This window comes from Spermophilus citellus, assembly GCF_964194105.1.
Source record: "Spermophilus citellus genome assembly, chromosome: 3".
Classification (NCBI taxonomy): domain Eukaryota; kingdom Metazoa; phylum Chordata; class Mammalia; order Rodentia; family Sciuridae; genus Spermophilus; species Spermophilus citellus.
The window spans coordinates 190,789,439-190,933,617 of record NC_138184.1 but is presented as its reverse complement, the minus strand read 5'-3'; the positions used below and the strand labels follow the sequence as shown (position 1 = coordinate 190,933,617).

The window sequence follows — 144,179 nt, the reverse complement described above, 5'->3', positions numbered from 1 at the left end:
CCTTCTATGTACACAGGAAAAATATGCTTCCTAGCTCTGTCCTTCAAAGTTTTATGTGACCACTTGATAGGGTTCAGGCCAAAAGAATGTAAGTGGAAGTAGTATACAATATTTAAAGACCCAGTGGTTTGCTGTGGTGAAAAGAGCACAAAAATCTCCTAGCTGCCTGTTCTGCACCACTGAGGAGAAGAGGATAGAAAACCTAACTCTCACCTACATTCTTTACTCATCCTAGGAAAAAATCTGTGGCTTATAGAGAAATAGGAAGTAAATTCATACTCAGGATCCTGTGCTGGTAGAAAAGAGATGTCTGAGGCTACTGGGGAGAGTGGGAAACACTTAAGCTAACTCTCTTCCTGATAGTAGGAAGAGATAGGATGAGGTACTTATGAAGAAAGTAAAGTTGCTCATCCTCAAGAGCCTATGCAGTGTTGGAGGGAGAAGCTGTCTGCCATTGGAAGAGAAGCTGGAACGCTGAAAGATCTTATCCTCAAGCTCCAGTGTTCAGGCCTTGCATAATACTGAGGATGGAGTCACGTAAAACTCTTCTCTTCCCCTATGAGCTATGTTTATCGCTTGAGTAACAATCTATATCTTGAGGAGTGTCAAAAGCAAGGAAGTACACAGAGGCATGGTGTGCAGCTCTATTGAAGAGCTGAATATAGAGCAGGAACAATGGGAAAAGCTGGCATCTCAGCCCCTACACTAATCTCAAGGGAGTAGAAATCTACTATGATGGTAAATGGAAGCCCACGGAAAGGTAACTAGAGTAACAGAATCTAGGTAAACCACCAACTGCAATAAATCAGGCCATGTTAATAACTTGATAGGAGATATGATTCTATTTACAAACATAAATATAACTTACCTTGATCTCTACTGTTCTTTTATACATGTTGTCCAATAATAAAAATATTGTAAAGAGCAAAAAAAGCATAAAACATTTTCAAAAATGTAAGTCAACAGAACCAGAATTAGGTGTTGGAAATATCACAGAAATACATACAATAATATATCTATAAAACGTAGTGTGAAGGATAAATAATAAGCATGAACAGAGAGATTTTAGTAGAAGAAACAGCATAAAAGTTAAGTGGAAATACTATAAGTGAAATACAGTGTGTGTGTGTGTTTGTGTGTGTGTGTGTGTGTGTAGAAAGAAAGTGAGAGAGAAAGAACATAATTTCTTGAGGCTTTTTATCAGATTAAACACAGTAGAAGAAATAATCAGTAAATTTCAAAATATAGAACGATAAATTATTTAGACTAAAACACAAAAAGAGAAGAAAGAAGAGAGAGAAAACCTGAACCCGAGCACCCAAGAACTGTGGGAGAACATCAAATAATACAGTATGTAATTGGAGATGCAGAAGGAAAACAGATGAGGAAGAAAAAATATTTGGATAGATAATGGTAAAGCCTTCTCAAAATTAATGAAAGACAACCAGCCATGGATCCCAGAAATATAAAGAAAAACACAACTAAATGCATCATAATCAAACTGCTGAAAATGACAGTTAGAAAAACTAAAGGACTGCCAGAGAACAAAGACAGAAGTACATATAGAAGAGGAAGATAAGAACCACCAGATTCCTCTTTAAAAAAAGGAAAGTTGGAAGAAAATGGACAGACGTCTTCAAGCAAAGAAACTAGAAACAAAAATATTCTCAATTTAGAATTCAATACTCTGAATACATCCTTCAGAAAAGAAGATGAAATCAAATTTTTTCAAAATACATGAAAGATAAAATGTACTACACAGAAGGCTACAAGTTTTTCAGCCAAAGGAATATGCTGCTGGGTAGAAATTTAAATATGAACAAATGAATAAAAAATAATGGAGATTCTAAGTATAATAGGTAAAAATTAGAGATTTTTTTTTTTGTACACAATTGTCTAAACAAAACCAGTGAAATTGTTCTTTGGAGTTTATAAAATACACAAAAGTCAAAAGCATGGCAGCAGTAATAAATGGGAGGTTAAAAAGAAGTGAAAGTATGAGCTTGTAAATTCTCCCATGTATCATGCAATCTGTAAAAATGCATTTTGTAAACCATAGAGAAGGAACTGGGACAGGAGAGAATGAGAAAGGGAGAGAATTCTGAGCTCTAATAAGCTAATAGTGGAGATGAAATGGAAACACAAAATAATCCATCCAAAAGAATATGCTATGATGAAACTCACTATTCTGTGTAGTTAATACGAACCCACAACAAAGAAGACAGGATAGAAAGAAAGGAAAAAAAAAAAACAAAAACAAAGAACAAGTTGAGACAAAAAAATCAAAGAAAACTGTGATAACATTATCTGCAAACATATAAATTATAACATTAAATATAAATCATTTAAACACTGACTAAAAGAGCTTATCAGTTTGGATTTTAAAAGGAAGATCTTACTCTATGCTATTAACAAGAAACTCGCTTAAATAGACACAAAGGAGTTAGATTGATTGATAAGTAGCTCGGGAACACTTTGATTTTTGAAGGTAGAACTGTAGTTTAGTTATTTATGATTTTGTTGTTGTTGTTGATGTTACAATATTAGTTTTCTTCTGTGTTTGTCCTTAGGTGTTTCTGGCAATGCCAGATGCTTCCTATAAAGTCTTGGAGCCTCATTTAATGGGAGAATACAAACCCTGTAAAAAAGGTGATACGAAGTATCCTCCCAATATTTTAAAGCATGTAAAATAGAGTCAAAATAAATACCAAGAACAGCATTGAGCAATGAGCAAGGATTTCAAGTCACATACCAAGATAAGTAGAGACTGTGTAATACACTGGGAAAGAAAAGTCCTGTTTTATGGAAGTTTAGGATCCATCAATGTAACATCCTAGTCTCTTCAAACAAACAAGGAAAAAGGAAAAGAATTGGTAGGACTCTCCAAATGTTTTTTTTATGTATCTTCTTTGTTCCTGATTCATGTCCTAGTCACGGGTAAATGGTGAAAAGTTTAAAACAAAAGTTCCACACCTGCCCATTCAAACCCACTTTGTGAGGTTATTTCTCTATTACCAGATAAAATGGAAAGGAAATTCAGGTAATTTTTTTTTTAAATCCTCTATTTACACCAAGTTACAAAGAGAAAGTCTCACTTCAGTAATTAAAATGTCCTGTCTGTGTAACATCAAACTTCATCTACACTTAGAGCCTGTTGGCCCCAATTGGGCTGCTGTAGGTTGTAACCTGCAGGGAGAATGGAGCCTTGTGGGTTCCTTCTCTATTTCCTCTCTTTCTCTGCAATTCCTACATAGGTGGTCTAACTTTAGAAAGTGGAATAGTTGGCAAATATTGTCTTGGGGCTTTAGCCAAAACAGAGTCAGAAATAGTTCAGTTTTAACATCCTGTTGCATATCCTTGGTAGCAAAACTAAAACGCACAATTTTCATATAGCTTTCAACTCCAGATGTTGCAAGTTGAGATGGAGAATTCAAGGGCAGGCACTAGAATAACAAAGTGGGCACGTTTAGGCTCTTTACAGGAAATACCTAACCACACATGTCACAATCAACTTCAGTGTTTCCCTAAACTTTCCCACCAGCTTTCTCTGAATCACTGAGAAAGAAGACAGACCCCTGTAGGATATGAGGTCTTAGTCCAAAGAGGCATTTTTATTTATGATGTTTCTTAACAGGCTTGTGTTTTACTAATTAAAACACACAAAGTTTGTATTCTAAACCATAATGCTTCTGTTTATATTAGCATAAAAATTATGAGTTTTCCCTAACATTTTTCTTAAAATTGTTTCCTCAGGGATATGTGCCACATTTAACTCCAGTTAAATGGCAGCAAAATGCCCCTGTTTGATCATTATAAACCTATAGAAACCATGGTCTTGGTGTAATTCTAAAAGATGCTTTTGGACTTGGCTTTTCTTAAGTTTTCCTTTTTAGTACATAACCATTTAAGCTGTTTTTACCAGAGGAGTTTAAATTCCTACTCAGAGTGCAGCAAAAATTTGTTTTCAGAAAATATATTAACCAGAGATCTGGAGCCTTTTGTCAGAACATGGAATTGGTAGGTCCTTTTATCTTACCATACCTTTTAGAGTCTTGATTGATGTCCAGTTTCAGGAAACACACAGCTTCAAGTGGAAATCAGTAATACCATTGCAAAGGGAAAGAAAACTTTAGAAATACAACTTTTGTACTTATTCTAAAGGGAATTGGTTCTATAAGAGAACCAAGCTAAAAAGTAGCACTGAGTTGAGAGGACACTTAAATTCATTTCATGCTAGCTGCTGTGCTATACCAGTTGTGGATCCATTTACCCATTAGTGTTTATCTATAATTCTTCTACCTCTAGCTCCATCTATAATGGGAATAGGAGGACTTCTTGCACAACACTATAATCTCAGATCTGACACTCTGTTGAGACAGGTACTCAAAGTTAAGAGGAAACTTATTCAGCTCTATTTCAGTTCAAAAAGCTAACTTTGGCCATTCCAAGATAAACACCTCTGAAGAGTTATTGGTAAAGTTAATTTCATACTGAGAGGTGAATGGCTGTGTGAGCTAACAACAAAAGTAGGCAGAGTTGAGGAAGAATCAGAAATAAGCTAGTTAGCTTGTTCTAATTTTAACAGCCAAAATTCTTTAAAGTCTGGTTAAACCTGGAACTAAGAATAATCAGTGATTTAGAAAAGGGAAATGTGAACTCAAAGTTTGATGATAGTTTCAGAGTTCAGATCCTAAAACTTCATAGGAGAGAGTGTGGCTTGCCAAGCTTATTGAAAATGAAGAGTCAGACCTAACACTGACCTTACTGAATAAATATTTAGGAGTGAAAAATTGCCACCCAGGATATATTTATTGATATCAAAGTGTGAGAACCACTAGGTCTAATTGGTTAATAATATAAGAAGGGGGTAATTATAAATGTCAGAGTAAAATAATCTATTAACAATAGTGCAAAAGATGAATGGGTTTTCTAGCCCAGATTCACAACTGTGAAATCCATAAAGTTTTGAAAACAAAACAAAACAAAAATTCACTTTTTATAATTTATTTAGAGGAAATTCCCAGTCTAGTCTACTTTTTTCTTGGAAAAAAAGTAACCCTTATTCTTTCTTGGAAAAAAAAGTAATCCTTATTTATGTGGGATAATATTAACCTTTATCCTTATTATGGTTTGGATGTGAGGTATCCCCCAAAAGTTCATGTGTGAGTCAATGCAAGAAGGTTCAGAGAAGAAGTGATTGGGTTGTGAGATCCTTAACCCAATCAGTGAACTAATCCCCTGATAAGGATTAACTGAGGGGTAACTGAAAGCTGGTAGGGTGTGGCTGGAGGAAGTAGGACACTGAAGGTATGGCTTTGGGGTATATATTTGGTATTTGGTGATTAGAATCTTTCTCTCTGATTTCTTTTAATCATGTGGGCTAACTTCCCTTTGCCACACTGTTTCTCCATGATGTCCTGCCTCACCTTGAGCCCCCATATGGAGCCAGCCACTTATGGGCTGAGACCTCTGCAACTGTGAGCTCCTAAATAAACCTTTTCTCCCCTACAATTGTTCTGGTTGGGTCTTTCAGTTGCAGCAGAGAAAAATCTGACTAGAATAATCCTTTATTTATGTTCACCTCTGTATTTCACAGAATAGCCTCTGTGTGATAGCTCAAATGGGGTTCATGTATGATATACAATAGAGGCACCATATTTTGAATTTGGAAGTACATTTGGCCCAAAGGATTTCAGATTAGGGCATGAGTAACTGCAATTGTTTTAAGATTTTTCCTTTACAAGAAAAAAAATGCACCTAAATGAGTCTGAACCTACAGCAAATACCAGAGGAACATCTGTGAAAGGTAAAGGAGACAAAGAAAGGAAAGAGGTAGGGGAGAATTTGGGCTGCAACACAGATAAAACATTTGCCAAAGAAGAGCAGGAGGGAAGCAGGATTGGGCAGGCTGGAGCTCCAGACTGCAGAGCATATCTGAGAGGTCTCAGACAAGCCAGTGTGGAATCCCTGAACAAAGAGTCCTACATCAGGCAGAAATGGCCTGGCTCTGGCTCCTCTGTTTATTTTTTGGCTGGAGCAGCCTGTAGGTAGCATTGTCCCAACAACAAAATCTTGACAGATCCAAAGGTGCAGAAGCTGGTTTCTAGTAGGTTTTCTTTAAGAAGACCTGAATGGTGGACCTCTGACTGGCCTCAGAAAACAAAGCAGCCAGCAACCAGAACCTTCACTTTTGAGTGTAATATTACAGGAAAATGTATTGCTTTATTCTGATAACTTCTGTTTTGTTGGATTTCTTTGTTATAGCAGCCTAATCTCATTCTAGCTGATATAGTTCTCATTTCTAATTCTCTCTCTCTCTCTCTCTCTCTCTCTCTCTCTCTCTCTGTGTGTGTGTGTGTGTGTGTGTGTGTGTGTGTGTGTGTGTGTAACCATAATCTTGATTTAGAATTTGGAAAATATGATTACTATTGAGTAAAATAAGGAAAAGTTTGGCTGACTGTGGTCATTGAGCCCTGAGAGAAAAGCCATCAAAGGAATTATTGGTATCTAGTTCAGAGAAACCTTGAAACATTTGGCTCTCTGCTCTAATGCACATTTTACCCAGCCTATTGCTGTTGATGGAAGATACTGGGGTCAAAATTTTCTTGATTGACAAGAACCAAAGACAAACGACCCTAGTCTTTTGCTTCTCATTCATCCTGCCTGAATGTTGTGGTTTCTGTCTCTGAATATTAAAGAATCTATTTGGCTGTTACAAGCCAAGATTAAAAACAAAAATAGAGCTTATGAATTTTCTTGTGAATTTTGCCAATTTGGACACCTTAATATCCCTAAACCCATTAGGCATTTTTTTTTAATCTTCAGAAAATGCACAGTGTTATGGAAAACTTTTATGAGGTACTAATAAAGGTCATAGCTTGACAATGTGAAAAGAGAGATAAATTGGGACTCTGTGATACTTCTGATGTTTTAATCAAGCTTTCAGAAACATTTAACGGGGTCACTTTTCCTTTGTTTTGATTTTGTAAACCACTTGTTAAGTGTGTTTAGATGTAGCACTTTTTTTGTTTCTTTGCTTTTTCAAAATAGTAGTCATCTTGAAAATCAAATTTTAAAAACTCACTTATGAAATTTAACATTTCATCTTGTTCAAATTTTTCTGGGAGCTTTATGGGTTTCAGTATAAGAAAACAAGGGGAAAATGTTCACTAGTCGGTGCCCTTGCCTCAGAGTTCAATTCCAGTTGTTCTCAAAGATTTTAGCATCATGCTCATTACTTATTTATATTTTCCTCTTTTTTTCCACTTTGCAGATAATTGCTACTTAATTGATACTGCTTCTATGCAAACCTAGTCACAAGACACACTGCTAAATAGAGGAATCATTAATCTGTGTGTATGTTGTAGATTTTCTTAAAAGGGTGGCCGAATAAGCAAAGTCATTAGCAGTTTATTTGCAACAGTGCACTTATGAAAAGCTCTATGGAGAACACATCAACAGTCAGTATATAACTGAGCAATTAACACAGGACTCCTGTACTTTGGGGTGTTAGCATGGGAGTAAACAGAAGCAGATGTGAAGTGTTTGTGCTGTTAGCATGCATGGGCTGTTATGACATATGCAAATACCACTCATACTTACAGAACCTGCAACCCCTATTGTACCATGACCTTACTGATGAAGCCTTATGACAGAAGTGCTTCATTTGCACTGGGTGCTATTAATTATTAACAAGCCAACACCACCTTTTTTTGTTATTAGCTTTGCAGAAAGTCAGGTGAGAAAGCATACACGAACAAGTCCATAATACTCTATTTCTCAGCTTGTTTTGACTACTGCTCTCCTGCAGATTCCTTGAAAACAGAGAACAATTAAGGCCAAAGCCAGCAAAAAGAACCTCAAAAGGGTGACAGACAAGATCACTTTACAATCCATTCATGAATTCAAATAGTTTTCTCCATGGGACTCAGGTAAACTCTGAAGACTGAGAGGAAGGAGACCGCTGGTCTTAGGATGGATTTATACATAAGAGCTCAATTTACAGTTTTGCTCTTCCTTGATAGTGAGCTGGAAAATTACTGCTCAGAGGATCAATTAAAATTCACATAAAACGCAAGACTTTCTGTCAGTGTACCCTTAAAGGACATGTCATAGGCCTCAACTTTCATAGCCCTTTGTTCAGGAAAATGAAGCAAATTTTGTAGTGTGAAAATATAGTTTATTCCATCTCTATCAATAAATGCTAAAATTCATCTCCATTAAAATTCTTTAAGTGATTCTACTTATAGGTTTATGACAGAAATGTTATCACTATGTTAAAAAAATCTGAAACAATTTTTCTAGAACCTTTATACTCTGTAATGGGCAACCTATTTGTGGATAGTTTAACAAAAGGAAATTGATTGATATTATCTTGTTAAGATTTTTTATATACTCTAAATTATAATAACCATATACTTTCAGGACAATGAGAGGAAACTTTCTCTCGGTTCTGTATTTTATGAAGAATATTTTTGACCAAGTATTGATAGATGTGTATATATTCCAGACTTCCCGTGTTTTATGTTCTGAGTTAGACCCAGTTTAAAGCACCCCAGTGGAATGAATCTGTCTGAACCATTAGAGTCAAGAAGATAGGGATAGCCTCACATTTACTTGATATTTTCCACCAGAACACTGGTTTTCCATTTTTCTTTTGTGTAAATATCTTATGTAGAACTTGAATGAAGCTATTAAGGCAAGGGGCTGAAACACACATCACAGAGGTACTGGATTGAAATCCTATCTCCTCTGTAAAAACTTAATTAACTAAACAGAATATGAGGCAGATTGCTCACTCTTCAATCTTGTTCTATAATGCAATTGTCAGATTAGAGGGAAATGGCAAATACTAAATCCTGTACAGAGTGTAAATCTTCATTTGCTCATAATCTTAACAACATTGTTTCCATCTTTATTTGACTATAGACCACATTTTTCTAGGTTTTTAAATTGCTGTTCAGATAAAATGAAAATTTTCTCCAGTCGAATTCTAAATATACCAAGTAGATTACTTAATAAAATAAATTAAAGCCTATTTCATGTATTAATGCAGCACTTCAAATTTAGGGAATATAATCTATTAAGTAAGCAATGTTTTCCATGAAAGGATAAGAGAAGGAGTAAAAACAGAAAGTAGGAAACCTAGGGAAGGCAGAAAGACTTCTAGTTATACAAATTATTTACTTTAAATGCCATGATTTTTGAACTGGCATGTTTCCCAATATAACAAGGATTTTGAAAGGAAATGATTGAAGCACTATGTTAACCATGGTGTGATGAAATAGACATAAACATCCTAAATCACTGAATCAAACACCTGGATCCTGAGCTGTGGTGGAATACATGGAGAGCAAAGTGAGACGAGAAAACCTCCAAGGTCTTCACATTCCTGAATGTCTTGTGTACAAAGTCTTCTGCTCCAGATTGTCTTTCTAAGGATGTTTTTATGGCAAACAGCCTTGGAAGACAGAGAAGTCATCTCCCTACAGAGGAAGAGGCAGATTTGCTTACTATCTGGTAAAACAAGGATAATGCCTCCCTCTAAGGCATAAGCAGACATTCTTACTGCCAATAATAAAAAAAAAAATGGGTTCCCACCCCCATGCTTCATTCCCTGGAGCAAATCCCACAGTATGTGAGGCATGTGAGGCTATTTGTTTTTCCCTGTGAAAATTAGGGCTCAGACACCCAGACCAACATATGCTGATTCTCATGCCATGAGAAATGAAGTCCTTTGTTTCTGACAAAGAAGTCTTATATCTATTGCAATCATCCAAGAATTTATGTCAGGTTAACTTGTTAGCCCCCAAGTACAGTATAATCTAAGGCATTTCAGAGTTTATTAAAATTGGGTGTTGAACATGGGTTACTGGCAAAGACAAAATTTTCAGAAGACGAAAGATTAAGCCTCATGGGGCAATTAACATCATTTGAGGGAAGTCCCTAGCAATCAGTAGGAATCTTATCAGCCAAATTGTATAGCTAATTGGAAGCAAATGGTCTTCCATTGAATTACCTCTTAATGAGGAAGCATTGGGGAGGTTGTTGTATGTCAAGGATGAGGATGTAGAATAACGACAGATGCATGAATGGTACCCAGTTTGTTGCTAACTCTTTCACAAAGCAGCTCTTTCCTGCCTGGATTCATTATTGAACCAAAAAGAACAGTACAGTCACCATCATAGGTTGAGCACAAAGTAAAGGAGTCTATTTCTGCTGTAGAGGTTGACACTGAGGCTGACTTATGACTCTTACACAAGGGGACTCTTTTGTTTTGATGGAAGGGAAGAGGTTCTATTGCATAGGAAACATCTCTATTCCTTTCTACCATTTTGGCTACATCTGACCTTTGACCCTCCCCCCAGGGTTATATTGGTGCCTCCCCACCACTGACCCTTTTTCCAGTTATGGGTATTTCAGTCCAAGTAGTCAACTCTGTCCACTAGTATGTTTCAGGTTTCTATTATATACCTATTCTTACATCAGTCATTGAATAAGGAGTTAATCATCAAAGTTTTTGATGATGTTCCATGTACTTTACTATTCACAGTCATCTAGTATTGGTGAGTATTGAAATAGTCTCATAAAATATGGGTTCCAAAAGTTATCTAACTCTACCTCCCTTACTTCCTTTTTGTGCAAACACTTTAATAAAAAAACTGGGTTACTGAATATGGCTTTTATAGAAATGGACCATCTTCCCTTGGACCTTTCTCAAATAACCATCAGGAAAAAAGGAGAGAAATCAGGTTATCTTGATCCATTTTGAAAATTTGGAATTCTGTCAAACCACTCCTGGAATGGTTGAATATTTTTCCCCTAAAAGCAACCCTAGGAAGGCTTGATGCTAATAGTACCTTCATTGTGGCAGCCTAATCAAAAAGGACCTAATGAATTCAAACTTACTTCTGATTAGTCACTTGGTTTAACTTGTTAGATTGACATGGCCCAAGAACATAAGGATAATGACCACTTGGTTGAATGCTCTGCTTGGATAATCTGTGTATGGTGGCCAATATGAATCAAAATAGGAAACATAATGGTTTTGTCAAGTTTTTTTTTTTTTTTAAATCTGTGCTCCTAGCATGGTATTGGCACCAAAACAGGCAAGAAAACCAATGAAACAGATAAGAACAAACCCACAAAAATACAGTTACTTCATACTAAACAAAGGCACCAAAAACATACATTAGTGAAAAGATAGCCTCTTCAACAAATGGTGCTGGGAAAACTGGAAATCTGTATATAGTAGAATGAAATTGAACCCTTATATATAACCTTGCAAAAAACTCAACTGAAAGTGGATCAAAGACCAATGAATTAGATCAGAAACCCTGAACATACTAGAAGAAAATGTAGGCCAAGCACTCTAACATAGCAGCTCAGGAACTAGCTTTCTTAACAAAATTCGTAAAGCACAAGAAGTAAAATCAAGAATCAATAAATGGATGACATCAAACTAAAAAAGTTCTTCACAGAAAAGGAAACAATCAAGAATATGAAAGACAGTCTACAGAATGTGAGAAAATCTTTCCTACACATCAGATAGGACATTAATTTCCAAGATATATAAAAACTCACAAAACTTAACACCAAAAAACCCACCCAATTAATAAATGGTCAAAGAAACAGAACAGACACTTCACAGAAAAAGAAATATAAATGGTCAACAAATATATGAAAAAATGTTCAACATCTCTAGTAATTAGAGAAATGCAAATTAAAACTACACTGAAGCTTGGTGTAATGTTACAGCCTGTATCCCAGCAACTCAGGAGACTGAGGCAAGAGGATCATGAGTTCAAAGCCAGTTTCAACAAGGGTGAGGTACTGACCACCTCAGTGAGACCCAGGCTCTAAATAAAATATAAAATAGGGTTGGGAATGTGGCTCAGTGGTTGAGTGCCTCTGAGTTCAATCCCTGGTACAAAAAAAAAAACTATAATGAGATTTCATCTCTCTGTATTCAGAATGACCATTATCAAATAACAATAAATGTTGGTAAGGATGTGGGGAAAAATGTACATTCTTTTATTGCTGGTGGGACTACAAATTGGTGCAACCACTCTGGAAAGCAATATGGAGATGCCTCAAAAAACTAGGAATGGAATCACCAGTTGACCCAGCTATTCTACTCCTTTGGTATATATCCAAAGGATTTATAAGCATACTTCAGTGATACAGCCCACATCAGTGTTTATAGCAGCTCAATTCACAATAGATAAACTATGGAACCAACTTAGGTCCCCACCAGCAGATGAATGGATAAAGAAAATGTGATACACACACACACACACACACACACACACACACACACACACACACAATAGAGTATTACTTAGTCATAAAGAAGAATGAATTTATGACATTTGCCAGTAAATGGATGGATATGGAGACTCTCATGCTTAGTGAAATAAGCTAGTCCCCCAAAACCAAGGGATATGTGGAAGCTAATCCACAATAAGGGGAGAGAGTGGAAGAGTATTCAGTAGTAGACAAAGAGTAATGAAGGGAATGGAGGAGAGTTGGGAAAAAGAAAGACAGTGGAATGAATCTGAAATAATTTTCCTATGTACATGTTTGAACTCATCGTAGTGAATCCCACCATCATGAACATCCACAAGAATGGAATCCTAATTAGAATAAGATATATTCCATGCTTACATAATTGTATCAAAATGAATTCTACTGTTATATATATATAACTACAAAGAACTTATTAAAAAAAGGCTGTGTTCCTCTTTTATTTGTACTTTTTTTGTATGAAAACTCTTGAGTAAGAATGGGGAGAACTAAAAAAAGAAAAGGTAAAATTTTAGTGGGGCACTGATTTTGTGGTGATGGGAGAAAGACAACATCCCTACCCTCTGGGAAAGAAATATTTCAGATACCAGAAGGTATAGGGGGAAGAGGAAATTAATAATGTCTGTATTTTTAAATCATCCTGTAGCTATCTTCATGAAGGAAAGTGCCCTGGTATGGCTGGTACCTTAAGTATAACCACCTGCCAGTTCTGCCACGGTCTGCTAGAAGGGCCTGACTACAATTTGATTGCTCTTATTTGTATTCTTACTAATAAATCTTGTAGACAGAGCAGAAGACGGTTCTTCTGTGTTTCACACAAAATGTCAAATTTGGGGTACGTTGCTCTTCCCCTTCTTATAGTTATCAGCCATCCTATGGGGCAGAGGAGTGTCATTTAGCTGGTGTTCTGGGTAAATGTAACAGGGGGGAGGGACTGCCTGGGAACTACTTCCTACAGAGGTAGGAATCCTAACAACTACTGGTCAGTGAGAAGCCATATTTCATATTTGATTACTATAAAACTGTGCTCCCAATCGGTGTAGGGACCACTGGGTGATGCACCAATTGTCAATAACATATTCTTTCCACAGGGACTCTGTACCCCTTAGACTATATCCTTATATTGAAGCTAAGCTTTACTTATGTCCTTCTCCAAAATAGAGTGACTTTCATCTAGAGAGGGTGTCCTAAGTGGGCCTCAAGAAATCCCACCAGAAGTTCATTTTGATATCAGATAACTGGACATCTCTCCAAAATGAGGTCACCCTGCTTTACCTGGGGGAAGCTTCTCCAGTGATAACTGCTTAATCATTTGTATATGCCCTCAGGCAGTTATTCCTTTGATGAAAATTAGCTAATTGCAAAAGATAGCATGAAAATTATCCCTGATATCAACTGTAATGATTAATGACTCCACTGACTAGGACTATTATGGATGAGACAATGTACCCTAGATTCCCTCCAATGTACTAAGATACTAGATTAATGCCTCTAAGTAGAAATGTCAAAACCAAGACTTAAGGAGAAAGCCACATGCTTTATGTGATTTGTTCAGTTGCTTAGGTGCAGGACTCTGAGGATAGTTGAAGTCAGTATTTCAGGGTGACCTCATTTGGCTATTTGGAGTCCTATTGGTTTCAGCTTTGATTCAATTTTATGAGATAAACTGAAAGGACTTTGTTTCTAACCTCAGTTGATCAGATCAATGAGAATGGCTGATGGAGTTGTGTTCTTACAGGAAAAGTAACCAGATACAATGGTAGTTTAGAAACATGGAAGAAAAGAGTGGACTTGCTGATGCATACATTCACTGTCCAATATAGCAAAGATAACGTCCTATAGGACAAAGAGAAAGCATGTTTCATACCCATTTTAAAATATTTAGGTTAAAAAACATCAGGGTTACTCTTCCCTAATGCAAACATTTGTATGCATGGGTATTATTTGTCCTCATCTTCATCTATCCCATGGATTTGAGCTTCAGAGTCTATCTTGAGATAATCACATAGTGTTTAGATGTGTAAAGTTTTATGCACAAGGATGGCCTTTGAAGCATTGTTTACAATGATAAAATTTAGACTTTGTATTAACAGTGAACTACTAAAACACATTTTGGTTCCTATATACCATGTAAACTAGGTAGTCATTAATATCATCTGTTTAAATACTCAAGTATTTTATGTGAAATGATGTCCAGTGCAGTTAAACAAACAATGAATAGCAAGAGAGAAAACTGTACAGCTAGACAAGGGTCAGATCTAAAATGAACTTATAAAGATATATCAGAAAATTTTATTAAAGGGAGCAGGGTAATAAGATTTTATTTTTAAAATTTAAAGATATGAAAGCATATACAGATGGAATTGTAATAACATAGACCATTTAGTATGGACTTACAATATCCTAGAAAAGAAGTGGTAAGACGTTGTACTAGAACCTAGTAATGTGAATGGTAAGAGTGGAATAACTTTGAGAGGCATATCAGAGGGAAATTAGCAGGATTTGATGAATTATTGAATGTCACTATGTGAGGCAGGGATGAAAGGAAATTGTGAAACAGAGGAAGGTGTTAAAAATGACACCTGGGTCAATTGTGAGATCTTAATTGAGAAATGAAATCTGGGAGAATGAGCTGGTCTGGATTAGATTACCAGAAGTGATGATCTTTAAGAATGTGTTGAACAAGCAGGTGGGTATGTTCTATAGTACTAAAGCTCAGGGTTGAGTTCTGAGCTGGAGATGTAGATTTTTGAGCTATTTCATAGAAGAAAAAAAATTTAGTTATTGAAGAATGGGATTCCATACAGAGAACATATAAAATATGGCAAAATTGTCAAAAATGTAAATGTACAAAAGACATTTTTTTGTGATCAGCAAAAGAAATTTAGATAATGAAAACAAGAATATTAAAACTAAGATGTGACTCTAAAAAATATACTTTATTCTGAAAAAGGAATATATTCCTTAAATAAATTCAACATTTTGTCTGGTGTGGTGGAGCACATATGCAGTCACATCAGCTTGGGAGGCGGGTGGGAGGTTCCCAGGTTCAAAGCCAGCCTTAACAATTTAGCGAGGCTGTGAACAACCTAACGAAACTCTGTCTCAAAATAAGAGCCTGGGCATGTGTAACAAAAAAAAAAAAAAAAAAGAAAGAAAGAAAATGCAACATTTAAAATTTTATGGCACATATTAGTTCATTATATTAAATGGTTATTTCCATGGATTTTTTCGAAAACTCAGTGAGACTCAGAAAGAGTATGTTAGTCAGCTTCCTGTTGCTATGACAAAATACCTGAGATAAACAATTTGAAAGAAAGAAGAGAATACCTTGATTTATGGTTTCAGAGGTTTCAGTTCCCAGTCAGAGGTTTCAATTCCCAGTTACTTGGCCGAGTTGCTTTTAGGTCTATGGCAAGACACTACTACATCATGGCAGAAGGGCATGGTAGAAAATAGCTGTTCACCACAGGGTGGCTAGAGAGAAGGAAAAGGAGGGGGCACTGGGGGAAAAAAATGTACCCTTCCAATGCACACCCTCAGTGATCTACTTCCTCTATCTAGGCTCACATTTTAAAGTTTGCACCACCTCCCAATAGCACCACTGACTGGAAACCTTGGGGGGATATTTTAGATCCAAACTATAACAAAGAGTTAGAGTGAAAAAAAATGCCAATCAAGAATGTAGATTTCTAGGTGGGGTATGGCTGAGGGGTAGAGTGCTTGCCTTGCATGTGTGAAGCACTAGGTTTGATTCTCTGTACTGCATATAAATAAATGAATAAAATTAAGGTCCATCAGCATCATATATATATATATATATATATATATATATATATATATATATATATGCCGCAGTCTCGGCTGGGCACAGAATCACGAGCCACCACACAGCTTTGTAGATTCAAACAGCAATTCTTTATTCCCGAACTCACACCGGCCTCCACACACGTTCTCTCGCAATCCCAGTTCTCCTGCCACCCAATTCACCTACTCCACGAGGCTTATTTCCCAAAATGCCCTCTGAATCTCACGAGAGTTCAACAGGAGCTCAGGCAGCAGGAACGCCCTAATTCCAGCAGCAATAATCCTCAACATCGAACTTCCCTAAAATCCAAGGTCTTAAACTGGGAACGCCTTAAACTTGTCTTAAACCGGGAACGCCCTAAACCCAAGGATTGGGATACTTCCTCAAACTGCAGGATACACCCTAATCCTGGATCCACCCTCGTCCTTGGGCAGGGTCACCTAACATGCAATGTCAACAGCGAAATTAACATGGGGTACGCTGGCAAGGAAATTTCCTACTTGGTAATGGCCCTCAGCATATATATATATATATATATATATATATATATATATATATATATATTATAAAAAGAATGTAGATTTCTTCTTAAATCCTGAAAAAAACAGTGCACATTTTTTAATATAATAAAAAAAAATATGGGGCCGGGGCTGGGGCTCAGTGGTAGTGCATTTGCCTGGCATGTGTGAGGCACTGGGTTCAACTCTCAGCACCTCATATAAATAAATAAAATAAAGGTCTATCAAGAACTAAAACAAATATTTAAAAAATATGGAAAAAGCTCTGCATTTCATTCCTGCTGGAAGAAATGAGAAGACAATGGTTTGCAAGAGAAGAGAGGAAAGTAGTCTGTGAATGTTTAAAAAAGTAGGCTTAGATTTCTAAATGTCTTGAAACCTGTCTGACAGAAAGAGACATCCATAGACCAGGCTCCTCAAATCATGGTGATTGCTTTTCCTCAGTCACTGAGGCTCTCCTGCCAGATGGGAAGAGGGCTGAGAATGCAGATGAGTATAACCCATTGCCCTCTCAGGGGTTTTGGAATCTATTGTAATTTCTCTTTACAAATAACAGGCTAGTCTGGTTTGGGGAGTGGGGAGTCAAAATGCCAGTGTTAAAGAATATTACTGTGAAAGTTCCATTTGCCAATTGTTTCTCAGATAATAAAAAAATACTGGAAGAGAGTATTATGTCACAGGATAATCTGATATAGGATTTCGAAGACTTTTTTGATTCAACTGTTTTAAAATGCTATGGAAAAGAATCTTGTTAATATGGCAAGACACATCTAAAAATTAATTGTAGTATATTCTCTTTCACATGCTTCACTTTTCCAATCCTCAACCCCCTTTAACCACCACCAGCAACTTCTAGATTTGAATAACAGCACAATGAGAAGGAGAACAAACAGATCATAGGACCTGACACATTTGTGAAGAATGACAGGTGTGATGGTTGTCTGTGTTATTTGGAGGAAATTTCATTATAGGACAGTAATTTAAAAATCTCCCTCACAGTCAGAAGTGGGGCCCACTATTTTTTTTTCTGAACCATTTCATTGTCTACTAAGACTTTTACACCCTCCTCTTCCCTCCTGACAATTTGTGCAATGTTGCCAGATTCTCTCCTCATCAATTTTCTTCTTGGTTTTTGAAAGATAGAAATCCAAGTCACTTCCAGACCTGGTTCTTTGTGCTTACTTTCTCAGATCACCTTAAAAGGTAGGTGCCATGAGAGGTTGGATTAAAGACAAGAGAGGCTCTCCATGGAGTCTATCCATCTCATGAAGGATTTATAAAAGAAAAACCTATTTATAGATTATGATCTAAACTTTCATGTTCACTTCCTTACCAGAGCCTCCCACTTGGATCTCTCTCCTTTTCCTTTTCCTTGCTAATTGAACCTTCCATTTTTTAAATTAATGTTTCTTTCCATTGACTTGTCTTTTGCTTTCTTTGAAGAGAAAGTTAGGTATTTATTCTCATTTTTATCCCTGTTCATCTTGTTTCCTCTTGGTTTGTTGTTTTATATCTCACCACTAAGTTTGAAAATTCTTCACATCATTTATTTAACGAAGTAATTACAATTCTTCCCACTTTAATTTGGTCAATTACAATTTGTGTTTGGTTACCTCGAGTTCCTAGACTGACACAAATTGTGTCACTTCTAGCAGCTACAAATGCCATTGAAAATAAAAATTTGGTGTCGTTCCAATCAGTCAGCTCTCCCTTCTCCTTTTTAATTATTTATTTTATTTTTTAAACCTCAAAACTTCTGTCATTATGAAGAGGGTTGTTCATTATTCCAAAAACTGCTAAGAACAGGATTGCTACCCAAGCAGAAGAGAATCTGTTTTAAGTGGAGAGACATTTGGGTTGATTGTGGAAGAAAAAGGTGCCTCACACCTTCCCTTCACTAGTAGAAATGCTTTATTTTAGAATTCTGAGACCTGGTCCTTATTCACTTTACTCCCAAAATAGAATATACTGACATTTATAAAAGGAGAAATGAGTTATACTTTGTTTTTTTTTTAATAAACCAGATGCTTTCAAATTTAAACACCTCATGAAAAAAGATTAAAAGAGTGTATCTATTAACACTAATATCCTTAATTGAGTGGATCCCAGGTCTGTAGGATGTTAAAACAATACGATTAAGTGTTGAAAGAGTCATTCTAAATATTTATTTAGCCCCATCTACCTGTATCACTGTAATTGGTGTTTCTCTGAGATACAAAGAAAGCAGAATTCAATTCAATTCAACAAATATTTATTAAATTACTATTAGAGTCAAGACGCTGGGATAAGTATTGCATGGAATACAAATACAGAAACTGTGGTCCAGTAAAGGCTCAAGTTTGATTCTATTTATTTCAGATAAGATCTATTGAGCAGCTAGGTACTATGCTAAGTTTCGAAAAAAAAGCTACACATTTCCTGCACACAGAGCAACCTACAGTCAGGTGGGTGACACATTCATGTGTGTGTATGTATGTGTGTTATTCCTCTTGAATAAATGGTTTATTGTTTTATATCTCATTGCTACGTTTGAAAATTCAGTAGGAATTTTTTTCTTAGAAAAAGAGAATTGTCTTCAGGATTCTCAAAAAGTTCAGTAACCTCAATAGGTTAAAATTCTTGTGTGCAAACAGGGCAGACTCTCGGAGCTAGAAGGTGATTTTAAATAATGGACTCTGTTTCAAGTCCTTTGATTTGCCACATGATGCTTAGGACTGAGCTCTGTGCTGAGATGAACATTAACATTGGGTTTATAAAACAAAGTAATGCAGGCCTCAGAGTCAGAAGGCAATTTTAAAACAGTGCTAAACAGTGGGATATTGCATGTTATGGGAGAGTCGAAAATGGCAGATAAATCCTGCAATAAGGAAACAGGTTTTGGGCTGCCTAAAGGAAGATAACTCAGAGGACATGCAAGACTTGCATATTTGAAATCAGAACACAGTACATAAGTGTAGCATGGGGAGACTTCTAAACAGAGCTACAGGAGAAAGAGTACAGGAAATGAACAGGAACAATAGTTACTTTGTATGCCTCTTGAGATAAGGGGTTTCTGAGCCCAAACTCTTTGCAGCCCAATTGTCCTTCAACCCAGCTTTCAAAGCTGGCACATTTGTTCGGCCATAAAGCAGAGACTTCATGCTTATACACTTACATAGATAAACACACATGTATACACACACATTCCCACACACAATCACCTCACTATATATGCATGTATATATGCATGCTAGCATTTCTCACATAGCTCTTTTGATCCCAGGTCATTGATTAATATATGTGCAAAAAGCCTACCATTTGCTAAGTATTGAGTAAAAGGTAAAGATGAGAAATAATTCCTATCATCGAAGAGCAAATGTCCATCAGCTAAAGAGGGAGAAGGGACTCATTGCAAAGAGAACAGCATAAGTTATAGCAGAATAATCTGTGGCCCATCCTGAAAATACTGAGTATCTCACGTAAGTGGTGTTGGAAGAAGAGTCCAGAGAGGAATGCATATGGTGAAGTGGGGCTAAGGGAAAACAATGTGCACTGTGTTCCAAAGATTCAGTTCTGGATAACAGAGAAGCTGTAAACAGCTTTGAGCAGAGGAGCAATGTCATTAGATTTAGAATTTGAATTATCTGCTGGCAGAAATAGGACAGGAGTATGGAGCAGGTCAGACTAAAAGTCAAGACAAGGTGCAGTGCTACAACAGAGTATGTGATTGAAGATGCCATACAGAAAAGGAAATGTCAAGAGCTAAATTTAGGATTGGTCATTTATCAGAAGAGGGAAATGAAGGAAGGCAGGAGTCTACGATAAGCCCCAGATCTAATGTTAGGTAGATGGTGGTTCTAGTGAGCTAGGTAAGGACAAAAGAGGAGAAGAAGGTGAAGGCCAAGTCATGATGAAATTATTTAGGGCGAGTTGAATATGAGAAATCTGAGGAAGTAGGGATGCTGAGTACATAGTCTGTTTTAGAAAATAAAACCTGGAAGAACCAGTAGATAAGGGCTCAGCCCATCATCTGTTTTTGTGTGATCTGTGAACTAAATATAATTTTATCATATTTAAATGATTGGAAAAATGCAAAAGAATAATAGTATATTTTATTAGTTTTCTAGGATTGCCATAACCGTTGACTAAGTAGATTAAGAAAATCATTTTCTCACTGTTCTGAAGGCAGGAAGGTTGAGCCATTGACAAAGTATCAGCAGGGCTGGTTTCTTCAGAGGCCTCTGTCTTCAGTTGGGGATAGTTATCTTCTCCCTATATCTTTGTATGGTATTCATTCCATACCAGCGTATGTCCTGGTTTCCTCACTTATTTAAAAAAAAAAAAAAAACAGTCTTATTGGAATAAGGTTTATCCTAATAAATTCATTTTAATTTAATTAGCTTTTAAAAGATTCTGTTTCTAAATACTGTTACATTCTCAGGTTCTAGGAATTAGGACTGGCACATGTGAATTTAGGGGAGAATAATTCAATTTATAACTTAAAAAAAATTCTTGGAAGGTAGCCACACACATTCACATACTTATTGTCTTTTGTTGCTTTTGCACAACCACAGCAATGAATGTTTGTAATGGTGATAATATGGGCTTCAAAGCCTGGCTTGTGAACCTTGTGGCCCTTTATAGAAAAATTTTTCAGTCTTCTCTTGATAGCAGATGAACTGGTAGTTGCCAGATTAGAGCTGGTAATAGGAGGGATGAGAACAGGAAGAAACAATGAAAGAGCTGTATGAAAGGAAAGAATATTTAAGACTCAAACAAGTCAAGAAAGAAGCTCCCAAGGTAACAGAGAAAGGATGAGCAAAGCCATCAGAGAAAAAGAGGAGTACAACTGTGTATGCTGTGCCTCACAGAAAAGAAGAGGGGATGGGTGGGAACAATGGCTAGGAAAACAAACAGATTCTGATGTCATGGAAGCCAGAATTTCACAAAGACTGTAGAGAAGTAATTATTGGCATTTAAAAATGACATCTAGATTTATTGTTAACTTGGTTGCTTTGGGGGGATAATGCATGTACATATACATACAGGTATATATGTGTCTGTATGTATATATGTATATATAGTTTTGGGGGGGAGTTGGGAGAACCCTTTCAATAAGACTTGCAAATTGTCCCTCAAGGAAAAAAAAAATCAGGTATCTCTATTGTAAGTGTTTACAGTCTGAAAACCATTCTTGTGAAATTGTCTCCGGAATAATATTTTGTCCAGTGAATAAAGCAAGATAAAAAGAACAATTTCAAATACATTCTAAAGCCAGTTATTGGGTACACAGTTTAAGATGTGAGATTTGCGAGTATTTCTGCCTCAAATGTCTGGGGAAAATACCAAATTTTCATTTTAGGTTTCACTGAGAAACCCATTGTGCTTCTCAATTTATTCCTTTCATGTTACTATCAAATCCTTAACTATTCTTCCTTAAAGCAAACCGCTTTCCTATGTATTATCATACTAAATTTCTACATTTTATTTTGCACTCTTTCATATTTTCTGTCTTGAACGAATTATTCAAAAGAAAGAGCATTGAGAAATGTATCACTAATAAAAAAAAGGCATTTGAATGGAAAAATGACCAATAATCATGTGCCAGTGGTACGAAAACTAAAAAAAAAAAAAAAAAAAGAAAAAGAAATCTGATGGGTTTTAGCCGGGTGTGGTACACACCTATAATCCCAGAAACTCAGGAGGTTGAGTCAGGAGGATCACAAATTTGAGGACAGACTCAGAAACTTAGCAAGGCCCTAAGCAACTTTGTGAGATCCTATCTCAAAACAAAAAATAAAAAGGGATGGGGATGTGGCTCAGTGGTTAAGCAACCCTGGGTTCAATCCCTGGTAACAACAACAACAAAAAATCTAATGGGTTTCAAGTGTTAAAGCATATATATTTATAGGTATAAGTATAGATTAGGTATATAGGAAAATGTATGGTTGGAAATATATATAATGCAGTAAGAATAAAGACGAATAAGCAAATTAAAAAAAAATTTAAAAAAAGATTAAAACAGATGCACCTCTCTATGCATTAGTTATTAGCACTGAAGACCTACCTATGCCTACTGTCATTGCTTGTTATCAACAAGAAATTAACTCAAACGTCTGAGGATAAGAGCACAGACATATTGGCAAAGAGGAAAAAGCCACTAAATTTTAATGTAGTAAAGACAAATCCAGAGTGAAAACAGGATAAGTGTTGTTTTTTTCAGTTAATGCTAACATTTTCTTCTTAGCCAATAAAAAATATATAAAGGAAAAAATAGAAACAATTTCTGAGAACATATCAATTTGAAGTAAGTGCTTACCTTGATGCACATTTTAATATTTGTATTGGGCTAGACATCTAATTACTTTATCATTTCAGGAGCAATAGAACAGAGTGGTCTGAACATGAAAAAAAAATATTTCCATTTGAAAGACTCAACACTCTGTTTAGAAATGGTGCCTGCAAAACAGAGTACTGGAAATTGATTTTTTAATTAGGTGACTTTAATAAATAAATGCAAATGATAATGTGGTTAGTGTTCATAGCTAATGTAAGAGCACAATTATGATAGCCAAGATGAACAGTTCTTCAGCCACATTCTTCTTGTATTTAGTGATTATCTTCTTCGTAGAAAAACACTTGATTTACAAGGAAAAATTCTGGATTTTTTGAATGCTTTCATATCAAGACAAATTTCCTATTTGATGTCTTGATACTAACTCTACCTTGAAGAATAGCTCTAGTATTAGTCCTTTAAAATGTGTTCTCAAAATAAAGACTATTTCCTAGAAAATGAAATCATTATTTCTTTTGTCCCACACAATTTTGTTAAATGGATTCTGTATTGATGTAAGTTTTAGTTGTATTTTACTTTCAGGAAGAACTATTCCTGGCTGGTAGAAAGACCAAAAAAAAAAAAAAAAAACCAGAAAGAAAATGAACAAGTGAGTAAAATATTCTTAATATTACCCCCCTCATTTAATCATTTGGATGTTTTATTAACAAAATCCTATACTCTATGCTTTATTGGCTTTTTAGAATATGGATATGAATTTTTTAAAAGAGGGACAGAAGAGAGAGAATTTTTTAATATTTATTTTTCAGTTTTTGGTGGACACAACATTTTTATTTTATTTTATGTGGTGCTGAGGTTCGAACCCAGTGCCCCGTGCATCCCAGGTGAGCGCATTACTGCTTGAACCACATCCCCAGTCCATGGATATGAATTTTTAATCCAACATATTCTAGATCCTCAAAAGGTGAGCAAACATTGTATGAGGACACAGTAATTCTTCAGATGACCAAAGTTGATGTGCTGGGTGCTCAGCTCACAAGGCTGAACTCAGACTTCACTGGAGGTCCTGAGAGTTGTTAGCCTCTTAAATTCCTAATTTCTTACATAGAAGAAGGAATTTAAGGCTAAATTTTGTCTAAAGAGTAAATGGGGGGCTGGGGATGTGGCTCAAGCAGTAGCGCGCTCGCCTGGCATGTGTGCGGCCCGGGTTCGATCCTCAGCACCACATACCAACAAGGATGTTGTGTCCGCCGAGAACTAAAAAAAAATAAATATTAAAAATTCTCTCTCTCTCTCTCTCTCTCTCTCTCTCTCTCTCTCTCTCTCTCTCTCTCTCTCTCTCCCCCTCCTCTCTCACTCTCTCTTTTAAAAAAAAAAAAAAAAGAGTAAATGGAGGGCTGGGGATATGGCTCAAGTGGTAGCGCACTCACCTAGCATGCATGAGGCGCTGGGTTGGATTCTCAGGACCATGTAAGTGTAAAATAAAGATATTGTGTCCACCTAAAAAAACTAAAAAAATAAATAAATATTTAAAATATTTTTTAAAAAAGAGTAAATGGAGGAACAACTGAATAGTCTTCACCATATTTTCCAATTAATCAAGGGTTAAGTTCAGGGATACTAGAGAGGAATAAGTAGTATTACCTTTTATCAGTATTGTTATCCTTTGCTAGTTTTACAGAAGTAAAACATGTCACTTCTTTACATGCATTGCTTCTTTCTTTTTTTTTTCCAAACTTTTTTTGGGGGTATCAACCATGAGCAATGCAGAATCTGACCTAAACTTGTGAGCTGCATATTTCTGACTTGTTTGTTTGTAGGCTTATTCTCCACTAGGACCCTATCCCTCAACACTCTCCACACACATACTCCACTTAGACTTCTAGGTAGCCATGTACCAAAAAAAAAAAAAAAAAAAAAAATCCAGTCTAAGAAGCTGGTTTCCTAAGTTAGGCAATATTTTCAGCTTTCCTAAAGATGTTTTCTTTCATCACTTTTTGATGAAAAAAACATATGTCCCCATGGCTCACATAATAGAAAATGTAATCATATACATCTGGGCAGTATGAAGAATGCCAAGGCTGACCCCAGAGCCAAATTATGTTACCTTAATCTTCCACACTTAGTTCAGGAAAAAAAAAATGTTAAAACTTAAAATAATAGGGTTGAGAAGCAGTAAAATGGCTCCATTTCATAGAATTTGGAATGGTAATTTTAAAACCTTTCACAATTTTTTTAAAAGCCACCAATTAAACCACTAAAGTCTGGAGGGTTTATTCTTCAATATAAGACCTCCTCCTCCTGTGACTCCATCTTCATCTGAGTAGTCAAGAATAATATACACAGGACCCAGTGACTTACGAGCATTACCAGTTTTATTTTTCTTTTTATCATTCATAACCTACACCATTTTCATCTTCTCCAACACTGTCCTTTGGCCTATTCCCTAATTTTTTTTTGCTCTTGATATTTTCTTTCATTTTAATGTAATTACACATTTTAGTAAGATCTAAAAACCCAAATGTATTGTCAAAAATAGTAAATACTAAAAATAAAAAGGGGTTGATAGACTATAAAAAATTATAAAAAGCAGTGTCTCTATTTCTCTCCCTAAGTAAACTCTGGTTACCACATTCATATATTAAAGTTTCTATCCATATGGGTTGTTGACTCACAGGAAAATGGTTGTCTGTACTGGAAAGCTTTGCTTGGATGGTACATACAAAACTTATTTTGCAGTATCATGGCTGATGTTTCAGACAAAGATCATTCAGAAGAGCAGGCAGCACTCCCCAGGTGGCAGATGAAAGCACACATCTTTGGGGATGCTGTGGAAAGAGAAAACTAAGGGAGTTTCAACATGAGCCCCGTTGGGCAAGGATTGATGACTTGCCTCTGGGCTGCTTCTCTTGTGGCCATTCCCATAGGCAAGTGGTAGAAGGACAACTGTGTTTAGTGACAGCTTTTGATTCTTCTAAGCAATTCTGAAATGTCTAACTGGTATGTTACAATGTGATATTATAATTTTAATTTCTTAAAAAATTATATTCTATTGGTTTCCAAAAGGATATAAATCAAAAGCTTTATATTGTTTCATAATTCAACCAAAATATTTCTGAGGAAGAACCAGTGCATATTTCAGGAGCAGAAGCTAAGATGTTAGGAGACTATAGTCACTGGATACACTTTGTTGATTGTTTTTGTTTTGTTTTGTTCTGTCATCTACCAAATGTCAAATATATACTCTGTATAGTGAATTGAAAAAGATTCTGATCTGGTCCTTGGCCTCAAGTAGTGAACAGGCTCATGTGAGAGGACTGTATTTGCCTCATGTGATGCCTGACATAATCAAGATTTAGACAGCATACTTCATCAACACGGAGCAAAGCTGACCAACCTCACCTGGGTGTAAAGAAAGGCTTCAGTAAAGAATATGCCCCATACATAAAATCCTGGGATTTTAATTTTAGAAATATGCCTAGGATGTAGTTCTGTGGTAGAGCTCTTGCCTAGAATGTGTGAAGCCCTGTGTTCATAAGCACACATATTCACACACAACAGAAATGTTTTATCAGCAATCATTTATGCCACATTTGAAAAACTTGTGATTAAATAAATTAAATTAAATTAAATATATGACTATATAAGCTTTTAAATTCATTTGTTTGACTAAAACATAAATAAAAAATATTTGCACAGGAACTAAAGGACTTAAGTCATCTTTACCATTTTATTTTTTTTATTTTTATTTTTTTTAAGAGAGAGTGAGAGAGGAGAGAGAGAGAGAGAGAGAGAGAGAGAGAGAGAGAGAGAGAGAGAGAGAGAATCTTTAATATTTATTTTTTAGTTCTCGGCGGACACAACATCTTTGTTGGTATGTGGTGCTGAGGATCGAACCTGTGCCACACGCATGCAAGGCGAGCGCGCTACCGCTTGAGCCACATCCCCAGCCCACCATTTTACCTTTCTTCTTACCCTTTCCCATCTTCTGTCCTTTTCAGTTTACTACAACAGTGTCCAGGGCCCTATACCCTCAATTCCTTTGTTATGAGTACTTGATATAATGGTATTTGGGAGTACAGAGGTTACCTGAAAAGGTGGATTTGGAGCAAAGTATGAGGGACCCTTTCTTTTGCCATATATGGGGCTATGAACCTTACCCTGTAGATGTTTCATTGAAGGGTTTTAAGTAACACATTGACAAGATCAGCTCTGTACTTCAAAAATATGAGTGCCACAGCATAGAAGGTAGGTGAAACAATAATTTCAATAATGCAGAAGAAAAGTAATGAGAGTTACAGGCTGTCACAAGAAGATCTCATTATCACCTTTTAGAATGAAAGAATACATTAGTTTCATAGGACTACTATAACAAAGCAGGGCAAACTTGGTGGTTTAAACAACAGAAGGTTATCGTCTAAAAGTTCTGGAGCTAGAGATCCTAGATTAAGTGTTTCAGGGTTTGCTTGTTCTGAGGAGTGTGAGAAAGGTCTGATCCAGACCTGTCTTCTTTTCTCGTACTTCACTGTATTTATTATGTTCACACATTGTTTTTTCTGTGCATACATCTGTCTCAAAATTTCCCCTTCTTACACAATAACAGCATTTATTGGATTGGTGCCCACCTTAATGACCTCATTTTAACTCAATTATTTCTATAAAGAACTTATTTCCAAATAAAGGCACTTTCTATGGTACTGGGGCTTGGGGCTTTAACATGAATTTGGGAGGTACACAAATCAGCCCATATCTGAGGCCAACAGCCGAGTTTTAAATAACTTGCTTGAAATCACTGTTATTCAGGATTATATCCTAGGTCTCTCAATTCCTAGCCCAGGACTCTGTACTAGACAGAGTGATGCTAGAAAGTGCCCTCTGACAGCCTGCATGTGGTTTCAAATGGGGAGCTTCTGGAGTGCTGATACTGCCCACAAGGAATCAGTCATTAGCAAAGGGCCAAAGGATGTCTTGAGTAATTTTTAAATTAGAGTGTCAGTTTTAGAAACTAAATTGATTTTTAATAGAATTTAGAAAGCAGAGTTACTCCCCATAAAGCAAACATCTTGAGGTAGTTTGAAGAGCTGTGCCCAAGCCCTCACTCACGCAGCTTCCCTCAACAGTATGTAGTAGATGCTTTCAGACAAATCCCAGGAGCATCATTTGTGAAAAGGTTAAATAGAACAGTTTGTCTTCATTGGTTAGAATTCCATTTTTCTTTATGTGTAGTCAGAAGACAGGCACATTTTTGTTTGTTTTCATAATAAATCACAATGGTGACATCATAGTATCCAACACAAACCCAGACATAGACTAAGTGGAAATAATACAGAGCCTAAATTCAAGAATAAATCTTAAATTTACCTTGCCTGGTGCCATATGTTGGCTCATATGTTAATTTAGGTAGGATTTATATGGTTAGTTCTGAGATGTTATAAACCATTCAATATATCATAACAACCATGTGTAATTCAAATTACCCATTATATTAAATCATTGTCTATCAAATGAAAATTTGTCTAGCTCTATTTAAAATACTTCAATACTTGAAGAGGTAGTTTATTAGTTGTCAGAGTTGTTATGCCAATTTCTCTTTTTATTTATAAAATAGATTTATCATTTACCTATTTTTTCACTGAACAAAATTTCACATTTTTCACATTTCTTGGTAAATATGAGGCTACAAAAAATATCCCTGAGTTCAATCCCTGATACCCACCACTGCCAAATTATAAAAACATTTAATGGGTCAGAGAAAAAATGTACAGTTACTAGAAAGAGACATACTGGCTCATAGGCAATACAGTTATTCTTACCTCTGTTCTAAATACATGAGCGAGTGCACACACACACACAACACACACACACATACATGTGCGCGCGCGCACACACACACACACACACACACACACACCTTCAAAAGGACTGTGTCCATCAGAAAGAAACGTTTGCACAGAAATAGTGAGCCATGGAGGCAGCTATTAGCTACACAAATTCAAATACCCTATAGGGTAGAAAAGACTCCACCTGTAACCATTAGGTGCTTCTGATCAATATGGCAAGGCTATTCTTCCAGTGGAGATGAAGGGAAGTAATGATGATTGATGGATTTTATTTATTTTCACTTCCATGGTCAAGCATGGGTGAGTGGGCAGGGTGAGTTAGGTTGAAGCCATTGCATATTTAAAATTTAACTCATTTAATGCTTTTTTCTTCAGGTAATACTCTCAAATATCATCTTCCTGATTATATTCTAGTTCACCACATAGCTTGACTATGGAGAAGGAATATGCTAATCAAGCCAATAAAGTATTTAAGTTCATATGACTGTCCGACGACTTCTAATTGCAAATTAATATATTGATATTCTGGCATCTGGCCCTTAGACTTTTATGCATACCAGTTACCATAAGGAATTTCATTTAGACTGTTTAAGGGGAACATGGCCTTCAAAGGGAATGAACAACTTAATCTGGTCTTTATCTGCCTCTGTCCCCTTCAGGAGGCCCTTGCCTGAGAAGACACAGATCACCTTCTTCTCTTTTCCTATTTACTTCTAGGTTGAGTAGTACAAAAAGTTCTCTACAGTTTGTTTCTATGGAATTTTTCCCTTTTTTATTCTTAAGGAATAAAAAGACATGTAAATGACGTAAAGTCAATTAAATGCATCTTATGAGGCAAAAATCATTCTCTTAAAGATACACATATGCAGTTATACACAAGCTATTACCTTTAAGAGCTTAAAGATTTTAGTCAGTTAACATGGATTTAGTTTCACTGTAGAATGAATATTGTAACCTACAAGAAACATAATTCACATTCCATTATTAGTCCATATTCTTAAAAAAATATTTCAAATAGAAGTGTCTTTAAGTGTTAAGTATTTTAGTCTCCTGAAGCCTGCTATTTATTCATCATTAATGCTTCATCAAGAAATGACTTTTTTTGTATAACCTAGTTTTAGAATTCCATCAGGAAGTACAAAGCTTCACAATAGGTCCTTGAACTTCTGTTCTTAATAATAAGTAACATTTATCTCTTTGTTTTATACACATTATATAGAATTAGAGCCCCCTGTTGAGACATTAGATTAGGAATTATAAAACCAATGTGGCATGCAGTCATCATCCTGATATTTTCAAACCATCAACAAAGAAGGGAAAAAAGGGGCAGCTGGGCCCTGACCTACCATGTGGGACTATATTATGCAGCAGGGTATCTCTACAAGAGTCACTAACTAGAATGCCTGTGTGAAGTTAGATAAGGGGTAAGCCCAATGTCAAGAAAATCTATAAATAATTATGCAGTTCACCAAGCAAGGTAACACTGCACCCTACAGAGTCTAAATCAGATGACTCAGTATGAGAAGAAAAATATTTGTATTTAACTGGAATTTAATTTAGTTTCATATCCTTACTATAGGTTAATCTTCCCTAGAAGTAGGTCACCAAATTGGTAGTGTTTTGAAGTGTTAATTTCTCTTGCCATGTCTGTCATGCCGGTGGACCAACTTTTGTAGTTTATAATGTAAATCTACATGGATCCAAACTAATTTGAGGGGTTAATTCCATTGCGATCAATGAAATGGCTAAAAGGAAGTCCACTGTTTTAATTGTTAAAAAGAAGATTTTTAAGTGAAATCTCTTCCAAACCTAATTTAATGAGAAGGGATTCACTTGTAATTAGTGCCATCATTTTTAAATATCTGCTAATAACTGCCTCTAAACAAAATATTTTCTAAGACTAAATACACATGTCTCAATTCTCAATTTATTTAATCAAAGAGCTGTTTTTTTTCTTCATCTATGTTGTCCAAATAAACTAGGTATGATTTTTATAATTCAGAGAATGACTTTGGAGCAGACAGTGGATGATGGGCACCTGTACTGGGTCTCCTTACAAGAAGACATCATGTTGAAAGATCAGCTGGAGTTTCCTGAGGCCAGGAAAGAAACTTTTTTTTTTTTTTTGGCATCTTTCAGAAAAGCGATTTTCACTTTTGTTTTTAGTGTTACCTTATTAATTTCCCATTTTTCCTAGCAGTGTCTAAGTACACGGTCAGGTAATGATATAAATTCTGCTGGTTAGTAGAGATGTTTCTAATCCATCTGGCAAATGTACTCTGAAACACTTGAGCCCTTAAATTAACTTGGTAACTCATGCTTCATAAGAGCCAATAAATATCCTGGTTCATTTTGGCAATTCAAGGAGGTTGTTTTTTTTTTTTATAAACTGGAAAAGGTTAAGCGACGCAGCTCAGGTTCCTAGGGCAGTATTTGACATACACTGACCTTACCAAGGAAAAGCTGTTCTTCCCTAGAATCTCAAGGCAAGGACAAGATTTGTCCTGTATCATTAGGGTGTGCATCTACAGCAGATAATAGGGTGAGGGTGGGGGGTGTTCTGTGCTATTGGAAAGAGGTTGGATCTGGTGTTTATTGAACAGCTCTTATGCAGCCAGTAAGTGACAGCTTTACACAAGTACTCAAAAAGATTTTTCAAGGTAGACAGAGTCAATACATCAACTTCATTTAACAAATAAAACAACCAAAACTTAAAGAAAAATCAGCTTGACCCAGTGAGAACAGAGACACATGAAAGCTATGCTCTTTACTGTGTGCCTCTAACATGGTGTGTATTAAACAATCACAGTTGGAATCTTTCAAAACTTTCTGTTCTTAGGAGTTTACATGCTCTTTGGTTATGTATGCCTTTTGGTAGTTATACAGGATTAGTTGAGATAACAGGTATGGCTTCATAACAGGTATGGCTTCAAGGTAAATTTTTTAGTAGGTTCTGTTTGAATCACAGCAGGTTAATATATAGTTGTATATCAAGTGCATCAATGAGAAATTATACTCTTCTTAAATGAAAATTTTGTTCACATTATTTTGTACTCTCTTCATCATAAACACTGTGGTTATAGGTATGCCTAATGATAAGAATAAAGTGTGTGTGTTAATCTATGAACTCTAAAAATCACTTTGGGTTATTAATGAATATACCAAAGTCCACTCAAACAGAGTACTTTCATAACCATTGATCGAGTAATCAATTGAATTAGAGCCAAATGAAAGCCAAGTCAGTAGCCACAGGATTAGCACCACTGAGTTATCTCGGTTATCCATCTAAGAATAGTCTAATTTACTCATCAAGTTAGAGTGAGTTTCCATTTCCATTCCTAAAAAACAAACAAACAAACAAAAAAAACCATGGAAATGGAATGACAAATGCTCCTTCCCTTTTAATATTTTGGTATGTAGGTACATGTTAAATTGATGGCACCTCTAAAGTAAAAAGATGTATCCATGGAGAAGTAATGTGAACATGGATATTGCTCATAACTGTTACCCAGTTGTCAACTGCTCGGGTGAACCCAAGCCTCACTCCCAGCTCTCTGGAAATACTCTTGGCTAAAGTTCTCAGGTAAAAGTGGTTTTAGCTCCCATTCAAGAAAAACAACTTCAGTGTCCCTATAGAATTACACAGGAATTCTCTGTGATATTAAATGTTTCTTCTTAAATGCTGCTTTCTTAAGTGTACTGTTTCCATTCTGTCTTAGTTTCTCTTAGAGCTCTTCTTCCTTTCATATTATTGTACCAATGTAGTTACTTATTCAACAGAATCCTACTAGTAAAAAATTTGTTCTATAACCTAAAAGAAGTAAAAGTGTTTCTGACAATGACACATATTCATGAAGCAAAAAGTTAGCTACATTAAAAATAAATTATTTTGTATGTCAACAAAAATATAAATATGCTACCACATAGGAAACTAAAATGACAAATGTCAAACTAGGACAAAAATATTTGCAACTTACATTATAAGCAAAGGATTAGAATCTTTCATATACAAAGAGCTTCTAAATATAGAGAAAAACTAAGCAATAATACAACACTAATCAATAAAAATAGAATAATGGGCAAGAAACATTAATAGTGAATTCACAGAAAAAGAAATAAATGTATGTGGCTCTCTAATACATGAAAAGATGTTCAGAGTTATCCATGATCATGTAAATTGAAATTTCAATGAAATAAATCTTTCTAATAGATTGGCAAGATTTAAAATATTATTAATATCATTAGTGATGCAAAATCAAGAATATAAAAGACAAGCCACTTCCATAAACAAATTCATTTTCAGGATAAAAATAGAAAGTGGGAGATTAAAGGGGAATCTTTAGAATACAAATATTTAAGAAGTTCATGAATCAATTGCAGACTTTATTTGTATCTTGATTTGGAAAACGTCAATAACATTTATGATTCAACCAGTAAAATTCAGACATTAACTAGATAATGATGTTTTAAAATTTATATGTGACAATAGTGTTGTGGTTTGCTTTGTCTTTATGTTTTAAAGAGTGATACTAATATAGTTGCAGATAAAATACTATGTTGTTGGTGAGTTACATCCCCAGCCCTGGCATTTACTTTGAATAATCAAAGGCAGACAAGGAACAGGTGGTGATATTACACATGAAACAAAATAGACTGTGGATTGACAGGTACCCACGTTAGATTATAACTCTATTATATCAAGCTCTACATTTGTATATTATAAAAACTTGTCCATAACAGAGTGTTTAAGAGTGTCAGAGCAATATATGTTACAAATAAATGTAGGTATCCATTTTTGTAACTATATCCAAATACTGTCAATTTCAGAAAAAAAAAAGTGATGTCTGAACCAAATTCTGAAAATTTTTCAGGCCTGCATAATAAATAACCTGCAGCTAGAGGTCAAATACCTCTTTTTCTGCCTCATTTCCCATCACAGACCCTCTCCCTCAATCTTCTTTTCTTGTTCTTCTCTTCCTTTCTCTCTTTACTTAATTACACCAACCTCTTTTCCAACAGCAATGTTAGAAAACTAATTTTGTTTTCAATGAAACATGCTATTATTAAATTTTGTCTTTGTCCCTCTTACTAAGCGAGGGACTGCCCTGAGAACAATCTTTCTGCACACAAAATGAACTTGAAATTGTTCATTTGTTAAAAATCTCTCTCAACACAGATTTAAATAAAACCCCTGTATTACATGTTCATTGCTTTATCTATATATTTCAAATATGTTAGGCTTTTGTGTTCATTAATGTATGCCATTCACATCTCAAAGAATGGAACAGCAAATAATGAATTGTATTGTTTATATTTAATTTTTTACATTATAAAAACTTGATTTGCTAAGAAAATGTATATATAATGAAGTATGCATGAAAATATATTATGTATAAGAAAATATAAAAATTCTGTCATCAAGGAAATGATTATTTTAACTACTTCTGAATTAAATAATAATCACATAGCAAGACAGCATATAACAAAATGTCTTGTGTTTTAATTCAGATAGTTATAAAGTTGCTTTAAATTGTTTTCAAATTTTATTTTCCTTAATCTGCCCCCAAATCACTATTGAGACCTTACAATAGTACACATTTCAATCTGCTAGAAAACTTTCATATGACTTCATAGGTAACTTTTATTATCTGTAGCAATTTTTGTACTGTGCAGAATTATTCCTACCTGCTGCATTAAAGTCATTCCTTAGAAATTTGACAAACATATTTTCATTTCTAGAAAATGTATTAGTTGTTGATAATACCGAGATTTCACTTCTTTCTCCTGTACCTCTAAGAATCTCCTGGCAAATCCCCATTTCATCCCAAGTGTACATGGCCAGAGAATGCAACTCCCGCTTCATGTCACTTTGGTAGATGGGATCAAGAAGATGCTGTTGATTCTTCCCTATGTATGTATAGTGCATGAAATCAGAAAGTGTTTTGGAATTCACATATCTCAAGGAAGGATATCATTGTCTTTTGGGGTAAATATTCATTTAAGCTTGAACATGAGTTTTGATTCTGCTTCTGGAAACAGAGTAAAGTATATTCATCAAAAGATTTCCAAAACCCAGTGCAAACTTATGCACTAAATTATTGCTTAGTTTAAGTGCTAGAGCATGACATCCTTGGGAAGGCTAAATATAGATGGTACTGTCATTTTTGGATACAGCTAGCAACAACTTAATAACTTTTGAAATGGTCAACAATGAGTTTGCTTCAGTGATGTCATATGTCCGATATAATGCACTGTCACTTGATGAGTCTTGGAATTAATTTTTGCCACAGTGTAATGAAGTTTCTTTCCACTATATGCACTTTAGTTGATTAGCTACTAAATTCCCGACTGTAATTGAATGTGAAATGGGAAAATAAACCTAATTCCTTTTTCCTAGAAGGAAGTTCTTTTTGAGAAATAACACACCATTTAGTTAGTGGTTTTGGAAAAGGACTCGATAACTTTTATTTGAGCCCTCCCAAGTACAATAGCAACATTATTCCCCGTGATTTGGGTTCTTTCCCAATTCCTCTTATTCTGAAATTTCTGACCTAATGAATGCAAAAGACCATGTCACACATTTTCGTCCTGAGAGAAATTACTGTGGCCTGTTTTTTTTTTTTTTAACTTTCTTTGGGGCATTCATTTTTCTCTACTTCCCCTTCTCTGGATTTTTGGCTATTTCTTACCAGCTTTACTCCTCTAAATCCTCACTCTGGCAGGAGCATGCTAGCTGAGGATGCATCTAATCTTGGCCCCTGTCTGTCATTTGGCCTTTAAGAAACAGTCCCAGTTTAAAGTGTTGTGTAATAAAAATAAATAGGCTTGCCTCCCCAAGTGTTATGACTCACCCTCATTAAAGTTGCCTCTGCTTAAAGGACACCAATTTTACCTTTCTCTCAGGGTAGAAGAGTTAACACATGTGCAGTTTCCCATGGAGTCAGGGACAGAAGATTCCTGTATTTTGGTTAATCCACATTTATGGATCATATACTATATGCACGGATCAGGAAAGTGTGACCAAACTGCATGGAGAGGGGGAAATATCCACCAACTATTTCATCCTGTCCTGTTTGAGTTTATATCAACAATCTGATATCCACAAATCTTTCAAGAGTTGGCATCTCAGGAATTCATTCAGCTGTGCATTCTTGGTTTTTAAAATCCTGAACAGAGTATATGTTATAGTTGCTTTTACTTTCCCGTGGTTAGGTTCTGCTGCCCCACCTGCATTCCCCTTGCAGCTGCTGCTACTTATTTGACAAAAAGCCCTACGTGCTGGGTATACTTTTGCATGATTTTTTCCATACATCCATATTTCTGTAAATATGTGTATTACACTTTAGTTTATAAGTAATACATTATTAAGCACAAGCTTGCAAATATAACTATTATTTTGTTCAGGATTTCATCTGAGTAATTTTTTTTTTGTAAAGAAATGAATGTATCTGAGTGTGGAAAAGTCTATGAGAATGCTTTTTCTCATTGTTCTATGTAGTCTTATGATGTTTTATACAGTTCATCCTAATAAACTTTTAAATACATTATTTTTATATAGTACACATATGATCGAGAAATGTTTAATATTGATCAAAATTGATATTATTTAAGACACCAACGGCACTTTGATTTGAAAAGACCACTTTTATTTTTAACTCACTATAAGCAAAAACAACATAGACTGTTTTTCAATTATTCAAGTGAATGTCCCTACCTTAAAACCATGTGTCCCTTAGTAAATGTTATGTGAGTTAATCATTTGTTTAAGCAACATGCAGTAATCCTGGGTTGTCATTTGCCAGTTGTTACATGTCAAGGCCATTTGATATAGACAGTCCTTTCTAAAAGCAGAGCAGGAAGGTTGACTGACAATTTGCATCCCTGGCCAAGTTCACACAGTGAGAGGTCAAAACTATAGGATTTTAAATATGTATGCCAGCAGTAGATGAAATAACTAAATAAATATAATTCTAAATTATAGCTTTATACTTTAAAGGTCAGGGTTCTTTAACACAAAATTCTTGTGGGTCTGTGATTCTCCCTGGCCCTTTATTTGACTATTAGAAGCACTGTTATTTTAAAATAGAAAGTTAAAATTTTACATTTTGTATAAGAATAAGCATCTCTCCAGTAGTTAGTCAAAATTCTAGCAGAATTTCCCAAAGGTGTTTTCCAGGGTCCTTAGAAAATTTCAAAGGAGACAGGGAACATATTTTCAGGGTGAAAATATCCACAATCATGTTTCAGATTTGTATTTTCATTTTGATGATAATTTAAAAAATACCAACTATGAAAGCTGTCTTTTGTAATATACACCTTAAATTTTAAAAAAAATCCCCAGATTTGGAGTTCTGCAAAATGTTTATTTCCTTCCTCTCTTTAAAAAAGAGGTCTATACAAATAGAATAGATGAAGGTGATTGAAGCAGAGGGGCGGCAAGGGGAAGGAAGGGTTGGTAAAAACTACCAAAGGATGCTATGTCCATTTATAAACATACCACAATGAATTTCACTTATATGTATAATTTAATGCATAACTAAAATACTAATAGTAGTAGAGAAATCAGTAGAATAGAACAAGCAGATCAGAGGGAGGGAGAAAGTGAGAATGTGAAGGTACTAGGGAATGAGATTGATCCAATTATGTTTTATGCATGTATGAATATGGCATAATGAATTGCAACTAGGTATAATCATAATGCACCAATAAACAAGAGACTGTAAATGATACAAGTATAATACATGTCTTAGTAAAAGAAATAAACAATATAATTTCTACTGCATCTCAGAGCAACAGAAATAGACACATGATGGGAACGGGAACTTTCTAAGAAAAACAACCAAACATTGTTAAGCAGGCAAGGAAGACTTTAATATAATTGTAGTAGAGATCAGGACTATTGCAAGAAAGGAGAGAGGCTGAACTCAATTCAGGTAAAACAAAGGGTGAGCTAGTAGGAGAATTCTTGAGGATTCGTCAGTGTGCTTTCTAATTACTGATTAAATTACAATCCTATCTTCCCAGCAAGACTGGAGGATAGGGAGGCTGTCTTTCTTTGACTAACCATCTAAAGATGCTTTCTGGGTTGTACAACTGGCAAGAGACTAGGAAAAGATTAACATCTCGAAGAGGCAGAGAAACCATTTTTAAGTGCAGGTTTCTAAATGTTCTAAGAAAAGGGAGGTCAGGTCTTCTAGTGAGGAAGAAACTTGTCTAAAATTTAGTTATGCTAATGATACAAAAATTGTTTTGGTACTCTTTTGCAACATCTCAAGGGAAAAAGATAAGCTAAGGATCATCTAAAGACAATAAATGCCCAGACATTCCTAAACAACCTATTTTAACATATACTAAGTAGGTACTTAAAAGAATATTTAAAAGAAGGAAAATATGAATGTATGAACAAATACAACTGCCCTAGAAGAAGATTAAATCATTTTTGAGGATTTTTTAATGGAAGGTTCTCTGCCTTTATCTTTCCTTTTCATAAACTATGAGTAAAACCAGATAATACTCATTATTAAATGCAAAAAAAAACACCCACCAAGAATTATATTTTGTTCTTTATTTCACTGAATTTCTGTAAGTATTGTTTTAAGAATGTCTTTGAGAGTATATGTAATGACTTAATAGGGAAATATAAATTTTGAAAAATGCAAAATAAAGCTTTATTCCAAGGAAATATGATAACCTGCTACATATACAATGCAACCCCATGTGATGAAGAATTAGTTACAGGACGATAACAATGTTTTTCTCTTGAAAATTATAGACTAGTAAAAGATTTAAATCCTGAAAATCTAGCCCAGAAGTTTTCCCAGTGAAGAACATCCTATGCATCTTCTCATGACAAATAGTAACCGAGCTACTCTGGCTCCACTCTATCCTAAGTATGAGATGGTTAAGTACAGTGTCTGTTCTGTAGCAGTTGAATGAATAGTGGAAAATATAGACAAATAAGTAGAGACTGTCATTAATGCAGCAGAAGAAGGCAGAGAAGCATACAAATCTACCTGATTATAATACCTGCAAAAAGTGTAGTTTACTAGGGTAAATACCACTCACATATTCATTCATTCAAAGTATATTTATTGAGCCCCTTCAATGTGTTGGACACTCTTCTATCTGCTGGGAATTTAGCAGTAATCAAAACAGGCAAAATTTCATTAGGAACAGAATGGGCAATAAATAACCACATATGTGATGTTCTATCAGGAAAAGCCAAGGGCAATGCGTGATGAACTCATGGGAATGAGAATGAGTAGCAGTCCTGTTTTCAACAGGGTGGTTATGGAAAACTTTTCAAGTTGGCATTTATTGAGTGGATGGTAGGATGAAGTTAGGAAGGAAGCCATGCCAGGGCCTGAGGAAGAGCACATCAAGCAAGACAGAAGCAGTGTCTAGACAGGATAACATCTATCACACATCTAAGCAACCAGAACATCAGTGTGACTGGGCAGAGGGAGGAACAAGAAGAATGGATGAGAACGAAATAGGGGAGTTAACCAATGGCCTGATCATATGAAACTATTATAAAAATCCATGGTAAGACTCTGGATTTTATTGTGAGCCCAACCGGATGCCAATGGAAGGCTTTGAGCAAGGAAGCCTTATGAGAGGTTTTCTGGGATTTACTCAGCTCTAGAGAACTGGTGGGACACATAGGGGAAGACTTCTGGAGAGTCTCCAAGGGAGTCCGTTACTCCCCTGAGCAAGTTCAGGTGAGGCTGGGAATAGGGGATGGGATAGAATGACACAGTAGGTAGAAGGAGCACAACATGGGAAGTTTGGAGAAAAGACAATTACAGGGTTCTTGCAGGGCTGTTTTACCAGTGGACACTGGTAGAAGCAGAGATCCAAGAGCCAGGAGATTTCAAAGGCTGGCAAAAAAGACGTAACAGAAGTAGTAGTAGTAGTACTAATAATATATGTTCTGAAATGTAAGAAGGAAGTTTTAAAAGCAAATCAATCAATAATTAATTGTATTTAAATATAGATAAAAAAGAGTGTGTAGACTCAACAAAAGTAAGAACTTCCCTAGTTGGTTCACTGAGGTATTTCACTAATTAAAACAGCATAGCCTGTAGAAGCCACCTGATACACATTCACTGAGTGTATTAATTTATTTCAGTTATACGGATTTCTGTAAGAAGTGCCTTTTCATAACTCTGCTCAAGTCTTATGTATTTATGTGCAAATTCTTTTTATAACCTGGAATATGTGTTTTTTATAATATGTATGATAGGAGATAGCTCTCCAAAAGGAATTTTTTCCAGGACTAGATAAGGTGTTTAAAAGGCTCCATGTCCTGGAAATCCACCGTAGATGGAGGGTATGGTGTGAGTGGGTAAAACAACAAGGCATGAATCTAGAGGGGTCAGCAGGAGCCAGGCTGTGAAGGGCTTTGTGATGCCCTAACAGAAAACACAGGCTTTATCCTGGAGACAATGTGGAGATTTAAAACATGAGGAATGAAAGTCAGAAGTCAGATTACAGGTATGCAAGGGGCAATCTGATTTTCACTTCGACAGTGGATTTGACTGAGGCAAGACTGTGCTAACTGACCAGAGACAAGGAAAGGTAGTTGCCACAATCTGATGATAAAATGAAGATGGATTGATCTATGAGGTCATGTCTGCAGGGATAATGAGAATCCTATTGACTTAAGTGTATTAAGGTGATAATATTAGGAATTGGAAGCTCATTGGTTGTGGACATAGAGAAGGAAGCACTATGAATGACTCTTAGGTTTGTAACTGAATAGCTGGATAGTAGGAAAGAGGAAGAGTTACAAAGGAAATGAGTATCAAAGTTATCAATCGATTAATGAATAACATTTCTAGCCCATTTCTAAATTTTTTTTCAGTGTGTGTGTGTGTGTGTGTGTATGTGTATGTGGTGTTGAGGATTCAAGCCAGGGGCACTTAACCACTGAGCTACATTCTCAACCCTTTTTTATATATTTTATTGAGTATTTAGAATAGGGTCTCACTAACTTGCTAGGGCCTTGCTAAATTGCTGAGGTTAGCTTTGAACTAGTGATCCTCCTACCTCAACCTCCTGATCTGCTGGGATTATAAGCATTTGCCATCATGCTTGGTCCATTTCCAAAATTTACCAACAGGTCTTAGACAAAATGCTTAGATCTAATAGGGCTCATTGGTGCATTACTCTAATCCCAGTGACTTGGGAGCTGAGGCAGGAAGATAGTAAGTGTGTGGCCATACTGGGGAACTTAGACTCTGTCTCCAATTAAAAAATGAAAAGGGTTAGAGGTTTAGATCAATGGTAAAATCCCCTGGAACCAATCCCCATGACCAAAAGAAAACCAAAAAAAAAAAAAAAAAGAAAAAAACACTCAAATACTATTTCCCTCATATGCAAAACAAGGGCAATTCTATCTACTCACCCTAACTCAGAAGACTAATTGAAAGAACAAATGTATTTGGTCTTGTGAAATTATTTTATATTTTATACAAATAAAATATTACATAAATTATGCAGCATAATTTAGAATATGAACCTTGAACTCACCACAAATGTAAAAAAGGACAATAAAAATACTGTCAGCATGTTTATCTTCATTCATAATCCACTATCATTAACTTTATGTTTGACATACTTTTACTTTAAACATAGTTTTATTTAAACATACATAAATCCCTAAGCAAGATAAAACAGTTTTTCTTATTTTTGAGCTTTATTAAAATGATATCATCTACTTGTATGAATTTTGAGTTTACTCTTTCAATATAATGTTTTTAATTTTTTATTTTGTATAAACTTTACACTTAAAATGTGTAAAATTTAAAAAAAAAACTGAAACTCACAGCAACCCAAATCTACTCCCAGAATAAACATTAAATTGTGGTATATTCTTCTAGAGGAATATTAGGCACCAGGAAAAATTATGGCTGAATATAGCAATGAAGAATATCAAATTTGAAAAAATTTTAAGGTAAGATGAAAGTCATGAAAATATGAGAAACAAGGATAAAGATAACAATAACACTTTCTGAATTCTTTTTAGTATAAAGTCAATAAAAGTTTTCTAAGGAGACTCTTTCTTACTAAAACAGAATACAACATTTTTAAGTTAAAGCTTTAGCAACTATAAAACAGGATGGTGATTCTGTCTTCAAGATAAGGCTTCCCTGGGAGCATTTGCTTTAACCTTTATGCTCCCGAAGAGCTGCTGGTTCACCACTTCAAGAAGCTGCCAGCAGAGGCTGGTTTTCTTCTCTGGGCCCTAAATACATATTAAGAAATGCTTCTGCATGCAGCCTGTTCAGGAGACAGCTGACCTCTTTATTTTGTTCTGTTCAAGGACAAAGGCCAAACCCATTAAAAAATAATAATAATAAAATCGCCCAACTAGATTATGGAAAATATATTCTTCTCTTTCAATAGAGGAGGATGCTGCATTTTGCTGTAGATTTTTTAAAACATTAAACAATTTTACATATCCTAAATTTGAGCTGTAGAATTTTTTAAGATATGTAAATAGATCCTGATGCTGTAGTTTTAGATAATTAATTCTATGGAGTTAAATCTTTAAAAAAAAAAATACATGCCTACAGCTAAGAATATTCTATTTGATTTAAATCTTCCAATGTCTCCAGTGTTCTAGGAACATAATATTAATTACTAAGATAAGCCAGTCTAAGTTAACACAACTTCGCTTCAACCAGATCCATTATAAAAAGGCAGAGTTTAACCTTTTGTTGAAAAGACAAGAAGGGATTCTTGTTTATGCTTCTGTCTCTATGTAAGCAGTAGATTATTCATCGAAGACAGAATTTTCCATTTCCCAGAATTTTGACATCACTACATTTCTCAACTATTTGCCTATCCATCTATACAAAAATATAATATGTAAAAATGATCACATATCACTTTGTAATTGCAATTTTCATGGTTCATTTAGATAAATATATTATTTCTACTACTAACAGTTAACACAACATGTCTGTAACTCACACTCTGTTAGGTACTGTACTCCCCGCAGTTAAATCCTGTAACACAAGAGGTAGGTAACTCTTATTTATACACATTTTGCAGATGTTAAAACTGAGGCCCAAGGAGGTTAAGTGACAAGGCAATCATGGTAACACTGTTTGTAAGTATTGGATTTGTAATTGTAACCAAAGGAGCCTGGCTCCAGGGTCCATGCTCTTAAATTTTCATGTATGCAGCATTTACAAAACTGCAATATAAAATGAAGTCATCTAAATTACCAGTAGATACTTAAGCTAGCAGTCCAACCCAAAGAAGGTATTTTCAGTTTGCTAAATTACTTTGAAAGTTAAGCTTCAAAGTCTTTCCACCTTTATAAAACAGATATATATATATATATATATATATATATATATATATATATTTTTTTTTTTTTTTCATTAGCAGTGCCTGTGAGACTGTGACTTCTTCTAGCAAAAGAAACATTCTTAACTATTTCTGTTCTCATGGACTTAAGGTACTGGCTGTCACACACTCAAAAAAAAAAAAATACCTGACAAGACAAATTAAGGATTGGCTAATGGAACAAAATTGCCAATTAAAGGAAATGCAGAGGTAACTAGATCTTTAAATCAAAGTCTGTTCTTGAGAAACAGTAACCTATTTTGGCTTAAGTTAATCAGATGGAGAGCTTGTAAATATTTATTTCACTGAATTAAAAATGATTATTAATTTAATTATCTTCATCTCACCTATGTCCTTGGGTCATAAATTATCAGATTGTGCCTGTGATTATTTTAATAGGATACAAGCATTGAACTTGAAAACTTGAGTGAATAGCATTCTGATAACAACATAATGTTGTCTAACAGTGCATGCCCTAATTTATAGTCAAATGAGTATTTTCATTAAATATTATAGTACATTAAAGTACCACAATATAGTTCAAAATCAACTAAGTGCCTCCCATTGAAAACAAGTTTAAAGAGTATAAAATTTTCAAGTGACAAAACATTTTAAACATCTGCTACTGTTTACAAAAAATACAACTGGCAAAAATTCAATCCTTAAGTTATTTTAATGGAGAAACATAAGAAGTGAGTATTTGTGGGTTTCCAATCTTTGTAGCCTGCCACTTACATAATATATGTAAGAGATAGAACTCAGATTCCTGCCCCGCTAATCTCTGTATAAAAAGACTGGGTCCATTATAGCAATAGTTTTATTCTTTCAGTTAAGGTTTATTGAGCACTTATGACACCCAGGCACAGCTCTAAGGGCTCTGTAACATATTGTGGGTGGCACTTTAACTTATTTCTAGCATCCACAAGCATTATTTTGTTTTTAGTCATGAGATAGGCAACATTGGTGTTCTTCTGAACATATCAGGTGTGGAAACTGAGGCTCAACATGTTAATTATATTTCTTAAAGTCAAAACCGAGGCTCAACATGTTAATATACTTCTTAAAGTCACATAAATGGTAACAAAACCAGAGCTGCAAAAGCAATGATAATAAAAATAAAAATTAGAGAGAGAACAGGCCAGTGTGTTCCTCACAGCAATAGCCCATCAAAAGGTGCTGCTTCAAAAAGTCTTCATTTTAAAGCAATGCTAAATGGCTTGGTCGTACAAGGAATACATGCCAAACTTGCTTTGCCATTAAGAGTTAAGTTTCTTTTGATTAATACAGGCCAACTTCCTATAATCATGCTGTTTTAAAATATGGTTGGTGTATTTCTTTATCATGCTTTTCTCTCTTCTTGCTTAAACTTAATTGAAAAAACAAGCTTCACAAAAGGCACCCTAGGAATAAATAGGGTATGTAATGAGCAACCATTATACACAATTTCTTCACTCATGTGGAACCCCTATAACCCACTAATGAGTTCACCACTTGTGAGGTACTAAGGCCTTTTGTTTCAACTAGGTTAATCATATTTTATGACCAACCATTATGGTTCTTCTATTCATGTGTACTACTCTTTCATCGCTAGGTAACGTATTCATACTTTATGGTCCAATTTATTATTTGGCTGCATTTGGAAATCCAGCCTATATGAATATTTTGTTTGATATGCAAAATACACCACATTTCCTGTTACCTTTACAAAGATACAACAAATTACATAAAATGGAAAAAAATTTAGGAAAAGAAGAAATCGAATATAGGGAGTTCTTAAGCGTTCTCATCTACAGTGTCGATGCACTAAGCATGTGTAAATTCACTTGGTCCAATATTGATTATAATAATGGCTATTATTTACTAAGCACCTTCTCTGTGCCTTACTCATCATATAGACATTTATATAGTCATTATTTCACCTGACCAAGTCTTTAAAACTGGCCATATACAATAGTTAACTCCTTTCACAGCTGAGAAACTGAGGTTCAGAAAAAAATAAGCAACTTTTCCACATCTCGCAATGGCAAACTCGCAGATGGACTTCAGCCTGTGCCTGCTCTCCACGACATCCCGCTCTTTCCTACCCTCACTCCCTCTGTTTATCAGACCAGCCTGCAGAACTTCTGTCTGAATTCCTACTCCATCATCCCTCCAGTTTATTTCTTCGGTTATTCATTCAAAATGCCGACACCCAATGCCCATTATGCCAGGTACTGTTTTAGGAACCGAGGACACAAAATAAACAAGACAAAGTCCCTGCTCTGAAGCATTTATAGTCTCAGGACAAAGTCAGGCAACAAGATATAAACAAACAAGATAATTTCAGAAAGTGATAAGTGCTGGGAAGAGTTACAGGGTGGAGTGCTAGAGAATGGGGGGGCGGGTGCGGGTTGGAAAGGGGAAGTGTCTATTTTAAATTGGAAGGCCTTTATAGGGAGGTGACATCTGAGCTAGACTGTGAATGATCTCAGGAAGACACCAGGTAATCTGGGGGCTGGGCGTTCCCAGCAGAGGGAACATCAAGTGCAAAGGACTAGTGCAGGGACAGCTTAGCATTTTCAAGGAATAGCTGGAATGCCACTGTGCTGAAGTTCAGTGAGCTGAGAGCAAAGTGGTACTAGGAGGCAGAGTTGGGGAAATAAGAAAACACCAGGTCTGATATAAGGCCCTGGTAAAGGATTTTGTTTTATTTTACTTTTATCTTTTTAATTTATTTCTAACTGATACATAGAAATGCAAAAATTATACCCATTAATGGAATAAAATGTGATGTTTTGATATAAATATACATTGCATAATCAGATTAAACATATCTGTCTACTCCAACACTTAATGCAGAGTGATGGAGAAAACATTCAAAATCTTCACTGACCCCCAGGCTGAGTATGGGATTTCAGACTTTCAGACAGGGAAAGAAGCGGTACAGTCCTATCCCCCACAACAGAAACTCCACCAAGGCAATCAGCGGCCACCATCGTGGAGAGTTGAAGTATCCACCACCACTCTCCGACAGACTGCAACAATAAAACAGGTGTTTGTCACACAGCTCATCCCCCATACATCGGGGAATTCGCATAAAACCTCTCCTAGGCTTTCCGGGGGAGGGAGTATCAGAGTGAGCCTGCATAAAGACTAGGGGAAAACTAAAGACACCTGACCTTCAACTACCCCTCCCATCAGCAGCCAAAACGAAACCTGTCTAGCCAGCGCTGGGGGAGGGGCAAGCAGAAAAAATCAAAACGATAGAGTGCCAGGGATCCCAATAGCCAACTGTGCGACCTCGACCTCGGAGATCCAGGCTGACTGATTTGCGTGGCCTGCCCCGTGGCTACAAAAGGCGGGGCGCCGCAGAGAAGCAATTAATTAGCAAGCAGGGAGAAAAGTGGATGCAATTCTGTGGAATCCTGCCGGATGAGCCCACACTGACCCCTGGGCTGAGTACGGGATTTCAGAGGGGGAAGGAAGCGGTACAGTGCTGTCCCCACAACAGAAACAAAACAATAGAGTGCCGGGGTTCCCAATAGCCACCCTCCACACCCAACAAACGGCAGGCCCAGAGTACAGTTTGAACTGTTGAGAGCCATCACTCAGGGGAAATCTGGTCTAGCAGGAGAAACCAAGACTAGCAGCAGAAACAAGGGGACTAGAGGCCAGGCCCTCGCGACTGGGCGGCTGGAAACCGCAGGCCCGCCGGCGACAGTTACCCACTGCCCGCGTAACTGGGCGGTAGGAGAACACCCGCCCGCTGGCTACCGACCGCGCAACTGGGTAGCTAGAGATCGCCCGCCCACCGGCGACAGCCGGCCCGCTGCCAGCGCGACTGGGCGGCTGGAGTCCACCCCCCCACCGGCGACCGCCCGCCTGCCGCGACCGGGAGCTGAGACAAAACAGAGACAGTCCAGTCACACCCCTCCATTAGGACACCCCGGCAAGGAGCCTGGGGCCCGTCATAGCAGACTAGTGACGTCACTGGAGCTCGGCTGTCGGAATTCCTTCCCAGCGGAATCCACGTTAGCAGGCATAGTTTAACAACACAAAGGAGAGACAACAGAGTAATACAGAACCAAAACAAATCTATAGAAGAGAGCAGAAACACGGAAATCAAATAGAGCTGGAAAGTAACGTGAACAACATGAGAAAACAAGGGAAAAAGGAGTACAAACAATGCAGGACAACTTAATTCTACAGGAGGACATAGAAACACCAGAAGCAGGAATAGGGAAAGAACTCAAGGCATACCTAACTCGAATGGAAAGGAATATTAGAGAAGACATGAGACAGCAAGTCCAAGCAATAAAAGTATATTTTGAAAATGAATTAAACAAACAAATTCAAATGGCAAAGAACGAGCTCTACCAGGAGATAGAGATCTTAAAACAAAATCAAACAATTATCCTAGAATTGCAGGAAACTATAAACCAAATTAAAAACTCAAATGAGAATATTACAAATAGACTTAATCAAGTAGAAGACAGAACATCAGATAATGAAGACAAGGTTTATCAACTTGAAAAGATTATAGTCAACACAGAAAAGATGCTTAAGTCCCACGAGCAATCTATTCAAGAGATATGGGATGTCATAAAAAAACCAAATTTGAGAGTCATCGGGATAGAAGAAGGCACAGAGATTCAAACCAAAGGAATGGAAAGCATATTAAATAAAATAATTCTAGAAAAAACTTCCCAGAGATGAAAAATGGAATGGATTGCTAAATCCTGGAAGCCTACAGGACCCCAAACATTAAAAAACATAATAGACCAACACCAAGACATATAATTATGAAGACAGCTAACATACAGAACAAGGAGAGAATATTAAAAGCTACGAGAGAAAGGAGGCAGATTACATTCAGGGGTAAACCAATTAGGTTAACGACTGATTTCTCATCTCAGAATTTGAGAGCGAGAAGATCCTGGAACAATGTATTTCAAATGCTGAAAAATAATGGATTCCAAACAAGAATACTGTACCCAGCAAAATTAAGCTTCAGATTTGACAATGAAATTAAAATCTTTCACGATAAACAAAAGCTAAAAGAATTCGCAGCAAGAAAACCAGCACTGCAAAGCATTTTGAGCAAAATAATACAAGAAGAGGAATTGAAAAATAGTGCCCAAAACTAACAGCAGGAGGTATCTCAGTAAAGGGGGAGGAAAATAACCAAAAAGTAAAACTAGCCAAACTAAAATAAATAAATAAAGAAGCATGACTGGAAGTACAAATCATATCTCAATTGTAACCTTAAATGTTAATGGCCTAAACTCACCAATCAAGAGACATAGGCTAGTAAACTGGATCAAAAAAACAAATCCAACAATATGCTGCCTTCAGGAGACTCATATGATAGGAAAAGACATACACAGGCTGAAGGTAAAAGGTTGGGAAAAATCATACCACTCACATGGCCCTCGGAAGCAAGCAGGAGTGGCCATACTCATATCGAATAAAACCAACTTCAAACCTAAGTTAATCAAGAAGGATAAAGAAGGACACTATATACTGTTAAAAGGAACCATCCACCAACAAGACATAACAATTATCAACTTGTATGCACCAAACAATGGAGCTACAACGTTCATAAAACAAACTCTCCTCAAGTTCAAGAGTCAAATAGACCATAACACAATAATTATGGGTGACTTCAACACACCGCTCTCGCCATTAGACAGATCCTCTAGACAAAAACTGAACAAAGAAAATATAGAACTCAACAGTACAAACAATAACCTAGACTTAACTGACATATATAGAATATATCAACCATCATCAACTGGATACACATTCTTCTCAGCAGCACATGGATCCTACTCAAAGATAGACCATATATTATGCCATAAGGCAACTCTTAGTAAATATAAAGGCGTGGAGATAATACCATGCACCATATCTGATCATAATGGAATGAAATTGGAAATCAATGATAAAAGAAGGAAGGAAAAATCCTACATCACATGGAAAATGAACAATATGTTACTGAATGATCAATGGGTTGCAGAAGACATAAAGGAGGAGATGAAAAAATTCTTAGAGACAAATGATAATACAGACACAACATACCGGAATCTATGGGACACAATGAAAGCAGTTTTAAGAGGGAAATTCATTTCTTGGAGTTCTTTCCTCAAAAAAAGAAAAAAACCAACAAATAAATGAACTCACACTACACCTCAAAAACCTACAAGAGGAAGAGCAAAACAACAGCAAATATAGTAGAAGACAAGAAATAATTAAAATTAGAGCAGAAATCAACGAAATTGAAACAAAAAACACCATTGAAAAAATTGATAAAACTAAAAGTTGGTTCTTTGAAAAAATAAATAAGATAGACAGGCCCTTAGCCATGCTAACGAAGAGAAGAAGAGAGAGAACTCAAATTACTAACATACGGGATGAAAAAGGCAATATCACAACAGACACTACAGAAATACAGAAGATAATTAGAAAGTATTTTGAAACCCTATATTCCAATAAAATAGAAGATAGTGAAGATATCGATAAATTTCTTAAGGCATATGATCTGCCCAGATTGAGACAGGAAGACACACACAATTTAAACAGACCAATAACAAAGGAAGAAATAGAAGAAGCCATCAAAAGACTACCAACCAAGAAAAGCCCTGGACCAGATGGGTATACAGCGGAGTTCTACAAAACTTCAAAGAAGAATTAATACCAATACTTTTCAAGCTATTTCAAGAAATAGAAAAAGAAGGAGCTGTTCCAAATTCATTCCATGAGGCCAACATAACTGTGATCCCGAAACCAGACAAAGACACTTCAAAGAAAGGAAACTACAGACCAATATCTCTAATGAACCTGGATGCAAAAATTCTGAATAAAATTCTGGCGAATCAAATACAAAAACATATCAAAAAACTTGTGCACCATGATCAAGTAGGATTCATCCCTGGGATGCAAGGCTGGTTCAATATACGGAAATCAATAAATGCTATTCACCACATCAATAGGCTTAAAGAAAAGAACCATATGATCATCTTGATAGATGCAGAAAAAGCATTTGACAAAGTACAGCATCCCTTTATGTTCAAAACACTAGAAAAACTAGGGATAACAGGAACTTACCTCAACATTGTAAAAGCTATATATGCTAAACTTCAGGCTAGCATCATCCTAAACGAAGAAAAACTGAAGGCATTCCCTCTAAAATCTGGAACAAGACAGGGATGCCCTCTATCACCACTTCTATTCAATTTAGTTCTTGTAGTACTAGCCAGAGCAATTAGACAGACAAAAGAAATTAAAGGCATAAAAATAGGAAAAGAAGAAATTAAATTATCGCTATTTGCGGATGACATGATAATATACTTAACAGACCCAAAAGGGTCTGCAAAGAAGCTGCTAGAGTTAATAAATGAATTCAGCAAAGTGGCAGGTTATAAAATCAACACGCACAAATCAAAGGCATTCCTGTATATCAGCAACAAAACCTCTGAAATGGAAATAAGGAAAACCACTCCATTCACAGTATCCTCAAAGAAAATAAGATACTTGGGAATCAACCTAACAAAAGAGGTGAAAGACTTATACAATGAAAACTACAGAACCCTAAAGAGAGAGATAGAAGAAGATCTCAGAAGATGGAAAAATGTACCCTGTTCATGGATAGGCAGAACTAACATCATCAAAATGGCGATATTACCCAAAGTTCTCTACAGGTTTAATGCAATGCCAATCAAAATCCCAACAGCATTTCTTGTAGAAATAGATAAAGCAATCATGAAATTCATATGGAAAAACAAAAGACCCAGAATAGCAAAAGCAATTCTAAGCAGGATGTGTGAATCTGGAGGTATAGCGATACCAGAGTTCAAACTGTACTACAAAGCAATAGTAACAAAAACAGCATGGTACTGGTACCAAAATAGGCAGGTGGACCAATGGTACAGAATAGAGGACACAGAGACTAATCCACAAAGTTACAAATATCTTATATTTGATAAAGGGGCTAAAAACATGCAATGGAGGAAGGATAGCATCTTCAACAAATGGTGCTGGGAAAATTGGAAATCCATATGCAACAAAATGAAATTGAATCCCTTTCTCTTGCCATCCACAAAAGTTAACTCAAAATGGATCAAGGAGCTAGATATCAAATCAGAGACTCTGCGTCTGATAGAAGAAAAAGTTGGCTACGATCTACATATTATGGGGTCGGGCTCCAAATTCCTTAATAGGACACCCATAGCCCAAGAGTTAATAACAAGAATCAACAAATGGGACTTACTTAAACTAAAAAGTTTTTTCTCAGCAAGAGAAACAATAAAAGAGGTAAATAGAGAGCCTACATCCTGGGAACAAATTTTTACCCCTCACACCTCAGATAGAGCCCTAATATCCAGAATGTACAAAGAACTCAAAAAAGTAAACAATAAGATAACAAATAACCCAATCAACAAATGGGCCAAGGACCTGAACAGACACTTCTCAGAGGAGGACATACAATCAATCAACAAGTACATGAAAAAATGCTCACCATCTCTAGCAATCAGAGAAATGCAAATCAAAACCACCCTAAGATACCATCTCACTCCAGTAATATTGGCAGCCATTAGGAAGTCAAACAACAATAAGTGTTGGCAAGGATGTGGGGAAAAGGGTACACTTGTACACTGCTGGTGGGACTGCAAATTGGTGAGACCAATTTGGAAATCAGTATGGAGATTCCTGGGAAAGCTGGGAATGGATCCACCATTTGACCCAGCTATTGCCCTTCTCGGACTATTCCCTGAGGACCTTAAAAGAGCGCACTATAGGGATACGGCTGCATCAATGATTATAGCGGCACAATTCACAATAGCTAGACTGTGGAATCAACCTAGATGCCCTTCAATAGATGAATAGATTAAAAAAAAATGTGGCATCTATACGCAATGGAGTATTATGCAGCACTAAGAAATGACAAAATCATAGAATTTGCAGGGAAATGGATGGCATTAGAGCAGATTATGCTAAGTGAAGCTAGCCAAGCCCTAAAAAACAAATGCCAAATGTCTTCTTTGATATAAAGAGAGCAACTAAGAACAGAACAGGAAGGAAGAGCATGAGGAAAAGACTAATAGTAAACAATGATGAATGGGGGGAGAGAAAGGGAGAGAGAAGGGAAAGCATATGGAAATGGTAGGAGACCTTCAATGATACACAAAATTATAAGAGGTTGTGAGGGGCAAGGGGGAGGAAAAAAAGGGAGAGAATTGAACAACAGCAGAGGAGGTAGAGAGGGAAGATGGGAGGGGAGGGTAGGGGAGGGGGGATAGTAGGAGATAGGAATGGTAGCAGAATACAACAGTCACTAATATGCCATTATATAAAAATGTGAGTGTGTAACAGATGTGATTCTGCAATCTGTATTTGGGGTAAAAATGGGAGTTCAAAACCCAATTGAGTCAAATGTATGAAAGATGATATATCATGAGCTCTGTAATGTTTTGAACAATCAATAAAAAAATAAATAAAAATTTAAAAAAACATTCAAAATCTTCCACTAGCTTTTTGATATATACGGTACACAATCACTCACCCTACTGTGCAATAACACCAGAAATTCTTACTGCTAGCTACCTGTAACTTAATACCCACTGACAAAACTTTCCCATCTCTCCCTTACCCTTATTTCCCCAACCTATTGTAATCCCTATTGCACTCTCAATTTCTATTAAGTTCAGATTCTTTACATTTCATATATGAGTAAGATCATGCAGTCTTTGTCTTTCTGTGCCTAGCTCATTTTACTTAATGTAATAATCTCCAACTCCATTCATGCTGTTGTAAATGACAGGATTTCGTTTTTTTAGAGCTGAATAGTATTCCGTTGTGAATATACATCTCATTTTCTTTATCCATTCATAAGTTGATAGATGCTTAGGTTGTTTACATTTCTTGGCTACAATGAATAGTGATACAATAAACATGAGTGTGCATATATCTCTTTAACATCCTGACTTGGTTCCTTTGGATATATATCCAGCAATGGATTCCTGGATCAAAAGGTAGTTCTACTTTCAATTTTTTGAGGAACCTTCATACTGTTTTCCAAAGTGGCTCTAGTAAGTCCTCCCAACACTGTACAAGGATGCCCTTTACAACCTCATCATCTTGGACACTTGGTAGCTTTTGTTTGCCTGTTTGTTTTGATGACAGCCATTCTTACTGTAGTGGGATGATCTCATTGTAGTTTTGATTTCCATTTTCCTGATGATTAGTGATGCTGAGCACTTTTTCCATATTGGTCATTTCAATGTCTTCTTTTGAGAAATGTCTGTTTAAGTCTAATATATGAATATATATATATATATATATATATATATATATATATATATATATATTGATTATTCCCTTTGCTATACAGAAGCTTTTTAGTTTAAGATAATAACATTTGTCTATATTTCCTTTGTTTCCTGTGCTTTTGTGGTCTTGTGCAAAAATCCTAATTTATTTCAATGTCCTGAAGCATTTCTTTTGTGTTTTCTTCTAGTTGTTAATTTTTTTTTCCAGAACTTACATTTAGTCTTTACCCCATTCTGAGTTGAGATTTTTGACTGATGTCAGTGTTCTAGTTGCATTATTATGCGTGTGAATACTCAATTTTCCTAGGACCATTTGTTGAAAAGTCAGTCATCTCTTCAAGGTGTATTCTTACCATCTTTGCCAAAAATCAGTTGCTACAGATTTGTGGGTTTACTTTTAAGCTTACTATTCCAGTCCCTTAATCTGTATGTCTGTTTTTATGTCAATATCATGCTGTTTTTTTACTACCAATTTATAGAATATTTATGGCCTCTTGAAATGCCCACTGTCCAGTAGAATCCTTCAATTCTCCCAAACACCTTTATTTAGGTCCTCTCTTTCCACCACTTACAGGCAGTATGTGAATGCAATTTATGACATGAAGGAAAAGCCTGAGATGCATATGGTGTATTTGTCTTTTCATTTCCAGTGAATGAAGTGTTTAAATTGTTAATGTTAGTTTTACAAAAGGAGGTCTGCTGTAATTTTTAACCATTGATATCACACAAACTTGTGTACATATAAACTTTGTGTGTGTGTGTGTGTGTGTGTGTGTGTGTGTATTTCAGCTCCCTTCAAAAAAAGTTTTAATAGGAAAGAGAAAGGAGGAGGAGGAGAGCAGGAGGGAGGATAGAAGGAAGAAAGGAAGGAAGTACTGGCTTCATCCAGCTTTGTTTAGCCCAGAGTAAATATTTTGTCTTCAGTGCCCAAGCAGCCTTGCCAACCAGATGTTAGAGATGATAGGTCCTACTAATTCACTAGGCTCCTTGAACTCAAAATTATGTCCTCCTTCTAATAAAAGTAACACAAATCAATTATTTGGGGACTTTTTTTCACTAAATTCAATACCACATTTGCTTTCTCATTTTTTTTCTCTTTTCTCTTCTTCCTCTTCCCTCCCTTCCACTCTAGGATAAACAAAACTGAGTGTAACCCCAACTCAGATATGTCATCTTGAGCAAGTTAGTTGATCCCTATGATTCTCATATTATTAATCTATTGAGTGGAAATAACCCTATTAAATCCAGAGCTTTATTGTGGAGGTTAGATGAATTGCTAAAAATAAATAGCACAGTATTATGTTTGAAATATTATAAGTGCTTAGAAAGTAGAAGCTAGTTTTTCATCATCTCTAAAATTTTGGTATGCTACACAATCTAACTGATGAAATATGGCTTTGTTATACTTTATCAGTAAATTAACACCCTAGGCTGAATATTTAAAATTATGAAGCACCAAACTCTTCTTAAACCCAAAGATTTCATATTTTTAAACTATAAAAAAATTGTGTTTATGATCATAGGTTTTGTTTTCAACTGATTATTTTCCAAGTCAGATAAATTTTCAAGTTAGTTGTATATAAAAAAAGGGAATTAGACATTTTATACATATGAAGCTTCTTTGGTTTTGACAAGTTGAGAGGTATATTGTGCTTCGTTCTCAGGATCATTTTCTTACTTTCCAGACAAAAGGTTTTCTGCTACTAATCTGTCAGTCTTAAATCTCATGAGATATGCTCTCTTCAACCTTCTTCTCTCTTGTTTTTTGAGTAAATAATTATATGATGTTTTCTTCCTAATGCATACATTGCTCTAAATCAAAGCTCTCTAAAAGAAAAATTTACATAGAAATGAATCACATAGTAAGTATTAATGGTGTTTTGAAATAATAAACAGCAGCTATAATGGCTTTTGGCCAAGTCCAATGAAAAAAAGTAAAAATAGAATAAAGCAGAGGTTACCAAGTTCGTGCTGATGTTATTTTTCACATCGTTTCTCTTAGAGTTAGAAAATCCAAGAGGAATAACAATAAGACCCTCCAAACTTGAGGCAACAAAAGAATTAGAAGAATAAGTCCAAGATATCACACTTCCAACTTTAAGGTCAAGGAGAAACCTAAGCATATAGATACATTCAGAGTCTTCATTTGTCCAATATTACATGTGAATTTCTATGGTATTGATATCCACAGTCCTTTCATGAATTGCTGAAGGAGTTTTTGCCTAGCATTACATTCAGTCTAAACAAGTCAACAATCACTAGTCACTCCTTTGAGTTTGAAGAAATTTCTTTTTATGTGTTTTGAAAAATGTTGTATAAAATTGGAAATTTGCAGAGTGTTGTTTATGTTCAAGGACAGATTTAAACAATGAGAAGACTCCAGGCTAGGATGAGTCTCTGAAAACAAAGACAGCCAATATCTTTTAAGAAGAAAAGATATTATTTGGAAAATGCTGTGAGTGGATGAATCACAGAACACACATTCGACAGTGTAACAATTACTGGAAGTCCCTCTCCCCAGACTCTATGGCTGCATGGCTAGGTGTCCGACAGTGCTCAAGAGCCCTATTTTGCACTGTGGATTTCAGGGGACACCTAACAAGGCACCCATATTTTGGAAGCAGTGAGCAGGCGGATTAATGAGTTGCTTAGGCCTCCTCTTTTGAATGAGTATTTATTGATTCTGACAGAGGCCCAGGGAAGTGAATGATAGAGAATAGAGTTGCATACCTCATCTGACTCTCTGCCTTAATTTGTTTGTGAAAATGCATTAAGACTGATGGCAAATAAGACTGTGCACGAAAGACAGGACCCAGAAAAGTATAATGGTCACTGAAGGAGAGGGCATCAACTAAAATATCCAGTTTTTAGCAAGGTGCTATTTTTATAATCTAGGATTTTAGGCACACATAAGCTATTTTAATATCATGCATATGAATATATTCACAAAGTTATCTGCAATTTACAGCCTTAAAAACAAGGTTTTCCTAACTTGCAGCACTGTAAGCTCAATTTCATGTACCTGGGTCTGAAAATAAAAATCAGATTGTGTTCTTAGTCTCATATATCATCACCAATAAAAGAGATTTCTGGTAGTGGACCACAGATGGCACCCTTGTTAAAGATGCATGAAGTCAATGGAATGGGCCTCATTTCTGTACTGCTATTTAGGCTCTGGAGGTCTTTTAGTCATAAACATTTATCTGTCATTTGAATGATCCATACATAACTCAAAAAAGAAGAAAAAAAGGGTGGGGGTGTTTGCTTCTTCACTGTTTTGCTTTTGTTAAGGCATCCTGTTGGTCCAACCAAAACTAAGACTAAGAATGAAATGCTACTGCTATCATCTGATTCCGTGTGGTTTTCATCTTCTCTTGTTTTGATGGGGTAAAACTGTTGATTGAAGGCTACAGTCAGCTAGGTCATTGTGCAGCTACACTCTTGTATTAATTTCCTGGGGCTTCTGTAACAAATGCCACAAACTAGATGGTTGAAAACAACAGATCTGTAGGGTCTCAGAGTTCTGGAGGCTGTAAACCTGAAGTCAAGCATCCTCACTCTAAAACCTGCAGAGAAGAATCCTTTCTTACTTCTTCTAGCTGTTAGTGTTTGCCAGAAGTCTTTTGCACTCCTTGGCTTATAGAAACATCACTCTAACTTCTGTTTCTATTGTCATGTGTATGTCATTTTTCCAAATATGTGCCTGTGTTTTTTTCTTCTTACAGGTGCATTATACTGTATGTAAGGCTCATTCCACTCCAATATGACTTCATATTAATTAATTACATTGTCAAAAACCCTGTTTCCAAATAGGGTCACATTCTGAGTACCAGGGGTTAGGACTTGACCCTATTTTTTTTTTTTTTTTGGAAGGACGCAATTCAGCCCACAGAAATTCTCAATTGATTTTCCTCAACATAATTTATTTGGATGACATATTTACATGTAACAGGGTGAGAAGCACATCCTCTCAAGAAATAAAAATCCAAGAGGACTTAACCCTCTGTTTGAATTTCAGTGGCTCTCTTACCTTCTCAAGCTCATTGCAGTATTCTCACTGCTACATATTTCAGTTAGAGAATGAAGAGCAGTTTCCTAGTTTATGATCTTCTTGACACAATTTCTAAAAATAAACAGAAACTACTTATCTCAGTTTACTAACTGCCTGCTAATGACTCAGCTTCTCAATTTGTAATTCTATTGATGATGGTTTTAGTCATCTTTTTTTCATCACTGTGACCAAAAGACCTGAGAGAACAATGCAGAGGAAGAAAGGTTTATGGGGGCTCACTGTTTCAGAGGTCTCAGTCCATAGATGGTAAACTCCATTGCTCTGAGCCTGAGGTGTTGCAGAACATTAAGGCAGAAGGCTGGGTGGAGGAAATGGCTCCGAATACCACAACAGTAAAGGAGAGAGAGATTATACTCAGCTCATCAGGACAGAATATATAGCTCAAAGGCACGCCCCCCCCCCAGAGAACCACCTCTCCAGCCACACCCTACCTGCCTACAGTTATCACTCAGCTGGTTCATTCAGGTGGGTTAATGCACTGATTAGGTTAAGGTTCTCATAACACAATCATTTCACCTCTAAACTTTCTTGCCTGGTCTCTCACATGAGTTTTTGGGGGATAACTCATATCCAATCCATAAAATAATTCAGATTATCTTCTGTTAGTCTTGAAACTCGTCTTATAAATCAGAGGCCTACTATGTGCCAGGCTCTGAGCAATATAATTTTCAGCTAATGTGCTGCAAAATCCTGTTACATTAGGCATTATTCTATCCATTTTACACATACTTGAACAAAATAATTGTAGCTACATGAGGCCAACGACTTCTTATAAAGTGTTAAATGCAGACCCCCGACCCCCGGCTTTTGAATGCTCCCTTAAGCCAAATAAGTGACTTGACTAATTTTTCCTCACTGATCTTACTTGTTCTTTTGGCATAATATACAGATTAACTCATTACTATTGTAATGTCGTTTGTGCTTATTTTAGAAAGGAAAAAATTCTCCTTAATTTACCTTTTAGAAGATTAATTTTCTACTACTTTTTATAAAGCTTGGTAGAGGAAAATCTACCCATTTTTATTTAAAATTAATATATTTTAATTTTTCTCAATTGTAGAACATACTCAGGATCTGAAGCTATTATCACATGATGATATCTTTCTTTATTTGGTTGCCAACATTTAATTCAATTTAATCTACACAAACCTTTTTATTTTAGCATTAATATGGCAATTTGATATTTTTAAAACAATTGTCATCGACCTGCTTTATTTATAGGAACCTGAGAAAATAATTGACTTTATTCTAATAGCAAGATTTAGCTTTTATCCAGTGTACTATGGTCCTTTCTTATCACTACCTAACACCAGGAGAAGTCCATTTGTTTTTACCTGACACACCCTCTCATGCCCCCTGGTCTGAGCTCTGCCAACCACTCTACAGCTCACACTGGCCTGCTCAGTGGGAGCAGGTCCTTTCCCTCCCTCAGCCTCCACTCTGGCTGCTCCCTCAACTCTTTATAGCTAGCTCCTTATAATTACTCAGGCTTCGGTTCACATTTAGAACAATTCGTGGGTGGTGTTACAGACTAATTGTTCATGTGAAGTCTTTAGTCTTCAGGCTAGCTAATAGACCAGATGGCCATTTGTAGTCTTCTAATTCCTTAATTAAATAATTCCCAACAGCTTTTCAAAAGGCCTTACTTGGACACTGTTCTCTAAAAACTATGGTTAATATGCAAAATTTAAATTGTGTTCAACAACAGGTAATAAAATCCCCAAACATATGCTTACTTACTCTACAGGTCACAAAATCTCCAGTAATAATTAGTAAATAATTATAACAAACCTCATTGGTAGTTACTTAAAAATGTTAATACTTTGGCATTATCTAACTGCATTCTAATATATGGTAGGATCTTTTGTCCCATTGCAGTGTCCTCTCTTCTTTAATTTTACCTGCAGGGGTCACTGGTGTCACAGGGCAACATTCCTCTCTGTTTAGGTTTTGATGGGTAATTACCTGCTGGCAGGTAATGTATTATGGGAATAAGGTAATATATTCTTACAATTTACTATTCAGTAAGGAATTCATTAACATAAAGATTATGACCTAGAATATACCCTTGGGAAATGCTCATGTTGATATGCTTTTATTTGGAGGGTGAGTCACTATGTTTGTCAGTGCAAAATAGTTGACAGTAACTTTATTTTTAACTTCTTATTGGATATAACTGTGGGGTTCAGTCAAATGACAATGAACTGAGGGAAACAGTAATTTATCTAAAATTTCTAAAACAGATTTATCCTTGAATGTCATAAGGGATATGGTTGTCATAAGAAAAATGAATTATGTAAACCTACTTAATAAAACTAACTTTATACATTTTAACATTTACTAGTAAATTAGCCTTCATTCTATTCAGGTTGTTCATAGAAGGTACAAGAGACCCTTTCTCTGAAGCTAAGTTGGTAAAAAATAAACCAGTATTTTATAATCTAAGAAAAAAATAATTTTTCTGTTCATAAACTAATTACTACATGTAAATTTACCCAAGAACCAAATGTTGATTTTTAAATGTTTTCTAATTGGCAAAAATGGCCCAATTAGACTTATGGTTGACCCTGGTTATTCTCTTTAAACAAATGTTAAGATAAAGAGGTAAGACAAAAATCTAATCTAAATCTAATCCACTTTCTTTTCTAGGGGAAAAAATAAAAAAGCTGGTAACAGGCAAGAAGGCATTTTACTTGTAAAAAGCTTGCATGCAACCCTTGACTCGGGAGAGTGTCATCTGCAGGCAATACACCTCATCTGTGCTGGTCGGAGAAGAGAATGGGAAATTCATTGCTGCTGTGTTTGTTTTTCATGGGGAAAGAAAATAAATGTGACCAAAAGAAGAAAGGACATTTGATAACTTTCCAATAAAATTTAGAATTGCAATACAATCAACTCACTGGGTTTATTTTTAAGAATCGATTTTTTTTTCCTTAAAAGCCTGACTTGGCAATGAGACAAATCCCAAATCCTTAAGAAAATTATATAACTCTATCTATGATTGTTAGAACTGAACTCATTAAGTTTTTGCAAAATTAAAAGAGGATTTTCAGAGTTAATTTTTTAATTCCTTGGATATTTCTCCATAACCTTTCTCTATTTCACAATGAAAAGCAAACAGTATCTTGAAGTTTAAATGCAAGTGAATTAATTCTAAAAAAAAAATAAATGTATTTGAACTAGAACTGCAAATGTTTGACAGAAATTTGAAAGTGGCTTTTAAAGACACTCTCAGCAGGAGAACCATAATTAGTTTTAAGATTAACTTCTAGTGGCTTCTTGGACCAACAGGTCTTTGTTTGCTGTAACATCTTAAAATATCTAGAGGACATTCAGGCTTCAAATATTAAGAGATACATTTTACTAAGTCCCAAAGAGCAATGTGAAAATATGATGTAACAGTCACAAAAAAGGTTTCCAAATAAAAGTCAAATAGCTTAAGATGAGCTTTCTTTCCTTGGAAAATATACTATATTGAGATGTTTCAAAAATGTTTTAAAAGTTTTGTTATAACTATCTCTTACTTTATGGATTAAAATATCTATTTTAAGGAAAGAAAAACACCCTCTTCCACCTTTTTGGTGGCATGTGTTTTGATTTGGGAGATAAAACATAAAAATCCACAATAAAATTGATGTCTTTTTGGTTTACTAAATCAGGGTAGTAAGACAAATTATGACTTTAGTTTTACAAGTCAAATTTGTTCTAAAAATGGAATCTGGTAAATTTTGCATCCCATTAGAAAAGGACCATTATCAAAGCATGAACTTCACATTATTATTAATCAATTAAATTAATATTACTTGAAAGTATGCTATATACTACTCTCTGTTTAGAGATTAAGGCATAAAATGTGGTCTTTATGAGAAGAAATGCAAATAGGGTAATCAATAATATATTATTATGTGCCCAGTGAATGAAGATATTAACAAAAGTAAGAATTTGTTAAACAAGGGAAGATTCTCATATCTATGAACGACCATCATGAGCAAAAAATAGGTTTTTAAGTATTAGGTATTTACAATATTTGAGCATAAAGCGAAGCACAGAGGGTTTGTGACTTCCATATGCTAAGGATCATATATTTATCTTTTTGGCTCCTTTATTTTGAAAGAAGGAAACATACAAAGATGAAAATAGTAAGTGATGTATCCTGTGACCAAAAAGAAATTAATCATCTAGTGGGCTGTCAGGAAAATGAAGGTGGAATTAAATTATGGTAACAAAACTGGTTTGGTTTTCATGCTTATACTAATGACTCTATCCTCCCTTCCTCCATTTTAGGTCCTGTTACCCAAATGATTTGCCAAAAGTGTCTTTGATCTCTCACTGAGTTGTTTAAAGACCTCTTCAAGGCTCCACAAGATCTGAACTAAGGGCCGCTTTCCTGCTTCTTTCTTCCTCTTACTACCCTCTCAACCCACTGTGTAAACTAAACACAAGTCAAGCTATTCTCCCAACATAATGCTGAATGTTTCTGGAATAACATTCCTTGGTGCACTGTCTTTGTCGCCCTTAGTTCACACTCTCTATCTCTTGAACTGCAAGCTTCTCTGTCCTATATTCTGCTCAACATTCTCCTCTGGGTCTTTCCTGAACTCTCCTCTCCTAGTTGGAATTAATCTCTCTCATGGTCATTCCATTACACATCAGGGGCATGTATCTATATCTTCTATGTTGTTGAAAGTACCCTGAGGCATGAGGTCTTCTACTTATCATATTTGTGTCATATGTGGTACATTGAAAAAATTGTACATAGCCACAGAAAAGTAGCTATGTTTGAGCAGTGTATTATTGATCATTGTAATAGTTAATATTAATTAGGTACTACCCAGTGTCAGGCACTGAACTAGGTACTATAAAAGAAATCAGGATTTGAAGTCAAGGTGCTCCAGGGTCCTTGTTGTTAGCTGTGAGGCACTGGAGTTGGCTACTTTGAACTCAATCTTATTCTACTGTTTAATTGCTCAGTGAAATTCTGTTCCTCAGAGTTTCAACTATAAAATAAAAATAGTATTTAACTTGTATGCTTTTGATAGATAATTTGTGTTAATTACTTTCAGTATGCCTAGTCCAAAACAGTATAGACTAGGAGTTAGCTCTTATTTATTGTAGTTTATTCTAAGTATTTGTTGAGTTAATTAATTCTACCCTCTTGGGTAAAATGCTTCCTGCTTTCCCCTCTCTTCTCACAGTCCTAGTCTAGCTTTAAGGAACAACCTATATAAAATCATTTCCAGCCCAGTGTGGTAGCACATGCTTATAATTCCAGCAATTTAAGAGGCTGAGATAACAGTATTGCAAATTCAAGTACAGCCTCAGCAACTTAGTGAGGCCCTAAGCAACTTAGCAAGACCCTGTTTCAAAATTAAAAAAATAATAATAATAATAAAAAGTGATGGGAATGGGGCTCAGTGGATAAGCTACTCTGGGTTCGATCCCTGATACCAAAAAGAAAAGAAAGAAAAAAGAAATCATTTCTAATGAATGTCTATGAGATTATTATATCACAGCATTGTGTACTTCTAACCTTCCATAGCAGCTAACTATACATTAGCCATTGGAAATATTATGGACATCTATAGTTGGCTATAATGTAAGAAATAGTTAATTGGTTATAAATTTTTACTCATAATAAATTTTAGAAAATCAGATTTGTGTTAGTCAACTTTTGTCTCTATGACCAAAATCCCTGACATAAACAACTTTATTTTGACTCCTAATATCAGTAGTTGCAGTGCATGGACTTGATATAAGGCAGGACATCATGGCAGAAGGGCATGGTGGAAGAAAGATGCTCACCTCATGGCAACTGGAAAGCAGAGAGAAAGAGAGAGATGGGAGTGGCCAAGTACAAGAAAAACTAGGGCATACCCCCTGGTGACCTGCTTCCTCCAAATAGGACCCACCTCCTCTAGTTTCTACCAACTCCCAACAGTCCATTAAAAATATTAGTCCAGCAAATATAGTAACTTACTGATGAGGTTAGAACCCTCATGATCTAATCATTTCCCCCCAACCCCATCTCTAAACATTTCTGCACTAGGGATCAAGCCTTCAACACTTGAATTTTAGGAAGGACACTGCATATCTGAACCATAACATTCTGACAGGGGCCACCAAATATGTCCTAAGCTTCAACAGTTTCAACATTGCTCCAAAGTCTTAAGTCCAAAGTCTCTTCTGAGACTTAAAGCAAACTCTTAACTAGAAGGCCTTATCTAATATATATATTTCTAACATACAATGAACAGGGTAAACATTCCCATTCAAGAGGGAAATAGAAAGGAGATTTGGGGCCAAATCAAGCAAAACCCAGGAGAGCAAACATTAAGTCTTTTTTTTTGGTACCAGGGACTGAACTCAGAGGACACTCAACCACTGAGCCCCAGCCTGAGCCCTATTTTGCATTTTATTTAGAGACAGTGTCTTGCCGAATTGCTTAGTGCCTCACCATTACTGAGGCTGGCTTTGAACTTGCCTTACAATCCTCCTGTTTCAGCCTTCCAAGCCACTGGGATCACAGGAGTGTGCCACTGTGCCTGGCTAACATTAAGTCTTATAGCTCCACATTCTGTATCAGGGCCACATGGTGTCAGGATGTGAGTTGTCAAGAGCTTGCTCGGTCCCACCCCCTCAGCCTTCCCATTTGCAGCCCACATGACTCCTGTGCTCCCCATCCCCACCATGCTCTTTGCTTTCCAGTTGCCATGAGCTGAGCAGCTTTCCTCCACCACACCCTTCTACCATGATGTTATGCCTCACTTCAGGCTCAAAACTATGGAGCCAACTGACCATGGTTTAACACTTCTGAAACCATAGCCAAAATAAATGTTTCCTCCTCTAAGTTGTTAATTTCAGGCATTTTGGTGACAGTGATGAAAATTTGACTAACTTAAGGATCATCTAACCTTTTATATTTTAGATCCAATTTTATCAGAAACATACCTAAACATGTAAAAAAATATTCTTGTAGAAGACAGGAGACTTTGAAAGAGCTGAATGGGAATATACAAAAGAATAACTTTATATTTGATCACACCTGCAGCAGAATTCTAATTTATAAATTGGAAGGGGGAAAAAATCTTTCAAGGTCCCAGGTAGTGTTAACATATCAAAGATGAAGTGTTTATTCAATATACTAGTAAAATCCCAATTTAATTCAATCTTTTCCTATACAGGAATTGTTTGGTATCTGAAGAACCATACTCAATTTTCTAGGTCATTTTTTAAGAGGTAATCTATAAACTTGTATTTTCCTATAATGAAAAGCAAATATACACCAGACATTTTCCCTGAATAAGATCAAAAGGATTTTACAGCAATTCTCAGAACTTGATAGTTTGTTGGGTCAGCCATACTCCACAATGTGGCTCAGGAGAATGACGTAAATAATCAGAAGAGAGGTGTCAATATGGTATTTTGATATTGCTACCTTTTGGTCTTGGCTTGTGAAACTAAAACATAACAGTACTTTTAGTTAATCATCGGCTAATGTGGTTTTTAAGACTGAAACAATTTTTCATCTTTTTACTCTAGTAGAAATAAACTTTATAACATTAAGTATTATTTCATTTTTTAGTAATTTCATAATTTAGTGGGGTAAGAGGAAGCACAAATCTGCTTTAACCTAGTCCTAAAATTTTGTGAGATACTTCCTTGTTTAAGTGTGTGAAATCATCTCAAGGTAACAATAAAATATTCATAGTGGGAAAGATGAAGAATTAAAGAGGGAATGATGGAATATAAAATGAAAATGGAAAATAAAAAGCTTGATTCTGCAATCTGCATTTGGGGTAAAATTGGGGGTTCATAACCCACTTCAATCTAATGTATGAAATATGATATGTCAAGAGCTTTGTAATGTTGTGAACAACCAATAAAAAAAAGAAGGGAAAAAAAATAAAATAAATAAAATAAAAAGCTTGAGGTCCAGAAATAAAGTTCGTTTTCAGGCTTCTCAATGCAATTGCATGTCCCTGTACAGGCCTCCATTAGTTTCCTTGCTACAATGTGTGGTTTATGAAAAAAACAAAAACCACCACCAACAACAACAACAAAACAATATCAACTTCTCAAATACATGTACCTGGATTTTATAGGGAATACAGATTCATTTATCAGTTATTTGGACATATACCATTCAAGCCCTGAGAACTCCTGGGATTACAATGAAATAAGAATTTTATCAAATGTCTAGGAACTTTATATAATGGATCATTTCCTTTCATGTGAACATAATATGTGTTGTACATATTTTGAATTTCATAAAAGAATATGTGGTGATATAATTTATGGATAAATCATAAATTTTTGAGAAATTAATTTTACACAATATCTCTTCTAAATTCTTATTAATTTTAAGATATTATTTAGTGTCCATCAAAGAGAATAAATGGTTATATACTCAATCAATATCACTTTCTTTGGCTAAAATTCACATTGATTAACTAGGCCTTCTAAACAAAGTCTTTCTCTGGAGTAAATTAGACTGAACTGACATAATCTGAAATAAATCATGTTGAAATAGAGAAAACTAGGGCAAACTAATATCTCCCTCTCCCCCTAATAGCCATTTTATCTAATATGGCAGGGATGTTTCTCTCCCCTCTAGTCCTCCACTCCTGCCATTTCTGCAACATGATATACAATAGCAGGATAACTTAATACATTCAATAATGCAACTCAAGACCTGTTCACAATTTGAAGCTAAAGATTAGATACCCTTAATATTGGCAGAAACTTATACTCAACCCAACTATACCGTATAACACCCCTTTTTAAGAAAAAAAAAAAAACACTAAGACCTAGAATGCAAATTTAACAAGTTTCAGGCCTAGGGAAAATGCAGAAATAGTTTCCCTAAACACCACAACCCAACCAGCTGACCTCACAATTGACAAATGTTTCTATATCCCTATGATACCAAAGCCCCCAAACCATGGCATCATCATTTTACATGTGTTATAGTCAGCTTTTTCACTTTTGTGACTAAAAGATCTGACCAGAACAATTTTAGGAGGAAAAGTTTATTTGGGGGCTCACAGTTTTGGAGGTCTCAATCCATAGACAGCATGCTCCATTCCTTGGGGCTCAAGGTGAGGCTGAACAGCATGGCAGAAGAGTGTGGCAGAGGGAAGCAGCTCACAGAATGATCAGAAAGCAGAGAGACTCTACTCTCCAGATACAAAATTTATACCCCATAGCCACAACCACATGAACCACTTCCTCCAGCCACACCCCACTTGCTTCCAGCTACCACTCAGTTAATCCCATGGGGAATGATTAACTGATTAGGTTAAGGCTATAACTCAATCATTTCTCCCCCAAACCTTCTTGCCTTGTCTCACACATGAGCTTTTGGGGGATGCCATATCTAAACAACAAAATATGTGTCATTTAGAAGCCAGGTAATGTCACCACAAAACAATTGAGGCAAGGAAAATGAACTATAATAAACAGAGACAATGAACTTATAAAAAACATTCTAAAACACATGATGCAGTCAAATAGCAATGAAGTACAAGTAACCAAATAAAGAATTGGAACATGAAGTCAATCCACATTAAATTATTTATGGAACATTACAATAAAATCTTTAAATATTTAATTTAAGGTGCTCAAACTGATAAATGAAAGAATAACTTTTATTTTTTAATGGCAAGGAGTTTTAAAAAGAAAAGAATCAAAATGGCAAGGTACAAAAGGAACAAATTTGTCCTTAAACAAATATCATTGTCACTGAAATTTTAAAAGTAAATCTACATAGCACACAGTAAAAGAGAGAATTAATGAATTGGAAAGATAATTCAAGGAATTAATTAATAAGAGAATAAGGAGATAGATCTAAAACATTAAGAGGTTTGGAATAAAAATTGAAATACCTCAATATGCACCTAATAAGAGTTCCAAAATAAAGAGAGTGATAGAGAATCAATATTTTAAAAATTATATATGAAAATTCTCTAGAATCTGTGGGAAAATACAAGTTCTTAAATCAAATATGTACTTTTGCCCCCAAGAAGATAAGTGCACAATGCATGTTCTTCCTCTGAAAGTGTTCATAGATCTTGTCTCCAGAGTATGAGGAGGTATTTTTTTTCTGCATCAGTTTCATTCTTTCACTGGGAATCAGTGAACTTTTTAAATATGAAAAACCATGTTCTTCAGTCTTAGAACAAATTCTCCACTATTTATCAGACATTTCATCACCTCAATTTCATTTGCTTGTGCCTTTGTGGAACTTCTTGGATGTGAGGCCTTCTGATTTGATGCTGGGCCTATGATTAATCTTTTCCCACTTTTATCTTTTTTCACTTCTTTGTCATTTCATTCTATGCTCTCAGAAATTTCCTCAATTTTATTTTTCAACTCTTTCTAATTTTCTATTCCCACTATTATTTTTATTTTTGTTGTTCACTGTTTAGTCTTTCAAACATCTTGTGATTCTTTTTGAATGTCTCTGATAGTTTCTTTTCTGTGAGAATAGTCACAGTTGTTTTGAGATTTATTTCTGCTCCTGGCTTTTTCTCTTTTATTTTAGTTCATCTGGTCCATGTTTTTCTTTTTGTTTCTCCTTTTATGATAAAGACTTTCTTCAAATACCTGTGAGTACTGGCTTTCTAATAATATTTAAAGGTGTAGTGAAATAACAAAAAAGCTAATTTGGAGGCTATACCAGTGGGGAGAAGTAGGAAGACTCATTGGCTGATGTCTGTCATGTAGGGAGAAGTTAACTGAGTTACTTCATTGATGGATCTCCAACTAAGGAATCTCCAAATGTTTCTATCCCTAAAGGTTATTTTCCTCCTTTGTTGTTAGGATGATCAGTTTACTAAAAAAGTAAAATCCCAGTCCTGCCAGGGTTGGGGAAGCACAACTGTATAAAATAAGAAGACCAGGGAATCTGGGGGTCCAAACACATCTTGAAGAGTCTTTTAACCATTTATTTTTTTCAAGTCTAACAGCATTTCCATTTTCTGACACACTTTAGTACTTCTAACTGCTGAGCATTTATGGTGTTATGTGGTACAGTTGAATTGATTGTGAGTTTCTGTCAATACTAGGATAAATTTCAACCTTATTTGGGCTTTTAAATAAATTATCACTCATCAATACATGTTAGAACTTCCAAAATTGTATTGTTACAGTCTTTCTCCATTGTCTTTGTTGTTGTAACTATATTATTTTGTCCTTTTAATTTCATTTCATAGAATTTTAAGGAGAAAAATCAACAATTATTTTGACTCTATTATGTTGATCCAGTTAAAGAGAAAACTCTTAAAAGTTATTCAGGGTGAAACACAGATTACCTTCTCAGAATCCAGAAAATGATTGAATGTCTTCAAAGTTCTGAGGAAAAACAACTACTCATATCAAATGCAAAACTCAGGGAAAAAAATCACCAAAGAGACATTTTCAGATTTACAAAGACTAAAGAAATTTTTACTAAAAGATCCTCACTAAAAGGATGATACTTTGATGTACTTCCACTGGAAAAGCAGGAAATCAAGAGAGATGGCATGAGATCCCAGAAACAAAAGAAGACAACAAGCTGGATGTACTAACTGTAATCTTAGTGATTGATTTAACCACAACTGTATTTGTGTCAAGATGATTTTTAAATTCACAATAGCTAAATTGTGGAGCCAACATAGATACCCTTCAGTGGACAAATGGATAAAAAAAAATGTGGCATATATACACAATGGAATTTAACTCAGCAATAAGAGACAATAAAATCATGGCATTTGCAAGTAAATGGATGGCATTGGAGAAGTGAAGTTAGCCAGTCTCCAAAAGCCAAATGCTGAATGTTTTCTCTGATATAAGGAGGCTGACTCATAGTGGGGTGGGGAGGGGGAGCATGGGAGGAATAGATGAATTCTAGATAGGGAAGAGGGGTGGGAGGGAAAAGGAGGAGGCAGGGGATTAGCAAGGATGGTGGAATGTGATAGACATCATTATCCAAAGTACATATATGAAGACATGAATTGGGTGTCAGCATACTTTATATACAGAGATATGAAAAATTTTGGTATATATGTGTAATAAGAATTGTAATGCATTTTGCTGTCATTTAAAAAATCAATTTAAAAAATAAAAATAAACATATAATATAAAAAAATTAATAGACATGCTTTACAAATCTACCATTCCATCAGCCCTTTGAGAACCTGAGTGGCTCCCTTTGTGGAGAATTCTTTAACTGGGAAGGAGTAGAAAAAGCTCTTCCTCATGCTCCTTCTCTTCCAGTTTCCAGTTAAAAAAAAAAAAAAAAAAAAGTTGCCTTTTGAATCAAATCCACAAAGCCAATCTCTGTCTCCTCGGAGTTTAGAACTAAGACCCAGGAAAATCTAAACTTCTAAAAACCAGTTAACTTTTGGATGTGTGTAATCGGTATGTAAGTCCACTGTTGGATAATTCTCTTTTAGGTATCATGTGTCTCAAAGAGTAAGTGGAGAGAGAAAACTCGCTGACAAAATCAGAAAAGTGAAGTGGATGCAGAAAGTAGAAGAAAATAAAAATAAAAGATGTGAGGACATGAAAACCAGGAGAGGTTCCATTTCTGACAGCTTTTCATTTCCTGACTCCTATTCCTTGTGATGCCTGTTTTCACTTCCATCCTTGGAGTCCTTTATTTCCTATATTTCCTATTGTATGTTCCATATTTGGCTTAAACTACTTTCAGAAATTATGTTTCTTTCCAACCAAAGAGCTTTGAGTTACAGACACAGTTTGACTATTACCAAATTGCCTTTGGCCTTAATAATAAAAATTGGTGATGCTTAACTTTATAAAATATCATAGGCTCTTACACCTCCATGATAGAACAGCTTTATAGATACATAAAATTGAAGCCAGTGGTATTTTTGGAATATACAAAGAGAAGATTTAGAAAGAGCAGTTTTCAAAAATCATTCCTCTGTGCTGGTGGGGAAAAGGTTAGCTGAAGCCAGTACAGGTGTGGCTAAAGCTTTTATGGCAATTATGCTGGTCCTTTGCCAATGTATCAGCATGAACATATTCTGCAAGTCTCAGTAATCAAAGTAGTTCTTTGAATGAGCTTCCAACACACCTATCCCTTAAGCATATGTGAAGGAAAAGATCCATTGTCATTCACAGCTTCCCACAGGATACCTACAGGAAGTAAAGCCAAAAGTTAAGGTTATTGCAAAAGCCAAAACAGATGGAGTGACAGTGGTTCTGCCTTAAGATATGTTTGACTCTTACTAGATATCTGGATCATTTGTTTACATCTTAATTTGTCTTGCTATTCTAATAGTGACGTCTTAGCTCATTATTGTTAAATCTCAATAATAGAATCTAGTTATTTCTCCCCAAGGTTTCTCTTCCTGATGATGAGAAAAACATATAGACATGATACAACTTTCAGCAACAGACACCACTGTAATTTGGTTAACACACAGTGGCCTCCACAGCTTTCACAAAAGTTTCCTCATCTTATTCCTGACTATCCTGAATGAAGGAATTATATAGTCCTGAGTCCTCTGAATAGGCTAGAATATCTGGTCAGACCATATTAATTATCTGTTGTTAGTATGTAAATGACTTTTTTCTAATACATTTTGAGGAGCATATTCTTCAAAAAATATTCCTACTTTTTAAACACTGCTCTCTACATTATAGCTTCTGCAAAATATTGTTCTACTTTACCTGGACTGATCAGGAGTAAGTGGTTTCAATTATATTCTGTAACCATAAAGAAAATAATTCTGTCTGTAGATTATAAATGACATTTGAATTGGAAAACATGCTTGTTTGTTTTTTCATATGACACACAGCTCTTTAAATCTACTAGCTAGATTATTTTCTTGAATTTTTAGGGTGACATCACAATTTGTCTTTCAAACAATATTACTTTTGGATATTAAAGCGATGCTATTAGTGACACTCGTCGTAATAAACACTATGCCAATAACATCAAGATGTATCCTCATCCTAGTTATTATATTTGTAAAAGTTAGTTATAATTTTGAAGGAGTTTATTGTTATTTCCTTGATTCCTAAAATTCTAATAGTGAAAAAAAAGATGGATCCTCTCTGAAAAGTATCAAGGAAAGTGCTGCCAGAACTAGAAGACATCATGCTAAGCAAAATAAGTCCTGAAAAGACAAGTACCACATGTTTTCTCTCATATATGGAAAATAAATAAATAATATCCATAAGAAAAAGTAAAAAAAATTAGTAAAAATAGAAAAGAAAAAGTAGTAAAGTGCTTTCAAGATCAAACTGTCCTTCCTTTAGGCCATTTAAGTTCCTAAATGTTACCTCTGTTACTGAACTGGTCACAAGATGTTGCAATTATTGGTTTGTGGTCTCAAAGGAATCTACTGTGGTTTTGTTTTTTTCTAATTGAAATACTTTGAATAAAAAAGAATGGAAAGGAATAGAATATTTTAGAAAACTTCCATCTTTAGGAACATTGATAATGAGGATTATCTGTACATCGTGAGTCATCTGTGATATACCTATAGCACCACTTGCATGTTGATTTAGAATGTTGCACTTCATAAGAAAGCTCCGTGCACCTGGATTGAAGGAGCAACATGATGCAATGGTCAAGAAACTCAGAAGAAAGGCTGCTGGGGTCAGAATCTAGACTCTGCCAAGTACTTGTAGCTCCTTGACCTTGGAAAATTAATCTCTTTTTTCATCTGTTTTCATCTACAAAATGAAAAATAATAATACATCTCTCATGAAATTCTTTTTAAAAATTTTTAAATTTGTTCTAATTAATTATACATGACAGTCGAATTCATTTTGACACATTGTACACAAATGGAGCACAACTTCTCATTCCTCTGGCTATATGATTCAGAGTCTTTAAAATAAGTGCTATGTTATATAATGAGCTTAAACAGGATTCAGTTTAAATACTCAAGAACCAATGATTGAGAGCTGTAGTTGTGGCTTAGTGGTAGTGTGTTTGCCTGGTACATAGAGGCACTGGGTCCAATCTTCAGCACCAAATAAAAATAAATAAATAAAATAAAGGAATTGTGTCCACCACCTACAACTATAAAAAAAAAAAATAAAATGTTGTGAGGAGTTGAACAATTGAAAAAAAAGCCAATGACTGTTTCACTGCACTGTTACTATTATTATCATTTTCATTAGTCATCATTATTAATATTAAAGATTGAGCTTCACCTGCACAGATCAGTGAAGGTATATATGTAGTTGCTATACTCAAAGATTCAAACTACAGCCTCATGACACCTTGCTTATTCATGTAATAACAAAATAACTATTGCACTTTAATTAAACAATAATTGAGGGATGGCAACAGGATCAGGTAGCTCAAATAATTCACTTAGGAATTGGTTCAAATTATAATCTAAAGACTTGATCCAATATAGTAAAGATTATAAAGTAAATGAGAAAATTTATATTTCATCTTACTTCCCACTTTTCTTTCCAAATTTCAAAGAGTAGAAATGCAGGGCTGGGGATGTGGCTCAAGCGGTAGCGCGCTCGCCTGGCATGCGTGTGGCCTGGGTTCGATCCTCAGCACCACATACCAACAAAGATGTTGTGTCCGCCGAGAACTAAAAAATAAATATTAAAAATTCTCACTCTCTCTCCTCTCTCTTTAGAAAAAAAAAGAAATGCATTTATAATATTTCCACTTATTCCTGAAGGCAGAAAACAATCTTTTCTTGAATCTTGGTTCCCTTCTGTAGGTAGGGCTCAGAATAATTTCACTTGGAAAGAGAAAAAAATTATATGCATCATGAAAAAAAAAAATTGGATCTCCCGGAGATGGATTTATTAATTGGGAATTCACTTAATATGTAAAAACAAAAGAGGTCTTAAGATTGTAAAAAATAATTTAATGGTTTGATGTTTGCATAAATGTTCCTTGCTAAAAAATTTTTTATAAACTCTAACATAAAAGACTCCTACATAAAATTACTAAAAGTAGATTATGGGTTATTTAAGTGTTTACTGAGAATTTGTAGCATTTTATAATGACACTTAAGTACTATCTCTCTGCTGTTTGATATTATGGTTTATAGAGTGTGTCTTTAGGAAATTTTAAATTGTTTCCATTCAGAATCAAGTCAACCAACGCATGAAGTTAATGAATTCTACAATATAGCAGACATATATCTGGCTTTTGTTTAAGTCTTAAGAGACTAATTGTTGATGATCTTAAATTGTGATAAGACATGCTTCTACATTCACAGGCTATGTGCTACTTTCCTTTAGACTCAGCCTCTAAAAGAGGCAGGTTTTTATTTTATTTCTCTATCTGAAAGGGAAAGAATCCTTATCAAGGAAAGAATAAATCGCCGCATATTACATATATCACTACACACAGTATTCGTAGGTTACTACATGACTGTAATTTATTGGAAATGATAATATTGTGTTTGTATTTTCTCACACCTTAATCAGGCAAACTCTTTCTTTTTAAAAATCCCACTGTTTTTCCCCCTAGTTCTATTTGCTTACCCTAAATGTTGACATGCAGAACAGGTGTGAAATTGAGAGATCAGCCATTTGCAAAGGGCATGGGAGCATTTGAGAAGATTGAATTTCTTACACTTTATACCTTGTGATGTTTGTTGGTTTTTAAGCTACTGAGCTACTTCATCTGAAAACATGCCTTGCTCTTTTCATTTTCACCTTAGCCACTGAATTAAGATATGCATTATTTTTATTTCAATAGATAATAGGTATATTATTTTCCCAAAAAAAGAGTGAAGGGAATGTTTCTTGTACTAGGAAGAATTCATAAATATGGAAAGTCAATTTAATTATTAAGAGAAATAAAAAGGATTGTTTCTCTCCTTCCTACATCCCAAATCTAGTGCACCTCTGTCTTGCTTCTCCACATTCTCTTTGCCTTTTCAGCCTTGTCTTCAGAAGTTTCCTAAGCATCCCAGCTTTGATTTGGTTAAATTCACTCATTTTTAAATGAGACCTCAGAGTACCCTGTTTACATTGCAGCAACAGGAAAGAAGGGAGTTATCACTATAATTCAAGAATAAAAGAAAGGAGGTATGACTACACTTCAGTTCTATACACAAGTATTCACTGAGGATTAATACAAATTTCTCCTCAGAGAGTGGTCAGAAGAAAGAGAAGAACTGTATTCTTGTCTGGAATAAGCAGATGGTTCAGTCAGGATGATGAGGTCCCAGGGAATGCAAGAAGAGGGTTAATGTCATAAGCCATATGGAAACACAGCCCAAAAACTGAAATAGGAAGATACTTAAAAAGAATGGACACTTCAACTGTACATAGAAAAGTGTGAAAAAAATGATAGGAAGAGTAAAATAGAGACAACTGAAAGTGTCCTCTAGGCAAAGAGGTACATATTTAATGTCACAAAGAAACAGATAGGTATAGCATATTTTGTGAAACAATGTACTTTGCCGGACTAATAGAGAATTTGATTTTTTTTGATATATTTTTTATTGATTATTTAAAGCACTACATAGCTCATGATATATCATCTTTCATACATTTGACTTAAATTGTGTTTTTAACTCCCATTTTCACCCCAAATACAGATTGCAGAATCACATCTGTTACATATTCACATTTTTACATAATGCCATATTAGTGACTGTTGTATTCTGCTACCTTTCCTATCCCCTACTATCCCCTCCCCTCCCCTCTCCTCTTCCCTCTCTACCTCCCCTGCTGTTGTTCAGTTCTCTCCCTTTTTTTCCCTCCCCCTTGCCTCTCATAACCTCTTATAATTTTATGTATCATTGAAGGTCTCCTACTATTTCCATGTGCTTTCCCTTCTCTCTCCGTTTCTCTCCCCCCATTCGTCTTTGTTTACTGTAGTCTTTTCCTCATGCTCTTCCTTCCTGTTCTGTTCTTAGTTGCTCTCTTTATATCAAAGCAGACATTTGGCATTTGTTTTTTAGGGCTTGGCTAGCTTCGCTTAGCATAATCTGCTCTAATGCCATCCATTTCCCTGCAAATTCTATGATTTTGTCATTTCTTAGTGCTGCATAATACTCCATTGTGTATAGATGCCACATTTTTTTATACATTCATCTATTGAGGAGCATCTAGGTTGGTTCCACAGTCTAGCTATTGTGAATTGTGCCGCTATAATCATTGATGCAGCCATATCCCTATAGTGCGCTCTTTTAAGGTCCTCAGGGAATAGTCCGAGAAGGGCGATAGCTGGATCAAATGGTGGATCCATTCCCAGCTTTCCCAGGAATCTCCATACTGCTTTCCAAATTGGCCTCACCATTTTGCAGCCCCACCAGCAGTGTACAAGTGTACCCTTTTCCCCACATCCCCGCCAACACTTATTGTTGTTTGACTTCATAATGGCTGCCAATCTTACTGGAGTGAGATGGTATCTTAGGGTGGTTTTGATTTGCATTTCTCTGATTGCTAGAGATGGTGAGCATTTTTTCATGTACTTGTTGATTGATTGTATGTCCTCCTCTGAAAAGTGTCTGTTCAGGTCCTTGGCCCATTTGTTGATTGGGTTATTTGTTATCTTATTGTTTAATTTTTTGAGTTCTTTGTACATTCTGGATATTAGGGCTCTATCTGAGGTGTGGGGGGTAAAAATTTGTTCCCAGGATGTAGGCTCTCTATTTACCTCTTTTATTGTTTCTCTTGCTGAGAAAAAACTTTTTAGTTTAAGTAAGTCCCATTTGTTGATTCTTGTTATTAACTCTTGGGCTATGGGTGTCCTATTAAGGAATTTGGAGCCCGACCCCACAATATGTAGATCGTAGCCAACTTTTTCTTCTATCAGACGCAGTGTCTCTGATATCTAGCTCCCTGATCCATTTTGAGTTAATTTTTGTGGATGGCGAGAGAAAGGGATTCAATTCATTTTGTTGCATATGGATTTCCAATTTTCCCAGCACCATTTGTTGAAGATGCTATCCTTCCTCCATTGCATGCTTTTAGCCCCTTTATCAAATATAAGATATTTGTAACTTTGTGGATTAGTCTCTGTGTCCTCTATTCTGTACCATTGGTCCACCTGCCTGTTCTGGTACCAGTACCATGCTGTTTTTGTTACTATTGCTTTGTAGTACAGTTTGACCTCTGGTATCGCTATACCTCCAGATTTACACTTCCTGCTTAGAATTGCTTTTGCTATTCTAGGTCTTTTGTTTTTCCATATGAATTTCATGATTGCTTTGTCTATTTCTACAAGAAATGCCGTTGGGATTTTGATTGGCATCGCATTAAACCTGTAGAGAACTTTGGGTAATAGCACCATTTTGATGATGTTTGTTCTGCCTATCCATGAACAAGGTACATTTTTCCATCTTCTGAGATCTTCTATCTCTCTCTTTAGGGTTCTGTAGTTTTCATTGTATAAGTCTTTCACCTCTTTTGTTAGGTTGATTCCCAAGTATCTTATTTTCTTTGAGGATATTGTGAATGGAGTGGTTGAGGCAGGAGACAGTGGGAAATAAGGTTGGATGGTTTGGGTTTAATGATAAGAAGAAAGATTTACCAATTTCAGACAAGGCTAGTAATTTAATCAGGCATTGTAATTTACTGTAAAATCAGATTTTGAAGGTATTACCCAAATAATGACATATCTGTAATTCACTATTGACTTACCCCACTGCCACCTTATCTTCTTGAATACAAAGAATGGGATATAACAGGAAAAGACTTGGGGGCTTTTTTATTAAATTTCAAACAAAGTATTGCTTTATCTTTGAAAAATGAATATAATATGCATAAATTTAACAAATAGAGAAATGATACAAAGTAAACATCCTGTACTTTTAAAGAGTTGTTTGTTTAATAAGGTTTTAGCACACTACAATTAAAGACATTCCTTACAAAACATGCACAAATCCAGGTTGAAAACCTTATGAAAATTTAATTTGCAGTTTAAAGTTGTTTGGATAAAGTGATGGAAACATTGGATTAATGACCAAATCTATTTTTAAGAAGGAAAATAAAATCATAGTGCCAAAATTTTTTATTGCAATTTTTCCCCAAAACATAAAAAAATAAAATGAGCTTAATCAAATAAATAAAAGGAATAGTTTCAGCTGTTCTCTTCAGGTAGGTGCACAACTGTGGAAATGTCTAGAGAACATGAGCTGTCATAGTTGTTTTATACCTTGTTGCAGAATCAAAGTCTATCCTATTGCTCGGTTTCATAGGAACTGGTTAAGATGGGATTCAGCAAATAAAAGATCCTTATTGCGTGCTTCAGTTTACATATTCACTCAGTGAAAATTTGAAAGCAAAGTCAGATATTATAGCAAATTGGTAAAAGGTACTGCTTATATCTTTACTAGTTTTGTTATTTCATTTTCATAATTTTGTTTGCTTTTTAAGTTTATCAATATGAAAAAGGGTACCTAATAGAGAAGGGAACATAATATGGCTTGGAAAATATTATGAACAAAGTACTATGAATGCTATTTTGAAGGAAAATAAGACATTTATTTTCCCCAAATTTGGTCTGGATACTTTTAAGTTTACCTTGTAAACCAGAAACAAAAATGTTCTGTTTCTTTTGTAAAACAGTGATAAATATATAGATACACATATTCCTTGAAATAATTCACTATGAAATTATTGGAGCTCATCAGGAAGGCAGGGCTAGGTTTAACCCAATGTTTTTTAATATCTTAGGGTAAATGTCATTTTGTTGATTCATTTTCTCTTAGTTGAGACACACATTGTGGTATTGATGGCTTATACAAATGTGCTTCTTTTTAAATAAGTGTTTGTTTGCTGGACATATCAATTAATTTTTAGAATTTTGTTTCTAAAAGTCTGAAGCCCATCAGGATGAAAGGTGACAGTTTCTTATTCAATACATAAAGGAGACATATAAGGTACCTCTGGGCTGACTCTTCTGCCACACCCTCATTTGGCTCTTTATCATTACTTTATGAGACATTGTGCCAGCAGCTATGCTTAAAAGATGATGACCCTTCCCATGATGATTCACAGCCAAATATTTATTAGCCAGGGTCTGCCAGTTATTCCTGAGACCCACCTTTCTTGTTTAACATAGTGCAATGACTAAACTAGCTTGCAAAATTCTACCTCTCCATCTAGCAATCAATAATTGTTTCCCAAGTTCTTATGACTATATTTCAAGTTCTTTGTTAGTAATATTTGGAAAGTCAGTTCAATCATCAATTATTTCTCTATGGCATGCAAAGAATTACACAACTATTTTTAATCCTTTGAAACTTCTTATTGTTTGATTACAAACATGAGAAGATTTGGTAAGTAATGTTATGAAAAGTCAAATAAGATAGATAAAAGAGGTTATGTTATTCTTTGAAGGGAATAATTTCAAATCAGGCACCTGTGTTCATAAAGTAATGTAGTATTCTTTGCATTCATGAGATGCCATATTGACTAAAACTCTTTAAAAAGTAGAATTCAAACACCAAGCCAGTAAGAACTGGAAAAATGCTAAACTTAACTCCATTGTAATTTGGACCTGTCAACATAATATCAGGACAGCAGTTTGGGAGATAATTTCCAGGTACATTTATAGTATTCCCCTTGTAGTAAGTGAAAATATGTTTTATCAAACAATCAAATATTTGCCCTAAGTTCTACTTCAGGATGTTTATATTTGCTCAACTTAAAGTCAAGCATTTATTTTCAATGGGACTTGAGAGTCGCATGCATTAGGAGATTGGGAAATAGTTGTGTACCTAATAAAAATTAAGAAAATTATTTACTACCAGCTAAAAGTCAGTTTTAAGTGTTTGATTCTTGTCTTCTCAAAAATACACATATGATAGTGGGCTGATATATGCAGATTTTACTCACTGAATTTACCATTACAGGTGAATAGACTATCTCTTTACCTCTGAAGATCAACATTATGTGCTGTATCAAACATATTCCTATGAAAAAGGAATCATCTCCATAGGCTCCTTTTGTGTGACTTGCTTTCATCCCTGCAGCCAAGTTAAAAGGATCATACTACGTAATTAAAACTAGGATTAGCTATGGATAATACTTAAGGAAAAGCTCCACCACGGAACAGAACACAGGGTTTCATAGATTATAGTCCTTCAACAAATAGTTGTTGAAATAGATTGTATATAAATCCTTGCATTAGCCCTAACTAAAATGACTAGTTCTCCTATTTACTTCTTTTGCCATAGGTAACTACAACAGACAAAGTCACTGCTATACTTGACTTTCATTTCTTCTTCAGTAGATTTCCACACTTAAGTATTTACCTACTTAAAATTTTGAATTATCTTCTTAAAACCACCTAATCACATCATGGATATCACCAGAGACTGTTCTCTAAATGCACCTTGGGGAATAATTCATTGCCTTACCATGAGAAAAGATAAAAGATTTAAAAAAAATTGTTTGAAGGCAAAAGTAGTAACACAGAGAATACATAGTTCATTTGGATATCTTTTTTATTATTATCATTTAATGCCTTATGTTTTATAGGTACAAAGTCATTCTGAAACAATGCTTGTGGAACTTTTAATTTAAATTTTCCACTCTGAATAATAGTTGACATTGAGATTGTTCAGCTATGTTACAGTCTTTCTTTATAAGAGAAAAACATCACTTAAAGACAGGCCATCCACAAAATTTTTCAGAATTGAGAAATAATTTTCCAATTGTTTGAGTCTTGGTCAAATTTGGCTTATGAACACCCTGACTTCATAGGCATAAAAAGGTATAAGGTGTGTATGAAGTCTAAATCACGTGAATATAATGTGTGTGCTTTTTCAATTAAAGTTTACATATTTCAATATGCATGTTTTTTTCTTATAATTATGAAATGAAATTTAAAACATTTGATCTATCAGTATGTACTGATAAATAATACAGCAGTAAATGCAAATTTCATGGTCAAGTTTAAAGGACCAAAAGAAAAAAAAATCTTCTTTCATTGTTCATGTTTTATCTATTTTTAAAAGCCATAGGGGGAAAAGTGCTCTCAGGGAAAAAAAAAATGAAGCTTTACTGCAAAAGAAATGAATGCAAGAAATAGCACTTTAAGTAGTGAAGAGACGTGAAGCATTGCGACTTCATAGCCTGCTAAGGAGCAACAGCTGTACCTAATTTCAACTTGACGTGCTTCAGATCTCATATTCATATAGGTATTTAATGATCCAAACATAATGGTCCTATATAGAATAATTACTGATATGAAGGAGCAAACTTCATACGCATTCCTTTTTAAATGATCCTTCAAGAGAAAAACTGCACTGGCTCTTTGAACAATGAATAGTCTCTTTCACCAATCCAAATGTTTGGGGCTAAATAGCTTATCTTTTAAGAGAGAATAATAATAAGTGCCAAGGTTATTTCTTTTTGACAGACTCTTTTTGTCTCCCCTCTTCCCAGTACAGCCAGTACAATGATAAAAGGTAGAATGCCAAGCCTATCATTAAGTCATACTGATAGATGGTTACAAGAAATATCAGAAACAAAAGGAAATAAGATATTTTAGAGCTGGTGTATTTTGAGAGTAGAGACTCATTGCTTTGAGCTTGACTTTCCTGGACAGAGAGACTAGCAGAAGCAGAGCTATCAGATTCTTTGTTACTAGAAGAGCATCGCGACTCTCCAGAGTTTATTAATCCTTCATTTTCATGCCTTTCCTCTTCTGTGTTCTCCAGAGGCTCACTGATTAAAATCATTGGCCCCAGAGATTTTCCCATCCTGCATTCTCCTGGTTGAAAATTCTGGCCCATACATCTTTCTTTTCTACCATCTGTTATCATTATTTCTGAACTTTTGGAAAATTCTTTGGGTTTAGGCACAGCGTGATCCTGGGTTTCACTGGTTGGATTACAATTATATTCTGATTTGGTAGGAATAGAATGGGGAGTCATGGTCGCCGTTGTAATCTCTACAGCAATTGCCTGTTCACAAGATGGCACTGACACTTTAGTCTGGTGGCTGGAAACATTCTGAGAAGCTCTGCTAGTGTCTGAGTTAAAAGCAGAATAAACCAGAGCATCTAAATTTGTTTTCTTTGATAATCCTTGGACCTGTCCAAGATCTCTATTTTCTGGGATTTTTTTTTTGTCGGTTGACAACATTCCGAACTGTAAATTCAGTTTTGACATTGCTTTTTGATTGCCTGTAATGGCCTGTGCCTTCCCGGGATTGTACATAGATGTGGTTTCTTCCTTCTCCATTTCATCTACGTTACAAATATCTAAACGTGACTCCTTTTCAAAGTCGTTGTCATCGATTACACCTGCTGTATCTCGTTGACAAAGGGTATAATGTGAATCATCATCTCTCCCTTCATGTGGATCAAACGCTGTTTCTTTTACCTCGATGGGCCTGTCACTTCGTGCTGTCTCTTGAGGTAGCTTAGCAATTATTGCTTTCTCTCTAGCAGACATGCTTTCTGGAGTACTTTCTGATGTTGTCTTAATTATATAAGCTGTTCCTGCTTCTGTTTTCTCAGTAATACCATGATCAGCTAGAGAAGACAGTTCGTAACGCTCTGTTTCTTGGCAGGTAAACAATTCTTCCCTAGGAGTAGCTTTCAAACTCCTAATGTTATCTCTTTTTCTGCACATGTCTTCACAATCTGCTTGTTCTTTGATCTGCTCAGCTATATTTGTCTCACTCTCTCTTGCTTTTTCCTGACTTTCCAGAACATTCCAATATTGTTTAGGCTGTTTATTCTTAATCTGATCTTCAGGATTAATCCAACCTGATTTTTCTTCTTCAATTTGGAAAAGATAATCATCCCTTAAACCATTTCCATTTCTTGGTGAGCAAGCTTGACTGGCTATCCCTTCTAAAGGAGTGCCTTCATCTCTTGCTGGACTTGTGAATACAGAGTCTTCACAATTTGGATTTTTCCTTGATGAGGGAAAAGTGTCTGCTGTGATTGTCTGGGCCAGAACTGTAGTATCTTTGCCTAGCACAGGAACTAGGTCTCTGTTCCTAGCTTCCAACCCTTCTACACTTATTTCAGGGTGGCCCATCTTTCCTTCTTGGTCATGTAAGATTGACTGAAATTTTTTGCTTTGTTTTTCATGAACACCTAAGTGTATTCTTCGTTTCTTCTCATCCATACTGTTGCTATAACCTTCTTTGGAAGATACATTTTCTGTTGATTCTTCCAGATATGTGGATGTATCTGAATGGAAATCTCTTCTTGAGCATTCCCAATCTGTTATTTCAATTTTCTTAACTCCTCCTTCATGATTCTTGTTAAGGTTTTCTGACAATAGTCGATCTGAGGAGGGACAGAATATTTGTACTCTGCCACTCACTTGGGCTGGATTGGCATTATCATCTAGAACTTCTTTGCTGCCAGTATGTAATTGCACTAATTCATCACTACTGGTTTCTCCCAGTGATGACTTGATTTTTCCCAAATCTGAAGCAATTTCCTCTGAAGCTGGATGACTATCCTCATTTCCAAAGGAATATTTTTTATTGTGGTAAAAATCTCCCTTTAAGGAACTTTCTGCCGATGAACTTGGAGACAAAGGCCTTTTGAACAAATCAGTGCATATTTCATCATGAATTTGCTTCTTCTCTAACCCCTCAGCTTTATTTGGGAAATCAACTGGATCTGTTGAAAATGTGTTCTTTTCGTCTCTTGAAGTGGCACTTCCAGTTCTTAGTAAGCGTTGATTTATCTTATGGGATAAAAACAACAAAAATAATGACCATCTGACTAAATACATTTTATTAATTTGGTTAGTAATTATCTGATATATTTCCTTGATGCACCTCATTTGCAAAATTTATACCAACTCTGGAAGCCTGATGTTTTGAGGAGATCCTTGTAGGCTATGACTTGGGAATGAGATTAGTAAGAAAAGGGGACCAAATTAATCACTCTCCTTCCCAGCCTCCGAATATCACATTGTATTATTCACTATTCTTGCTTGTCATTGCATTTTTTCCTCACTTAGGATATACACATTGATAGCTCCATGCTAATCAATTAGAGAGCAGCTTCCTGGGTGCCCCTCGCTGCATTTACACTTGCTGTAGGTGCCCCCATTACAGTTTCTCTTATTAATATGTTTTCTGCAAAGCCTCTGCAAACTATTAATAGCAAAACGTCACTCAAAGAAAAGTGAGGGAGTTAATGTCTCTGCAAATTCTGTTTTAATGACCCTCTGCCAACTGGTACTCAAATGTATTTGAGCTCTTCAGTGATGCCAACTGTCAGGATTTAACAGTGAGATGCCTGTGTTTTTTTTTTCCTCCTCATAACTGACATTTGCATGATCTCAATAATTATATGCAAATCTTACGTTTCCCCCTTCTTCTCACATAAGGCTCATGTTACTTGTCAACTGCACAGCTGTCTTGTAAGCCAATGCCTGTGGGTTCCACAGATTTGGTTGTATTTCCATCTATTATAGAGCTTCATTGTTTTATGCATTAACGTCAGCATGGAGCAAATTAGCATCTAAATTACTGCTCCCTGTTCATTTATTGGACGTACAATCTCAGTAACTTCTAAACAAACTTTTATATTTGAGTCTGCTCATTGTAATGAGGTGTATTGGTGAAGTATGTGATTTTTCAGGGTACTTTCATTATATTCTGTAGTTTGAAAAAAAATTGGTGATGTTAACTTTCAGCTGGTGAGAATTCTCAGAATGGGTGACAACTTTGTAGTTTCTTAAAGTTGGAGCAAAGTAAATTGCATACTTTAGTGATGCAGTTGCCATATCACTATAGAAAAGGTGGAATATGTGGGGGGAAAGATAAGCTCTATTTCTTTTCTGTTTCAGCACCGACACTCGAAGAGGCAAATGTCATTTTAATCTTAGATGATTATGAATTCATGTATCCCAATGATATGAGCTCCAACCAAATACAATAAGGGATAAATTGCATTATGTGACTCATTTACTTCTATTTCTTCCTTTATGATAAAACTGCTATCTAAACCATCCCCCCAAAAAAATCCCCAATAGATTGAATGCTCACCAAGTGTGAAATTTATAACAAATTTAATACAAATTGTACAGCACTGAATTTGTTTCCTGTTTAAAAATTATGGCACAGGCTATTTTCTTCTCACTTGGTAATTTAATACTTTACAATGATATAGAACTTTGAGATTCTCACAAGGATGGAACTAAGTAAAATGTGAAATGAAATGCTGTTAAATGCAAGGATTATAGACTTGTAGAGTTGGACAGGACATTAACAATCATCTCGTCCAGCCTTCTCATTTTACAGACGAGTTTGTGCTAAGTGTACAAGTGTCACAAAGATTAGAAATGCACATCAGGATAGTGCTACCTCTCCTACAATTCCTGTAAACTATTACTCAGAGCCTCTGGTACACAGATAAGAAATGAATGTCATTAATTTACCACTGCAGAGACCAGAAGCAACATACTGAAATCAAAGTGCCTTGTTGATCAAGCTAGAGATGCAAGGAAAGAATAGACAGTGCTTTCACGTTTGCAAATTATATTAGTTGAAGCTATTGAAAAGCAGGCATTGCAGCATCTTTGAAGCATAAATGGATTCATCTTCTCTAATACCGTGGCAACCAGAACACTTACCATCAACTCTAATTCTTTTTCATTATGTTCATCATGTTCCCTGTTTACGTCTTTTACATTCTGATTACCGGTTTCCAAGTCTTCCTTGTCCTCATGAGAACAAACGATTCTTGGGATATAAGCATCTGTAAAGTTGATACAATGGCACCTTTATAAGATTGTTTCAATTGTAGGCTTTCAAAAAAGAGAAAAATTCTGTTTAAAAATAAATAATAATATTACCTGTAATCTTTGAATTATCAAAGTTATTCTCTTCTGATGTTACTGATGATTCTTCTTTACTGTTAAAATTAAAACAAAATGTTATACATTTGTCCTGGGACTACATCTTCTAAATATTTTTATACAGGGTGAAATTCAAATTAAGAGAAAGCCAAATAAACATTACAAAGCATATTCACATTTTCTTTTATTACTTTGTATATTTTTAAATAAAATTGATCTTTTACAATAATGCAATAGCAAATACTGACTTTGTAAAAATGTTTAATAATTCCCATAAAGCCATATTTCCAATCAAGATTACATTGCTCACATTAAAATTTATATAACCATAGTGAAAATGCATATAAATGTAAATTATTTTATCATTCATGAATTTAATAAGCACAAGTGAGAATATTTCTCTCTTGGTTTAAATAATGATGTCTTATGCACTGGTAGTCTAGCTGTGGTCATAAAATTACTTTCTAAGATATCAACTATTGATTTTGTATTTTATATTATCTATTTTTTTCAACTGAATTGATATAACATTTACTCTCACTCCAGAAAAGAAGGAAAAAAAAATTAAAAAGCTAACTAAAAACTGAAAGGCAGCTAAATTTATACTCCATTAAAAGTTTTCATATGTGTATTGCCACTGGCCATTTTATAACCAAGACTTGCAGATTGCTCAAATGCAAGCAGATATTTTCTTTCCTTAAAATAATTCAGGTTACATTCCCTTTTTCTCCTATATTCATATAGAGCACAAATCTTTAGGGTTTATAAAGAACTCAAAAAACTAAGCTCCAAAAAGATAAACAAATAAATAACCCAATCAATAAATGGGCCAAGGACCTGAACAGACAATTCTCAGAAGAGGATATACAATCAATCAGCAAATATATGAACAAATGCTCATCATCTCTAGCAATTAGAGAAATGCAAAACAAAACTACTCTAAGATATCTTCTAACTCCAGTCAGAATGGCAGCTATTATGAAGACAAACAACAATAAGTGTTGGTAAGGATGTGGGGAAAAGGGTATATTCATACATTGTTGGTGGGACTGCAAATTGGTGCAGCCAATATGGAAAGCAGTATGGAGATTCCTTTGAAAACTGGAAATGAAACCACCATCTGACCCAGCTGTCCCTCTCTTCGGCCTATACCCAAAGGACTTAAAAACAGCATACTACAGGGACACATCCACATCAATGTTTATATCAGCACAATTCACAATAGCTAAACTGTGGAACCTACCTAGATGCCCTTCAGTAGATGAATGGATTTTTAAAAATGTGACATATATACACAATAGAATATTACTCAGCAATAAAAGAGAATAAAATCATGGCATTTGCAGATAAATGGATGGAGTTGGAGAAGATAATGCTAAGTGAAGTTAGCCAATCTCAAATTTGTATATATTTATAATGTTTAATGTTAGCTTTACTAAAAACATTTAGTATCTTTTGTGGCAATGTAAATGAAAATGATGTTTATGTAAAAATAATTTCATAAGAAAATATAGTTTTCATAATTGATACTGAATTGAACTATAAATTTATATTGCTTAATGAAGCATATAACTATGAAATGATTCATTTTTATGGAATCCAACAACAAACTGACCTACCTTTCCTTCTCCAAGTACATAATGTATATGTGTTCAAAATATTTAGAGACCATGAAGTGGCATTTAATTGTTCCTGCTTCCTCTTTATTCCCATAACAATATAGAAAATCTCATTTGTAGAGGGAAAAATCATATCTAATGAATGATTTTGCTTTTATCTAGCCAAAATACTATCATTAATACACACACACACACACACACACACACATATATGTTCGATTGTTTTAATATTTTCTTTTTTTTTTTAGTTGTTGATAGACCTTTGTTTTATTTATTTATATGTAGCACTGAGAATTGAATCCAGTGCCTCACACATGCCAGACAGTGCACTACCGCTGAGCCCCAACCCAAGCCCACAGCCCCAGTCCCTAATTCATTCTTTAAAATAATTTTTTTTTTAAGTAATGGAATCAAAAGGAAAGGAGTCTGCCTTTTAAACCCATTTTGGGGACAAATGATTAGGGATCCAACTGTACTTTATTATGGTAGTGTCTTAGAAAAACATGCAAATACAGATATATAGGGAAAAGTTTGCAATCAGAGGTAAACACAAGGAAGAAAAGTAAAAACAAATGAAATTTACATATTATATGAAATACATGTAGGCAAAAAGTAATAGAAAGTGTACAAAATTATTAAAGGGAAAAGAATAAAATTATATTAAGATATATTAAAGTAGATCTAGAAAAATTAAGTAACATACCATATTCATAGATAGGAAAGACATATTAGGAAGATATTAGTTCTCTCCCATATTGATCTAAGAATTCAATCCTAATCACAATTTTAAAACTTTATAGCATAATTTGGAAGTATGAGTCCAAAGAGAAAAAAAGAACTAATGATAGCTGGAATATTTCTGAAAGATAGAAAAATAGGAGGAGGAACTTCCCTTAGCTGATTTCAGAGTTCCTACGAAGATTTAGCTACTGAGACAGTATGTACTGGTTAAGGGGAAGACAGACTGATCAACAAAACAGTACTGAGAGCTCAGTAACATAATAAGACATTATCTAAAACCTTGGTATATGGCAAATGTAGCATGTCAAACGATAGGGAAATAAAGGATTAGTCAGTTTAGGGAGACAGGGGAAATGACTTCCCTTATGGAAAAAGATGAAACTGGCACAATGCATCTTGAAAATTTAACTCCACATGGATTAAGACCATAAATGTCAAAAATCTTAAAATTCTTAGAAATATATGTGAATATCTTAGACCTCAGAGTAGGAAATATTTTCACACATAAGAAAAAAGAAAAAGTAGTCCACAAAAATCAGTTAGTGTACTTGGACCCAACATGGCGGCCGGCGAGAAAGCAGCACGTTCAGTATCTCCATAGTAACGGGATCAAAAAGATCCATTAATACACCCAGATTCTACCTACTGATGAACTTCGAGCAAAATTCCGCTAAAAGGAGACCTGCCAGAAATTAGTAAGTTTATTAGAGGTGATAGTTTGTCCCAGACGAGTGAATCTTGGCCACGCGGTGCAGAGGACCAGTCCCGCTGCCAGCTGCCGCCAAACGGCCGCCGGCGCCGCCTGCCCAGTTCTGCAAACGGCCCCCGGCGGTGGGACCTGGCGCGGCGAGAAGGGTCCCCGCCCCGCACATCAAATAGCCCCCCGCCCGCCCAGCCCAGGAGGCGATGTGAAGGGAATCTAACCAAGCCTCTATGAAATAGCGAACTGGGCTACGTACGGGGGTGGCTGAAGTGCTGAGCCTGGAGCTCAAAGCAGAGGCTTTAATCGAGTCTTTGCGCAGCTTGTTAGAGCTCTTTTCACCATTAGTCTGTAGTGGACCACCCAGCCAAACAGCAGTAAAAACAAAGAGATTGAAAAAGAGACGCTTGGCTCCCGGACGCTTTTCTGCTCAGAGCCACGGGCGCTTTGCGCCCATCTGCTTCCTCTTCCACTTCGCTCCCCGCAGAGAAGCTGAATGGGTAATCAGCAGTGGATCCTAAGTACCTGAGACAAAGAAAGCTCAGTACACCCCCGCCCTTTTTTTTTTTTTTTTTTTGAATACTGTCTATACAGGGAGAATTAGTGGACTGAAATTGTTGGCTGGGCTGGGGTTTTGGGGCCGAAAATCCACTCCGCGGGAGCTGCCATTTGCTTTCGGCATGCTGTCATGAGGGCCCTGTCTACACGGTCTAGCTACCGCATCTAGAGACTAGAACTGGGCTGCGTGCCGAGCCCTGTCCTCCGAAGGCTGGATCGTTCGGCATCCCCCTGCGAGGGGACCCGTGCTCCGGAGGAGGGGGTTGGAGAGCCGCGGCGGCGGCCGCTTGGGCCCCGGAGCTAGGCACTGGGCAGAGGAGCAGCGGAGGCCGCGGCGGCGCTGCTATCTAAAGCCTATTTGCTCAGGATCACTAGGCAATGCTGAGCTGACGTGCAGCTAGGGCGTACACTTTGGGCCCCTCAGAAAACACACACTGAGCACGTATCTGCTGCGTTTAAGCCCCAGATCGCCTGCTTCTCGTGACTCAGCACTAACGACCCAGCTGAAATAACTAGTCAGCCCACCTGATCTCACAGAGGTAAAAAAAAAAAAAAAAAACAAAAAACAGAGCACCATAGCCAGACCCAGGGAATCAGGAGTGATGTGGGACTAGCGGCGCAGAAATCCCGGCTATTGCCCCCACCAGGGCTGACAACAGAGGTACCTTGCACCACCTACCAGGGGAGTTGCTACCTGAGGGCAAACAAATTTGCTGGGGGTCCTCAGCCCCAAACCCTACAAACTTAGGGCCCGAGGGAGGCAAACAGAAAGGGTGTGCCCGGACATCCATGAAAACAGGGCTCCCAGGAGCAGCAGACCTGACGTGTAGACAGTAAGGTGGTAAGCGTCACAGGCGACTGGGGCCTGGATTGAGGAACCACAAGAGAAGGACCCAGGCATTCAGGACTGGAGACCCACACAGTCTGGGAAGAAGAGCTGAGGCACAGTGATTGGCTCCCACCTATCAAGAGGAGAAGCCTGGCCCAGTGGGCATAGCTCCACCCACTGGAAGAGAAGTCAATCGAGCTTTATGACTGCATTTATTATTAGTATTTTTTTTTTGGAATGATTATTATTAGTATTTTTTTTTTTATTCTCACTTTTTGTAGTTGACGTTGTTGTGTTCTTTAACTTTCTTACTAATGGTTTCAATTTTTTTAAATTCTTTTTATTCTATTATTATTACTATTATTTTTTTAAATTTCAATTTCCATTTTTTATTACCATTATAATATTTTTCATTTGTTTTAAATTTTTATTTTTTCGTTTTTTCTCTCTTTCTTCTCACTTTTTTTCTTTTGTCTTTTCATTTCTTTTCAACTTTCTTATTCCCCCTCTCTTGAACTCCACCTGCCTACACTTACTCTCTTTAGTGACTTCTTCCCTTCCCTTCTAATACCTCTCCTCCCAAGCATCAAATAAACTTATAAGAGTAAACAGTAACTCAACAGTCAAACAGAACAAGAAGTATCATGAGCATAAAAAAGCAAGGAAGAAAAGGAGTACAAACAATGAAAGACAGCCTAAATATTCAGGAGGACCTGGAGTCATCAGAAAAATGGCCATATAAAGAACTCAAGGAACACCTTAGACAGATGGAAAGGAACCTTAAAGATCACATTGAAAATGAATTACAAAAACAGATAAAAGAAGAAGTTAAGCATCTTTATCAGGAGATAGAGATTATAAAAAAAATCAAACAATAATTCTAGAAATGAAGGAAACGATAAACCAAATTAAAAACTCAATCGAGAGTATCACTAACAGAGTGGAGCAAGTAGAAGCCAGAATGTCAGATAATGAAGACAAAATATATCATCTTGAAAAGAGTCTAGCCAACTCAGATAGGCTGGTAAAAAATCACGAGAAAAACATCCAAGAGATTTGGGATAACATAAAAAAACCAAACTTACGAGTCATCGGGATAGAGGAAGGCACAGAGATTCATGCCAAGGGAATGAGTAACTTGCTGAAGGAAATAATTACAGAAAACTTTCCAGAAATAAAAAAGGAAACAGATATACAAATTGTAGATGCATACAGGACACAGAGCACACAAAATCACAATAGACCAACGCCAAGACACATTGTTATGAAGCTATCCAATATACAGAACAAAGAGAAAATATTAAAAGCTACAAGAGAAAAGAGGCAGATTACATTTAGGGGTAAACCAATAAGGTTGACAACAGATTTTTCATCACAGACGCTGAAAGCGAGAAGATCCTGGAACAACGTATTTCAAACACTGAAAGACAATGGATGCCAACCAAGAATTCTGTATCCAGCAAAATTAAGCTTCAGATACGACAACGAAATAAAAATCTTTCATGATAAACAAAAGCTAAAAGAATTTGTAGCCAGAAAACCAGCATTGCAAAGCGTCTTGAGCAAAACTCTACACGAGGAAGAAATGGAAAACAATAACCAAAACCATCAGCGGGAAGTGCCTCAGTAAAGACAGAGGATGGGGGGAAAGCTAATCATGGAGAAACAAACTAAATTAGGGGAAAAAAAAGAGATAAATAATCAAACATGGCAGGAAAGTACAAACCATATATCAATAGTAACTCTAATCGTTAATGGCTTAAACTCTCCAATAAAGCGACATAGGCTGGTAACATGGATTAAAAAAACAAATCCAACAATATGCTGCCTCCAGGAGACACATCTGACTGGAAAAGACATACACAGGCTCAAGGTAAAAGGTTGGGAAAAAATATACCAAGCACACGGTCCTCGTAAGCAAGCAGGCGTGGCCATTCTCATATCGAATAAAATCGACTTCAAGACTAAGTTAATCAAAAGGGATAAGGAAGGACATTATATACTGTTAAAAGGAACCATTCACCAACAAGACATAACAATTATCAATATTTATGCACCAAATAATGGTGCTGCAACATTCATAAAACAAACTCTCCTCAAGTTCAAGAATCAAATAGACCACAACACAATAATCATGGGTGACTTCAACACACCTCTCTCACCAATGGACAGATCCTCCAAACAAAAGTTGAATAAAGAAACTATTGACCTCAATATCACAATCAATAACCTAGACTTAACTGACATATATAGAATATATCAACCATCATCAAGTGGACATACTTTTTTCTCAGCAGCACATGGATCCTTCTCAAAAATAGATCATATATTATGCCATAAGGCAACCCTCAGTAAATATAAAGGGGTTGAGATAATAGCATGCACTTTATCAGATCATAATGGAATGAAACTGGAAATCAATGATAAAAGAAGGAAGGAAAAATCCTACATCACATGGACAATGAACAATATGTTACTAAATGATCAATGGGTTACAGAAGACATAAAGGAGGAAATCAAAAAATTCTTAGAGATAAATGAAAATACAGACACAACATATCGGAATCTATGGGACACAATGAAAGCAGTTTTAAGAGGGAAATTCATCGCCTGGAGGTCATTCCTCAAAAAAAGGAAAAACCAACAAATAAATGAGCTCACACTTCATCTCAAAGCCCTAGAAAAGGAAGAGCAAAACAATAGCAAATGTAGCAGAAGGCAAGAACTAATTAAAATCAGAGCAGAAATCAATGAAATTGAAACAAAAGAAACTATTGAAAAAATTAACAAAACAAAAAGTTGGTTCTTTGAAAAAATAAATAAGATCGACAGACCCCTAGCCATACTAACGAAGAGAAGAAGAGAGAGAACTCAAATCACTAACATACGGGATGAAAAAGGCTATATTACAACAGACGTTTCAAAAATACAGAAAACAATTAGAAATTATTTTGAAAACCTATATTCCAATAAAATAGAAGAAAGTGAAGACATCGATAAATTCCTTAAGTCATATGATTTGCCCAGACTGAGTCAGGAGGAAACTCACAACTTAAACAGACCAATATCAATAGATGAAATAGAAGAAGCAATTAAAAAACTTCCAACCAAGAAAAGCCCAGGACCGGATGGGTATACAGCGGAGTTCTACAAAACCTTTAAAGAAGAATTAATACCAATACTTTTCAAGTTATTTCAGGAAATAGAAAAAGAGGGAGCTCTTCCAAATTCATTCTATGAGGCCAACATCACCCTGATTCCGAAACCCGACAAAGACGCCTCAAAGAAAGAAAACTACAGACCAATATCTCTAATGAACCTAGATGCAAAAATCCTCAATAAAATTCTGGCGAATCGGATACAAAGGCATATCAAAAAAATTGTGCACCATGATCAAGTAGGATTCATCCCTGGGATGCAAGGATGGTTCAATATACGGAAATCAATAAATGTTATTCACCACATCAATAGGCTTAAAGATAAGAACCATATGATCATCTCGATAGACGCAGAAAAAGCATTTGACAAAGTACAGCATCCCTTTATGTTCAAAACGTTAGAAAAAATAGGGATAACAGGAACTTACCTCGACATTGTAAAAGCTATCTATGCCAAGCCTCAGGCTAGCATCATTCTGAATAGAGAAAAATTGAAGGCAATCCCTCTAAAATCTGGAAAAAGACAGGGATGCCCCCTATCACCACTTCTATTCAATATAGTTCTCAAAACACTGGCCAGAGCAATTAGACAAACAAAAGAAATTAAAGGCATAAAAATAGGAAAAGAAGAACTTAAATTATCACTATTTGCAGATGACATGATTCTATACCTAGAAGACCCAAAAGGGTCTACAAAAAAACTACTAGAACTAATAAATGAATTCAGCAAAGTGGCAGGATATAAAATCAACACACATAAATCAAAGGCATTCCTGTATATCAGCGACAAAACTTCTGAAATGGAAATGAGGAAAAACACTCCATTTACAATATCCTCAAAAAAAATAAAGTACTTGGGAATCAACCTAACAAAAGAGGTGAAGGACCTATACAATGAAAACTACAGAACCCTAAAGAAAGAAATAGAAGAGGATCTTAGAAGATGGAAAAATATACCCTGTTCATGGTTAGGCAGAACTAACATCATCAAAATGGCGATATTACCAAAAGTTCTCTATAGGTTCAATGCAATGCCAATCAAAATCCCAATGGCATTTCTTATAGAAATAGATAAAGCAATCATGAAATTCATATGGAAAAATAAAAGACCCAGAATAGCAAAAACAATTCTAAGCAGGAAGGGTGAATCAGGTGGTATAGCGATACCAGACTTCAAACTATATTACAGAGCAATAGTAATAAAAACAGCATGGTACTGGTACCAGAACAGGCAGGTGGACCAATGGTACAGAATAGAGGACACAGAGACTAATCCACAAAGCTACAACTATCTTATATTTGATAAAGGAGCTAAAAACATGCAATGGAGAAAGGATAGCATCTTCAACAAATGGTGTTGGGAAAACTGGAAATCCATATGCAACAAAATGAAACTAAATCCCCTCCTCTCACCACGCACAAAAGTCAACTCAAAGTGGATAAAGGAGCTAGATATCAAATCAGAGACTCTCTGTCTGATAGAAGAAAAAGTTGGCTCCGATCTACAGATTGTGGGGACGGGCTCAAAATTCCTTAATAGGACACCCATAGCACAAGAGTTAATAACAAGAATCAACAAATGGGACTTTCTTAAACTGAAAAGTTTTTTCTCAGCAAGAGAAACAATAAGAGAGGTAAATAGGGAGCCTACATCCTGGGAACAAATTTTTACTCCTCACACTTCAGATAGAGCCCTAATATCCAGAGTATACAAAGAACTCAAAAAATTAGACAATAAGAAAACAAACAACCCAATCAACAAATGGGCCAAGGACATGAACAAACATTTCACAGAGGAGGACATACAATCAATCAACAAGTACATGAAAAAATGTTCACCATCTCTAGCAGTCAAGGAAATGCAAATCAAAACCACCCTAAGATACCACCTCACCCCAGTAAGATTGGCAGCCATGATGAAGTCAAACAACAACAAGTGCTGGCGAGGATGTGGGGAAAAGGGTACTCTTGTACACTGCTGGTGGGACTGCAAACGGGTGCGGCCAATTTGGAAAACAGTATGGAGATTCCTGGGAAAGCTGGGAATGGAATCACCATTTGACCCAGCTATTGCCCTACTCGGACTATTTCCTCAAGACCTTAAGAGAGCACACTACAGGGATACTGCCACATCGATGGTCATAGCAGCACAATTCACAATTGCTAGACTGTGGAATCAACCCAGATGCCCTTCAATAGATGAATGGATAAAAAAAATGTGGCATTTATATACCATGGAGTATTACGCAGCACTAAAAAATGACAAAATCACGGAATTTGCAGGGAAATGGATGGCACTAGAGCAGATTATGCTTAGTGAAGCTAGCCAATCCCTAAAAAACAAATACCAAATGTCTTCTTTGATATAATGAGAGCAACTAAGAGCAGAACAGGGAGGCTGAGCAGGAAGAAAAGATTAGCATTAAACAGAGACATGAGGCGGGAGGGAAAGGGAGAAAAAAAAGGGAAATCACATGGAAATGGAGGGAGACCCTCATTGTTATACAAAATTATATATAAGAGTTTACGAGGGGAATGGGATAACAAACATGGAGGGAAATGAATTTCAATAGATGGGGTAGAGAGAGAAGATGGGAGGGAAGGGGAGGGGGGATATTAGAGGATAGTTAAGGTAGCAGAATACAACAGTCACTAATATGGCAGTATGTAAAAAGGTGATGTGTAACCGATGTGATTCTGCAATCTGTATTTGGGGTAAAAATGGTAGTTCATAACCCAGTTGATTCTAATCTATGAAATATGATTTGTCATGAGCTTTGTAATGTTGTGAACATCCAATAAAAAAAATCAGTTAGTGTAACTTATGAAAATTTAAATATTGTGTCTTAAAAGACTTTATAAAAACACAAATTCCAAACTAGGAGAAGATGTTTACATTACACAAAGTCAACACAAATAAGAATTAAGAGTATACACAGAGAGAACTCCAAATCATTAAGAAAGCACAAACAATTCATTTGGAAGTGAGAGGGCAGACATTTCACAAAACAGAAAAGACATGATCAATCAACACAAAGAGATGATGGGCACTGCTAGAGAACAGAGAAATGAAAATCAAGATAAAAAGGCAATAGCCTTTTATATGTATTTAATTGGCAAAAATTTAAAAGATACCAAAAGTGGAAGATGATTTGGAGACACAGACTTCTTGCACACTGCTGGTGGTAGAATAAATAGTGAAACCTACTTTGGAAAACATTTTGACAGGTGCCTTTCTCTAAAATTTAACATTTATATAATCCATAACTACTGCACTTACTCCTAGGCAACATGTGAGTGAAAATATTTTTCAAACTGGCTTTCTAGACTAAATTAGATGATGCCTATAAATAAAATTCTACTCTAAAATTCAAAATGTCAGTCATATGATCTAGCATATCAGAGTTTCATTCAACACCTTAAGTGAATCTGATAAAGATGACAAACTTGATTATTGATGATAAAAGGGACCCAGAAATATATATGATTGTGATAAAAGTGAAATGCATTTTTTAATATTTCCCATCTTTCCTTTATGTTCCCTGAGTCCTTTTTGAACAGGTGACTTCTTTACTTTTCTGTATTCTCAGTGGTTAACACAGTGCCTGGCACATAATAGTGGCACCATAAGTGCTATTGATTAAGTAGGCTTATCCTTTCTATCCCTCCCTTTTCCTTTTTTTTATTTTTAATTGATTTTTTTAAAATGACAGGGGAATGCATTACAATTCTTATTACACATATACAGCACAATTTTTCATATCTCTGGTTGTATATAAAGGATGTTGACACCTATATAGATGTACTTTGGATAATGATGTCCATTACATTCTACTACCATTGCTAATCCCCTGCGCCCTCACTCCCCCAACCCACCCCTCTGCCCCATCTAGTGTTTGTCTATTCCTCACATGTTCCCTCTCCCCAGCCAAACATGAATCAGCCTTCTTTTATCAGAGAAAACAGTCACCATTTGTTTTTTGGGGATTGGCTAATTTAACTTAGCATTATCTTCTCCAACACCACCCATTTACCAGCAAATGCCATGATTTTATTCTCTTTTATTGCTGAGTAATATTCCCTTTTCCTTTATCCTCTCACCAAAATTACCATGGCATTGGTCTTCTCTCTCCATTAAAGTTGAATTTCAAAAAAGGATTTAGTATTTTAAAGCACATTTATTTTTATACGTCTTCCAGGTCTTAAAATATCACCCTTTCTAAAGTTCAGGACAATTATTTTAATTCTGGATTTAAATGATTGCCCACAATATTTAAATTATTTATAAATTTAGAAATTAAAAATTATGAAAATATATGATATTTTGAATCCTGCTGTGCACCATGGATTGTAACAAGCCCTGGTAAATCAAAGATGGATACTCTATAGCCTCTTATCTCAGAGAATCTAAAATGTAATGACAGAAAGAGATCCATCAATAGACAATCATAATTACTGTAATAAGTAATGTCTAGAATAACAAAAAAGACATGACAATGACTTTCTTAGAGCTAAGAGAGGCCAGAAATGAAGACACTGTCAGAACAATCAAGAAATTTTTCACAAAGAAGTAACATTCTGAGTTAGTTTTTAGGAATCAGTGAGAGGCTCCCAATTAGAGAAGAATGATAAGGTCATTTTAGGCCGAGGAAAGAACAAGTGGTTAAACATGAGAGTAAGAAAGCACAACAATAAAAGCCACCCAGATGCAAGATGTTCAGAGGGTTTGAACTGTGGAGGAAGAATCCATGGGACTCCACTGGAGTTAGTTTGAGCCAGACAGTAAATGGCTTAACCAGACAGACAAAATGGGGCTGAATTATTTAGGTATTTTTTTAACCTATGGAGTGGAAGTAAAGAGGTTAAACTTAAGAGCTAGAGTAAGAGTAAGAGAGAGACAAAGAAGGAGGGAGGAAGAGATAGGTAAGGCACCTATCCCCGGAAACATTGTAAAGGAGAGCCATGTATGGGCCACAGTGAAGCAGGAAGACTGTCACCAGGTTCCTGCAACAATGCAGGCAGGAATAATGAGAGCTAAGAATGAGGGTAATGAGGAGGGAGGAGAAGAATCAAATTTGAGTTACAAATTTTAATGTGGCATCAGTATGACTTGTTGATCAATTTCCTGTGTATAATTTTTAAAATTCCTCTCTGTGCCTGACCTTGGTTACATTTATGAGAATTAGAAATCTGCAGTGTTGCTTCTGCCAAGACCTAAGACAGGGAAAGTTAAGTCTGGTGGTTAACTGAGGATTCCTGCATTACAAGTCAGCAACTTGTTGAGTTAGTCAGCAGGCTGCCTTCTGATGTCATAGGGGGTAAGTGACCTACGAGTAGGCACAGATGTAGATACCACCCTCAGGCTTTTCCCCTCATCTCTGGCTCATAGCCCTTACAGTGGATCAGCAACTCATGCCTAGGTTTTCAGTTTTATTCTAGTCCTTCACAGGGGGAAATAAAATGCTTCCCGATTCACAATTTGTTAACCCAAGTCCATTAAATTCTAAGTAGTCCTTGAAATTTTTGTTACTAGATTCGGGCATTCTACAATAATGGGTTTCCAAGAAATGAAACCAAGATCACATAGGAACTTTAAGCCTCTCAATTGTTCAGGAGCCCTGCTACCTTCTCCCTACCTTCTCTCACAAATGCTATCACTCTCAAATGTTACAACAGCTCCCAGAATTGCTTTCAATCAGAACCCCTAACCCAATCTCTGTAACTTCTAAAATAATGTACCTGTTCACGAGGTGAGGAGATGGAATATAGTATCATGATATTGAAAATCTCCTAAAATGATGAAGGCCAGATTTGCAACATAAGCAACAACGTCCATTGAATTTAGTGATGCCTACTTTCCCTCCCTAATGACTGACATTTTGGAAATTATTTCCTTTATTTAAATGGAACTTCTAGCCCCAAACCCATTCCCCCTACTTATTACTAATTTAATAATAAAGTGTGTCTGCAACATATTTGCCACTATTAAGGATGAATGAAAAGATGAACAGAGGTTTCTAGTTTGAGAATTTAAAAGGATGGAGCCAGCATAACTTGAAATGGGGAGTTTAGGAAGACAAGCACAGGTAAAGGAAACAGGACAAGTATTATTTCAGAAATTGTCTTTATCTTAAAAGATGTTTGACCACATTGGAAATGGATACTAGTGCTTGTTGAAAGAACAATTCCCAATTTTGCCATTTTTCCTTTACAACTCACAGTATCAGGTTTGTATCATCTTTACAATTGAAGGTGAATTTATTCCTTTTTTTAAAAGTGGGACATAATAATGAAATTTTATGTAATGATCTGCAGTAAATATTAAATATGTGCTATTATAAGAAAAAGTGAACTATTTCCAGCCAATAGTTAGGCTTTTGAGGTATCACAGTAGTTTTAAATTCATAGCAATCCATTTTTATTTGTCCACTCAATTATCATTAAACAAATATTATATTGAATACCTACAAATTCCCCAATGTTGCATAAGACCACAGTGAATAAGATGGGAGTCCCTTCCCACAAGGTCTTACCCAATAGTGGGGAGAGTAAACAAACAAAGCAATAACACACAAGTATATAAGTATGTGCTCAGTGAATAGCAGAGTCGGGGTGAAAATAGTTTCCAGTAGTATTTGACCTCTAAATTGAAACCTAAATAAGAAGTAGCATTAGCAGCAATTTCACATTTAAGGCATCATATGCATATACCTTATCAGGAAAAAGAATTATTCCAAACACATCAATTCAAGCTACAATGTAGAAAAAAAAGTGAACGATGGAAAACCAGGGCATCAGTTGGTAGTCATCTCACTTAAAAGGCATAAATTTAAATCCAAACATTGCCTCCAAAAATATGATTCATAGGCTTCCTACTTGAAAATGATCTGGTCCTTGTTTCAAAGCTTCAGGAGTTTGAAACCAGATCTACTGAATTAGTGTCTTTGACATGAGAACCCGCATCTTCAACTGAATCACTAGATCTGGTGAGATGCACTCCTGTTTGGAAACATTGGTGCAAGAGCATGTGTAGAAAGGGCTGCAATCAGAACTTCTGAGACATCATGAAGGAGCTGCAGAAAGTGCCTCCCTATGCCTCAGGCTTCCAGTAAGACATACTCAATTATGATAAAGATAGACAATGAACTTCGCTCTATGAGTGAAAGAAGTTAATTGTATACATAACTCACACATACCCAGAAAAGAGGCACACTGAAGAATAGGCCAATCTTAGGTACCAGCCCCCAGAATAAAATTTCAGAACATTGACGGGGGAGGTTTTCAACCTACCTAACACAAGAAAAAGCAAACAATAACTTGTATTTCTCAGTCAGCTGTTAATTATTCAAAATGTATCATAGATTCTTTATCTCTGAGTACCATGTTGTTTTTCAAAAAGGTTAGCCAAATTCTTCTAATTTACATAGGATCTCAGATTTGTAAAGGACCTCATACTTATACAGTCCCATCCCATCATTTTACAGAAAAGGAAGTTAAAGCCTGGTTAAACAATGTGGCAGAAGTTATACAAGTTATCTAGCCGGCAAAGCTATAAATGCAAGGGTCTTGATCCTCAGGTCAGTTTTCTTTTCATAGAGGGTAAGAGACTTGAAAAAGAGCAGAAAAACTGGTGTGCAACTGTTTCTTTCCTAATAGTTAATACTTTCTAAATCAATTACTGACCATGTGATGTCAAACCACAGATTTCATCTGCTTATGCTTTATTTTTTTCCAAAATATTATTTACTCTCTTACACAGAATAGTTACTAAGTATAGTTCTCAATATGTGGAAGTAATTAATGAGTTTACTATTATTATTACTTATTATTAGCCAATTATAGTAAATACCACACTTATTAAAGTAGAAACCCATAACCATCCTTCCACTTTTTCTTTAAATTTTCTGTATTTTTAATTTTCATCATGTTTTCTCATATCTTTAATTCACAAGGTACTTTAAGAGTAAAATGTATAGCCCATGGTAGCATACTTGCTTAGACTTTTTAAATATATGCTTAGAATCATAAGTCTGCACTCTAAAAATAAGTGAGTAGATCTCCAGTAAAAAATAACTTTTATTTAAAAGCATACTCTCCAAATACAGTGAGCACTGGAATGCTAATTCACACCTCCTTTATAATTCAATTGATTTATTCAGTGTCAGGATTTGGGCACCATGTTAATATTACTGCAGTGTCTGGGTGTGTTGTATTTCTTCATTTGGAGTTATGGTTAATTTTAACACTGTCAAAATGTAGCAGTCTTTAGTATAATTAATATGTTTTTTCCTAAAGTTCTATAAAACCATCATGCTAAAACTCCACATGTGTCTTAAAGTATGAGTGGAATCTCTTACAGATCTGTTCCATGAAATCTAAGTCTGATGTGATAGAATTACCCAACCAGTTAGAGCTAAGGGCAAGATTAGGTTGTGAGCAGCAAAATGTAATTCTGTTCCAAAGTGAATCAAAAAGCTGGCATAAATAGAGATCATTTCCCAAGTGAGAAATGTATGGTGCATTTGTGCCTCCTTAACACTGCCTGAAAATGTTCAGAACTGTTTAAAGAGAACCAAACTTGGAATTATTGGGCATCACCTCTCACTCCATGATAAACAACTAGACAGTAAATGTTAAACTACTCAAGAAATTCAGACCAGTGCGTTTTGTTCAAAGTTTATGGTCTCATTTGATTTCCTTTGCTCTCTTCTCCCCCAAGAAAGAAATGAAATAAATGATCATTTAAGTCAGAAATTATGAAACTCATTTAGGGATTTTTTAACAGTCATTGAAGAACAATATATAAGCATTTGGCCCTAACTGCATACATACAAATACACTGAAAAGCTTTCCAAGGGTATAAGAGTTGCTTATTGCTTACTCTTTCTTTTCGTACTGTTATGTTTTTTTTTTTCCTAAAAGCGGGCGTTTTAGCATTCTGACATTTCCTAACTGCGTATGTACTGGAGGAAGAAGGAAAGTGGAGACACAATTAACGAGAGGTAAAGTTCATAATATATTTGCCAGCTACTCCAGCTACCAAGGTTTTTCCTTTGGTGCCATAGTAGCAGTGTTCTCTTGATCAGGAATAAAACAGAACAGAAGAGAAACATCTGATCAAAAGAGAGATAATTGAGATAACTGTCTAATTGTGAACAGAAGTGTCTAAGGGAAAAACTTTAAAGGCATTATGCAGAAGGAATTTAGGATGAAAAGATGCATTAAGTTCAGTTCCTTGATGATAATGCCAGAAAGGAAAACAAAATGAATATAATTCTGCATTATTAACAGCCATTGAAAGAAGCAGGAAATAATCTCTAGGGGGAAACATCAGAATTTTTAATGGATTTATTATTCCCTTTATATGCTGATTCTGTGGACTAATATCTGACATGGTAAGGGGCATTGGTTTTTGTGGGCTTCACATTCCTTATCTTTAAAGTGAAAGCTTGGGATTAGATTAGGAATCACAAATACAACTCTGCTCATGCTGACCTCCCTCTCCAGTACCCATGGCAGACACTGATAACAGATAAAGGGGCTTCCTTTGCTAAGCCCACATTGAACTCATGACTTTAACACAGCTAGGCAGCCACTACCCATCACCCTGTATTGTTCAAAATGGAATCAAATTTTCTTCTCAGTTTTGACATGAAATAACACACTTTTCTGCTTGAGAGCTCAAATAGGAGTATAATTTAGAATATGTTAATTTAAAAATACCTTAATTTTAAGACGCAATTGCTGGCAGAATCAATGGAAATAACTGCTAATTTAAAACTGCAATGTAGCCAAAGATAAATTCTCAATTAAAGCTTAGTCAGTGTTATCAATTCAAATTTAATTCCACAGAAATCTGACCTGTACTACTTATGACGTAGTCTTATTATTTCTGCTGTGTTATAGAATGATGTATTTCCATATCATTTTATTTATAGCCAAGTAAAACTTTTCAAATATTGGAGAATTATCAATCTCTGCAATTAATTAAATAAATAAAATGTATTGGATGCGATCTTTGAGTTAATTTATTACATTTAAAATGGAATCACAAACTATGAGAGACCACAAATTCTTTGTGGAGACCATACTGAACTGCTCAAGCACTCAAGTTTAACTAAGAACATACTACTACCTCAGTGTCTATGTGAGTCATCTGCCTATTTTGCATAATGTTGAATTATTACATTTCTAAAACTCATCTCTTTCAATTTATTAATTAGAACACTATATTGCCTTGGTGCTTGCACTAGAAAATGATGGTAGTTTGCTTTCTTGATGCAGGAAATTTCAATAGCCGAGAAAGAAATTGAAGGACATCATCTTGTTGGAAAAAAGTCTTTGGTAATTCTCCTTTCCAAAGTGTCTTCATTTTCTAACTTTTCATTTTCTACCAAGAATTACAGGACTAAAGCCTCTACAACATAAGTGTAAGGTGCTATTTTTTTGTAATGCACCCCAAAGAATCAGGGAGAAAGATACTTCTGGTACTTTATTCTGTCATTGAATGGAGCACCATGTACAATTCTGGGAGATGCGTGCTTTCTAATGAGGCACTAGGTTGTGAAGAGCCAGTGCATGATTAAATGGAATCATGAAGGTAAAAGTGTGGATTCCCCACCAAAAAAAAAAAAAAAAATTGCAGGTTGCTTTGGACTGAGATGCAATTAAAAGCAGAATTCATGAATTTTAAGTGGAGAAAGACCTATGGAAAAATCTGGCATGAAGGACTCCTCAGCCACAACCTGCCAATACTATGGACGGAAACGTAAATGTTTTTTTAAGTGATGAATACTAGAAAACAACTCTTCAGTATTGCTTTTATGGTAGATCACAGATTTTGTGTTTGTATTAAAAAATGCCATTTCTTCAATATAATGATTAGGACTTTTTAACAAAAATTAAAATATAGCAAAGCAAGTTGGAAATTTTAAGATATTCAGTGCCTTGTTGTGGTTATTTTGATTTAAATGTTAGGAAATCATTTCTTAGATTATGAGACAGTTCTGGGTTGCTATGCAATCAAATAAATGAATATATAGTATTTCCTGTAATACTTTTAATTTTTTATACAATTAGTTACTGCTTTTTAGTTTTAATAAGTGTTTAGTAGCCTCTATGATATGAAGTCTGCTGGTATTCAATTCCATTTTCAATTAACTCCATTTCAAAAACAGGTTTTTAAACTAGCTCTACTTATGCTAATCATATTATAAATTAATACATCAAGGAAAACAGAAATAGGGTAAATTGGGCTAGACGGTTTGCATTAAGATCCAAATAAGAGACCCATTATCACACTAGATTTGTTTTTAACAGCATTTGAAAAGTTTTTTAGGCAGGCTCAGTAAGTCTTAAAGCATTATTTCTAAATTTAATGGTTTTGTGAACTTACGTCACAGTTAAAATTACCCTAATGCACCTTTTTGTCAATTCTTCACAATAGTATTACAAAAGGAAGGGGAGAAGAGGACACATTTAAAAAGCAAATGAAAAAGAGCTCAATGGAAGTCTATTAGGCTACCTGTTGATGAGCATATAAGAGAGTCATTAATATGCGGATCATTGACATGATAGGCCATAATGACTCCTCCAGGGACATATCAGTCTATTGTGTCAGAGACTAGTTAGAGATTCATTAATGTGAAGACTTGTGACTTCTTAATATACAAATTATTAATGCAAAGCACTGAGGCATACCTCACAAATGTCCATATTTTGTGTTACACATTTTCTTTGCCAACCCCTCACCCACACCTTTTGTGAACTATTGTCTTTTTTCCATCTTCTGTCACAGACACTTCACAAAGGATTCTACAACTCTTGTGTAGAATCCTACCACTGCACCTTCAAAGACCTCCTCCCCCCCCTTCAGCCCGTTTCTTTGATTTAAGGCAGATTTGTACACATGAACCCTTGGAAGCATTTTGACTAAATCAGTCAAAATTTAGGATAAAATATGATTTTACATATTTATTCAGTGTCAAATTGACTTTTGGCTTATAACAGAAAAAAATGAAGAAAGCACTGTTTTAAAAAAAATGGAATTCTGAAACATGAGTAATACAACCAGCAGCTGAATAACTTGGGCTGAAGTAGGAGAGGAAAGGGCAATATAATAGGAAAAAGAATGAAGAAAACAGAGAGAGGCTTAAGAGAGAATATAAGGAAAAAAAAGAGCAATTAGGCCAGAGAAAAGAAAATATCTATACCCATGTCACACATTAAATGAGAAAATGGACTTAAATCACTTTGTGCCCAGAATACAGCAGTGTCTATAAGTATCAGCTCTTATTATTGTGATGGGATTTTGCATTTATGCAAAAATAATGGAATTAATGTTTACAGTTGCTATTCAAACTATATGAAAAATAATATCACTGAAAGATGTTCAGTCTTAGAAAAAATACTCTATAAAAAAGGGGATCAAACTTTTATTCCTGCAAAAATGACCTACAGAATATACGGAAAGGTATTAAAGTGTCTTTTGAAACTTACCCATATACCATATTATGAAAAATATGTTACATAATAACTTTCCATCTGAGACTTTATATACTGCCTGTATTCACTTTCTTGCCATTTTATTATTTGAATCTAATCTAAAATACAATAATTTTTATTGCTATTTCTCTACTAAATTTCAGAAGAAAGTTCCTTGTAAACTCCATATGGCCTAAACTCTTGCAATTTGTTTACAGAAGTTCATATTTATTTAATATCCATTCCCCATAAAAAATTATTAATATAACTTTTAAATTAACTTCACTGCCTTGAAGAGATACTACCTAGTTTTTATTTAACATTCTTTAAATAGGAGGCAATATTATTTTAGCATAAATAACGTTTGATATACTTGTCACAAGCAACTAATTATAATTTGTATTCTGGCTAATGTTAATTTCATAACTAAAGGCCAGAAAACACCCAACAGTTATTGGTCCTACCCAGGTTCAGAGATGATGAATGAATATGTAAATTGAAAGAAAGAAGTCCAACTGATTTAGGAAGGTCACAGTACCATCTCGTTTTCTTTAGATCCTACGACTGGATATGATAGAGGAAGTAAGAAGGAGTTCAAAAATGCAAGATGGCTCACCAAGAGGGCATTTTGGGTCCCTGATAAAATAGAGCAAAGTTCACACACACACACACAAAAATCCTAAGACAATGAAGTGAGGAAGGCTAACAGGGACTGTGGTTGGAAATTAGCACCAAAAAAATATGCTGTTTAAGGAAAGATAAGCTAGAAACCACATACAAATGGGAAGAATAAGGATCAGGTTCCTGAGGAAGTTGGGCCACATACTGAAACTGCTAAAAGTGTTGGGTACAAGAGCCAAGTTCTGCTGAGATGCAGTTATGTTAACAAAATGAAGATCTTGGCCACACTTTCAGCAAGACAGCAGGACTTTATAATCAACACTGTGCAGAACACTGCTCTCAAATGCATTTAAAAGACTCAGTACACCAATTGAACACCATGCTAACTCAGAATAATGCTGGAACCAATTCAACACGAATTCACTCAACAAATATTTAAAATGTGTTAGATATTAGACTAGAAGTTAAACACCACTATCTCAGGTTAAAGTTGAATGAATTGTGCCTTTATGAAGTTTATAATTTAATAAAAGATAAAAACAAACCAGTATTTGAAAATCACAACTGCATATCTCATAACTGGTATGTTTCCTTCTAGAGGAAAATAATAAGAGCACTAACCCAAAATTAGGGAAGGGAGGTGATCATGGAATGTTTCCAGGAGGAGAAAATATTTCATCTGAGACATGAAACCTCCATGATTACTCAGAAGAAGATGCAGGAGCAGGAGAATATTCCAGGCAGACGGAGTACCATTAGGCATGTGATGGGAGAGATTCTGTCTACCCCCTTCTCCACAGATTTAAAGCTTAAGCAAATACTAATATAGTTTCTATCAGCTCAAGGGCACATCCCTAGGATAAACCTAGTTTGCCTGAGAAAGATCAAGACTGCCAAAAGAATTTACTCTTTGTTCTAGTCAAAAGTCTGAAGATGAGCTTCTGTTCACAATTTATTAGAGCATTTACTACAAAGGATTCACAAATGTGAATCCTTCCTTCTCCCTTTTGAAATGTGTGTGCATCCCCTCTGATTGAGGAGTGCATTTGCTCCAGGACTTCAAAGTCATTCCTTTACAATGTAAGCATCCAGAAGGATAGGGCTCTCCCAGTCTCTGTGGAAGGTCAGAATCCTAACTCAGACAATTGCCAACAAACAGACACAGCTAACCTAATTGGCATTTATACAGACCAACTCTTCCAATCTCCTGTTTGCCTCCCTCTCTGCTCATTCATTTTCTGTTAAAAATGTCCAGTCAACTCTGCACAAATTTGAGTTCAGATCAGTTCACACTTTCTTCTCTATTGCAATAGTCTATTAGTTATTAAAAGCTGTCCTTACCATTTTATGTCTCCAAACAGAAAAAAATAAATACTGATGTTTGCTTCATTTAAATGGATGCTTCCATTTTAAATGGAAATTAACCCTATCATGCTGTATAATGTTGTTTACCTCAAAGAAATGTGTTCTTTTCTCCAATTCACCACAGAGGTGAACTTTAATAACTATTTTATTAAGTGTATCTATGGTATCTCAACATCTCACTATTCTTAATGTTGCTATTCGTATCTATGATGTTTCTTGCCACATTATCAAATGTATGATTTCATTCAGATTTACTAAATTCCCTTGACATAAATAGCATTATTCTTTTGGTGGATATTGCAACTAATTAACAGATTATCAGTATTTTAAAATTATACCTCAGAACACCATTTATGTTGTTTACTCCATCCATTCCTAGCCTGGCGCTCCTCAGAAACATGCAGAGAGCCTTTAAAACATACCTGTGCCAGGGATTTGCCCCAGACCCAGTAAAGTAAAGTCTTTGTGGTCGGGCCTGAGGATGGGTGGTTTATTTTTCCCTTTTCTCCACACAGCTGAGTTTGAAAAGCACTGGTTTATACTACTATGCCACAACTGGTTTTCAGTACATGAAGGTATGGTTAGGATGAAATTAAGTTCCTTGCTAAAAATATTCTGGGGTAGGGTTAGGGAGGAGATGGGTATACATAATCAAAAGCACAGGCTTTCACGTCAATTGTACACCAATTGTATTTCTGCTACTGTTGGAGCTGTAAAACAATTTTCATTCATTGTGTGACCTACATATTCACAGTGAATTTAAACTTGCTTTAAAAAAACTATAAAGAAACCTAGACATTCTGGGGGGGGAGAGGATAAAAGATATTCATCATTTCTATGTTAACAATTATTACTTATTATAAAATCGGCCAAGTTTATGAAGATTTATACTTGGACTAGCAAAATGTTTTCCAGTTGGTATGCTAAGTGGAAAATTGCCCAAACAATTATGGTAAATGCAAACGCCTTAAAGTGTATGGTCATGTGCACAAGTAGGTTAGCTCTCATAAAAGAAACTATCAGTCTTGGGTGAAAACAATAGAGATGAGATTATAGTTGCTAAAAAAAAAAAAAGAAGAAGAAGGCAGAACAATAATATAATGGTTTAAATTCAAGTCCACATACTAAGAGTGTAATATGCTTGGATTTGATCATGTGCAAGATAATATTTCATACAAAAATGCCATAACCACACATATTCTGGTCTTTTCATGACATGGTACATAAGTGAAACCACTTGCAAGATTATATTTGCTGTCTTTCAGAATCACTTTCAATGGTTAGCTTGATTTTTATGTACATAGTGCTGATTTTAAGGAAAATTTTTTATAAATACCAATTTACATAAACTTATTTAATCTGTCTAGTACTTAAAGTCTATTTTCAAGATAATGAGAATATTTTGAAAATAAAAAAATAATAGCTACAATGATTTAGTGCTTTTTAAAGATAACCTAAGTGTGGGATTTCTTCTTTGAGTAGATTGTTACACAACTCCACCTTCACTCTAACAATTATTAACCAGGTTCTTCATTCAAAAAGATGGACTTATAAGACACGTTTTAAGGATCTGAACTCCCAGAAGGCCAGAGGAAAGAAGAAAAATGGCTCAGAAGAGTTTAGTGTCAAAGACAAACCACCCCCAATTGTATGTATTCATTTGTGCCTTTCCTGTACTCTTTTTACCCTCAGATACCCTTTGGGTAGAAGTCACCCTCATGGAAAATAATTCGTGTGGAGTTCACAGGAGACCCAGAGAAAATTAGAAGAGAAAGGTTCATCACTTGAACATGGTGGAACCAAAGATGGACAACTCCCCCATTCTAAAATACAATCCCCAACTCTATACACTGGCCTCAGTGTGTGATTTATTGATGAGTAAACAGAGCAGGTTGAAATCCAACACTTAGGCATTGTATAATTCCTATACAGCAGGCAGCATCAGACTTTTTAAAATAAAAGCAATATCCTGTCACTGGTAAGCTTAAAATTCTTCAATGACCACCTTCATTTACATTCAGAATAACAGTTAAAAGACTATAGTGAGTGAAAATGCTGTCCACATGCTCCAGACAGTCTCTCTGACTTCATCTCCTACTCACCTTCACTCACTCTGCTTCAGTCACACTGGCCCCCTGGCTACTTTTTAAACACTCTTGCTCATGTTCTCCTCAGAGAATTTGCACCAGCCAGTCCCTTAAGCACAGAGCACTCTTTTCCCATATAACTTCATGGCTGACTCTTTTCAAGCTTCTGATCAATCATCACATTTTCAATGAAGCACATCCTTTAGTTAAGGAAGGAGATATTCCATATTCTACTTACTCTTCTCTGCATTTTATTTTCTCAATTGCACTTATCATCTTCTAACATAACTTGCTTCTTATTTAGTCTATTATTAGTTTTCCTGTCTAGAATATAAGCTACATGAGGACAAAAGATGTCATTTTTTTTCATGGATACATCCACAGAGTTTAGCATCCTACGTGGAATGTAATATGCATTTGATACATATTTGTTGAATGAATTTTTTTCACTATCAATTTGCAAGCTCAAGAGCATTCAGCTCTACTTATATTCTAATAATTCTTTTCTTTCATGTCACTGTTATTAAAGAAGAAAACATATTTAAATAATGTCCATGTATCCATCCAAGAGGATAAAGACCAAACTTCTTGGACTAGTCTTTTATATTAAGTTCAAATATTAACCTTAGTTTTTAAAGAAAGAATTTGGATCAAAATTAATGACAACAGGAAATAGCCCTTACTACAGGACTATTGTTGAAAGATGAAATATCTAAAACTCAAGCAGGTGTGGTGGTGCATATCTACAATCTTGGCAGCTAAGAGAGGCTGAGGAAAGAAGATCACAAATTCTGTAAGTTCGAGGCAAGTCTTGGCAATTTAGCAAGACACTGATCAATTCAGCAAGACCCAAACAATAGAAAATTCTTCTCAGAAAATCTTTAATCCAGTCTTACAAATAATATTTTCAATGGAAACCTATTCAGATTTATATATTAAAAGTTTATGGGAAAAATACAAATTGTCTGTAATTTAATTTTTAGCTAATTTAATTGAAACAGTTATTCTGAAATGGTGAAAAAAATTTATCAAGGTCATGCATCAGCTACCTCAATAATACATTTATACTTTAGATAGGGACTTCAAGTTTTATATACAGGGTTATGTAAGGTATTAGGGACTGCATTAAAATTCTTAATGAACTCTGAGAAGTTAAGTGTGGTGATATAAGAGGTAATTGATATATCATTAAAAATGAAGCATGTTTTTATTTTGGTAATAAAATTTTATGATTATTCAGACCTTATGCTAATGTCCTAAAATACATGTTTGCTTCTTATTATTATCATAAAAGCAAAACATAATTTTAAAAGTTTTTAAAGTATTATGTTTAATGATTGTAGTACCAACAGTATTCTCCCTTGAGTTTTTTAGATATATGCACATGAGTGTAGTCCTGAGGATTACCCAGGGACACTCTGATACTGAACTACACTTCCAGTCAAGTTGTTGTTGTTGTTGTTGTTGTTGTTGTTCTTCTTCTTCTTCTTCTTCTTCTTCTTCTTCTTCTTCTTCTTCTTCTTCTTTCTTTCTTTCTTTCTTTCTTTCTTTCTTTCTTCTTTCTTCTTTCTTCTTCTCCTTCTCCTTCTCCTTCTCCTTCTCCTTCCTCTTCCTCTTCCTCTTCCTCTTCCTCTTCCTCTTCCTCTTCTTCTTCTTCTTCTTCTCCTTCTCCTTCTCCTTCTCCTTCTCCTTCTTTTAAATTTTATTTTGAGACAAAGTCTTGCTAAGTTATTGAGGCTTGACTGGATCCTGTAATTCTCCTGTCTCAGCCTTCCATGTAGGTAGGATTACAGGTATGTGCCACTATGTCCAGAAAGCTCACTAATATTTTTCAGAATACTTTAAACATATTCTATATTCAGCAAAATCAGCAATTGACTACAAACTAAAAAATAACCACTGCTTGAAGTTTTTAAAAGTAAAAAAAAAATTGCCTATAAGAATCAAAGCAACTGAATTCCTCTACTATATAGTTTTAAAATATTAATATGCACAAATGTGAGAATTATTTATATTCTTCTTGAATTTTTCTATAAATATAAATTATATCAAAATAAAAATTAAATAGTATTCATTAAAGTGTGGCAGACACATATCACTACCTCATTGTAGGACTTAAGTTAAAAAAAAGTTATATACATTACATTACATGTCTGACCTCATAAACCTGGCATTTAGTTGGGAAAAAGAGGACAATTACAACTTTGGGGTTTTTTTTAATGAATAAAAGGGCAATATTTGACTAAACACCAGATGAATGATGGAGGCATTAAATGCCATTCTTAAGGAAGGGAAGAATCTGAAAAATTTGGAGACACCAAGAAAGCTTCACGAGGAAAAATAACAATCTGAACTTGTCCTTGATAGAAAGTAGGAATAGGATAGTCAGAGACAAGAAAAGTCAGCTTTCAAGTAGGCTAGTGTCATGGATTGAAACAGTAAAAACAACTGGAAGAGCTAGAGTTTACATATTGAAAACTTTTAAAAATACACGTTTGGCTCTGTCCATCTTTACATATAATTTTTTATAATTTAACCAAGTAAGTCCAAATGCTTCTTCTCAATACCCTTCCTATGTTATGACCAACAAAATATAGCCACAGAATTTTTTTTTTGGTTAATGATTTAAGTGTAGTAATACATGATCTTATTTGAAAATAGCCTAAGCATTTATGGAAATGCTTTAGAGTAAAATAATTTTAGGATTTTTTCACAAAAATTTTTGCTTTTATCAAAACTACATATTTAAATACAAAATTCAAAAGTGACAAAAATAAAATGTGAAAGTTTAAAAAAAATAGTCATGTATGGGGAATACCTAGAAATGCCACCATTGTAAAAATTCTGACTAAACTGATATAGAGGGCAGTACATCAAAGGTCTTCTTCCTTCCAGACATACAATTATCATATTCAACAGCAAATCTCTTGCTAAATATTATTTTCCTTATCTATAAATAAGTTTCATCAGATGTAATAATGGCAAACACAAACCTATTCATCTAAGGATAGCTTTTTAAATTTGTATTCTATAGGCTGCCACTCTATAGGGAAATCCTGCCAGAAATATTGTTAATTTAAAAGAAGCATAACAAAGTAATGCAAGCCCCATAATGTGGATAGATCAACAATAGGCCTTGGGCTCAGGTTGAGCTAAATAAGTTTTATGAGATTTGTAAACAAGTAACTCAAATGTTTGCATAACTGCCATTGTCAACAAATATGACTTGATTTGATAGCTTTGAATGAGATGTTACTAATATAGAAAATGTACACTATTTGAAGAATGTTTTATATGCACTATACACACATGTTAACACACACAAAAAACTGAATGAAGAGCTTACATGTACATATGTGTGTATGAGTGTATTTTCCACAGAAAAAGCAGTGGAATTTCCTAGATAAATTATCAACCAGATTGGCTGCTCTAGTTCTCTACATATATTCACTGATTAGAACAAAGAGCTGTTACTTAAAATTGTATACAAACATACAGACACATCATACACATGCAATCAGGAAATTCACATATATTCAAATGATTTGTGCTTTTAAATAAAATATTAACCTTTTCTACAAAAGAATAAACTTAAGCTTATTTAAATTTTACTTGTTCTGCATTACATTTGATTTTTCAAATTTACTCAAATTCTTTTTAAATATCTTTATGTTCTTAAATGGAATTTTATTTAATAACTAGATGTCTAGAAATAACATAACTATAATTCTAAGTTATTCTTGGTTTATCTAAGAGGTTTTCAGGAATTCTAATATAGCTATATTTTTAGGTAGCACTGAAGAAAAAACAATAACATTCTGAAGTATTTTTAAATTTCTAATTTTATAAAATGGTCTCTGGCTTCCAAAGAAATAGCATAATAATAATATCTTCAATACTCAGAACTGAAAGCTAAGTGTGCTGGATTAGGAAAGCTCCTTAGCCAGCCAGCTGTTAACCCATTGGCTGCCCCTGACGCAGCAGAGCCAAAAAATGTAAGACCCTGTAATAAGGATCTTATTCACCCCTAGAAGAATTCAGCTAGCGATGGGTTTTTACTTTTCTGACTTTTGCATTAAAATGTTACAAACTAGTTTATTAGTTTATTAGCTTAAGCCTCTGGGGGGAAATCTAAAGTTATTGAGGGTATTTGACAGGGAAAGTAGAAATCAATGAGAGAAACCATATAATTCTGCTTAACTTTGAGTATAAAGTATAGGAATTCCAACATTTAATTCAACTGAAAGAGTAAATGAGTGACTGAAGACAGAATAATATGAAGACTATAGTAGAGACATAGAACTTCCTTACAGAATACATTACTAAAGAATACAATTGTCCAGGAGATAATTAAAAAGAGACACACAATCATTTGACTCCAGTGGTTTTCAGAATAATTCTGCCTGAAAGCAAAGGACAGAATTAGATAGTTTCTTCTACAATATGAATCAAGGAAAATTGTTTGGAAATCAAGTGCCCTGGGCTGGAGATGTAGCTCAGTGGTAGAGTTTGCCTGGCATGCACAACGCCCTGGGTTTGATTCTAAGTACTGGAAAAAAAAAGAAAGGAAGGAAGGAAGGAAGGAAGGAAGGAAGGAAGGAAGGGAGGGACGGAGGAAGGGAGGGAGGGAGGAAGAAGAAAGAAGAAAGAAAGAAAGAAAGAAAGAAAGAAAGAAAGAAAGAAAGGAAGGAAGGAAGGAAGGAAGGAAGGAAGGAAGGAAGGAAGGAAGGGAGGGAGAGAGAGAATGAAAGAAGAGAAATTCAGTGCTGTATTAAGATTAGAAACATTGATAATTATTATTCTATGCATCTCCTTAAGATTATATATGAGGAAGGCAATCTCTTTTTCTGTTACATCTGAAAAAGATTTTTTCTACTGTTAAGTGCTTAAATAAACTAAATTGTATCAATATGTTATGAAATAACAAATTTTAATCTCCAAAAGGAGTTGTTGGTAAAATAAAAATTTCCAGCTTCATTCCATACACAGTTTGTGAAGCTGAAATTTACCTGAACAAAAATTCTGTGTCTTGCAGTTGGGTTAAGACATCTGCAGTAATTATTTTAACAATGAAAATTAGCTTGAGGTTTTTCTTTTAGAATTAGAGTCAACAGGTTAGGGTTGTACCTTGGCTTAATTTTGTAAAACAAATCAGAATACCACGAGTAGTTAGGGTTAGGAATCCTGGTACTATCTTGGACTGGGAAGTGTTTTCACATGGTTAGGAAAAGCACTGTCACTATCCAGCATGATTAACAAATATCTCTTTGGAGGAAGGGAAGTAGTTTGACCATTTGCTACTTCAGACTTCAAAAGGGGCAAAATTCAAGTGCACAGCTGAGCAAAGAGAGCCACTGTCTTACAATATTACAATTATAATTGTGAATTGAATAGCACTAACGGAAAACACAGATTTTTTCAGAGTAACTGGGGGGGCATATTAAATTTTCCTAAGACATGTTTTTTTAATGTACAACCAGTCTATATCATCAAACAATACAGTGAAACAGTCCAGTTCAGTAATTTATTTCTATTCTTCATAATGCCATATTGGTGTCTGTTGTATTCTGCTACCTTTCCTAACCCCTACTATCACCCCTCCCCTCCCCTCCCCTCCCATCTTCCCTCTCTATCTCCCCTGCTGTTGTTCAATTCTCTCCCTTTTTTTTTCCCTCCCCCTTGCCCCTCATAGCCTCTTGTAATTTTATGTATCCTTGAAGGTATTTCTATTCTTCATAAAAAAATTTAAACAGCAGGATGGCATTATATTAAGCTTTCAAAATCAATTGTTATTTATCTAATGGATAATGATACCACCATGCTGCTTACCCTTGGAAAGTTATCAGAGCAACAGAACAGAAAGCTGAAAAGATTTGAGAGATGTGTCCTGAGAATCTTTTCCTGTTCATATAGTGGTAGAATACAAAGAATGCTTTAAAATAGAGGAATTTAATAGAGGAATAACCAAAATGCAGTGATAGAGCATATATTTTCTTAGAGGAAAAGAACTGTATAAGCTTCATCTTCTAGTCATAGGTATAATGTTATGGTAGGTTGAATTGTATGAAGCCAATGTTTTGGTCCAAAAGAATCATCTTTAAAAAAACCATCTTAAGAAAAACCTTGTGGTAGTTAGTTTAAAAATAGACCTAGTCTCTAACTTATGAACAGGTAATTTTCCAAAGTTTTTGTAACCCAGAAATTGCTGGAATTTAAAAATCATTTGTCCCCACAGAAGCATAAACATTAGTTTCCCTGGTTAGTGCCCAAGAGCTTATTGAACATGACTAATTTTGAAACTATTTATATTAGCCTGGGTCCTGGCAGCTGAAATGATAATGAGGGAAGAAAATATTTCTCCATTAATCTTAGACGTAGGAGCGGCTGCATATAAGAGTTTATCACATTGTCACTGATTCAAACATTGGGATAGATGCACATATATGGTAGCTAATGTAGTTCTCATTGCAGCACTGCCAAGTAGAAATTATCATACCTGTTTTGCACCCTAATAAAATGGATACAAAATATAATATCCAAGTTTGAATCATTGGCAATTAGAGTTAAAGCCCAAATCTGCCTTACTATAAAGCCTCTGCTATTCCCATTGTGCTTCATTAGTTTTGGAATCCACAAGCACCAATACACAGACATACTCCAGACCCCAAGAGCCTTTGGATCCCTTACCAGTTATATACTCAAACCTGCCTTGTACCCTATGGTACTCTCTGCTCTAAAATTATCCATTTCCATTGTTTCAAAATGCACTCAGAACCCTTCTGTGAAACCAATTTCACGGGATGTAAGACAGAGATAGTCCCTGTCATTCTAAAGATGTCTGCACTTAAGGGAGGGGTGAGGTGTGTGCACACATCCAAATATATAAACACACACACACACACACACACACACACACACGTAAATTCATGCAAGATTACAAAGTGAGATATCAGAGTATATATTATCTTTTAAATCTGACAGGACACTGGGCAATCAGGCCCACCATGAATCTACCCTGAGGTTACTTCCCATACATTATTCCTGTAGGGGTTTGGGGCAAGAACCTGGAATAGGTACAAAAATCACAGCTAACAGAATTGGAGGAAACTGAAAAACTACACTGGCTTACTTCACAATGGTGCCATCATTTCTTTGCCTAGAGCATTTTTGGCTCAGAGTTCTTGGACCCTGTTCCTTTTTTTTTTTTTTTTTTTGCAAGCTGCAGATGGGCTTCTGGTGAGTAAGTTAGGCTTACAGGAAGGAGCATCCACTCCAACCACAGCATCCACAGCACTTTCCTTCAGCAAGAGGTTGAGAGAATTCCTGAATGATGAGAATCCCTCATTCCTCTTCTCTCCAAAAAGTTTCATACTAATCCCACAATAGTCTAGGCTAATGGGGGTACAGATTTCCACAAAACCAGGAAGCTGTGAAGCCCTGGTAGACCTCCAAGGAAATTCTAGGCTAGTTGGCTTCTTGCTGTCAACCAGCTGGCAGCTTCCAACACCCTCTTGATGGGCCTGTGCAGCTGTGTTTTATGTTTCCATAAGTCCTTGCCAAAGCACCCCCGCCCTTAAACAGACCCAGCTTCCACAATTAGCAGGGACTCAAAATGAGTTAGTTATGGAATACCTTAGGTCCCAGAGGCCTCATGGAGATATTTACACCTCTTTGGACTATTTCCAGGACCCCAGATTATGCTATACTGGTAAATGAAGGAAGTCTCACAATCCAATGGCTCTATCTGGAACTTGTAACATGGCCATATCTTGTGCCCCACTTTCCAATGCTTTTCTTAGCCTCATTTAACAATTTTACCATCCTGGAAGATAAACTCTCCACATTCTTAAAATATGCTTTAAAAAAAATTTTTGTCCCTTTCCTGAATGTGCCTGGTTCTATTACTCTAGTATAAAAGAAAAGAAATATTGAGTACTAATCATTTTTTTCCCTTGGCATTAAAGTCATCTAGGGTTATATTTGCATTAACCTGGCCAAGTTATAAAAACCATCCAACACCTATATCATGCTGTTTCTTTGCTTAAAATAATAAATTGGTTTCACTTAATTAAATACAAAACCAGATGAAGTCAACCTGTGTACCCAACAGTTGAGAACATACATTAAGATGGTGGAGGAGAAAAAAACAAGGTGCTGAGGAGGCCACTCTCCTAGCCATCACCCAAGGTCAGTTATAGATCACACATTTGAGAAAAGCTAAAATATAAGTATTTATTATATTTTGAAATATGTGGCTTCTATTGTATACCCAGATAACCTGAGCTTGGGTTTGTTGTTTTCCTCTGTCTTGGGGACTTTCCTTGTCCTCATAGGCCCATGTCTCTAGGCACACTTCTCAATTGGACACTGCTGCCTAAACATAGGACCTGGCACACAGGTCCTTAAGAAACATGTGTTCAATTTGTTTTGGAACTTGAACAAGGAAACCTACAGTGTCTGGAGAAACAGTGCAAGTCCAAGAATCAGGAAATTAGTCAGCTGGACAAGGTTTGGTAATGATGATGACCATGGTGATAGTTAGCTTTTGATGATTATATGCACCCAACACTCTATGAGAAACTTTAAAAATATAATCTCATTTTACCTTAATCATCACAACATAGACTTTAGAACCCCTTATTTGACTAGTAACTTAACTGAGACTTTGAGAAATAAATAAGTCCGTAACCACATAGTTATTAAGCATATGTTTTGCTGGTATTAATATGCACATCCTTTCCGTGCCAAAAGTAATGCCTTTTTTTACACTTTCTAGTCTGTTACTTCATTTTTCATGTGTAAAATTTTAATGGTTGCTAAGTTCTCTTCCAGTTTTAAGGTGCTCCAGGTATAAGGTCACACATATCTCAGGAAAATTTACAGTTCAGTTTGCTTGTTGATTCCAAAGCTGCAAGAGGGTTGCGGGTATAGCTCAGTGATATAGTGCTTGTTTCACATGCACAAGGTCCTGGGTTCAATTCCCAGTGCTGGAAAAAAAATCTTGCAAAAGACAAAGGAATGACTTTTCAAACCTGAAAATTCAGGAAACCTGAAAAGAAATTGGAAATGGACTTAGAGGGAGCTTAAGCCTTAACAGAGTTTTTCAAATATTCCTAAAGTTTGAGTTAGCATTGCCTTTTTATGGCAGCCAATATTCATTGATAACTTCCTATGTTTGAGACACTACATCAAAAGTTTATGTGTATTACCTCATGGAAATCTCAAACCCTTATGGGGCACAGCCACTTTTATTCCCAAGTAATAGACAAGGAAACCAAACTTAACTTGCCCAAGTTCACATATAGTAAAGTTAGAAATCAAACACAAAATATTTATGAAGTCTATAATTTTTCATTTTGAGAGTATACCATTTCTGCATGCTATTTTATGCTTATTTATCTATGTTCATTTAATGTGATTTATATCTATGTCTTTCTTGTCATACATTTTCAAACAAACCCCATGGAATGTAGATCCATTTAGTAGCTTAGTTTGTTTGCTAGCACATAGTCCAGTGCTGGATATGTGGTGATACTTAACAAGTATCTCATGATGCATGCCTTTCAGTGCAATTAAATACTTTGGGTCATTCTCAGTCACATGCCTCTCAGTTACAGACTCTGCTTTCTTCTCCCTCTCTCTCTCTCTCTCTCTCTCTCTCTCTCTCTCTCTCTCTATATATATATATATATATATATATATATATATATATATATATATATATATATATATATATATATATTTCTTTTTGTCCAAAGTGGTTAAATTAACAAGCATCAAAAGAAAATAAAAAGTCCACACCAATGTGAAGATTTGCCAAACTTGACCTGAGAAAAATCTCCATAGAGAAAACACATGGCTTGGATGAATGATTGACATAACAGAAATCCTACCACACAGTGTTCCCACAGTTCATCCCATACTTATTACAAGGGATTATTGACACTTTCAGAAGATACAATCTCAGGATCCTGATAGTAAATTAACTTTGGCATTAAGAGTAATTGAAGTTAGATGTTGCTCTGTGCACCAGGACAGACAATTTTCATTTTAACTCAGACTTATGTTGCACAATATTATTAATCTACTTGCATGTATGAAGCAAAAATTCACATACATTTCTCTTCTCTTTTTGTACTTTGAAAGAAATGACCTCCAATTACATAAGAAATGTACAAACACTCAATAAGAGACACTTTTAGATATTGTAACTATGTGGAAGGAGGAAGACATTGTAGAATCTATAATTTTTATCAAATGTGTTAGTTCACTTTAATTTTAGCCAAGTACACATTTTGTGAAATAACACTAATAAGGTGTGCTCTTTTTCTCTATTCTCAAATTCTTCGCAATGAAATCCAACTGCTATATTCATTTAGAAATTTGATAATGCTCTCTTGTGTGAGTTTTAGGAATATTTGAAACCCCATTGCATATAAATTATATCATGGAAAAGCTGTATAAATATTCTATTATGGCACATGCTGTTCTAAGGATCTGTCAGGATTTCCTTTATACACTCCATTTTGAGTGGTATATAAATCAGATGTAAAAATTCATGTTGGACTGAAACTCAGCACAAAAAGCCTCCTCCAGAGGCAAATGCTTTTTTCAAAGTGTGGTTTGAATTATGTTGGTCATTTTTAAGTTATAGAAGTGCAGAAAATGTATTTGTGGTTTTGAAGGAGAGAGATTTTTTCCATTTTTATAACTCATTAGGAAACTTTACAGGCCTTTAGACCATTTTGTGGTTTAGTTCTTCTCAGGTTTTTCCCCAAAGCAATATTAAAACTTGAATGGTGTCCGCTATGAATCCATTGATGACTGTTCTGAATACAAATGTCTGTGCAGGTATAGATAGTTGTACATATCTTCAACCAGGAGAAGTCCCAATAATATCATGACTGAGATAGAATATTAGGCCTTTATTTTGCTTTTGGTATCCAAATTTAATATATCAAAGGAATCCCCTACCTAAACTATAGTTCAGTGTGGATTCTTTTTCATTATAAAGCTGCATCTTTAAATTGCAGGAAAATCCACTGAGTTAAATGCTGCTTTTTTTATGAACCCTTTGACAATAAAGCTATACCTTTCTTAAATTCTGTTTGCTCTCACTTACAGAGTAAACTGCAGCATGTTTAACAGAAATTCACTGATGATTATCTCATGCATAAAGTATTTAATATATGCAAGTGTATGTAGATAAATTAGTGTGCTAAATACCATTATTTTGTTTCTACAGTGAGTATGCTGTTAAGTTTATAAACATTTAAACTATTGTCTTCACATATATACAATTATGATTCTATTAGCTCTCTTAACAGCATCAGTTAAAATATGAAAAAGTTGGATTTGGACTAAGAGAGTTGACACAATTCACAAAGTTGATTAAGTTACTCTTTCAAATAACTTTAAAAGAAAATGAAAGTAAAAATACTTCATATGCTGGAATTGCTTCAACCTACACTACATTTAGTCCATTAATGCATTAAAACAACACATTTAGTAGTTACTATTTATTGTCATATATATTAAAACAAAAAGAGGTTAAAAAGTTCCAATGTCATAGCTTATAGGTTTTTTTCACTAAATTCTACATAGAGAACTAAAATCTGGGTGTTTTCATTCCTACTACCATTCTCTTTTCATCATATTACATTATTTCTGATACAGTTACTAAACTCTTTATGTTTAGGGACAGTTAGAAGAGATCACTCAGAGGACAATCAAATATTTGCCTATGGCGAGAGGAGCAGTATGGACTTGTCCTTCGGGACACTGTGCAGAGCAGAAGGAGACTAACTCCTCCTGAATACTTTATCTACTAACCCAGTGTCATGGAACTTAGCCAACACTGCACTATGGAGAGAGCTGAATGCCAGGGATTATTTTTTTCACATTAATAGGAGAGCAGGGTTACTAATGAGGGGTCACATCCCAAATCTCTAATCTATATAGCTGAATATCCTTATTTCTATTTGGGTCATATTTTATTCTGCTCCATTTACTTTTAGTAAATTATACTAATTTGGGTCCCATAATCTTACATTTGGTTATAATTATAAATTATATGTAATTTATATATCATTCACATACTTAACATCATTCTGCTAGTTTATAATTTAAGTATTATCTCTTATGATTTAACTTAACATGTATCACTCCAAAATTCCCTATATATATACCTCAATTAGTCATTAAAATATTTGTTTTCACTTTTGGGAAAGGTCTACAAGTTTCTGATAACTGTGTACATATTGAATATATAGTTCTATGTTAATCAGAAATGTTTCAAAGTAGAGCACAGACACTTTAAAAGTACTAAAAATAAATATACCTTAAATGTCAAAATAAATAGCTTATGAAGAGTCTGAATTTCATGGTTTAAAATTAATTTATAACTCATTAAGCAAGTAATACACATATTACAGTTCCCCCATTATACCCATTTTTTCTTCACATTTATAGAAGAAATAACAGAACTATTTGACTAGCATTGACCTTGTTAAGCCTGAAACCACAGTTTTACATAGCAAGCAGTATATCTTTTGTAAATTAACTATTTCCTACAGCATGTGATATAAAGGACAGCATTAAAATCTTTCAAGATGATGAATAACAAATAATTGCAAGATATATCCTCACCTTGATTTTACCTTTAAGCAGCCTTTTATTTGTCTATTAGAAACTTCTTCCCGTGGCTTCACAGGCTCTGGCTCTTGTTCTTTCTTTTGACAAACCAGTGCATAATTTGTGCCATTATTATTTGACCAAAATGTACCAACAGAAGTTTCATAACGTATACAAAACTCAACTTTACTGCCATCTTTTTGATAAGGAGGAACTAATGAAATCTTAAAGGAGAACTGATCAGTTTCACCATCACATGAATTGGGAACATATTCTGCTAAAATGTCATAATGTGTCTGCCAGTCATCTAAGGACATTCTCACATATACTAACTTCTCAAAAGAAATATTCAAAACTCGAATAATGCCTTTCATACTTGTAGACCCAGGAAAATACTCAGTTGACTCTAATATCGCTTTCTGTTCTTGAAGTTGTTGCATGAGATCTTCTTTTGAAGAAGGCAAATCAAAGAGTGGAGATAGTACATACTCTTCAGTATGGAAAACATCCTTCTTTAAGTCAAAATTGGTTGAAACACTCGGTAATTCCCAGCAATCAAATTCTTTAATGGACACAAGATTGAATCCAAAGGTGTCAGCAAATGAAACTCTTCTGGTACCTGAAGTTGGGGTGTCCAGGTACATGTCTTCAGAAGATTCAGAACCTCGCCTACTGGGTTGAGGAGAGAAGCCAGGCTTGAAGGTATCTCCAACGTCTTCATCTTCACAAACAGAATCAGATAAATTAGGAACTTCTAAAAAATTATCTTTGCTAATCTGACTGGGTACTTCAGAAGGCTCCATTGGGCTCTCTGATATCAAATAAGAGAGAACTATACAACTAGTAGGGGCTGATATTTGAGATACTGAGGCTTAAAATAAGTGTAATGTTACAGTTGACATTACAAAAAGGAGTCAGCTCTATAAATAGGCTGAATGGCGTGTAAACTATGCTAGCCTGCCTCCAAAGGCCTTTAATATGATAGCATCCACGCTTGCTCTCGCCAGTGTGTCAGATTTAACTCTCAGTATTTAAAGTTGCATTTGTTTATGAACTGAATTCCAAAGAGGCACTTATAGAACATTGTTCACTGTTAGAAATTCTAAAAATTTAGGATGAAAATATTTCAATTGGTTGATCTTAAAAACAAAAACTTAGAACATTTTAAAAGGAAATAAAACTAGTAAAATAATACTGAATTTATAGTTTAATTTAAATCAATCCATGGAGCCAGGAAAGGGAGACAGGGAAGTATAAGAACATTTATAGATTTGAGGAGATTTGAAGTCTGTTAATAATGATAGCAACAGTGATTGGAGACTTAAAATGTAAAATGTTTACTAGAAAAGGGTTAAATAGAAGTGTAGAAATTTCTGAGGAAGGAAACATTATTTAGATAAAGGAGAGAACATTTGAAACAAGCCATAAAGAATAGGTGGAATTTAGACGTGCAAGACTGAAGTGGATTTTTCCAGGTAGAAGAAATAGCCTGAGAAGCAGCCAGAACAAAGAATTAACCAAATCTGTTATTTTAAATATTAGCTTCTTTTCATTAAGTCATGGAAAAAATACACATAAGTCATGTTATTGACTTGAAACTATAAGTGGACAAAGGTTAGCCTAGCTCAAGAATAAAATATTAATGTAAAATAAAATATTCATCTTTGGCAAATTGCCATTTTATGCCCACAATATAGAAGTTGATACCATATCATCCTGGAGTTCATTGTAAATTTTAAAGTGTGAACAGCCTATTTGGACCTTTATGTTATTTGTGCCAATGTGAAAACCCACTTTAGGGATGGCAATTTGAGAAAAACATGTTTAAAAAAAATGAATGTATATATGTTTTAACCCTGAAATGCTCCAGCAAGAAATCTGTCCTATCAGTATGGGAAGTATGCAAAAATAAATGTAGATATATATTCATAGCAGAATTGTTTAAGTTTCTGGAAACTATCTAAATATAAATTAATGGGAACTGAATAAATCATGTTACTCCATTACAATGGAATGTTTGACAGTCATTAGAAGACTAAAATATTGCTTTATGTACTAATATGAAGAGATAACCAAGATAATTAGCTACATGAAAAAAAAATGTACACAGATACATGCATAGAAAATTCCTGGAAAGACACACACACACACACACACACACACACACACACACACACACAAAATGTTAGCCATGCTCACCTCTAACCACGGAGGTTGAAGACTGCAAGGTAAACAGGGTTCCTTGCTCTCCATAGTAGTCTGTGTATTTGAAATTTTAGTCATGAGCATGATTTTCTTCAAGTATTTACAAATTAAATTAAATTGAAAAAGATATGAAGTGTGAGAGGTGATGAATTTTTTTTCAAAGAAAGAGCCCAATGGCATAATTTCTTTCAAAAGACAACTTTATAAATTGAATAATTTGCATTGCATATAGTAGTTGATTAAGAAATTATTTTTTCAAAGTGAAAAATGGATGATACCTAGGAAGAGAAGAAAATGAAATTATTTAGCCTTTACCTTATCCTCATAGCTAGAATGATGATGAACACATGATTTGTTCAAGATTGGCAAGTGGCTACTCTTGCCTGCAAGTTTGATAACCAGAAATAGACCTATTCTAAGATACTTAAACATATTGCATGTAGTCAAGTTAATTAGCTACCAAATACTTCATAGAGTTTGTAAAAGAGACGATATAGGCATATAAATAATAGAATGATGAAAATTCACTATGTAATAAGGTACTATCAGTGATTCAATGAGATGAAAACCCCAGGGTTCATAAGTTCTGCTGCTTACTAATTGGACAACCTATAGAACGTTGCTCAATTTTTCTAATCCTCAGTTTTCTTGATTGCTCCAAGACAATGTTTACAGTAATTTAAGAAGCTTCATAAATGTCTAGCACAAAATCTACAGTAATCATTACAGGTAGTAATCATTATTCTTATTCCTATGTTTGTGAAAGGCAAATTTACAAGATGTATCAATAGATTTTGATAGGCAGAGATGAAGGCAGGTGGAAAGATAGATGTGCTATAGGGAATCTACATATATAATATTAAGAAATTGTTTGTAACTTGTTTCATTTTGGTCTTTTTCAAAGATTAAAGAATGTAGTATTTAGCTTTACATAAACCGTCTCTGCATTAGGAGATAGTCCTGTTACTTAATCTAAACTTTTCTCTTTTTAATCCGTCTCTACACAGAGCAATGCTCCCTTGCCCTGTCGTGATCTCAGCCTCTCTTTTGGAGTTTACAGCCTTTACATGATTATAGACAGTTGTCATGTCCACCTTCGTCACCTCTTAGCTAAAGCACAGGGATAGCGTCTTTTTCATCTCTGTCACGTGTCAGCACTCCGTTGCTTTTTATCATTTTGCTTCTCCCCTAGGAATGCCTTCCAGCTTTCCTTTGTTTTTCTATTAATGGGCTGCCGCCAGATGAATGTAATATTGCAGATCAAGGGTCTCTGGAGCATGCTAAGAAACACTACTAGCCTCAGCCTTGTGACTTGATGTTTGTATTTAGTTAAAATTCACGACTCCTTGTTTATTTCCATATCAGATCAGATAGACATCTCATTTTCTTATATCCACTACCATCTCAATTTCAGTATACCTTGAACTACACTCTTCCTCAGATGCTTAGGTGTTTTTAGCAGAGCAGGAGATTTTTTTTTTTTTTACGAAGTTTGGGATCTTCATCCATCCCAACCTGATTTTTGTTAAAAAAAAAAATGGGGGATTGGCTCTCAAATGCAGCTTTAACAAAAGAGACAGATAAGTCAGGATCCCAGTGAATAAGGCATAGATGGCCTAGATAATTCCAGGAGGGTTTATTTTCAAGGGTGTAAAGACAGAAAAGCCACAAGGGGTAGTGTGACAAACTGAGGCCAGTTGTACCAAAGCTATTGCTATCCCTCAAGGGATAATGAAAAGGAGCAATTATTAGAATTCAAAAGCAAAAATGTGCCATAAAGAGTTTATTGGGAAAAGAACACGTAAAGGGACAAAATCACTGAAGATGACCTTACCAAAAGTGATCCAAAAGCAAAATACATCAAATTCATTCTTCTTTTCTATGATGTCTTAACAAGGATACCCATTGACCAGAGGGCACAGGGGCTTTTATAGGTCATTCGTGTCAGTTTCCTAGGGCAGATGCTCTCTAAAAACGGTAAAAAGGGCAGTGAGTAGATTTTGAGAAGATATATGAGATCAAATTTATATATAATGATAAAAAATTATACATTATATATGTAAACATTCAGAACTTAAAATATGTGTGTTCCTCTTTATGCATATTCTATCTCAGTGCAAACTGTTTTTATTACCTTCTATTTTTATTATCACACATTTATGCAAAAACAGTGAAAATTTTTAAGATCTATAAGCTCTGATCCAGTGAAAGTCACAAGATAAACTGAATTGATCTGCAAACGCCTCTGAAAGAAGTGGTCTTTTGATATTAATTATAACTTTGTATTTGTTTCCCTTATTAGCATAGGTTTTGTCTGCAATCTCAACTCAAGAAATGTTTTAAGAGAGAATGTGGAACAATAGTTCTTAACTAGAGATGCATAGCAATGCTCACACTACAGAAGCTCAGATACACTATTGGATCTACATAGTAACATTTCCAGGATGATGATGCTCTCTCACTGGTGATTCTGATACAAGACTTAGTTAAAGTACTGATGACTTGTCTGCTAAACTTAAACTCAGGAACTTCCATTCACCATATAAAGACAACTTTAGCTCTCCAGTATTATGTGTTCTTTTTATATGTAAGCTATAAAATACTTTCACCAAAAATTGGCATAAAATATATTAAAATTTTATATTTGTAGAACTTTATAGGCAGTGAACAAAGATTTAGCTATTCTTTTTACATAAGAAAACTGAAATCCAGAAAAATGAAGGAACCTATCCAAGTGACAGAGGTGAGACTTGAACTCAATTCTCTCATGAAAATATTCAAGATTCACATAATATCATATATATGTCAAACTCTTGTTTTGAAATTCATAATGAACAAATTAATCATTCTTTGAAAGTAGTTATTAAAATTCATTTGTTCTAGATTTGGTTTATTTCTTTAATAATTAACTTTTGTGAACTTTCTTGTTCCATTTGATGGAAGATCTCCAGGGGTGTCCAGATAATTTTTCTTTGTGACAGGGTCTCTCAACCTTTTCAATCTATACCTCCTTTGATGATTATAATACCTCAAACTATCCTGTCTCTCCCTCAGGGACTCTGTTATATTTCTATTTGGAGATGGCTTATCTAAGATATAAAAATGACTTATGCAATCTCTTTAGAACTAATAATGATATTTGATATTTTTAAAGTTTGTTATAAAAGGATACTACTCCAAACATAGTTTGGGACACAGATTTGTTAATCATTGAAAAAAATCTGTGAAAATATTCATATCCACCACTTGAACATGCATAGGTAAATCAGCAGGTAATGAAAATGTTACCAGATAAAAGTAAATTTTTAAAGATCTGTGTCATTTATTCCCTAGAGACTTAAACAATTCAGTATAAGGAAGTGAGTATGTTATAGAAAGAGAATTTTGCCACCAAGAATAGCATCCCAATTCTTTAACTTAATTTTCAAGGAAAAAAAACCTAGTATAATATTCAGTACCAGTTGTTTATTTCATATGGAATTTATAATGTGTTTTGAACTTTTTTGGCCAAAATTAAGACATATAAATGTAGAGTTACAAAAACGTAGAACTCTAAGGATACTTAGCAAGCAAGCATCAGATCTAATCCTTTCCTTTCACACTCGAGGAAACTGAAATTAAATGACCAACAGGATTCATACCTTATGTGGTAGGTGATTCCAGCATTAGCACTGAAAGAAAAATATATTATAAACTTCTTAGAGATAGATATTGTTAATTGACAAAATGTGTGCTCATAGTATCTGCATTTTATAATGAAAAGTATAGCTAATCACAGTGTATTAGGAGTAAATAAGCCTGAATTCTAGAGTCATGTATATCCTTAATGAACTATCTGATTTTAGAAATCATGTAAGTGCTTTGTACTGAACATTTATTATTTTAAAAACCTCAAGACTGGGAAATCTGCAAGCCTGTGAGGTTTTTATTATAAAATTTATCATTTATTTGTGAAGAAAATGTAATTTACTTCTTCCTTGATATCAGGGACCTAAGTTTATAAAGTTGAATATAAAATACAGATTCTGTTCTTAATAGCCTAACACATGGTAGAGAGAGGGGCAATAATGGCTATTGCCTTAATAGCCTTAGTCATTGATTGGGAAGTCTTGGGAATAATCTTTGCAAGCTTGGCTTTAGGGCTTCTGCCCACATTCCCTCCTTCATCCTGTTAGAATGAGACTCTTGCTTCAGACAGATATCTTAAATCTTTTATTGGCAGCCAGTGACATCCTTATTTCAGAGAAGGCTGAGTTACTTTCCCTGCAAAATATTGACTCTTGTGGCTGCCATTTACTTTGTTAATTATTAAATATTCATCTGCTAGTATTCTAATGTTGGCATACTAACCAAAGATGCCTGCTGATTCACTCTGCTTATACACACTTTTATTCAAGATGAGAGCACCAGGTGAGAAAGACTTAGGCATCCATCCAAGAGTGCAACCTCCTTTGATATGGTGTAGATAGTCCAGAGTCATTGGTTTGCACAATTAAGGAAAAGATAAAATTCAAAGTTATTTTGTATTTATATTAATGTAAATCATCAAAAGTTTATTTTAAATATTAACTTAATAGTTGATATTATGTATTTTTTATTTGTTTTAATTAGTTACACATGACAGTACAATGACCTTGACATATCATACATTTGAATCAGATGGGATATAATTTCTCTTTTTTTCTGAGTATACAGGTTGCAGAATCATATTGGTTATGCAGTCACATGTATACACACAGTAATAATAATGTCTGTTTCATTCTACTATCCTTCCTATCCCCCCATTCCCTCCCCTCCCCTCCCATCACTTCTATCTACCTAATTCAGTAGTTAAATTTTACATAATCCTTAATTGGGTTCATTTTTGTTGGACACATTTATTACATTGTGGACACAAATATTTATTTTAATAAGTATATTTTACTGGAGGAAGTTGGATAAAGTGGTCAAGAATATAGGTTTTAGAATAAAACAGGCCTGGTTCAAATGCCTGCTCTTTTTTTTCTGAGTGGTTTGATCTCAGCCAGGGTATCTAACTATTCCATAGCTCACTTTTCATTCTAGGAAGAAATGCTTAATTGTTTGATTATTGAGAGGCTTGAACTAGAACATGTCCATAAACAGTTATCAGTACTGACCAGACTATCATAAGCAGTAAAAATTATGTTTATTAATTTTTTGTGGATACCATTGGACTATTGCTAATTGAATTAACATACTTCCAATATTAAGAGAAAATACAGCTGTAGAATCTGAAAATGCAGTGCTTGGATGTACTGCCTAAGCTCAGATTCTTCAATTTATTAAGAAAATGAAATTAGGTAATTATGTATTCCGTGCTTTTATTTCTTCATCTATAAAACAGAAATATTAATAGTTCCTTTCTCAAAGATTTGTTACGAGTATCAAATAAATTAATACATGGAAAATTTTTGAAATAATAAAAATGTAAATATCAGTTAAAATTATGGTGGTTAGAAGTGGATTAGGATTTGTCTCTGTCTTCTATACTGTGGATCTATGTGTCTGTTTTGGTGCCAATACCATGCTATTTTTGTTACTATAGCTCTGTACTATGATTTAAGGTCTGGTATTGTGGTGCCTCCTGCTTCACTTTTCTTGCTAAGGACTTTTTTTTGCTATTCCAGATCTTTTATTATTCCAAATGAAACTGCTTTTTCTATTTCTATGAGAATGTCATTAGAATTTTAATAGAAATTGTATTAAATGTATGTAGCACTTTGGGTAGTATGGCCATTTTGACAATGTTAATTCTGCCTATCCAAGATCATGGGAGATTTTTCCATCTTCTACAGTCTTCAATTTCTTTCTTTTATGTTCTGTAGTTTTCATTGTAGAGGTCTTTCTCCTCTTTTATTAGACTGATTTACAAGTTTTTTTGAGACTGTTAAGAATGGGTGAGTTTTCCTAATTTGCCGCAGTCCGGCTGCAGCAAAATAACCGGGGGGGGCGACGAACAACTTGTGTACGTTGATACAGCAGGAGAGGGGGCTGTTTATTGTAGGACAACAGAGGTATTTATACATTCCACACAGCTTATCTTAATTAGCATAAACTCAATACAGCAGTCAACCAATAAGGAATCTCCACACTTAATGGCTTGCTGGTGTTACTTCACAAACCACTCCCTCTGGCATTATGCCAGGAGCCATCCAGACTTGTTTACAGACTCTAACATTTGCCAGGTGCCATCCTGACTTGTTTACAGACTCTAACACTAATTTCTCTTTCAGTAGACTCATCACTGATGTATAGAAACACAACTGATTTATGGGTGTTAACTTTATATCCTTCTCCTTTGCTGAATTCATTTATGAGTTCCAGAAGATTTTTGGTGGACTTTTTTAGGTCTTCTCAATATAGAATCATATCATTAGCAAATAGGAATACTGTGAGTTCTTCTTTTCCTATTCATATCCCTTTAATTTCTTTCTTCTGTCTAATTGCTGTGGCTAAAGTTTCAAGGATGCTTGTGAATAGAAGTGCTGAAAGAGGGCATCCATGTTTTGTTCCGGTTTTTAGAGGAAATGCTTCCAATTTTTCTCCATTTAGAATGATAGTGACATCATTGCTTTTACAATGTTGAGGTATGTTCCTGCTATCCCTAGTTTTTCTAGTGTTTTAAACATGAAGGTGTGTTGAGACAAACACAGATAAATAGATTTATCTCATATTAGACAAAAGTGCCAGAAACATACATTGGAAAAAAGATAGCTACTTTAACAAACGGTGCTGGGAAAACTGGAAATCCATATGTAGCAAAATGAAATTAAGTCCATATCTCTCACCTTGCACAAAACTCAACTCAAAGTAGATCAAGGACTTAGGCAATAGAAGAGACTCTATCCCTATTAGAAGAAAAGTACCCCAAAGTTTATATCATGTCAGCTTAGGAACTGACTTCCTTAACAAGATTCCTAAAGCACAAGAAGTAAAATCAACAAATTGGATGAGATCAAAATAAAAAGCTTCTTCACTGCAAAGGAAGCAATCAAGAATATGAAGAGACAGCCTACAGAATGGGAGAAAATCTTTGCCACCAGGACCTCAGATAGAGCATATCTCCAAGATATATAAAGAACTAAAAAATTTAACACTAAAGAAAACTAAATAACCCATCAATAAGTGGGCAAAGGAACTCAACAGGCACTTCACAAAAGAAGAAATACTATCAATCAAATATATGAAAAAATGTTCAATATCTCTAGCAGTTAGAGAAACATAAATTAAAACTACACTGAGATTTCCTCTCACTCCAGTCAGAGTGGCAATTATCAAAAATACAAGTAACAATAAATGCCAGTGAGGATGTGGGGGAAAAGGTATACTCATGCATTGCTGGTGGCAATGCAAATTGGTACAACCACTCTGGAAATCAGTATGGAGATTCCTCAGAAAACTAGGAATGGAACCAGCATTTGACCCAGTTATCCCATTCCTCAGTTTATACCTAAAGGACTTAAAAGTCAGCATACTGAGAGATGCAGACATATCAATAGCAGCTCAATTCACAATAGCCAAACTTTGGAACCAACCTAGATGCCCATCACCAGATGAACAGATAAAGGAAGTATATTGTGTATATGTACCACATTGTGTGGTACATATACACAATGCAATATTATTCAGCCTTTAAGAAGAATGAAATTATGGCATTTGCAGGTAAATGGATGAAGCTGGGAAATATCATGCTAAATGAAATAAGCCTATCCCCAAAGACCAAAGGCAAAATGTTTTCTCTGATATGCAGATGATGGGAAATATCATGCTAAATGAAATAAGCCTATCCCCAAAGACCAAAGGCCAAATGTTTTCTCTGATATGCAGATGATAATTCACAATAGAGGGTGGCAGGGGAAAATAGAGGTAATTTGGATTAGGCAGAGGGGAGTGAAGGGAAGGCAGGGGGTATGGGGGTAGGAAGGTCAGTTGAATTAATGGGACATTATTACCCTATGTACTTATATGATTATATGACTGGTGTAATTCTACACCACATACAACCAGAAAAATAAGAAGCTATACTCCATTTATGTATAAAATGTTAAAATACATTCTACTATCAAGGATAACTAATAAGGACAAATAAAATATATAAAAAGTCTATAAGGACAAAGATAATTTAAAATCCCTTCACCTATTATAGTCATTGTGTATTTTGTTACATTTTTCCTTGTGAGAGTCCCACGACTCTCTCACATACATTTTTGTGCACCATTATATCTCCATGCATCTTATAGTATGTAAATGGATGGAGCAATGAATAGAGTGATGGATGAACAAACTGATTAATGAATGCATGGGTCGTAGGCAAAATGAATGAATTTAATATAAGCTCTCATCTTCCTAGTGTCCTATTAATATTTTTATTGCTATTTCTGTTCTTCTACAACTAGTAAAATTTGATGCTCACAATATGAAATCTTAATGTAGCTTCTAAATTATTATAAAATGATTATACCTGTGTGGCAATGTGGAAATTTTCCATCTTCCAAAATACTTTGTTAAACAAAAACCTCTACTCTTTGTTCAGACCAGATTTTTTAAAAAGTAAATATCAATGCATGCTTTTGATAACCTGTTATGTATACATCTAAATAACATCAGAGGAAGAACTGCAGTCAATATTTTAGAGTCATTTCACATTGCTGCATTCTAGGGGCAAATATTTCTTTGGGATATTACCATTAGTTCAGATCACTAGAAGATTTTTTTACCCTCTTCACTTTATTCTGCTCCCTCCTTGTTGTCAGTAAGTTCAAATCATGGTTTAAGATCAGATGAAACAACATATGGTATGGATAGAAATAAAATTTTACTTTGGAAAATTAAGAGTTTCTAGGATTTTACTGTCAGATTCTATCCAGATAAGTATGAAAAAAAATTAACATTTTGCCCTATCTGTTGTAGGTTAGTAAGATATGTGAATCACTTTTTTAAGGATCTTCTGTAATTTGGGTTACTTAATATATGCTAAAATTCAGCAATAACTATTGATTTTTCCAAAAGTTTCAAAGATTATGCACGCAGTACTTGGCACAGTGTTGGGTGATAATGAATACTTGATGTCTATTGCGACAATTTAATGAATTGACTGATTAACCATGCAGGGTAGGATGCTTAATGATGTTTAATATTGTAACAAAGCCAGTAACATTATCAGTATTGCTTAGTTGTCTCATCTGTGTGCTATATTAATTTATCAGGGTAGGTGCTCATAATTTGCAACTGTAGTTTGTAGTCTGCAGTGTTTATAGATAAAAAACAAAGGGTCTAAAATCATATGTTAAATTTATGCATATCCACATTTGTAGAGTATGTAAAGTTTCATTTAAAATTTAAAAACCTGAAATATGATTATTATTTTTGATATCTGCAAATATTTATTTGATAATCAAAAGTATTATTTGATTCTTTGCATTAAAAGAAAAAAATTCATCTACTTTTACACCCTTTAAGTTATTGTTCAGTCCAAACTTAATCAGTATGCTTTATAAAATATCCCTTTGCTATGTGAAATGTGTATATGAATATAATGAATACACATACAGATTATGCATCTCTAGTTTGAATATTTAAGTTAGAAATAAATAGAACTTTCTTAATTTTTCATAAAGCACTTCCTGGTACATTGAATAGATACATCTAACATCATTCTAACTTTTCTCTTGGCATATCATCTTTTACCAATACAACCATCGATTTAGGATTACTTTGGATTTTTCTTAAGAACAGCATATCTTTTTATATAGCCATCTCTTGCTTGGTCCTATGGCTTGGTCACCTTTATTTTTTTAAATTATGGAACAAAAAAAATTGTCAAAAATAGAAGCAAGTAAGAAATACATGTTCCTTCTACTGGAATCAGATTCGAGGTTAAGATGATTTACTCACTGATAAATGAACTGTTGCATAGTGTTTGGCAAATCATGGAAAATTTTATTTAATTAAGAGGTTTTCTCCCTATACTGTCATGTCACTTTTGTAATAAAATATGTGACCATAAGTTGGGGGATCTACTTTCGTATTTCTGAAAAATTCACACTGATATCATATTTTTTGTTCTAATATCATTTTTTCTTATTGTAGCTTTATAATAAATCTTCAAACCCTATAAAGTAAGCACAAAATTCACTCTTCAAAATTTGCCTAACCCTTTGCAATTCCATTGAACTTTTAGAATCAATCTATTAATTTCTACAAAAAGTGCTGCAAATTATTCATAGTATATTGAGTATATAGAATATTTGCAGAGAGTTTAAAAAGAATTGACCACATTACAAAATTGACATTTTTGTTTATTGTTCTTTCGATCCATAAAGATTGCATAGCCCTCCATATTTTAGCTTTATTAACTTCTCTCAATAGTAGTTTTTAGTTTGCAAGGAAAGTACATCTACTAATAGACTTATTTCTTAACATTCATTTTATTATTATAGTGTAGACAATGTCAGTTTAAACATATAATTTTCTGTTTCTCCCTTTGTTGTTTATAGAAATGCAAGTAATTTTGGCATATTAACCTTGAAACTATATTTTAAACATAAACTATGTTTTAGACAGATAGATAGGCATGAATTTTCACAAGCTTCAATAGATAGTAATTGCTTAGACACACACCAAAACCACAAATAAAAGAAGAGATAAATTTACTTTCACCAAAATTTAACATTTTCATGATATAAAACCATATGAAGAAAACAAAAGAGAATCAGAATATGAGAAAAAATTGAAAATTATACAAAAGATTCATACCTAAACCCTCTAAAAGCCCTTCCAACTCAGGATTTAAAAGTCAACCAAACCAAATCAAAAATCAGTACAAGATTTAGATAGATATTTATTCATGGTAAATTTATGAATGATAAATAAACTCAGGAATACATGCTTAACTTCATTCACAATTAAGGGAATGTGAATCAAAACCACAATTAAATGTCACTTCACTCCTACTAAATTGCTATAATAACAGATTTGCCAAACAAGACTCTCATGTATTCTTGGTTGAAATTATAAAAAATGGCATGGTGCTTTGGGAAATAGTTTGAGAGTTCCTCATATAGTTAAACATGAGTTATATGAGCAGCATTTTCATGCCTAAGTATATGCCTATGAAAAATAATATAGTCACACAAAACTAACAAGATGTTTGTAACAACATATTCACAATAATTAAAAGATGTTAATAATTCAACTGTTTATCAGTGAAAAAACAAAATGAAATATTATCTATAGAAAGAAATGCAATTCATCCATAGTAAGTAGTGAAATACTGATACATGCTTCAATATGATTGAGTCTTGAAAACATTATGCTTATGCTTATCAGAAGGTGGCAGACAAAAAAGGCCATATCTTATATTATTCCATTTATATGAAATGTCAAAAATGGCCAAACTTACTGAGAAAGAAACTCTTAGTGGATGTCCAGGGCGGAAGGAAGGGGAGAAAGGGAAGTGACTGATAATGGTCACTGGGATTCATTTTGGAGTGGTAGAAATATAATGGAATTATTGATGATACTGCACATATCTGTGAATACTCAAAATCCACTCAATTGTACACTTTAAGGAGGTGATTCTCATGGTGTATAAATTATGTATTAATGTTTAAGACTCCATTTTTTCTGGCAAATCTGCATCTTGCATTATTTTCTTGAACTTTCTGATCACAGTGATCTTAAAGTCTATGTTTGAGATTCATTTTTTCTATTTTTTTCTAATTGTTCTTTGCAAGTTTATTAGCCTGCCAGAAGCTCTGTCACTATATAAGAATAGGGAAATTAAGTTCTCTATTTTTTGAATTGTTCTCCCTCAATTTGTATTTATATAATTAATGTGATGAACATAAATGTAAGATGTTATTATTCTTGTTATGTTCTTTCATGTGTTTCAGCACCTAGATTTCATGTTAGTCATAGCACAAAGGACTGTTGCAATAAGTGTAAATGAACAGGATATATTTTTAAATCTAAACTATTTACTGACCCTTAGGTACAATATTTTCAAATTTCCTCGCTGTTTGTACTTGTGTAAACTGTCCAGAGATTATGAAATAATAACCTATGAGACTGAGCACCAAAAACAATTGCTTTAGAGGAAAGCAGAGACTATAAAGACACATTCCAATACCAAGAAAATAATTAAAATCTATTATCTTTTAGATAGTTGCAAAGTAAGAAAAACTTTGGACAAAATTAAATATATTTCTAGGGCAATAAGAAACTTCAGGGGGAGATTCCAACATGGCGGCGGGCGCAGAGAGATCAAGTCTCTGACCTCTTCAGCTGTGCAGGCATAGGGAGTCGTAAACAACCTAAATCTGTTTGCTCAGGATCACTAGGCAATGCTGAGCTGACGTGGATCTGGGGTGAACAGTCTGGGCATCTCAGAACACACACTGAGCCCGGATCAGCTGAATTCAAGCTCCCGTTCGCCTGCTTCCCGCAGACAAACAGCTGTGACTCAGCACTAATCCATCCGGCTGAAACAACTGGTCAGCCCTTCTGTTCCTACGGAGGTAAATGCCAACCGAGCCTTCATAGGTAGTGGCCACAGGTTTGAAACGGGGCTTGGGAGAGACAGTAAGGACCGACCCGTTGCATTGGTCGCCCGGCAAAGGGAAATGAACTGTCGCCATTTGCAAGAGATACCACCATGGCAGAGAACTGACGTCATCAGACTGCGGCGGAGGAGATAACTTCATTGAAACCTGTGGCTACAGGTGTGTAATTCCCTAGCCTTCCCTCTCCACACATCAGGGAAACCTTAAGGGCCCCTCCCAGCTCTCCCGTAAGGGCCCCTCCCAGCTTTCCCGTGAGCACAATAGCCAGACCCAGGGAATCAGAGGTGGCGCGGGACCCGCGGCGCGGAACTACCACTCCCACCAGTGCTGACAGCTGAGGTCTCTTGCACCAGCTACCGGAGGCGTGGCTACTGGAGGGCAAGTAAAATTCGCTGAGGATTCTCAGCCCCAAGCTCTACAAACTTAGGGTCTGAGGGAATGGCAAACAAGAGTGTGCCCAGTTTTTCATGAAAACAGGGCTCCCGGGAGCAGCAGACCTGGCGTGTAGCCAGTATTGTGGTGAGCGGCACCCATGAGAGGGGCCTGGCTAGAGGAAAAGTGGGAAGTGACTAGACACAAGAGGAGGCCCTAGGCACTCAGGATTGGAGACTCGCCCAGTCTGGGAGGAGCTGCTGCACAGTGATTAATTCCTACATATTGACAGGAGAAACTTGGCATGGTGGGCACAGCGCCACCTACTGGAAGAGAAGTTAATCAAACTCTAAGACTGCATTTATTAGTTTTTTTTTCTTTTTTCTTTTTTTCTTTTCTCTTTTTTTTTTTTTGATTTGGGTTTTTCTTTCATTTTCATTTTTCTTTCTTGTTGTTTTTTTAAATTTTTTTTTACAATTTTTTTTTAAATTTTTTCTTCTAATTTTAATTTTATTTTTTTATTATTTTTTTATTTTTTTTTCTTTTTTTCTTTCCTACTTTTTTTCTTCTTTTGTCTTTTCATTTCTTTTCAATTGTCTTATCCCCCCTTCCTTGAATTCTACCTGCTTACTCTCATTCTCTTTAGTGACTTCTTCCCTTCCCTTCTAATACCTTTGCTCCCAAGCATCTAATAAATTTATAGCAGTAAACAGTAATTCATCAGTCAAACAGAACAAGAAGTAACATGAGCAGCTTCAAAAAGCAAGGAAGAAAAGGAGTACAAACAATGCAGGACAGCCTAAATATTCAGGAGGACCTAGAGTCATCAGAAAAATGGTCATATAAAGAACTCAAGGGGGCTGGGGATATGGCTCAAGCGGTAGGGCGCTCGCCTGGCATGCGTGCGGCCTGGGTTCGATCCTCAGCACCACATACCAACAAAGATGTTGTGTCCGCCGAGAACTTAAAAATAAATATTAAAAATTCTCTCTCTCTCTCTCTCTCTCTCTCTCTCTCTCTCCCCTCTCACTCTCTCTTAAAAAAAAAAAAAAAGAACTCAAGGAACACCTTAGACAGATGGAAAGGAACCTTAAAGAGGATACAAGACAGCAAATTCAAGCAGCGAAAGAACACATTGAGAATGAATTACATAAACAGATAAAAGAAGAAGGTAAGCATCTCTATCAGGAGATAGAGTTTATAAAAAATAATCAAACAATAATTCTAGAAATGAAGGAAATGATAAACCAAATTAAAAACTCAATTGAGAGTATCACTAACAGAGTGGAGCAAGTAGAAGCCAGAACGTCAGATAATGAAGACAAAATATATCATCTTGAAAAGAGTCTAGCCAACTCAGAGAGGCTGGTAAAAAATCACGAGAAAAACATCCAAGAGTAATGGGATAACATAAAAAAAACAAACTTACGAGTCATCGGGATAGAAGGTGGTACAGAGATTCAAACCAAGGGAATGAGTAACCTGCTGAATGAAATAATTACAGAAAACTTTCCAGAAATAAAAAAGGAAACAAATATACAAATTGAAGATGCATACAGGACACCAAGCACACAAAATCACAGTAGACCAACACCAAGACACATTGTTATGAAGATATCCAATATACAGAACAAAGAGAAAATATTAAAAGCTACAAGAGAAAGGAGACAGATTACATTCAGGGGTAAACCAATAAGGTTAACAACGGATTTTTCATCACAGACACTGAAAGCAAGAAGGTCATGGAACAATGTATTTCAAACACTGAAAGACAATGGATGACAACCAAGAATTCTGTATCCAGCAAAATTAAGCTTCAGGTATGACAACAAAATAAAAATCTTTCATGATAAACAAAAGTTAAAAGAATTTGCAGCCAGAAAACCAGCATTGCAAAGCATTTTGAGCAAAACACTACACGAGGAAGAAATGAAAAACAATAACCAAAACCATCAGTAGGAAGTGCCTCGGTAAAGACAGAGGGCGAGGGGAAAGATAATCATGGAGAAACAAACTAATTTTTTTTTAAAAAAGGATAAATAATCAAACATGGATGGAAGTACAAACCATATATCAATAGTAACTCTGAATGTTAATGGCTTAAACTCTCCAATAAAGCGACATAGGCTGGTATCATGGATTAAAAAAACAAATCCAACGATATGCTGCCTCCAGGAGACACATCTGATTGGAAAAGACAAACACAGGCTGAAGGTGAAAGGATGGGAAAAAATATACCATGCACACGGTCCTCGTAAGCAAGCAGGGGTGGCCACCCTCATATCGAATAAAATCGACTTCAAGACTAAGTTAATCAAAAGGGATGAAGAAGGACATTATGTACTGTTAAAAGGAACTATTCACCAACAAGACATAACAATTATCAATATTTATGCACCAAATAATGGTGCTGCAACATTCATAAAACAAATTCTCCTCAGGTTCAAGAATCAAATAGACCACAACACAATAATTATGGGTGACTTCAACACACCTCTCTCACCATTGGACAGATCCTACAAACAAAAGTTGAATAAAGAAACTATAGAACTCAAAATCTCAATCAATAACCTAGACTTAACTGACATATATAGAATATATCAACCATCATCAAATGGATATATTTTTTCTCAGCAGCACATGGATCCTTCTCAAAAATAGACCATATATTATGCCATAGGGCAACCCTCAGTAAATATAAAGGGGTGGAGATAATACCTTGCATTTTATCTGATCATAATGGAATGAAACTGGAAATCAATGATAAAAGAAGGAAGGAAAAATCCTACATCACATGGAAAATGAACAATATGTTACTGAATGATCAATGGGTTACAGAAGACATAAAGGAGGAAATCAAAAAATTCTTAGACATAAATGCAAATACAGACACAACATATAGGAATCTATGGGACACACTGAAAGCAGTTTTAAGAGGAAAATTCATCGCCTGGTGGTCATTCCTCAAAAAAAGAAAAAAACAAATAAATGAGAGAAACTTCATCTCAAAGCCCTAGAAAAGGAACAGCAAAACAACAGCAAATGTAGCAGAAGGCAAGTAATAATTAAAATGAGAGTGGAAATCAATGAAATTGAAACAAAAGAAACTATTGAAAAAATTAACAAAACTAAAAGTTGGTTCTTTGAAAAAATAAATAAGATAGATAGACCTTTAGCCATGCTAACGAAGAGAAGAAGAGAAAGAACTCAAATTACTAACATACGGGATGAAAAAGGCAATATCACAACAGATGCTACAGAAATACAGAAGACAATTAGAAATTATTTTGAAAACCTATATTCCAATAAAATAGAAGATAGTGAAGACATCGATAAATTTCTTAAGTCATATGATTTGCCCAGACTGAGTCAGGAGGATACACACAATTTGAACAGACCAATATCAATGGATGAAATTGAAGAAGCCATCAAAAGACTACCAACCAAGAAAAGCCCAGGACCCGATGGGTATACAGCAGAGTTTTACAAAAACCTTTAAAGAAGAATTAATACCAATACTTTTCAAGTTATTTCAGGAAATAGAAAAAGAGGGAGCTCTTCCAAATTCATTCTATGAGGCCAACATCACCCTGATTCCGAAACCAGACAAAGACACCTCAAAGAAGGAAAACTACAGACCAATATCTCTAATGAACCTAGATGCAAAAATCCTCAATAAAATTCTGGCAAATCGAATACAAAAACACATCAAAAAAATTGTGCACCATGATCAAGTAGGATTCATCCCTGGGATGCAAGGATGGTTCAATATACGGAAATCAATAAATGTTATTCACCACATCAATAGACTTAAAATAAGAACCATATGATCATCTCGATAGACGCAGAGAAAGCATTCGACAAGGTACAGCATCCCTTTATGTTCAAAACATTAGAAAAACTAGGGATAACAGGAACGTACCTTGACATTGTAAAAGCTATCTATGCTAAGCCTCAGGCTAGCATCATTCTGAATGGAGAAAAGTTGAAGGCATTCCCTCTAAAATCTGGAACAAGACAGGGATGCCCTCTATCACCACTTCTATTCAATATAGTTCTCAAAACACTGGCCAGAGCAATTAGACAGACGAAAGAAATTAAAGGCATAAAAATAGGAAAAGAAGAACTTAAATTATCACTATTTACAGATGACATGATTCTATACCTAGAAGACCCAAAAGGGTCTACAAAGAAACTACTAGAACTAATAAATGAATTCAGCAAAGTGGCAGGATATAAAATCAACACGCATAAATCAAAGGCATTTCTGTATATCAGCGACAAAACTTGTGAAACGGAAATGAGGAAAAACACTCCATTCACAATATCCTCAAAAAAAATAAAATATTTGGGAATCAACCTAACAAAAGAGGTGAAAGATTTATACAATGAAAACTACAGAACCCTAAAGAGAGAAGTAGAAGAAGATCTTAGAAGATGGAAAAATATACCCTGTTCATGGATAGGCAGAACTAACATCATCAAAATGGCGACATTACCAAAAGTTCTCTATAGGTTTAATGCAATGCCAATCAAAATCCCAACGGCATTTCTTGTAGAAATAGATAAAGCAATCATGAAATTCATATGGAAAAATAAAAGACCCAGAATAGCAAAAGCAATTCTAAACAGGAAGTGTGAACCAGGCGGTATAGCGATACCAGATTTCAAACTATATTACAGAGCAATAGTGACAAAAACAGCATGGTACTGGTACCAAAACAGGCGGGTGGACCAATGGTATAGAATAGAGGACACAGAGACTAATCCACAAAGTTACAACTATCTTATATTTGATAAGGGGGCTAAAAGCATGCAATGGAGGAAGGATAGCATCTTCAACAAATGGTGTTGGGAAAACTGGAAATCCATATGCAACAAAATGAAACTGAATCCCTTTCTCTCGCCATGCACAAAAGTTAACTCAAAATGGATCAAGGAGCTTGATATCAAATCAGAGACTCTGCGTCTGATAGAAGAAAAAGTTGGCTCAGATCTACATGTTGTGGGGTCGGGCTCCAAATTCCTTAATAGGACACCCATAGCACAAGAGTTAATAACAAGAATCAACAAATGGCACTTACTTAAACTAAAAAGTTTTTGCTCAGCAAGAGAAACAATAAGAGAGGTAAATAGGGAGCCTACATCCTGGGAACAAATTTTTACTCCTCACACTTCAGATAGAGCCCTAATATCCAGAATATACAAAGAACTCAAAAAATTAGACAATAAGATAACAAATAACCCAATCAACAAATGGGCCAAGGACCTGAACAGACACTTCTCAGAGGAGGATATACAATCAATCAACAAGTACATGAAAAAATGCTCACCATCTCTAGCAGTCAGAGAAATGCAAATCAAAACCACCCTAAGATACCATCTCACTCCAGTAAGATTGGCAACCACTATGAAGTCAAACAACAACAAGTGCTGGCGAGGATGTGGAGAAAAGGGTACACTTGTACATTGCTGGTGGGACTGCAAATTGGTGCGGCCAATTTGGAAAGCAGTTTGGAGATTCCTGGGAAAGATGGGAATGGAACCACCATTTGACCCTGCTATTGCCCTTCTCGGACTATTCCCTGAAGACCTTAAAAGAGCATGCTACAGGGATACTGCCACATCGATGTTCATAGCAGCACAATTCACAATAGCTAGACTGTGGAACCAACCCAGATGCCCTTCAATAGATGAATGGATTAAAAAAAATGTGGCATCTATACACAATGGAGTACTATGCAGCAATAAAAAATGACAAAATCATAGAATTTGCAGGGAAATGGATGGCACTAGAGCAGATTATGCTTAGTGAAGCTAGCCAATCCCTAAAAAACAAGTACCAAATGTCTTCTTTGATATAATGAGAGCAACTATGAACAGAGCAGGGAGGAAGAGTAGGAAGAAAAGATTAACTTTAAACAGAGACATGAGATGGGAGGGAAAGGGAGAGAAAAGGGAAATTGCATGGAATTGAAGGGAGACCCTCATTGCTATACAAAATTACATATAAGAGGTTGTGAGGGGAATGGGAAGATAAACAAGGAGAGAAATGAATTACAGTAGATGGGGTAGAGAGAGAAGATGGGAGGGGAGGGGAGAGGGATAGTAGGGGATAGGAAATGTAGCAGAATACAACAGTCACAAATAGGGCATTATGTAAAATTGTGGATGTGTAACCGACGTGATTCTGCAATCTGCATTTGGGGTAAAATTGGGGGTTCATAACCCACTTCAATCTAATGTATGAAATATGATATGTCAAGAGCTTTGTAATGTTGTGAACAACCAATAAAAAAAAGAAACTTCAGCTAAAAATTCCTTTTTTTAACAGATGTACATATTAAAAAGCAGAGCGATAAAATACCTTGACCCTTTCACAGCTAGTTAGTAAAAGGATAGCATTAGTCCCAGAGCTAGTACCCTTCATCTACTCACCCCTGTTCAATAAATTCAATTCAACTAAAACTCACCAGGGAGAGAGAAGCCTATTATGAAAAGAGCATTTAAGTCAAGAAAATTCTATTCAAGCTGTAGTTCATACATTACCAACCTTGTGACCTAGAGCAAGTATTTGACTTTTCTAAAGGATACTCATTTTCTTTACATATATATAAAACAAAGGTGATAACAGTACTGTTATGAATAATAAATTACACATTTTAAAAGGCCAAGAACAGTGCCTAACTCATAGAATGTGTGTTAATATTACATTCACCAAAAGTAAAGATGATTTGTTTAATACCTTAAATTTGTACAAAATATTACATTTCTCAGAGTATAATATCCACTCAACATTAATGCATTTACAGAAAATGTTTTCCTCAAATTTCTGTTTGTGTAACTTTCTTTGAAGACATGGTTTATAATATTCAATTTGTACTTGAACAAATTAAGAAAATTTTAACAATCTTTATAAATTATTGTGTCTTAAATCCAGTGAACACCACCAATTTCCACCCTCAAATTGCATCAGCTCAACCAGAAAAGCATTC

The 144,179-nt window shown here is 35.2% G+C and overlaps 1 protein-coding gene across 1 annotated transcript; it reads right to left on the bottom strand.

Moving 5' to 3' along the window:
• Window positions 1-78,256: 78,256 nt before the first annotated feature.
• PPP1R3A (protein phosphatase 1 regulatory subunit 3A) lies at window positions 78,257-122,854 on the bottom strand. Its single transcript, XM_081286101.1, has 4 exons — window positions 122,039-122,854; window positions 85,227-85,285; window positions 85,005-85,129; window positions 78,257-83,105 (listed from the first exon to the last, which is right to left on the bottom strand). Exons 1-4 carry the CDS (start codon window positions 122,824-122,826, stop codon window positions 80,793-80,795), a joined length of 3,285 nt encoding a protein of 1,094 aa, XP_081142227.1. The 5' UTR covers window positions 122,827-122,854; the 3' UTR covers window positions 78,257-80,792.
• Between the last annotated feature and the right edge of the window lie 21,325 nt (window positions 122,855-144,179).

Bases quoted from the DNA above. Each gene is read 5' to 3' on its own strand.
- PPP1R3A (XM_081286101.1), bottom strand. From the start codon at position 122,826: ATGGAGCCTTCTGAAGTACCCAGTCAGATTAGCAAAGATAATTTTTTA. The intron at 85,286-122,038 runs GTGAGGATATAT...TAATTTTAACAG, and splicing joins TGCTTAAAGGTAAAATCAAG to TAAAGAAGAATCATCAGTAA. The intron at 85,130-85,226 runs GTAATATTATTA...TCAACTTTACAG, and splicing joins TGATAATTCAAAGATTACAG to ATGCTTATATCCCAAGAATC.